We start from the raw sequence: 144,179 nt of genomic DNA, 5'->3' as shown, positions 1-144,179 counted from the left end.
CACCTATTTGTATTATCATGTGATTTTTATCCTTCCTTTTTATGTGAATAATCACATTTATAGATTTGAAAATATTATACCTGCCTTGCTTCCCCCAAATAAATACCACTTGATTATGATGTATGATTTTTTTCCATATATTTCTGGATCCAGTTTGCTAATATTTTGTTGAGAATTTTAGCATCTAACTTCATCAGGGATAATTGTGCATAGTTTTCCTTCTTTGTAATGTCTATATCTGATTTTGAAATGAAAATTATGCTTGCCTCATAAAAGGAGCTTGGAAGTCGTTCTTCCTCTTGAATTTTTTGAAATAGCATGAGAAGGATAGGTTTTAGTTCTTCTTTGAATGTTTGGTAAAATTCACCTGTGAAGCCATCTGGTCCAGGACTATTGTTTGCTGAGAGTATTTTGATAACTGTTTCAATTTCATTTGTTGTAATTCACCTATTTAGGTTTTCTGATTCTTCCAGATTGAATTTTTAAAGACTATATGTTTCTAAAAATTTATCTATTTATGACATCAGAGAAATGGCGCCGTAAGGAGTGATACCGATAGATCTTTACAAAAATGCAACAAAATCTTCAACCAGAGAGAGAAAAATCTATCCTTGGAGCCTCCAGAAGTTCCACACTAAACACAAAGGTATGATTGAGTGAAAAATTGACTAAATATATAATCAACCCCGAAGGAAATAAGGAGGAAGAAACATTCCGCCTTCCTCACTAACCTAAATAAGGGCTGCTTTCACTGGGAACTGAGAGTATAGGAACTAAGGCAGGCATAGGGTGTGAATAGAACCAGACTGCGGCACAAATGTCTGAACCAGGCTGTGGCATGGACATCCAAGCCAAAGAAAAACTGTGCTTGTGGCAACCCAGTCAACACAAGCTAACACTTACGCCAAACCCAGACAAAGAAAAGCACTTGGGACAGCCATCCGCCGTAATCTTCTGGTCGGTGGGCGCAGATAGTGAGCGAAAAATTCCTCCTAGAGCCCTGGGAGTGGTCACCTGTGTTACCGGACAGAGGGGCAGAGTCAGAGGCCTTTGTGTGGGCCAAAAGCGGAATCTGGGGGTCACCCCTGCACCCTGAAAAGTGGCACATGGGGAGAGAGCAGGAGCAAAATTCCCTATGCTTGAACTCTTCCATGTGGGCAGGGCGCCTCACTGAAAGTGAGAGGCGGCTGGCCGGATATCCTGGTCTGCAAGCGCAGATAGTGGGCAAGAGATTCCCCCACAAGTGGGCGCCCGTGTTCCTGGACAGAGCGGCAGAGTCAGAGGTCTTTGATTAGACCCGCCTGATTATACTAGCTGCTCTGACTGAGCCTTACCCAGAGCCCTGTGCTGAGTGGGAATAGAGTGGGGCTTGGCCAGCTCTTTGAGCCTCTTACTCTCCAGGCAGAGGCAGCAGCAACCCCAATGCTGAATCATCAGGCTACTAATTCAGGAAAAAAAGACTAGGAGAGAGGCTCTGGGAATACGGACTCTCTCATTGGTGGGGCCTGCAAGTGCTAATGAGCCTCGACTACCAACGAAATTGAAGCCCAATATATGACATTGCCATAGAGACTTATCAACTGCAAACCTCTACCTAAGCATGTCACAGGGGCAGAACCCGGGGTACAGAGTCACCGACCAGAAAGAGGGAGAGAAAAGAAAAAGCAAGAAGATAACCTTTCAAAATCAAGAATAATCCACAGTCTTTATAACCTATCTCATTTTATTATATTTGTTTGTTTGTTTCTCTTATCTTCTTGTCTTGATTATTTTCTTCCTCCTCTAATTTGGTCGTTTAATTCTCTGCCAGTCTTACTCTCTCCTCTCCTTGAACTACACTACCCATAAGTGTTACATCTCACATTATCTTTTTTTTCTTCTTCCTTTCTCTCTATGAGGGTTGTACTTCAAAACCCTTAACTCTCTCTCTCTCCTTTTATTTTTTTCTTTTTGTGTTCTTCTCTTTTTATTTTTATTTTTTCTCCCTCTATATTAGTTTCTTCTTTTCTCCTTTACTTTTCCTCCCATTCAATCCTCAATCACTAACAAATTACTTTATCTGGGACTCAAATTTTTCTTTGTGGCACTTTGGGGGTTTCTTACTTCGCTTTTTAAACTCACTAATAGTGCTCCAAACCCTGGCTCCCCATTTTATCTAGCTCTTGCTCCACTAAATACAATAGTAATTTTTAAATTTTTTCCCCTTTTTCATGTTTCCCTCTTATTCCTCTCATCATATCTCTTAGTCAACCAACACCTAAAAGCAAATCATTTTATTCTTGTCCCAAATTTTTTTCTTTTTTGCATTTTGAGGGTCCATACCCCTTCTTTTGCCCCTTTATCACTTCTCCCCAACTCAGCCCTCCATTCTAGGTAGTTTTTGTTCTATTTAGCACAATATAATTCACAGTTCACCACAAGATTTTCTCAAGAAGGAGGGGAGAGGAGAGGAGAGGAAAAAAAAGTGGGGGAATAATTTTTTAAATTTATTCCTTTTTATTTTTTAACTTTTTATTCTTTATTAATTCTCATTAATACTATCAACAAAATCAAACTCAGTTGCCATTAAGAAAAAAAAATTGAATATTATGGATACAAAAGACAGAGAGGTAGCACAGATAGAGGAGGAAAAATCTATGGAGAAAAAATTTAATATATTGGAAACCTTGGAGCTAAATGACACAGAATTTAAAATAGAAATCCTAAAAATACTCAGAGATATACAAGAAAACACAGAAAGGCAATTTAGGGAGCTCAGAAAACAACTCAATAAACACAAAAAATATATAACCAAGGAAATTGAAACTATAAAAACAAATCAAACAGAGATGAAAAACTCAATTCAAGAGCTGGAAAACGAGGTAACAACCTTAGCTAATAGAACAGGCCAGATAGAAGGTAGGATTAATGAAATAGAAGACAAGCAATTTGAGGCACAACAGAGAGAAGAAGAAACTCAAAAATTAAAAAAAATGAGAAAGCCCTACAGGAATTGTCTGACTCCATCAAAAAGAATAACATAAGAATAATAGGTATATCACAGGGAGAAGAGAGAGAAAAATGGAATGGAGAACATATTCAAACAAATAATAGATGAGAACTTCCCAAGCCTGTGGAAAGAACTAAAGCCTTAAATTCAAGAAGCAAACAGAACACAGAGTTTTCTTAACCCCAACAAACCTACTCCAAGGCACATCATAATGAAATTGGCACAAACCAATGGCAAAGAAAAAATTCTCAAGGCAGCCAGGGAAAAGAAGAATACAACATATAAAGGAAGGCCCATTAGATTATCATCAGATTTCTCAGCAGAAACTCTACAAGCTAGAAGAGAGTGGACCCCAATATTTAAAGTCCTGAAAGAGGGGAACTTACAGCCAAGAATACTATACCCATGAAAGCTATCCTTCAAATACGAGGAGAAATAAAAACATTCACAAATACAAAATAGATGAGGGAATTTATCATCAGAAAACCCCCACTCCACAAATTACTGAAGGGGTTTTCCAACCAGATACAAAGAACAAAACAAAACAAAACCACAAAAGCTTCACCAAGAACACAATAAAACCAAATTTAAACTGTGACAACAACAAAAAAAAAGGGGGGGAGAGGACAGAGATTAACAGGAGCAAAGGACAATGGAGTGCAAAAGTACTCACAAGATAGTGCACTACAACGAACAAGGTAGGAACTCTTTTCATTACTTAATGGTAACCACCAGTGGAAAAACAACCACAGAAGCCCATGATTTAAAAAAGAGAGCAACAGAGGAAAGATGTATGTGATACAACCAAACAAAAACAAAAGATAGAAAAACGAAAGAGAAGAATCAAACAAGACACAAAACTAACAGAAAGCAATATATAAAATGGCAATAGAAAACTCACAAGTGTCAATAATTACACTAAATGTAAATGGATTAAACTCACCAATAAAAAGACACAGAGTAGCAGAATGGATTAAAAAAGAAAATCCAACTGTATGTTGCCTACAAGAAACTCATCTAAGCAACAAGAATAAAAAAAAATTCAAAGTGAAAGGCTGGAAAACAATACTCTAAGTAAATAACAGCAAAAAAAAGCAGGCGTAGCAATACTCATATCTGATAATGCTTACTACAAGACAGCAAAAGTACTCAGAGACAAAAATGGTCATTTCATAATGATTAAAGGGACGCTGAATCAAGAAGACATAACAATTCTTAATATATATGCACCAAGCCAAGGAGCACCAAAATATATGACAGCTACTTGTTGACCTTAAAACAAAAACTGACAAAAATGCAATTATACTTGGAAACCTCAATACACCACTGAGAGCTCTAGTTCAGTCATCCAAACAAAGAATCAATAAAGATATATTGGCCTTAAACAAAACACTAGAGCTCCTGGATATGATAGACATCTACAGGACATTTCATCCCAAAGTGACTGAGTATACATTTTTCTCCAGTGTACATGAATCATTCTCAAGAATTGACCATATGTTGGGCCATAAAAACAACATCAGCAAATTCAGAAAAAGTGAAATTGTACCAAGCATATTTTCTGATCATAAAACCTTAAAACTAGAATTCAACTGCAAAAAAGAGGAAAAAACCCCCACAAAAATGTGAAAACTAAACAACATACTTTTAAAAAATGAATGGGTCAAAGAAGAAATAAGCGCAGAGATTAAAAGATATACACAGACAAATGAAAATGAAAATACGACATATCAGAATCTATGGGATACAGCAAAAGCAGTGATAAGAGGGAAGTTCATATCACTTCAGGCCTATATGAACAAACAAGAGAGAGCCCAAGTGAACCACTTAACTTCACATATTATGGAACTGGAAAAAGAAGAACAAAGACAACCCAAAATCATCCAAAAAAGGGAGATAATAAAAATCAGAGCAGAAATAAATAAAATAGAGAACAGAAAAATTGTAGAAATAATTAATAGAACAAGTAGCTGGTTCTTTGAAAAGATCAACAAAATTGACAAACCCTTGGCAAAAATAAATGAATAGGACTACATAAGATTAAGAAGTTTTTGCTCAGCAATAGAAACTGACAACAAAAACAGACAGCCAACTAAATGGGAAATGATATTTTGAAACACCAGTCAGATAAGGGCCTAATATCCAAAATATTCAAATAACTTATAAAACTCAACAACAAACAAACAAACAATCCAATAAAAAAATGGGAAGAGGACATGAACAGACACTTCTCCCAGGAAGAAATCCAAATGGCCAACAGATATATAAAAAGATGTTCATATTCATTAGTTATTAGAGAAATGCAAATCAAAACTGCAATGAGATACCACCTCACACCTGTTAGATTAGCTATTATTAACAAGACAGGTAATAGCAAATGTTGGAGAGGCTGTGGAGAAAAAGGAACCCTCATTCACCGTTGGTGGGAATGTAAAGTAGTACAACCATTATGGAAGAAAGTATGGTGGTTCCTCAAAAAACTGAAAATAGAACTACCTTATGACCCAGCAATCCCTCTACAGGGTATATATCCCCAAAACTCAGATATACACAGACAAATGAAAATGAAAATACGACATATCAGAATCTATGGGATGCAGCAAAAGCAGTGACAAGAGGGAAGTTCATATCACTTCAGGCCTATATGAACAAACAAGAGAGAGCCCAAGTGAACCACTTAACTTCACACCTTAAGATGTGATATGTAAAGACACATGCTACCCCATGTTCATTGCAGCATTGTTCACAGTGGCCAAGACATGGAAACAATGAAAAAGCCCTTCAATAGAAGACTGGATAAAGAAGATGTGCACATATACACTATGGAATACTACTCAGCCATAAGAAATGATGACACCAGATCATTTACAACAAAATGGTGGGATCTTGATAACATTATACTAAGTGAAATAAGTAAATCAGAAAAACTAAAACTGTATTAATCCATACGTAGGTTAGACATAAAAATGAGACTAAGAGAGATTGCTAAGAGTGTGGTGGTTACGGGGGGGGGGGAGAGGAAAAGGGCGAGGGGGAGGGGCACAAAGAAAACCAGATAGAAGGTGACGGAGGACAATCTGACTTTGGGTGATGGGTATGCAACATAATTGATTGACAAGATAACCTGGACATGTTTTCTTTGAACATATGTCCCTGATTTATTGATTTCACCCTAGTAAAATTAATTTAAAAAATTTATCTATTTCACCTGGTTGTCCAATTTTTTTTGAATACAGCTCTTCATAGTATTTTTTTGCACAATTTTTTGTATTTCTGTGGTATTGGTCATTACTTCTCCAATTTCATTTCTAATTTTATTTATTTGAGTCCTCTCTTTTTTTTCTTGATGAATCTGGTTAAAGGTTCTTCAATCTTGTTTACCTTTTTAAATAATCAGCTGTTGGTTTCATTGATCTTCTGTATTGTTTTTTTAGCTGTTATATCACTTATTTCCACTCTGATCTTTATTATTCCTTCCTTTTATTTCTTCTGGCTTTATTTGTTGTTCATTTTCTAGTTCTTTTAGATGCAGGATTAAATGGTTTATTTGAGCTTTTTCTTGCTTCTTAAGGTATGCCTGTAATGCTATAAACTTTCCTCGCAGGACTGCTTTTGCTATGTTCCTTAATTTTGAGTTGTTTTATGTTCATTTTCATTTGTTTCAAGGAAATTTTTTACTTTCTTCCTTGATTTCATTGTTAATCCATTCATTATTTAATAACATGCTATTTAGCCTACAAGTGTTTGAATCTTTTCAGTTTTTCTATTGTAGTTGATTTCTAATTTCATGCCATTGTGATCAGAGAAGATGCTTTTTATGATTTTAGTGTTCTTAAATTTATCGAGACTCATGTTGCTTTCTAACACGTAGTCTATCCTAGAGAATATACCATGAGCACTTGAAAAGAATGTATTTTCTGTTGTTTTGGAGTGATAGGTTCTGATTATATCTATTAAGTCCAGTGTATTTAGTGTGTCAATTAAAGTGGCTGTTTCTTTGTTAATTTTCTTTCTTTTGATCTGTCCAGTGATGTTACTGGGGTGTTAAAATCCCCTACTATTATAGTATTGCCATTGATCTCACCCGTTATGTCCATCAAAATCTGCTTTATATAGTTAGCTGTTCCTATATTAGGTTCATAGATATTTACAATGGTTATATCCTTCTGTTAGATTTCTCCCCTTATCACTATGTAGTGACCTTCTTTATCCCTTATTATGACCTTTGTATTAAAGTCTATTTTGTCAGATATAAGTATTGCTACCCCAGTTTTTTTTCATTTCTATTTGCATGAAATATTTTTTTCCATCCTTTTACGTTCAGTGTATGTGTATTTTTTTTTTGAGGTGTGTCTCTTGTAGACAGCATATGTATGGGTCCTGTTTTCTTATCCACCCAGCTACCCTATGTTTTTTAATTGAATCATTTAATCCTTTTACATTTAATGTTATTATTGATAGGTAGTTGTTTATTGCCATTTTATTCTTTAAATCTATATTTCTCTTTTATTATATTCTTTTCCCCCTTTGTCTGTTTACAGAAGGCCCCTTAACTTTTCTTGCAGCATTGGTTTGGTTGTAATGAATTCCTTGAGTTTTCTTTTTGTCTGGAAGCTTTTTGTTTCTTCTTCAATTTTAAATCATAGCCTTGCTGGATATAGAAGTCTTGGTTGTGGACTCTTGTTCTGCATTACTTTGAATATTTCTTGCCATTTCCTTCTGGCATTAATTGTTTCTGTTGTGAAGTTGGATGTCATCCTTATGGGGGCTTCTTTGGAAGTGATAGCCTTTTTTTGTCTAGCAGCTTTTAATATTTTCTTTTTATCTCTTTGCCTTGGTATTTGAATTATAATGTGTCTTGGTGTAGATTTCTTTGTGTTTCTCTTTAATGGAATTCTCTGTGCTTCTTGAACTTGTGTGATTTTTCCTGTATCAGTTTAAGAAAGTTTTCAGCTACGATTTCATTGAACAAGGTCACTATCCCTTGCTCTTTCTCTTTTTCTTCAGAAACTCCTATGATGCAGATGTTGTTTCTCTTTAGGTTGTCACAGAGCTCTCTTAGAGTTTTCTCAGATTTGTTCAGTTTTTTTTTTTTTTGCTGTTCTGCTTTTGTGTTTTTGTTTATCTTGTCTTCTAAATAGCTGATTCAATTCTCAGCTTTATCCAGACTTCTTTTAATTGCTTCTAGTGTAGTCTTCATTTCTGATATTGTGTCTGGCATTTCTGACTGGTTTTTCTTTATTATTTCAATGTCCTTTTTGATGCTTGTTCTCTCTTTATTTATGTGCTGATTGTGTCCATTTATTGTTGTTTTAAGATCTTTCAGCATTCTAATAATCATTATTTTAAATTCTGCATCTGGTAGTTTGCTTATTTCCATCTCACTCAGTTCATTTTCTGGGATTTTCTCTTGTTGATTCATTTGGATTGCACTTCTCTGTCTTTCCATTTTGTCTGTGTATATCCTCCTCATTTGGGTGTGTTGTTTGTGAAGCTAGCTAATTCTAGGGTTGGTGTTGTCTGCCTCCAATTTTCAGTTGTGTTATTTCTAGATCTTCTTGGGTTCACATCAGCTATTGTTTGTAATCCGCTATTGGCTACTTATCTGCTATCACTGTTCTTTTTGCTGTTTTTGTCAGAATTTTCTATGTCTTAGCTGGGTCCGTTGTGAGGAGCTCTTCATTAAGCTTCCACTCTAACAAGGATTGTTAGGTCCTGAACTGGTGCATTCTGTATCTGGCCACTGAATGTGCCTGTCCTGGACCTCCCTGGTGGTGGCCTGGTGAAGATCAGTGGGGGTCACTGCTTATGACTGGTTCTTATCCACCTTTTGGGAGCTACAAGCTATTCAGATCTTGTGCCTGCCTCTGCTGGATCCAGGTGCCTTTGTAAATATCAGCCACATTCCTAGGCTTGCTTTTATCTACTATTGGCCTGGGAGAAGTTCCTTTAAAAGTTCAAGTTCCCCTAAAATCTACTTTCTGTTACCTCTTATTGATGGATACTTGTTGGGCTCAGTACTGTAATTCAGTGAGTAGGTATGGTATTAGATTTGGCCTACACCTTGGCCTCAGGTGTCATTCTCTCTAGACATTTTATTTACTTATTTCATTTTCTTTTATTTTGGTTTTTTTCTTCTTTTTCAGCACTCAGTAGGTTGTAGTTATGGGGTCCAGTGGGAGTGGCCCCTGTGTTCCTGTTGGGTGGTCAGTCTACCCGGCTACCACTGCTGTTGCTCCCTGGGGCATTTCGACTCAGGTGCTGCTGGTGCCAGGCCACCTCCGCAGTCACCGCTGTCCTGGTCCAAAATGCGTGCTCCCACATGCCCGTTTGGACTGCTTCCATGGCAGCCCCAGGCATTGCTGCCTCTGAGGACCAGTCTATGCCATCAGCACTTTTGCTCAATGACCTGGGCGTCTGCCCAGGCTTGCACCCCCATGGGTGTGGCTGTGCATGCCTATTCAGACTACTTCTGAGGCTGCCTCAGCCTCCGCTGCTGCGGAGGGCTCGTCTGCATCACTGGAGGTCTGCGCCTTTGCTCAGACATCAGCAGCCAGTAAGGGGGGCCATGCGCATTGGCTTGGATCACTGCCAATGTCATCTCGGCTTCTGCTGCTGCTGAATATGTGCCCGCACCACGGACAGGTTTGCGCGCTGGCCGGGACCCCCACAGCGACTGCTGTACCTTCTGCCCTCACTGGTGGGCTCACGCATGCCCACACGTACCACCTCCACTGACGCTCTGGTCTCTGCCCCCACCAAGGGCGGGCCCACTTAGCAATCAGGACTGTGTGTGTGCCCGGACTTCCACAGCAGCAGTGGTGGTTCCTGGCTTCACTGGTGGCTTGCATGTGCTCACTTGAACTTCTGCAGCCATGCCCTGCCATCTCCGGCCTGCCTGCCCTGGGCGAGTACTCAGTAGTATGTAGCTTAGACCTCTGCACTCCCTATTTGTGTCCCTAACATGGCACCTGTCTCTAAGCGCCTTTGTTCTAGCTAGGGTAGGGGAGCCTCCAGTGGACAGGGCACTTTTTTTCCTTTGCTGGTGATTTAGTTCCCAGGAAAAATGTTCACTTTAGATTTGGGGAGTGACTCAGCCCAAGGGTTAAGGTGTTCTTCTCTCTAAGTGTCTACCCCTGTGCCTCTGAGACCACTCTCTCCCCTGGCAATTCCAGTCCTCCCAGTGCTCTATGCTCCTAGAGCTTTGGGAAAGTAGCTGTGAGTGAGACTTTCTGTGCAGTTCCTTTAATTACGGAGCCTGGGTCTGAGAGTCCTGCCTCCTTCTCTCAAACTGTGTTTAGGCTTTTTTTCTCAGCCAAATATAGTCCATAAGCCCCTTCTAGGCTCCAGGGCTCTAGGCTGGGATTCTGGACCTACAACTCGCTGGACAGCCTTGCTCGTTACAAAAGTCCCTCCCAGCCGCCTCTCACTCCTGGGAGTAGGGCAGCCTTTTCCATGTCTCCACCTTTCCTACCAGTCTCAGTGTGGGTTTCTTGGTGGTCCTTGGTTGTAGAATCCTCTTAGTTTAGTTCAAAGTTTGTCTTTCATGATGAGTGTTCTCTGATTTAAGTTGGAATCCATCTTGGTTCTGGGAAGTGGGAATTGGAGCATCTGTCTACTCTGTGATCATCTTGGAACTGCCTGGCCTCAAGTGTTTTTGTTGCAAAGTCGGATGTCATTGTTATGAGGGTTCCTCTGTAGGTAATTAACTGCTTTTCTCTTGCAGCTTTTATTATTCTTTCTTTATCTCTTAACTATGGCACTTTAATTATGATGTGTCTTGGTGTAGGCCTCCTTAGGTTCCTCTTTAATAGGACTCTCTGTGCTTCTTGAACTTGTGTGGCTTTTTCTTTCATCAATTTAAGGAAGTTTTCAGCTATGATTTTTTCAAACAGGTTTTCTATCCCTTTTTTGTTCTCTTCTCCTTCAGGAACACCTATGATGTGGATGTTGTTTATATTCATATTGTAACAGAGCTCTCTTAGAGTTTCATCACACTTTTTGATCCTCTTTTCTTTTTGCTGCTCTGCTTTTGTGCTTTTGTTTATCTTGTTCTCTAATCATTGATTTAATCCTCTGCCTCATCCAGCCTGTTGTTAATTCCTTCTAGTGCAGTCTTCATTTCTGATATTGTATTTGTCATTTCTGACTGGTTCTTTTTATAATTTCATTGTCATTTTTGATGCTTGCTATCTCTTTATTTAGGTTCACATTGTGTTCATCCTTTGTTGCTCCAAGATCCTTGAGCATCCTAACAATCATTGTTTTAAACTCTGCATCTGGTAGTTTGGTTACTTCCATCTCATTCAGTTTTTTTTTTCTGGGGATATTTCTTGATTCATTTGAGTTGCATTTCTCTGTCTGCCCATTTTTTCTGTGTATTAGGTAGTGCTGTCTGACTTTGAAATTTTTGTGGGGTCTTTATGAAGAAGAATGGACTCAGTGGTACTGACTTCCAGGCTACTTTTTATCCTTGTTCTAGAAATGCTTCTTGAGGGTACTATTTTCCCTCTTGTTGTATGTGGGTATTAGATGCAGTTGGTCCATTCATGGGTATGGTTATTCCTTCAGGCTGGCTGGCTCTAAGGGTCAATCTTGATCATGTGTATTACACCCTGTGCAATGTCTATCCTGTGGGGCATATTTATTCTCCACAGTGTCTAGTGCCTGCTAGACTTTACCTCTGGGTGTGCTGCTTGTGTAAGTAACTGAGTTCAGGGTTGGTGCTGTCTGCCATCCACTACCAGTAGTGTTGGCTCTAGTTCTTCTTGAGTTGGTGTCAGTTTTTGTTTGTAATCCACTGTGGGATACCAGTCTGCAACTATTGCACTTTTTGCTGTTTGTGTCTGCATTTTCTGTGCTTGTGTAGACTGAGAGGGGCCAGCCTTTGTATAAAGATCAGCTTCATCCTGCTTAGAGATAACAGCAGCTCTGTAAAAGCCCCAAACTCTGTAAGATTTGTTTCCACTTTTCAGCTTCTCCTCTTCCTCTTGCAACTGCCTGGTCTTCGCGGAGTCTTCTGTAGAAAGACTATAGTGTGGGCTCAGACTGGCCTCACCCAACCAACCCCTCTATAGGTTGCACACTTGGTTAGTTAGGGCAGCTGAGGTTGTGAATACAATGTTTGTGGGACCCCCTACTTCAGGAGTCTCTAGGTCAGCACAGTATGGGGAATGTGGCTGCTACTCTAGAGCTAGATCCCTCAGCTACTGCTGGATGCTCAAATTTTATTTCTCCCAACAAGGTGACCAGCAGGTTTAAATCGAGTGTGACCAACAGTCCCCTCTGCAGAAGTTCTTTCAGCTGATGAGACCCAGTCTCAGGAGGAAGACTGAGAGAGTCCTCTCCTGTGGCTGACTGTGCCCTCTCAAAGGGGGCTAAGCCTCTTTAACCAGATCCAACAATATACTCACAGGGACCCACAAGTTAAATGTCTATGCTCCGAGTCTCTCTCTCTTTCCCCTATGGAATCTAGTTCTGCAGGGCAGGATATCCAGTGCCTGGCCTGGTTGACTGTGAAGCTCCACCTTATCCAATGCACATGAGCCGCTGTTCTGGTGCTGATCAGAGAGAGAGAGAGAACTCACCTCAGCTGGGTCAGGTGTGAGGAGCTTTCCTTAGGATACCACTCTAGCAAGGGTTGTTAGGTCCTGAATTGATGCTTTCTGCTGCTAGCCCCTGGATATGCTGGCCCTACACATCCCTAGCAGGGACCCAGCACATACCAGTGGGAGACACTGCCTTTGACTGGCCCTCGGCAACTTTCTTGGAGCTTCAAGCAATCCAGAGTTTGTGGCTGTCTCTGCTAGGCCCAGGTGCATATGGAAATACCAAGCTACACTCCTAGGCTGATTTTTACCCACACTGGGCCTAGGGGAAGGTCCACTTAAACAGCCAAGTTTCCCTGAGTCCTGTCTCCTGCAGCCTCTGTCTGCTGGCTGCCTGTTGGGCTCAGCAGCTGAAAAAACCTCTGCTAGGGTATAGAACCTGTGGCAATTCAGGGATTAGAAAGGGTGATGGGTGTGGCTTTGCCCCTCAGCCCCAAATGTCAGTCTGTCCAGAATTTCTCACAGACTTTAGTAGAGTGTGGCCTCTGAGACCCAGAGGTGTGGTCCTCCTCTCTCCAGACAGCTTCAACTGAATCTCCCGTGACATAAAAGCAGCAGTCATAGACTCGGGAGAGAGAGAGAGAGAGAGAGAGAGAGAGAAAGTGTGTGTGTGTGTGTGTGTGTGTGTATGTGTGTGTATGTAGGGAAGTTCTAGTTTCAACTCCAGAACACTGAGTCACTGACACACCCCGTTTCCTGGCCTCTCAGAACAACCAGTCACCATGACTGGGATAGTAGAGACTCCCAAGGGCAGAGCAGTTGCTTTTTCCCAGGCTGATGCTGCACAAAGGGGATGCTCCACTCAAGAAAGATGGCGACAGCAGTACTGGAGAATGACTCAGCACAGGAGTTCTGTGGCCATCCCTCACAGTGTCTCTTCCCGGACCTCCAACTTTACACTCTCCTCATTCAACTCTAGTCCTCTCAGCTCTCTCCCGCCAGAGCCCTAGGTAAGTGGCTGAGAACGAGGTTTTCTGTACAGGCCTTTAAGACAGAGTCTGCATCTGAAAGCTTTGTCTCTTTCTTGCAGACAGAAACCTGGCTCTTTTTACAGCTAAATGCTATCTGGGCTCCTCTTTTAGGCTCTAGTGTTCTAGGCTGGGGCTCTGGGCCTGAGACTGAGCACCCACACGTCTCAGTGTAACCATGTCTTCAGTGAGAGTCCCTCCACACCCTCAGCTGCTGCTCGCTCAGAGCAGCCCTTTCCACATCTCCACCCTTTTGACCAGTCTCGGTGTGGCTTCTTCAGTGATCCTTGGCTATAGATTCCTCTTAGTTTAGTCCAAAGTTGGTTTTTCAAAAGGATTGTTCTTAAATTAATTGTAATCCAATTTTGTCCTGCAGGTGGCAGTTGGAACTTCCACTTATTTCATCAACATCTTGGAATCTGTATCTCTGTATAATAATGTATATATAATTTCACTTATCCCTTCACCTTCTCTGATCCCATCCCTTCATCCCCCTTCTCTCTGACAGCTGTCCCTCTGGTCCTTGTGACCCCCGCCTCTGCCTCTATTCTTTCTCAGGTCACTTTGTTCATTAGTATATATTATTTTATTTTATTTTATTTATTTATTTTATTAATATTTATGGGGTGACATTGATAAATCATGGTACATATGTTCAGAGACAACATCTCCAGATTATTTTGACATTTGATTATGTTGCATACCCCTCACCCAAAGTCAAATTGTCTTCTGTCACCTTCTATCTGGTTTTCTTTGTGCCCCTGCCCTCCTCCCACCCCTCCCTCTCTTTTCTCCTCTCCTCATCCCCCTCCCCATTACCATCACATTCTTGTCTGTGTCTCTGAGTCTCATTTTATGTCCCATCTATGTATGGATTCATATTGTTCTTAGTTTTTTCTGATTTACTTATTTTACTCAGTATAATGTTATCAAGTTCCATCCATGTTATTGTAAATGATCCAATGTCATCATTTCTTATAGCTGAGTAGTATTCCATAGTATATATGTACCAAAGCTTTTTAATTCACTTGTCCACTGACTTACACTTGGTCTGTTTCCAGATCTTTGCTATTGTGAACAATGCTGCCATAAACATGGGGGTGCATTTCTCCTTTTGGAACAGTACTATGGTGTTCTGATAAGGGGTTAATAACCAAAATTTATAAAGAACTTGTAAAACTCAACACCAGGAAGACAAACAATCCAATCAAAAAATGGGCAAAAGAAATGAATAGACACTTCTCCAAAGAGGACATACAGATGGCCAATAGGCATATGAAAAAATTCTCAACATCACTAATCATTAGAGAAATGCAAATTAAAACCACAATGAGATATCACTTGACTCCAGTCAGAATGGTGTTCATCAACAAAACAACACAGAATAAGTGCTGGCGAGGATGAGGAGAAAAGGGTGGGAATGCAGACTGGTGCAGCTACTGTGAAAAACAGTATGGAGATTTCTCAAAAAATTAAAAATCAAACTGCCTTTGGACCCAGCTATCCCAATTTTATGAATATACCCTAAGAATACCATAGTTTTTATTATTTTTTTAGAATTTTATATTATTTTGTGAATGTTTCATAAATGTTGCTGTCCTATGTCTAAGTTTTCTAGACATAGAATATACTTCTTTCCACATGAGCAATTGCAACTTTAAAAACTTTTTATTGTATTTATTGCAGTGACATTGGTTAATAAAATGATATAGGTTTCAAGTGCACATTTCTATAATATACCATCTGTTTATTGTATTGTGTGTTCATGACCTGAATCAAGTCTCCTATCATCATGTATCCCCCATACCCTCTTCTACAAGCACACCCCCTCCTTTCCCTCTGGTCATCACCATACTGTTTTCTGTGAATATAAGACCTTTTCCTTCATCTTTTCACTTTTTTTACCCATTCCCCTAATCCCTCTCCCTTCTGACAATTGTCATTCTGTTCTCCATATCTATGAGACTGTTTCTATTTACTTAGTTTATGTTTTTTATTAGATTAGACATATAAGTGAAATGCAATAACAACTTAATGACCCTTCCAAGCCCTTTTGACAACAGATCATTTCATAGGGAATCAGAAAAAAAAAAAAAAACCATCACGAAGCAGACAACACAATGGGCAAAAGGAGGACAATAGACTTTTCTGGAAATGTTACTTATGGTTCTGAAGTAGCTGAAGCATCTCCAAGAAGGAGCAGGAAATGTGGAATCAAGACTGAATTGGGCAGTTGGCTTGCCCTCACGGTGTGGAGAGGAAAAGGAAATAATGGGGTCTGAGCCCTGGATTCCTTGAACTCTGCTCTGGTTCCAGAGTCACTGGTTTTTATTTTATTTGATGGGTAGTGAAAGCAAACTGCTAACCATTTATTTTTGTAACATTTTAACTACTTCCAGTATAAAATAATCAATTCCAGATCATTTCTAAAACAATCAGTATTCTTTCATCTACTTTCTTAAATTTTCTAGGAACTTGAAAAATAGTGCTTTGAGGCTACACTGGTTCTGGTTATTAATCAGTATTAAATATTTACATGGAAAACCAAAATAAATTGCAAAGTTTGGTGAAATCAACCAATATTCTTGATATCTCTTTCCTTTTTAAAAATAATGATTCATATAAATGGATTTTTCAAATCTTTTCATGGTAGTCCAGGAAACATCATGTTTTCCAAAGCTTTATCTTATATATTTTTTAAAGAAAACAAGAAATAAAATTTATCACAGGGTTTTAAACAAAATTAGAAGATAACCTCTCTATTGTTTAAAAAATTAACTTTTGCTTTTTATAGCTATCGATAGACTTGTTTTTTTACAAAGAAAATTATAGTTCATTTGGATATAAACATCCATGTAACATGAATTTATTGTCTTAGTTTATTTAACATCTATAATATAAAACCAATTAATTCATTTTATCTAAGAAAAAAGACCTTTATTTGATAAATACTTTTATTTATTTTTAGCTTGAGCAATATAAAAATATTTTGTCAATAATTATTCATCATCTAATTGGCTTTTTAAGGGAGATTGGCTTATTAAAATCTATTTTAATGAAATTCTGAAAATAAGAAAGATCCACACTGTTATGTTAATATAACTAGGCCCCCACAAAATTGAAATATTTATGTTTTAAGAGCTAGTTTAAAAATATAATATGATGAGAGACAGGCACTTCCATGGGTCAGGCACATTTTGTTCTTGACATACATCTTTGTATATCATTTGAAAGATCAAGAAATAACGATGCTGAAACTGACAACACTTGATGAACTGTAAAATTACAGATGTGTAAGATATTAAAATTCTGATGATGATAATAAACTATGGGTGACATAGAGTTACGAGATGCATAATACCATTTCGATCAGTGACAGATCAAATATATGAAAGTAGTCTCGGGATTATCATGGATTTTAAGTGAAAAGTTTGTTTGTGATGTTCAAAGAAAAGGCTGAACTCAACTATGATGCTGAATTTACCACTAATTCTGGGTTCTTGAAATAGGTAAATTGGCTGAGAGTTGGTGAGGGAGGAGAGAAGTGGACTGGGAAAGAGGGGAACCCAGAAGCCCTCCTCCAACCTGCCCCACACCTGTCCATGCTCTCCCTGCCTCTGCACACACTTTACCTTTTATACTGCATTTTTACTGTACCTTTTCTATGTTTAGATATACAAAAACTGTATTTCCCCATGTATAAGATGCACCCTTTTTTGAACAATTTTGGGTATAAAAACTGGGTGTGTCTTATACAGTGGTTGTAGATTTTTTAACTTGCACTTCCTGCTTTTTTTCACACTTGTTTTTGCACTCATTGTTGAAGGTAGGGATTTGTCATCAGACACAGATGAGGCCAAGCTGATGGATGGGAGTTTTGACAGTGATGAGGAGTTGTATGAATTTTATGATGAATAAAACTTGAGTTCAATAACTTTATGTAATACTTTTTTTTCCCTCAAATTACGGGCCCCAAAATTAAGGTGAGTCTTATACATGGGAGTGCCTTATACATGCAAAAATATGGTACTTACTATCATGTTACAACTGCTTACAGTATTCAGTACAGGATTATGCTGTATGGGTTCATAGCCTAGGTGCAATAGGCTATATATACCATATAGCTTAGGTGTGTAGTAGGCTAGTCCATCTAGGTTTCTGTAAGTACTCTGTGATATTCATATAAAGACAAAATCACCCAACAACATGTTTCTCAGGACATATCACTGCTGTTAATTGACACATAACAATAAAGCCAGTCAAACAGAATAAACGTTAATAATACCCTGTGCTAGCCTTTGGTAGTTGTCAAATGCTTGCTGAGTCAATATAAAACTCTTTCACTTTATTGTTCTTTCTTTCACTAGACTCTTTATATTGGCTTCACTCTGACTAATCTCAGCTACCTGCCTTCCACTCCTATACTGCCATAAATAAATACCCTTATTTTCCACCAGCTTAATATGGAATAAATTAACTTATAAAAAGTAATGACTTTTAAGAAGTCTCTATATTACTTTACCCAGGAATAATTCTAACTTTTGGATATGCATAAAACATGTATTTTGGCCAAATAGCTAAGTATAAAAATACATAGTTTAATAAAGCAAAACTTAATATCATAGTTTGAATTTTTTGGAATGGAAGAATAAATCTGAAGTGTTTTACAAAACTTTATCATTGTAATTTTTAATTAAAATTTTTGTAGACACGTTAAAATACTTATTACATAGCACAAACAATATTTTCTCAGCATTCACAATTGACTTCTATACTTTGTGGTCTTAAAACTTTTGTATTAAAAATTATATTAAGCACATAACTCCTCACATATATTTAATCTAAATCTAAAATTTTTTATTTGTATAAGATGACAAAAAATGTATTATAAAGACTGACATTTACAAAACAAAACTGGGCCCTGGCCAGTTGGCTCAGTGGTAGAGCATCGGCCTGGTGTGTAAAAGTCCTGGGATGGATTCTTGGTCAGGGCACACAGGAGAAGTGACTGTCTTCTTCTCCACCCTTTTCGCTTCTTTCTTTCTCTCTCTTTCTTCCCCTCCCACAGCCACAGGTTGAGCAAGTAGTCCACAGGCACTGATAGTGGCTCCATGACCTCACTTCCGGTGCTGAAATACAGTAGTTCTATTGCTGAGCAATGAGGCAGCAGCCCAGATGGGCAGAGCATACCTGCTAGTGGGCTTGCTGGGAGGATCCCAGTTGGGGCACATGCGGGAGTCTGTCTCTGCCTCCCTGCCTCTAAGTGAAAGAAAAACAAACAAAACTGTAATATTACTTTTAAAATATGTTCAATAAAATATAAATATTGTAATCATTTGTGGTCCATTATCATCTGTTTAAATTATGCATAAACTCCTTTTATATCAGTTAAAACTTTTACATGATTTTTGTTTTTTCTTTATCTTATATTTTATTTTTAATTCCCCAGACAATTTTATACTGGTGTTTTATGTTTCAGTATATTTTAATAGCCACCCTGCCATACATTTCTGTAACCAAAGATTATAAAATGATAAAAAATAATATAATATCTTTATAAATATAAACTCAATATTGATTTTTAATTAAATATTAAAAATAAATTTATAAAACATAAAAAATGTAAAGATAATAAAAATCATTAAAATTTATCTAAATTTTTTTAAATTTATAAAGTCCTGTGCAGTAACATATTTTTCTGGATTAAGTTATTATTATAGGTATTATCAGTATATTATTTATCAAAACTGTATACATTTACTACAATCCTAATAAATATTAAACATGAGAAACAAATTTTCTTTGAAAATAATTTTTCACTAATATAAATTTTATATTCTAGCCATGTGGACCCCTTAATGAGATATTGTATGCTTGGATGACTATTACTTATTGTTAGATTGAAATAAATTTTGACTATTAACTTCCTATTTTTTCCATTTTACTCTATTTCTATTTAGAATATTTCTATCCTATTTCCTATTGTATAGGCACGCACGCCAAGAATCTTGTTCACACAAAGTGAGATAGAAATGAGAGATGCTCTGTTATAACATCTCTAATTATTTAGTCATCTAAGTTATAAGCCAAAGGTCACATCATAATCATTATTCAAAAATAATTTTAATTATCTATCAGCTTATAAATCAAATAAATCCTTTTTAATTTGTTAAAAGTAAAGCATTAGAGCATCCCTATGTTTGTTGCAGTATTATCTACAATAGCCAAGATATGGAAGTAACCCAAGTGTCCATCAATAGAGAAGTGGATAAAAAATTGTGGTATATATATATATATATATACACACACACACACACACACACACACACACACATATGTAAATGATGTAATCTTACCATTTACAGCAGCATGGATAAACTTAGAGGGTGTTATGGTAAGTGAAATAAGTCAGACAGAGAAAGACAAAATCATATGGTTTTACTTATATGTGAAATCTAAAGAAAAAAATTAACAAATAGAAACAGACTCTTAGATGCAGAGGACAAATTAATAGTTGTCAGACGGGAGAGAAATTAGAAGACTAGATAAAAAAGGTGAAGGGATTAGGAAGTACAAATTAGTAGTTACAAAATAGTTATGAGGACATAAAGTACAGCATAGGGAATATATTCAATAATATTTTAATAACTATGTGTAGTGCTAGGTGGGTAGTTGAGATACTGGGGGGACTACTTTTAAGTACATGATTATCTAACCATTATTCTGTACAAATGAAACTAATACAAAATCATGTTGAATGCAAACTGTAATTAAAAAATTTAAAATACCATTTAATATAATTAATAAATTTAGGAAAATTTAAATATTATTAATTTAATTATACTTTTATCAATATAAAATGTCACAAAATGCTTTTATTTTATAATTTAAACTATGACTTACATATGTAGCTGAATAAAATTCTAGAAAATAACCACCAATAACCTAATTTGGAAAGCCTGCTCTAATTGTCAAAATAATCAGTCAATTAGACTTCATTTGATAGAAAACAATGTCACTTTACTTTTAATTTTAATAAACTCACAAATACATATCCCTGTGATGATTATCCCACTTCTGAGTTTTAAGATAAAATAGTCTTGTTGGGTATTTATTTCCTAGATGAAGTAAAACATCTACTTCAATATTTCTTTTCATGCTCTCTGCTTTATTTTTTAAAAAAATATATAATTTGTTAAGTTTAATTCAACTATTATACCCAATTCTACCTTGTGAAAAAAATGTTCCTATTGAAATCAAGTTGTGATGTAGGCACAGGTTTGCTCTTTTTGTATAGTTTTAGAAAGACATTAGTACCAAATGCACATAAAATAGTTTTAAGGTTCAATAAAAATTGAGGCTGGCAATTTTTTCTTTCTTTTATGTGTGACAGAGGCAGAGAGAGAGAGACAAAGAGAGGGCAAGACAGATAGGAAGGGAGAGAGATAAGAAGCATCAATTTTGTTGCAGCTCCTTAGTCTCCTTAGTTGTTCATTGATTGCTTTCTTATATGTGCCTTGACTGGGGGACTACAGCAGAGCGAGTGACCCCTTGTTCAAGCCAGGGATCTTGGGCTCAAGCCAGCTACTATGGGGTCACATCTATGATCCCACGCTCAAGCCAGCGACCCCACGCTCAAACCGGTGAGCCTGCACTCAAGCCAGATGAGCCCGAGCTCAAGCCAGTGACCTCGGGGTTTCGAACCTGGGTACTCTGCATCCTGTTCTAACACTCTATCCATTACGCTACCACCTAGTCAGGCCAAGCTGATAATTTTTCAATGCAGTTTAAAGGTTGAGAATAGGATCCTAAGATTAACAAATTTTCCAATGTATAGAGTATACTTTAAACCCACTCTTAAAGCCTCAGTGAGGGAAAGAAAGGGGAGAAAGTCAGGTGGGGAGTTTAGTCATTGCTGTCTAGAGTTCATGGTTTGCTCATTCCCTCAGGCCTCTCTTCCCATTTCTGTTTTCCTTCATCTTCAGCCCAGAAATCCCCGTCAGTGAACCAAACTAAAGAATTCTTCCATTTGGCTGACAATAAAGATAGGGTAATGCCCCATGGGCCAGCACTACAATGTTAGGGTTCTTCTTGACAATCCTGTTAGAAATTCAAAAATTATTTTCTTGCATATTGAAAAACAAAACAAAATATAATTGTAAATAGTAATTCACTTCTACCATTAGAACATTTCAGTGTGTTTGGGCTTAAGAGCTAACCCTCATTTATGACATTTTTTTAGTGGGGAAAAATGCTCTGAATTCCATACAACTTTTTTATAAGCTTCCATTTGAAGGATGGAGACAGGATTACTGGATTGAGTCCCAAGGAATGAGTGTTTCTTGGCACCAGAGTCAGCAGGGCAATGCAAAGGGAAAACCTGGGTTGACAAAGCGACATGCGGATCCCCTCAATGTGCCACGGGAGAAACTTTTGCCAGACAGATTAAAGCAACACAACTCTTGTCAGCCCATTATCTCTGCTGGGAAATATCATGAAACTGGTCCCAGCAGAGACTTTATGGCCAAACTACGTAATCTCTTGGCCTAAACTCTCAAAGTGTTTTCTGGAAACTGTGAATATGGTCCAGAGGTTCTGCAAAACTACATAAAAGGTGGCCTAAGCAAACTTTTCTTACTTTCGCAGGTACCTGAACAACTGACTTTTTCTTTTCTTTTCTAGAAAGGTGTCAGAAACACCAGAGTTAATAGTCACTTATGTAAAGCTAGTACTTTAGAGTGGCTCTTTAGATATTATTAAATATAGTAATTCAAACCTCAGAACCCACAGTTCTCAAGCATCTCTTCTCTATACCCACAGAAATAAATTAAGACATAAAGGATTCAAATTACTCCACTACCTGGATATATCTGGGTAGAATTTTAAAGTTTTTTTTTTTTAATATTAATATTTTTTTTATTAAATTTAATGCAGTGACATTGATAAATCAGGGTACATATGTTGAGAGAAAATATCTCTAGATTATTTTGACATTTGATTGTGCTGTATACCCCTCCCGCAAAGTTAAATTGTCTTCTGTCACCTTCTATCTGGTTTTCTTTGTGCCCCTCCCCTCCCCTAACCCCTCTCTCCTTCTTCACCCCCTCTGCCCTCCCCCAACCCCCCCGCCCCTGTTGCCATCACATTCTTGTTCATGTCTCTGAGTCTCATTTTTATGTCCCTTCTATGTATGGATTCATCTCAGTTTTTTTTCTGATTTACTTATTTCACTCCGTATAATGTTATCAAGGTCCATCCATGTTATTGTAAATGATCCGATGTCATCATTTCTTATGGCTGAGTAGTATTCCATAGTATATATGTACCAAACTTTTTTAATCCACTCGTCCTCTGACGGACACTTGGGCTGTTTCCAGATCTTCGCTATTGTGAACAATGCTGCCACAAACATGCGGGTGCATTTCTCCTTTTCGAGCCGTTCTATGGTGTCCTTGGGGTATATTCCTAAAAGTGGGATAGCTGGGTCAAAAGGCGGTTCGATTTTCAGTTTTTTGAGGAATCTCCATACTGTTTTCCACAGTGGCTGCACCAGTCTGCATTCCCACCAGCAGTGCAGGAGGGTCCCCTTTTCTTCACATCCTCGCCAGCACTTATTCTGTGTTGTTTTGTTGATAAGCGCCATTCTGACTGGTGTAAGGTGATATCTCATTGTGGTTTTAATTTGCATTTCTCTAATGATTAGTGATGTTGAGCATTTTTTCATATGCCTATTGGCCATCTGTATGTCCTCTTTGGAGAAGTGTCTATTCATCTCTTTTGCCCATTTTTGGATTGGGTTGTTTGTCTTCCTGGTGTTGAGTTTTACAAGTTCTTTATAAATTTTGGTTATTAACCCCTTATCAGACGTATTGTCAAATATGTTCTCCCATTGTGTAGTTTGTCTTTTTATTCTGTTCTTGTTGTCTTTAGCTGTGCAAAAGCTTTTTAGTTTGATATAGTCCCATTTGTTTATCCTGTCTTTTATTTCACTTCCCCGTGGAGATAAATCAGCAAATATATTGCTCCGAGAGATGTCGGAGAGCTTACTGCCTATGTTTTCTTCTAAGATGCTTATGGTTTCACGGCCTACATTCAAGTCTTTTATCCATTTTGAGTTTATTTTTGTGAGTGGTGTAAGCTGGTGATCTAGTTTCATTTTTTTGCAGGTAGCTGTCCAATTTTCCCAACACCATTTGTTAAAGAGGCTGTCTTTACTCCATTGTATTTCCTTACCTCCTTTGTCAAATATCAGTTGTCCATAGAACTGTGGGTTTATTTCTGGGTTCTCTGTTCTATTCCATTGATCTATATGCCTGTTCTTATGCCAGTACCAGGCTGTTTTGAGTACAATGGCCTTGTAGTATAACTTGATATCAGGAAGTGTGATACCTCCCACTTTATTCTTCTTTTTTAAGATTGCTGAGGCTATTCGTGTCCTTTTTTGGTTCCATATAAATTTTTGGAATATGTGTTCTATATCTTTGAAGTATGTCATTGGTATTTTAATTGGTATTGCATTGAATTTATAAATTGCTTTGGGTAATATAGACATTTTAATGATGTTTATTCTTCCTAACCATGAGCACGGTATATGCTTCCACTTGTTAGTATCTTCCTTGATTTCTTTTATCAATGTTTTGTAATTTTCCAAGTACAAGTCTTTAGTCTCCTTGGTTAAGTTTACTCCTAGGTACTTTATTTTTTTGGTTGTAATTGTGAAGGGGATTGTTTCCTTAATTTCTCTTTCTGACTGTTCATTGTTGGTGTATAAAAATGCTTCTGATTTCTGAGTATTGATTTTATATCCTGCCACTTTGCTGAATTTATTTATCAGGTCCAGTAGTTTTTTGACTAGAATTTTAAAGTTTTACACAAGTCAGTGAGCCTTATTTATAGGAAGACTGTAGCTTGTGAAGGGAACTGTTCACATTCATAGTGAAGAGCAAAGGCCTAGACTTTAGGCCAGGGGTTCCCAAACTACGGCCCGTGGGCCACATGCGGCCCCCTGAACCCATTTATCCGGCCCCTGCTGCACCTCTGGAAGGGGCACCTCTTTCATTGGTGGTCAGTGAGAGGAGCACAGGATGTGGATGCTCCTGGAGTATTGTACGTGGCAGCGTCACAAAGCAGGGCATCGCTCACATACAGTACTACTTCCGGTGACGCGGGATGCACGCGTCAGGGCTCCAGAAGTGTGTCATATCACTTGTTATGGCTAGCAGTGACAAATATGGAACCGGACATTGACCATCTCATTAGCCAGAAGCAGGCCCATAGTTCCCATTGAAATACTATTCAGTTTGTTGATTTAAATTTACTTGTTCTTTTTTTTTAAATATTGTATTTGTTCCCATTTTGTTTTTTTACTTTAAAATAAGATATGTGTAGTGTGCATAGGGATTTGTTCATAGTTTTTTTTTATAGTCCAGCCCTCCAACGGTCTGAGGGACAGTGAACTGGCCCCCTGTGTAAAAAGTTTGGGTACCCCTGCTTTAGGTTAATGAGAAAAAAAGGAAATAATCCACATGAAAAACCAGCTTGTGAAGACACCAAACCCAGTTCCTTGTGAATGAGAAGCAGAGATCCTCTATGTAAGATCTGGCTGGCCAAGGGTTTGGATGGCAGATAATCAGACACCTCAGAGGATCAGGGTTCAGAATCTTCCCATAAAGTTTAAGACTGAGAACTTTTGGTTTTGTTGGCAGCTTCCAAGGAAAAGCAATCAAGATGGTTCAAGAAAAGACAGCGGAACAATACACTGGAGCTGAAGTGAAAGGGAGGCACTTGGAGGTTAATAGCGGTGGTCCCAGGAAAGGGAACTACACCCATGAAAAGCTAATGGCATTAGGATCTGAGAGAGTGGGTTATCCAGAGGCCCCTTTTACCCCACTTAGTGTTTGTGCTTATGCCTCACTCCACTGTCCCACAGCAATGGAAAGGTTGTTTTAGGTTTTCTTTCGAAGGCTTTAAACTGTGCTACTACTGTGTTGTTGATTCCTAGATACCCATTTAGCTGGTAGATGGCTGATCCAACAAGGACACTGGAAAATTTCACTTCGTATAGCTGTGGCCTTGCACCTACCCCCCAGCCCTGCCCTAGATACTCCCATCTTAGAGTTCCTCCACATCTGGATCTATCAAATGAGTGTACTCCAACAGATCACATTTTACCACCATGGAGATGTGTCTCTAGCAGTCTGGAAGGCAAGTCTTCTGTGGGTTTTGCCATGGCAATAGCTCCTGAGCAGCTCGGATACATGGCAGACTCCTCCCTACCCTCACTGGTTTGGACTAAAAGAAACAATAGTATTTGAAGTACTGTTTCTTGAGTATTTTGTCAGGCAACACGGAGCAGCAAGTTTTCTTAGTAGAAGGAGATGCTACATTGGTCTCCTGGCGGTTCAAGACTATGTTGTAAGAGAGAGAAGTCTATGCCTAGGCTGAGTCCCGGCTGTCACCATGGCACATGGGCTCCACTCCTGGGCACTGTCTGTTTCTCTCAGTCACCTTTCTCACCCAGCATTTTTTCTGGGTGAGATGCTTTTTGCTGTTTAAAGGTTCAATTTTGGGTCTTCTCCTTTACTCCAGAACACATGGTCCTTGGGTTGTTTGGGTATGCCAAAGGTAAAGTGGCAGCAACTGGGGATCCAAAAAAGGTCACTGGTCTTTCCACCAGGTAACCATTCTGAAAATGTCTGGTCTGCACATGTGTTATGTCATCAAAGATACCACTTCTTTTCCATTCTAGAAAATTAGCCCTTTTAGGTATATTCTGAGGTCTTCAGTTGATCCAAAAATATTAGATGTCATTCTATTAGTTTTGCTCAAAGGAAACACTTTTTTCTGTACTTCTAAAAAGATTGTGCCGTTCTCCTCCTAGAGGCTTCTGGCCCCAGAGCCGGCCTGGCCATTCTGGCTCTCTTGACCTGGAGACATGTGTGGCTGGTCACCTCCTCACCCCTCTGCTTTATTGTTATGGAACTTTCAGAGGCAATGCAAACATCAAGAGTTGAAGAAGGGAGAGTAATGGCGGAGTAGGAAGCGATACTGATAAATCTCCCCCAAACCTCAACAAGATCTTCAACCAGAAACAGAAAAACCTATCCTTGGAGCCTCCAGATGTTTCGCAATACACCCAAAGGTATGATCGAGCGAAAAATTGGCTAAATATATAACCAAACCCCGAAGGAAATAGGGAGTAAGAAATGCTCCGCCTTCCTCACTAACCTAAACAGGGCGGCTTTCTCTGGTAACTGTGAATATAGAAACTGAGGCGGGCAAAGGGGGTGAATAGATCCAGGCCACGGCACAAACGGCTGAACCAGGCTGTGGCACAGAGATCCAAGCCAAGGAAAAACTGTTCCTGTGACAACCTGGGCAATACAAGCTAACACTCGCGCCGAACCCAAACAAAGAAAGACAAGCGGAGCGGCCATTTTACCTGATCCCCTGGTAGCCGCATAGTGGGCGAGAGATTCCTTCCAAAGCCCCCGGAGGGTGCGCCCATGTTACTCCACAGAGAGGCAGAGTCAGAGGCCTTTGTGTGGGCCGAAAGCCTCTGGGCTGCCCCAGCACCTGGGGAGAGCCGCACACGGGGAGGAAGCGAGAGCTAATTCCAACACTGGAACTTTTCAGTGCAGGCGGGAGGTTTCACTCAGAGGGCGAGACTCCGACCTCACATCCTGGTCTGCGCACATGGAGAGTGGGAAGGAGACTCCTCCCAGCACCTCCGGAGTGGGAACCCTCTGTCGGGGCAGAGTCGGGGGCCTTTGTGTGGGCCGAGGGCGGAGTCCTGGGCTGCCCCAGCGCCTTGAAAGAGCGGCACACGGGGACGAGCAAGAGCCAATTCCAACATTGGAACTTTTCAGTGCGGGTGGGTGGGTTTCACTCAGAGGGCGAGACTTCCGGTCTAACATCCTGGTCTGCGCGCGCAGACCTGCCCGTGTTAGACAGAGTGACAGAGCCAGAGGTCTTTGAGTAGGCGAAAGCCCTGGCTGATTATGCTAGCAGCTCTGACTGACTGAGCCTTACCCAGAGCCCTGTGCTGAGTGGAAATAGAGTGGGGAGTTGACCGCTCTTTGAGCCTCTTACTATCCAGGCAGAGGCAGCAGCAACCCCATAGTTGGATTCTCAGGCTGCTGGTTGAGGAAGGAAAGACTAAGAGAGAGGCTCCTGGAACACGGACTCTCTCACTGTCGGAGCCTATAAACGCTAATGAGCATTGACTGCCAACGAGACTGAAGCACAATACATGACATCACCATAGAGACTTATCAACTGCAAACCTCTACCTGAGCGTGCCAAAGGGGCAGAACCCGGGGTACAGAGTCGCCGACCAGGAAGAGGGAGAGAAAAGAAAAAGCAAGAAGATAACCTCTCAAAATCAGAATATTCTGCAGACTTTATAACCTATCCCATTTTATTATATTTGTTCGTTTGTTTCTCTTATCTTCATCCTTGATTTTTTTTTCTTCTTTTTTCTTTTTTTTTTCCTCCTCCAATTTGGTCGTTTAACTCCCTACCGGTCTTACTCTCTCCTCTCCTTGAACTACACTACCCATAAGTGTTACATCTCCCATTATCTTTTCTTTTCTTTTCTCTTCCTTTCTCTCTATGAGGTTGCACTCCAAAACCCTTAACTCTCTCTCTCTCTCTCCTCTTTTTTCTTTTTTCTTCTTTTAGTGGTTCCCTCTTTTTTTTCTCTCTCTCTCTTCTTTTCTCCCTCTATATTAGTTTCTTCCATTTTCCTTTACATCTCCTCTCATTCAAACCTCAATAACAAACAAATTATTTTATCTGGGACTCAAACTTATGTTTGTGGCATTTTGGGGGTTTTTTACTTCACCTTTTTAACTCACTAGCAGTGCTCCCATCCCTGGCTCTCCATTTTATCAAGCTCTTGTTCCACTAAATACAATAGTAATTTTTTAATTTGTCCCCCCATTTTCCTGTTTCCCTCTTACTCCTCTCATCATAACTCTTAGTCAACCAACACCTAAACGCAAATCATTTTATTCTTGATCCAAATTTTTTCATTATTTGCTTTTTGTGGGTCCATACCACCACCCCTTTTTTTATTTATTTATTTTTTCTTGCCCCTTTATTACTTTCCCCCAATTCAGGCCGTCCATTACAGGCATTGTTTGTTCTATTAAATACAATATAATTCACAGTTCACCACAAGATTTTCTCAAGAAAGAGGGGAGAAGAGAGAAGAGAAAAAAAAGGAGGGGGGGGAATAATTTCCTTTTTTAAATTTTTATTTTATTTTATTTTTCTTTATTTCATTATTATTTAAAAAAAAAAACACAACTTTTTTCAATTTTTTATTTTTTTAACTTTTTATTTTTTATTAAATCTCATTAATACTATCAACAAAACCACCCTCAGATGCCATTAAGGAAGAGAAAATCGAATATCATGGATACAAAAGAAAGAGAGGTAACACAGATAGAAGAGGAAAAATCTATGGAGAAAAAATTTAATATATTGGAAACCTTGGAGTTAAATGACATAGAATTCAAGATAGAAATCCTAAAAATACTCAGAGATATACAAGAAAACACAGAAAGGCAATTTAGGGAGCTCAGAAAACAACTCAGTGAACACAAAGAATATATGTCCAAGGAAATTGAAACTATAAAAACAAATCAAACAGAGATGAAAAACTCAATTCATGAGCTGAAAAACGAGGTAACAAGCTTGGCTAATAGAACAGGCCAGATAGAAGAGAGGATTAGTGAAATAGAAGACAAGCAACTTGAGGCACAACAGAGAGAGGAAGAAAGAGACTCAAAAATTTAAAAAAATGAGATAGCCCTACAAGAATTATCTGACTCCATTAGAAAGAATAACATAAGAATAATAGGTATATCAGAGGGAGAAGAGAGAGAAAATGGAATGGAGAACATACTCAAACAAATAATAGATGAGAACTTCCCAAGGCTGTGGAAAGAACTAAAGCCCCAAATTCATGAAGCAAACAGAACTCCGAGTTTTCTTAACCCCAACAAACCTACTCCAAGGCACATCATAATAAAATTGGCACAAACCAATGGCAAAGAAAAAATTCTCAAGGCAGCCAGGGAAAAGAAGAATACAACATATAAAGGAAGGCCCATTAGACTATCATCAGATTTCTCAGAAGAAACCCTACAAGCTAGAAGAGAGTGGACCCCAATATTTAAAGTCCTGAAAGAGAGGAACTTTCAGCCATGAATACTATACCCATCAAAGCTATCCTTCAAATATGAAGGAGAAATAAAAACATTCACAGATACAGAAAAGATGAGGGAATTTATCATTAGAAAACCCCCACTCCAGGAATTACTAAAGGGGGTTCTCCAATCAGATACAAAGAACAAAAAAAAAAAACAGAGCCACAAGAAAAAGCTCCAAGAAGAACACAATAAAACCAAATTTAAACTGTGACAACAACAAAAAGAAAGGGGGGAGAGGATGGAGATTAACAGTAGCAAAGGACGATGGAGTGCAAAAGTACTCACAAAATAGTGCGCTACAATGAACAGGGTAGGAACCCTTTTCTTACTTAAAGGTAACCACCATTGAAAAAACCACCACAGAAGCACATGAGATAAAAAAGATAGCAACAGTGGAAAGATGTATGGAATACAACCAAATAAAAACAAAAGATAAAAAAACAAAAGAGAAGGATCAAACAAGACACAAAACTAACAGAAAGCAATCTATAAAATGGCAATAGGGAACTCACAAGTGTCAATAATTACACTAAATGTAAACGGATTAAACTCACCAATAAAAAGGCACAGAGTAGCAGAATGGATTAAAAAGGAAAATCCAACTGTATGCTGCCTACAGAAAATGCATCTAAGTAACAAGGATAAAAACAAACTCAAAGTGAAAGGCTGGAAAACAATACTCCAAGCAAATAACATCCAAAAAAAAGCAGGCGTAGCAATACTCATATCTGATAATGCTGACTACAAGACAACAAAAGTACTCAGAGACAAAAATGGCCATTTCAAAATGGCTAAGGGGACACTGAATCAAGAAGACATAACAATTCTTAATGTATATGCACCAAACCAAGGAGCACCAAAATATATAAGACAGCTACTTATTGACCTTAAAACAAAAACTGACAAAAATACAATCATACTTGGAGACCTCAATACACCGCTGACGGCTCTAGATCGGTCATCCAAACAGAGAATCAACAAAGATATAGTGGCCTTAAACAAAACACTAGAGCTCCTGGTTATGATAGACATCTACAGGACATTTCATCCCAAAGTGACTGAGTATACATTTTTCTCCAGTGTACATGGATCATTCTCAAGAATTGACCATATGTTGGGCCACAAAAACAACATCAGCAAATTCAGAAAAATCGAAGTTGTACCAAGCATATTTTCTGATCATAAAGCCTTGAAACTAGAATTCAACTGCAAAAAGGAGGAAAAAAATCCCACAAAAATGTGGAAACTAAACAACATACTTTTAAAAAATGAATGGGTCAAAGAAGAAATAAGTGCAGAGATCAAAAGATATATACAGACAAATGAAAATGAAAATACGACATATCAGAATCTATGGGATGCAGCAAAAGCAGTGATAAGAGGGAAGTTCATATCACTTCAGGCATGTATGAACAAACAAGAGACAGCCCAAGTGAACCACTTAACTTCACACCTTAAGGAACTAGAAAAAGAAGAACAAAAACAACCCAAAACTAGCCGAAGAAAGGAGATAACAAAAATCAGAGCAGAAATAAATGAAATAGAGAACAGTAAAAGTATAGAAAAAATTAATAGAACAAAGAGCTGGTTCTTTGAAAAGATCAATAAAATTGACAAACCCTTGGCAAGACTTACCAAGGAAAAAAGAGAAAGAATTCATATAAACAAAATCCAAAATGAAAGAGGAGAAATCACCACGGACACCGTAGATATACAAAGAATTATTGTAGAATATTATGAAAAACTTTATGCCACTAAATTCAACAATCTAGAAGAAATGGATAAATTCCTAGAACAATACAACCTTCCTAGACTGAGTCAAGAAGAAGCAGAAAGCCTAAACAGACCTATTAGTAGAGAAGAAATAGAAAAAAACATTAAAAACCTCCCCAAAAATAAAAGTCCAGGACCTGACGGCTATACCAGCGAATTTTATCAAACATTCAAAGAAGACTTGGTTCCTATTCTACTCAGTCTTCCAAAAAATTGAAGAAGAAGCAATACTTCCAAACACATTTTATGAGGCCAATATAACCCTCATACCAAAACCAGGCAAGGATGGCACAAAAAAAGAAAACTACAGACCAATATCTCTAATGAATACAGATGCTAAAATACTAAACAAAATACTAGCAACATATTAAATACAACAACATATTAGAATACAACAACATATTAAAAAAATGATACATCACGATCAAGTGGGATTCATCCCAGAATCTCAAGGATGGTTCAACATACGTAAAACGGTTAACATAATACACCATATCAACAAAACAAAGAACAAAAACCACATGATCTTATCAATAGACGCAGAAAAGGCTTTCGATAAAATACAACACAATTTTATGTTTAAGACTCTCAACAAAATGGGTATAGAAGGAAAATATCTCAACATGATAAAGGCCATATATGATAAACCATCAGCTAACATCATATTAAATGGCACAAAACTGAAGGCTTTTCCCCTTAAATCAGGAACAAGACAGGGTTGTCCACTCTCTCCACTGTTATTTAATGTAGTACTAGAGGTTCTAGCCAGAGCAATCAGACAAGACAAAGAAATAAAAGGCATCCATATCGGAAAAGAAGAAGTAAAGGTATCACTTTTTGCAGATGATATGATCCTATACATCGAAAACCCCAAAGAATCCACAAAAAGACTACTAGAAACAATAAGCCAATACAGTAAGGTCGCAGGATACAAAATTAACATACAGAAGTCAATAGCCTTTCTATATGCCAACAATGAAACAATTGAGAATGAACTCAAAAGAATAATCCCCTTCACAATTGCAACAACAACAACAAAAATACTTAGGAATAAACATAACAAAGAATGTAAAGGACTTATATAATGAAAACTATAAACCATTGTTAAGAGAAATTGAGAAAGATATAATGAGATGGAAGAATATTCCTTTTTCTTGGTTAGGAAGAATAAATATAATCAAGATGGCTATATTACCCAAAGCAATATACAAATTTAATGCAATTCCCATCAAAATTCGAATGACATTTTTTAAAGAAATAGAGCAAAAAATCATCAAATTTATATGGAACTATAAAAAACCCCGAATAGCCAAAGCAATCCTAAAAAAAAAGAATGAAGCTGGGGGCATTACAATACCTGACTTCAAACTCTATTATAGGGCCACGACAATCAAAACAGCATGGTATTGGCAGAAAAATAGACACTCAGACCAATGGAACAGAATAGAAAGTCCAGAAATAAAACCACATATATATAGTCAAATAATTTTTGATAAAGGGGCCAACAACACACAATGGAGAAAAGAAAGCCTCTTCAATAAATGGTGCTGGGAAAACTGGAAAGCCACATGCAAAAGAACGAAACTGGACTACAGTTTGTCCCCCTGTACTAAAATTAACTCAAAATGGATCAAAGATCTAAACATAAGACCTGAAACAATAAAGTACATAGAAGAAGACATAGGTACTCACCTCATGGACCTGGGTTTTAAAGAGCATTTTATGAATTTGACTCCAATGGCAAGAGAAGTGAAGGCAAAAATTAATGAATAGGACTACATCAGACTAAGAAGTTTTTGCTCAGCAAGAGAAACTGATAACAAAATAACCAGAAATCCACCTAAATGGGAAATGATATTTTCAAACAACAGCTCAGATAAGGGCCTAATATCCAAAATATACAAAGAACTCATAAAACTCAACAACAAACAAACAAACAATCCAATAAAAAAGTGGGAAGAGGACATAAACAGACACTTCTCCCAGGAAGAAATCCAAATGGCCAACAGATATATGAAAAGATGCTCATCTTCTTTAGTTATTAGAGAAATGCAAATCAAAACTGCAATGAGATACCACCTCACACCTGTTAGATTAGCTATTATTAACAAGACAGGTAATAGCAAATGTTGGAGAGGCTGTGGAGAAAAAGGAACCCTCATACACTGTTGGTGGGAATGTAAAGTAGTACAACCATTATGGAAGAAAGTATGGTGGTTCCTCAAAAAACTGAAAATAGAACTACCTTATGACCCAGCAATCCCTCTACTGGGTATATACCCCCAAAACTCAGAAATATTGATACGTAAAGACACATACAGCCCCATGTTCATTGCAGCATTGTTCACAGTGGCCAGGACATGGAAACAACCAAAAAGCCCGTCAATAGACGACTGTATAAAGAAGATGTGGCACATATACACTATGGAATACTACTCAGCCATAAGAAATGATGACATCGGATCATTTACAACAACATGGATGGACCTTGATAACATTATACGAAGTGAAATAAGTAAATCAGAAAAAAACAGGAACTGCATTATTCCATACGTAGGTGGAACATAAAAGTGAAACTAAGAGACATTGATAAGAGTGTGGTGGTTACGAGGGGAGGGGGGAAAGGGAGATGGAAAGGGGGAGGGGGAGGGGCACAAAGAAAACTAGATAGAAGGTGACAGAGGACAATCTGACTTTGGGTGATGGGTATGCAACATAATTGAAAGACAAGATAACCTGGACTTGTTGATCTTTGAATATATGTAACCTGATTTATTGATGTCGCCCCATTAAAAAAATAAAATTATAATTAAAAAAAAAAAAGAGTTGAAGAAGGAAAGAAGTGGGTGTTTAAATGGAAACTGTCGTTTTTGCTACCCACTACTACAGTATCTATAAGTGTAGAAAACTCCAAAATGAACCAAAAGTACCCATTTTAATGTCATACTTTTTTTAAATACCAGAGAATTTGTGCAAATACCAATATTTAGTTGTCTTTTTTTGTAAAAACAAGAAGTTTATCACTCCAAAATACATCTAAAATATTACACATGTAACAATAAGCAAATATTTATATACTAAAATAAATCCACATCATTCCTTAATTATTTATCAACATTATAATAGTGATTCTATGTAATTATTACCTACAAAGATTATAAGATTATTGATCATGCACAATTTTAGAGAAGTTGAAATAGATGTGGCTAAAAGATGAACTTGAAAGGCAGATTTTAGCCTAATGTCAAAGTCAAAGATTAATGTCACAGCATTACAACTTTTAATAGTAGATAGCCACTTAATTCATGTGAATAAAAATATAATAATAAATTTTAGGCCATCAATTTAATGAGCTCTCAATTAAATTTGTTGAATGAAAAATAAAATAATTTGGCACCTTTTTCAGGCTAAAGTAATGTTTATATAAGAAAAATTGCCTGTAAAAAGAAGCAATCTGAAAAACAATGGGATATTTTAATTGCTCGTAGTAGCACAGCATAATGGTTAAGAGAATACTCAATTGTCAAACTATTTGAGATAGAATTTCAAGTTTCTCATTTACTGTACCATTTGGGCAAATTATATAACCTATTGATCTGTAGCTTACTCATCTATAAAGTTGGCTTAATAATAATTCTCTTATGGTTGGATTATATTGATTAATATGTACAAGACTAAAAAAGTACCTGGCCTTCATGGAGTGTTATACAAGTGTCAGTTATTATTAGTAGGACTACCTTTCCAATTATTTTTGATTCTTATCTTAGAAACTCTTTATTTCGTAGCATTTGTTATTATAATTGGTGTATAAGATCCATGGTTTTGAGCACCAAGTATAACTGATTCAGTAAAGAAATTCCCACACAAAGGGTAAAATGAACATAACAAATAATTCACTGAAGCAAAAATTAATATTAGTAATATTTTAGGTCAGTGGGAATGTTTAATAACAATTAAGATAACTGTTGTATATTGTCTTGAAAGAACATTATATATCTATCAAAAGAGATAAACATGAAGATTTTATCACATTAAAAGCTTTATTTACTGCTATATGAAAAAAAACAAAGAACATAATCTCAATTCTGACTCAAATATAGTGTTTACAAGGATGAGAGAATAATAAATGTGAAAAGAGTTGACTCTGTAATTGCAGTTAATGTTTATATAATGTTAATTGTATGACATATTTTTAAAAATTTTCAAAATAAAGCTATTTTAAAAAACTACGAAGACATCATTACCTTTGAACATATTTCTAAAGCAATGTTATTTCCAAAAAATATATATTTACAGAGGATTGAGCAAATGTGAGAGGGAGAGAATGAAAGTGTTTCCGCTACCTCAGTGTATATTGGAAGAAACAGTCAGAATCATTAGATATGTAGATTGAAATACAAGTTCATAATAACACATATGAGACATTTATAACAGTATGTTTAATAAAAAAGAAGCAGGAATCCTGCTTGTGATAATTTATCCTTCATGGTAACTTGCTGATTTTTTGTGTATTTTTTTCTCCTTTCAAATGATTGGCTCAGTAGAGAGCAGGCTGGAAAATTCTGGGGTTTAAAGGATACATTTTCATTTGTTCCTGGCAAGAATTCTGAGACTTAGAACAATGATAAAAAAATAATAAGGAATGTGTTATTTTTTGTTTTGTTAGATTCATGTTTAATATTACCATGCTGATTCAGAGATCAGGCAGCTGGCTTGTCAACTGAGTTGTTCAGACTGCAGTAATATTTTCTTCAGACACATCATTAAAAACTACACTAGTGTCCAAATAATGTTCTATCCAGCCTAATGTTGTTTCTCTGAGTCATCATGGAAGTTTTGTCCAAGAGAATGACATTTTCCATGTCTGCACACCCCCTCCCCATCATGAATCCTGGTACCTACACCTGCAGTCTGCTGACTTCTCTACCTTGTCTATTTTAGCCATACTGAACTCCTTGCTTTTCTCCAGCATTTGAGAACCTTCCTGCCTTAAAGACTGTTTTTTGTTCCCTTTTCTTGTGTTTCTCTTCTCTCAGATGTCCACATAGATAGCTAACTTCCTCACTTTAAACCTTTGCTTCTCTGTCAACTTCTTAATGAGAAGCAAGTCTCATGTCTCATAAGCACATGTTTCTTCATCCATTTATTCAAGAAATAATTATTGAATGCTTGCTATTACTAGATATAGTTATCATTGAGACAGAACAGAGTCCAACAAGATAAAAACCTCTGCTTTATATTCTAGCAAGAGGGGCCAGGCAATAAACAATAAATATAATAAGTGCATTATATCTCAGAAAATGACAAGTGCTATGAAAATAAAAAGCTGAGCAAGGGAAATCAATAATGTCACAAGATGGGGGAAGGTAAAACTGAAATTTTAAATACTGTGGTCAGCTTAGCATTTATTATTTATTGCCTTGCTCCTCTTGCTGAAATATAAGGCAAATATTTTGTATTGCTGGTCAACGTTCCTTGTACATTAGAATTATATCCAGTAATAGTAAGTAATCTAAAATTTCTTAAGGAGAAAATGAGCATAATTTTTAAGAAACTACTCAGAAAAATAAGTTGGTTGATTGGAGGGGAAGATAACCTATTTTGAAAAATTAAAAGGGACTCTTTTGGTTCTCAGATGATGTCAAAGAGCTCCAAGGTAAAGGAGAGAGAGAGAAAGAGATGTTGGAAGAAAAAGAAGTTAGGCATAGCCTTATGTGCTTTGTCCAACTATTAAGCTGGACTCAAGAGCGGGACAAATTAAATCATGGCAAGTGCCCCTCATTTATGTGTAGTAAATCCAGGAAAATAAGTAGTTGCTGATTAACTTTTTGTTTTTTATTTTAATTTTGAAATTAAATCTAATGGAGTGACACTGATCAATAAGAGTACGCAGGTTTCAGGTGAGCATCTCTATACCATTTGAACTGTGGATTGCATTATGTGCCTATTACCTGAAGTCAAGTCATTTTCCGTTCCCATATATTTGTCCTTCTTTACTCTCTTCCTCTCCCACTCCCTCCATCAGGTAACCATTTCCCTTTTATCTATGTCCATGAGTCTCAGTTGTATATCCCAGTTATGTGGGATATATATTGGTTCCTTTTTACTTGCCTTTCCTTAACTCCCTACCTGTTACTTAACTTCTGATTTAAGACTTTGAGAACAACAAGTCTGCTGAAGCTCTTCCTGCTAGGAGACAAGGCAAGGACAAGTGAAATAGTGAGATGGTAATTCCAAAACACAACTGAAGACCATGTTCTCCCTGCCTTAGGAGGCCTAAGGCTAAGAACATGTGGAATAGGCACTGTGACAAACATTAGACTATAAATATTGGGAGTTTGTGAGGATTATTTCAGAGTTTTAGTTTGGGCACAGTGACACTTCGCTAACCTAAAACCTCTCCCAAGACCCTTGAGACATTTATTTCTATTATGGCCAAGGTGACTCTTCGGTCAGTAGTGGTGCTAAACCATGTGTTGTTCTCAGGAGTGATGGTCTTGGAGCGGCTGAGCCTGCCTGCTAACACATTCCCTAGCAGTATGCTCTAGCAACTGGAGACTTTTACTTTTTGCTGGCAGATAGATATTCGCTTATTTTTATTATTTTATTAAAAATAATTTTAACATTTTATAATTAAAAGATGTGTATTGTATAACTACATATTTTAAAGCATTTCACTGTGTCTAATTTAACACATATAGTGTCACATTTTTTTTTCCTTTAACTCCTATCAGGATTATCATCAAATAATTTAGTTACTTCTTACTGTTTTGATTTACATCATTCCCTCTTCTCTGGTGTCTATGGCTCATCATCACCAGTTACTTTTTAGTCAATAAACTTGACAATGAATACAGAATAATGCCAGCCAGATTTTTATTTATCTTAGATCTGATGTACTCATAAATTATTTGAGTTAGTGTGTCAGGGAGAATTTGAAGAAAGACAAAATCTTCAGGCATCCTTGAAGCTGGAAGAAAGGTCAGCTTCTCCTTTTCCAGTTGCTGCTCCTTTTCCTTTCTCATTTTTCTCTCTCTTTTTTTTCTTTACACACACACCCTCTCTTAGTATTGGGATGGAAAGTCTTCTTACAAATTTTAATCTTAGTCCATTGAATTGTTCTGTAAAATACCATTAGAGTGTATAGAACAAAACTTGCAGGCCAATTAGAAAAATATTTCTTTGTATACTTTGTTTTTGAAATGTGTATTTTATCTAAACTTCCAGCTGTCCAAAAATACACAAGGCTGTACAATTAATTTGAACACTTCCCCCCACCCCCAGGAAAAACTTGTTCCAAATAGCCTTCATTTTCTGAAATGAGTACTGCTTTTTTTTTGTTTGTTTTTTATTTTATTTTATTTATTCATTTTAGAGAGGAGAGAGAAAGGGAGAGAGAGAGAGAGAGAGACAGAAAGAAGGTGGGGAGGAGCTGGAAGCATCAACTCCCATATGTGCCTTGACCAGGCAAGCCCAGGGTTTCAAACCAGCGACCTCAGCATTTCCAGGTCGATGCTTTATCCACTGCGCCACCACAGGTCAGGCATGAGTACTGCTTTTATAAGATCAACTGAAAATATTTGTGAATTTTCTTTCAGCAACTCATGATTGGTGCATTACTAGTACATTTCCTTTTCTTTTAAATACTGGAACATTATAAATATATGTTAACATTTTCTATACTAACTCTATGCTTGTCAATAGAGCAGTCAGAAGTCAGAGTAAAATCTAAGTTTGAGGAATGATTATTTAAAAGAAACTTTAATTCTGATTGGCGAAGAACCTAATGAAAATAAGTTAATATAAATTATATTAAAAGATATCTAAATATTAAATTAATTCTGTATTTTATAAATGAAACTTGGTTTATGATGTGTTCCTAGATTATATTTGATAACATTTCATTTAGAATTTTTTATCTATAGTCAATTAATATTAACGTTAGTTTTATTTGTGGAATCCATCTCTTGGTTTCGGCATTATAAAATAAGTGGAGGTGCTGGAATAGTTCAAATGTTGCTGAAAGTCTCTAGCTTTCTAAGAGTTAGATGGACCTCAGTTCATAATCCATACTAGGTGACTTTATTAGTAAATTAACTTGCTAATCTTTTCAGTCGTGTTTGCTCCAGCTTTCTATTCCCCTTGGGTCAATTTGTGATTTATTTTATACTAAAAAATATTTGTTTCTCTCTAGTTTCAAATTATTTTCCTAGTATTTATTGTAATAATCTCTTGGCATTAGGGAAACCATTCACTATATTGACCAATTTCAGACTTTGAGAAAAAAAATGACTACTCTCAATTACTTGAGGACGAGGCACCAACCAGTTAGTTAGTTCCAGCCAAACTGAGATTTAGGGTTTGCAATTAAAATTTTTTGTTGCTTGTATATGCATAGCTTATGTATTCTTTATTATTCCATATTATTTTTGCTCTCTACCAGTTTTGTAAGAGGGTTAATCTTTAATATTTATTTTGAAAGAATTTGCTTTTATATTTTCCTGTGTTAGTTTGATTTTCAGTATTTTTTTACTTTGATCTTTACTCATGCACTCAAGTTTTTTTTAGTTAGATATTTGTTATATTATTTTTAATTCTATAAAGTGAGGCATGGCCATCTTTATTTATAGTCTTTCTTGGTGATCATATTTAGAGTCATATATTTTCTTCAAAGTATTATTCTTTTTTGCTCTGGTGGTTATAGTATGAAGGGTCGTTGAGTTCATTTCTCTTCAAATTGTAATCACAGTTGTATTAATCCTATAATATATCTACAAATAATTTTTAAGATAAAATTTAAATAAGATGTCTGTGTACCTTGTGAATATATTGCAAGAATATCATTAATATATAGGGTGTATTATATTTCCCCATGTATAAGACGATCTCATGTATAAGATGTCCCTTAATTTGGGGGCCTGAAATTTGAAAAAAGTGTATTACATAAAGTTATTGAATTCAAGTTTTATTCATTATAAAATTCATACAACTCTTCATCACTGTCAAAACTCCCATCCATTAGCTTGTCCTCATCTGTGTCTAATGATGAATCACTGTCTTCTACAATGAGTGCAAAAACAAGCACAAAAAAGAGAGTAATTCAAGAAAAAAACTATAATCACTGTATAAGATGCACCCAGGTTTAGACCCCAAATTAAAAAAAAAAAAGACATCTTAATCATGATGAAATATAGTAAGTTTTTTATTTCCAAAGTATGTGTGTGTGTGTATAAAACACATTTTATATCCAAATAACTTTATCAACCCATGCAAAATTATTGAAGAGTACTAGGTAAAGGTAATCTATACTCTTAAATAAGTAGGTAGTGTATCCTTGTGAAAAGCAAAAATAAAAAAAGTATAAATTATGTTTCTAGTCATAATGAAAATATAGTCTCAGTTCCAAAGTCAATTTGGAATAGAAATTTTCTGCCCTATGTCTTTCCCACCTTTCCTGCTTCACTTCTTTAAAGCATGGTTCCTTGGGTGTTATACTTTTTAGTATTAGGGAAATATAAAATTTCTGGAAAAAAGCCTTAATCATTTTGTAACCTTTGACTCTTATTACTTTACATAACATTCAGTGTTAGGCAACATTTATTCTTAGACAAAGGCTAAAGGGCTTAGGGAAAGTCTGCCAAAAGCTTACTGTAAACATGGAACAAATGAGAACTTGTTCTTCCCTCTGCAGAGCTTGTTGTTATTGAAAATTTGAGAATTTCATTCACAACCTCGGTGGGCAGAGATGTCATTTAGTATATGGTAAGCCATGCTCATTCATCTTCTCCCTTCAGACTTCACTTTGTGTGAAGACCCACAGGATTATCTACCTGTGTTGGGACATTGTCGAGGTAACAATTTCACAGTGTTCTCTTCTAAATTACCAATTCTGAAAATAGTAAGGTGTCTGTAAACTTGTTTTGTGTTTGGCATCAAAATTGTCACAGCAAGTGATAAAAATTTTCAGAATCTTTCGCCAGCAGGGGTAGACTTAGTCTTCCAGTCAGAGTGTGGCTGTGAATGAACGCACTGCTCGAAAAGGTTTGTAATAAATTAAACCCTTTGTATAAAAAAATTATACTTTTATTGTAGCCCAAAGGAAACGGGATTTACTCAGCCTATCTTTTAAATATTAATACATTAAGAATTTGGTTTGTACATAGAATGGTTCTTCCTTTCTTTGCAAGGCAGTTACAGAGAAGTGCCAAGGTGCTGGAGCCTCTCAGCCAGTGTTTGAGTCCTTGGAAAGGAGAGAGAGGGAGAGAGAGAAAGGGAGAGGGAGAAAGAGAGGAGGAGAAAACCTATTGGTTTTGCTTTCAAAATGCACCTGGAATCTGATTACTTCTTACCCTCTCCTCTGTCACAACCCTAGTCCAAGCTACCATTATTTTTACCTGGATTACTGCAATGGCCACTATCAGGACTCCTTGCTTCTATTCTTGCATTCCTACAGCCTATTCTCAACACAGAATCCGAGAGAGAGAAAGAGAGAGAGAAGGAGGGGAGGAGTGGAAAGCATCAACTCCTAGTAGTTGCTCTTCGTAAGTGCCTTGACTGGGCAAGCCTGGGGTTTCGAACTGAAGACTTCAGCATTCCAGGTTGATGCCTTATTCACTGTGCCACCACAGGTCATGCCAGGTGATCATTTTGAACATAAACCAGATCAGGTCACTCATCCGTGCAAAACCCTGCATTAGTTACCAGTTTTTCTCAGAGTAAAAGCTAAAGTTCTGATAGTGATCTTCTTACTTCCTACAATATGCTCCTCTTTGCTTTCTATTTTTTGGCCACATTGACTTAGTTGGTGTTCCCTGAACATACAAGATATACTTCCACCTTATGCTACTCTATTTTACTTTTTCTAGGTGTTCCCACAGTCTGGAATATTCTTCCCACAGATGTCTATCTGGCTAACTCCCTCACCTCCTTTAAGCCTTTGCTGATATCTCACTGTTTCAATAAAATTGACCCTAAATTTCTGCATGGTATTTCAGTCTTTTCTCTCTTCCTATCAGTTACAAATAGTAACTAATAGAATGAGAGAGATGAGAGAGGGAAGGAGTTAAGGTTGATACTTACATGAGAGTTTGGTGATGATATTATCACACACTGAATAGGAATTTCAGTAGAATATGATTTGGGGATAGATGATGAATCTTACTGAGATGTTTACTGGATGACCAGTTAAAGACTACAGTAAATAGTGTAGTGTATGGAGTTAAATGTAGATTTGGGCATATGTTTTGAAATATAAAAACACAGATGGGCCCTGGCCAATTAGCTCAGTGGTAGAGCATCGGCCTGGCGTGCAGAAGTCCAGGGTTCGATTCCCGGCCAGGGCATACAGGAGAAGCGCCCATCTGCTTCTGCACCCCTCCCGCTCTCCTTCCTCTCTGTCTCTCTCTTCCCCTCCCGCAGCTGAGGCTCCATTGGAGCAAAGATGGCCCGGGCGCTGGGGATGGCTCCTTGGCCTCTGCCCCAGGTGCTAGAGTGGCTCTGGTCGCGGCAGAGTGATGCCCCGGAGGGGCAGAGCATCGCCCCCTGGTGGGCAGAGTGTCACCCCCTGGTGGGCGGGCCAGGTGGATCCCGGCCGGGTGCATGCGGGAGTCTGTCTGACTGTCTCTACCCGTTTCTAGCTTCAGAAAAATACAAAAAAAAAAAAGAAAAAAAAAAAAAGAAAGAAAAACACAGATGGTAATTTAAATTATAAAAATTTTAGTATGTATAATGAGAAAAAAAGAGGGCTTGCTACAATCCTCAAGAAAATATTATTTAATGATTGGGAAAAGAAATTGGAGCCAAAAAAGATGAACAGGTTTCCAAAAAGTAGGAAGAAAAATGTGTATAATATGGTAAAGGAATAAAAATCTTTAAGTGATGATGGAAAGAAGCTGAGACTAAAAAAAAGAGAAGACAAAATTGATGAAATGAAGAGGAGGGCAAAGAGGATGGGATTTCTAGAAGATAGTAAAAGTGATGTTAAGCATTTCATGTCTTACTTAAACATATGTATAATTTATTTCAAAATGCAAAAAAAAAAAAGTATGGTTACTGTGTAAGACCATGATAGATGGAATGAATTCCCATTGTCCTAAGTACTTTTGTAAGGGAAAGAAGAGCAAGTATCAGATGATGCTTTGATAAAACAAGCCTCATCCAAACCAGAGCTATACAGGCTCCATGAAACATTCTATGGAAGTCTAGTTTACCAAAGATTCCTTCTTAGACACACATCACTTCATCACATCACATCACATCACATCACATCAATCACATCACATCACATTACATCACATCAATCACATCAATCACATATTAGCATTTATTATTTAACACTCTTTAAACTGAGATGTCCCTTATGCCCAATTTGCTGTTAAAATTTGGACCAGGGAAATGCTGGGTTTTGTGTCCAAATAAACTAGAGAGAGGACTCAATAAAAAGGGAAGTAAGAGAGCTGTATTGTTCATCTACAATCTTCAATTCTTTCGAAGATATTTTGATTTCAGTTCCTTGTTACCTCCCATGTTCACTATGGCAACAAACAGTTTTGCAAATGTACACATTAAGTCCCAGACTTTCTCTCTGCCTACAACAAGTAGTTGACTCTGCATACCCTCCTTGCTTGCTTATAATTTGAGGAACAATTTTATTATGTGTGCAGACTAACTATTGAATACACATCAAGTGAAATAAAAACTAAAAATTGATTACTTATTTTGGCAAAAAAAAGTTTCCCACCAAGAAAAATCATTTACCAAAAAGTAAATTTCCTTCATTTTTCTTCAGACTTTAACACAAAATGTACTAAAAGAGTCACATTATCCTTAAGTGAAATCTTTGAATAGCTATAGAGCCTAAATGTTTTTTAAAAGTATGAATACTAAAGTCTTATCTACATATGTGATGTTACATTTTGATAAAACAAGAGAAATTAGATAATATAAAGAAATTCTTAACACAGTAAAATAAACTTTTATAGCATCAGACATGCACTGACCTAAACAGTTCATCTATGATACACATTTATTAAGGGTAACTTATAATTTAGGCATTATTAGAAGTATATATTGGCAAGGAGGCTACAAAAATAAGTCTAACCATTTTCTCTTAATACAATACATTTTAAATTTGTTGAATTTTGATAGAGTCTAGGACATGCTGCTTCAAATATTTTTGTTCCAAAAACTGAAAAATTTATCTATGGCTTGTGTTTATTTATTTTTATTATTTTATTTATGGCTTTATTGGGATGATTGGTTAATAAAATTATATAGATTTCAGGGGTACAATTCTGTAATATATCATCCATCTGTACATTTTATTGTGTTCACCACCCCAAGTCAAGTTTCTTTCCATCACCATTTATTTCCCCTTTCTATGTTTTTTCCTTGTCTGTAGCTGTATCTCAACAATCGGAAGCCTGTGTTAAAGTTAATGGTGAAATTGTTTTCATTGCCATACCTATTTTCTCCAGTTTCTTTCTGCCTCTCTCTTCTCAATATCAATTCATTGCTATAATAGTAGTGTTAATTTAAGCAAAGGATAGACTTTAATTATTGCTTTTCAGGAATAACTGATGAGCTCTGAATAATAAAATAATTTAAAAAAGATAAAATGTTCTTGGATTACCTTCTCAATCATGAACATAAATTCAATAAATCCATCAGTTAATTTGTTATTCTCTAAGCAATCTCTCTCCTAGTCTTTGACGATCTTTTACTGAAAAGACTGTGTGTTTTGGTTTGGGTTTTGTATTCTTATTTTTATTTTCTTGAGCTCACGTGAAGGCCTCTTCAATTTAGTCTCTTCTCTCCTCCTCATCAACCCTGACTTTCTCTATCTCTTTTGTTGCGTGTTGGAGGATAACATATTTTCTGTATGCCATGATACCTAAAAACTTGAATTCTGAATTGACAAAAGTAAAGCAAATTATTTGCTATCAAATGAAGTCTTATGTTTTTTAGGATGAAAATTATGAATGAAATACTGGAAGAAAAGAAAGTCATAGACTCAAATGTAAAATTGCAGCATTTATTAGATAATAAGGAAATAAAATCTGAAAGGTTATAGCAGGTTGCAGACTCGGCATGGTTTTCTTTTTCTTTCAAATTTGATTCAGAAGAATACGTCTGCTTAAAGAAAATAGCTTTCCACCTGGGATTTAAAAACATACTTTAAACAATAAATAAATGTTTTTGTGTGTATATTACATATTTGTGCACATAAATATATAAATATACAAATTTACTTATATACACACTAATGCACACATATATACATTTGACATATACATGAATGTGTATAAATATATGTACATACATATACAACAAACTATCACCTTATGAAACAGAAATGAGAGCTCTGTAAAAGGCACATAAGTAGCTGTACAATCCTTCATTTTAGGGAAATTAATAAAATCTTAATGACTATCAGAATACTAATCTAGTGCACATAGCTATACAAACTTTCTTAGATACCAGAGACTTCTCGTTTCATTCATTGTTTTAACTTTAGGTTTTCATTTTCTTACCAGATGTGTTATTAATGATTTTTATATATACAATTTTCTTACCTTGTTTTGTGCTTAGTTTTGTCTCACAGGGAAACTGAAACACTGTTGACATTGTAAGAAACAATGGCATACTCATCTGGAAAATAAAGGGAAATTTTACCCTTATTAGATCTCCAGCTTTCTAGAATCAGATTATGTCAGATAACTGTAGATACATTAGGTCTAATCTTTTCAGTAATTTTTCAAGAGAGTCAATTATTTCTCTGTTTTCTAAATACAAAACCATCCTATTAAAGTTTAAGGCACTTGATGAAGTATATTGTACTAGTCAATGACAGAACCAGGATTCAAATACTTCTTGACAAACTTTTTATGACATTCAACAAGCTACTAATAGCATTAACAATCCAGGGAAAATTTTTTGGTCTCTACAACACCTTAGTAATTTGATTGGAACCTAATCTATTAACATTTTCTTAACATTTCAGAATATTGCTCACTCCCTTTCTAAAAGAAGTTCATAGAGGTAACATGAAATGATAAGTCTTGCCATTAACGACAAAACAACAACAATAACAAAGACATGACATTTGCTCCATAGTTTGCATTTCAAGTTAAAGAGGAGCTCTTGCACATTGTTTCAAAATGATTCTAAGTGTTGAAAAATTCTGGTAACTGTAAACTGGCTCAGTCAGAAAATTTATCATGAAGTAAAAAAAAAATTCAATATCTAAAGTAAAACCAGTTATTGTACAGTCTTGGTAGACTGAAGGTGATTTTGAGAAATTTGGTAGATCAGGGAATCTTAGACCAGAGATGTCTCATTCAGTAGCTTTAGGGTGTGGTTGTTGCTTGCTTACCTTTTTCGTAATAATCGTAGACTAAAACTGGGGCTGGCTGAATGTTGGACACAAAATTACTTTGTTCAACAGAGAAAGTAAAACTGTTGGCTGAATCAGAAATCTATAAAGAAACCAATTATAAATACATGAGAGCAGATCTGAGGGGAAAATCACTGAGAAAATTATCTCCAGAAGTTCATCATCTACCCAATTCAATAGATTGAGGGTGTCAATATTTTACATAATCTTACATAATGACTTACTCTTAAATAACTAATTAGGTAACATCAAATTGTATAAAATTTTAAGTTCCATTGCTTATATTGAGGTGCAAGAAATTTAGTTGAAAGCAGTGATGTAGGTATTTATGTGAATAGTAATGATGTTCATACAAAAAAGGATGATCCCAAAACTCATATCACCTTCGTTGGAGTTCAAATCAAACTGTAAAAGAATTATACATCTATTCTCTGCCTAGACTAGGTTAAATGCCATGAAGAATAAAAAGCAGGGAAATTATGTTTTTAAACTTGAGAATTACCTAGTCAGGAGTAAAGCATATATGAAATAACATTAGAATGAACAGGGAGAAGATGATCACTGGTACAGAAGATCACTGATAATCTTAAATGTCCCATATTTTTTGAGAAATCCTGTCATGCATATCTATAAGAAAAAGAATCATTCACTTACCCTCAGAAGAAATAAAATAAACCATAGAAGAGGAAAATGAAAACCATGGAAGAAAACATTATTGCTCAACTTACGTTATCCAAGTAGAAAAGAACATGATCATTCTTGATTTCAGTCTTCATCACTAAGCCATTGTTTTCAAGCTTTAGAGAAATTGGCAAGAAAGAATGAAGAATAAATATTAAATATTAACGAATACTATTCTACTAGTGAATATTTTTATTTAACCACTTGTCAGAATCTCTCCTATGGAATGTTGCCTTGTGTCATGATGTTTTCATAAGCACGAGTAGGAACTGATTAAGAAATAGATTATAAAATATGGGAAATAATGTTTGCTAATTTTTATAACTTACAAACATCATTTCTTCATTGTTATAGCAAAAATAAAAATGTTAACTCTTGCATGTTTGTTTAAATAAAGAATTCCATAGCTTGGCTTTGCTAACCAGTTATTTCATATATATGATATGGTTTTCTGTGCTGAAAGATTGAGCTTCTATTATATACCTCTTCAATGGATGACATGACTGTAGTAAATCCTGATAGCATTTTTACATCAACAAGGACCATATTGGAGTTATTGCGCATTCCACTGTATCTGAAATTTAAAAATAAAACACTAGTTTAGACATAAATTTAGAAAAGTGATTTATTTTATGGTAAGTGTGGTGGGTACATACATACTAATTAGCTATAAATTTGGAGGAAAGGCACATCTGAAAACACCCCAAAAAAGTGATTCTCGTATTCCTTACTACAAGCACTACTAGAATGCTTGTGGATGCCACATCTTAAAATAAATGCAACTAGAATGTTAATAGATGAGATGGTACAAAGCAACATATATTTGGAGTTAATAATGAATTGTCTGAACCTAGAATCTCCCCAAACTCTGCCTTTAAGATTACCTGAAGTCTCTTAATCAGAACTTACAAACAACGTTTATAAATTGATACTACATACACCTATGGTAACCTTAGATTTACACAAAACCTAAAGTAAATATTTGTTTAAAAATTGAGATGTTGGTATAATCATAAACTAAACATGTCCCTAAGAGATCTTTCAGGTTGTATCCCTAACACTGAATAAGAGTGTTGGTACATGAACTTATGAGTTCTACAATGTATTTACTTTTTTTTTAATTTGGTTGTTAATGAGATTTTCATTTGGAAATCGTAAGAAAATCCTCCAAACTAATTATTTTCAGTGTTTCTTTATGTATTAACTGAAGTTAAAACTCTTTGCATTTATATTTTATATTGTAATGTAAGAGAATTATTTTGCTTTTCTACTCTGAAAATAAAAATCTAAAATTTTACTCTGTATAGCTATAAGATAAGCATTTGTAGGTTTTTCCTCTAGTTCTACCTGTGCTTATTTTTAGGTAGGAAAATAGTATCTCCATTGTCCAAAATCAACAGCACTTCCATACAAAAAAAAATGGAAGTATTGTTGGAGCATCAGTGTGGCAAAAGCTTGCAAATTATATTTGTATACAGTATAAATTATACTTGCATAATTCTAACTCTGACTTAGTTTCAGATATAGATATTAAATTGTGGTGTCTATACAGAAATCTATAAATTGACTGTGCTTTAGAAATTACACACCAACAAGTGAACTCATCATAGTTACCATCACTCATATTTTGTTATTTTGCTACTATTTAAAATAAGACATATTTTATTATCCCTTTTCTAACTTGAGAGTTGATATTAAAATGGGACACTTACTTGATGGTTACTGTTAGGTCAAAATAACTCTGGAATATATCTGAAGAGTTTTTCTTTACCATTTCCAAGGTAAGGAAAAATCCCGATGCCTTCTTAGGTAGTAGCACATTATACCTAAGGGTAGCCTTGAAAAGATAGCAAATCATTAAATAAAATCCCATCCACTTATTCTGTAGTAAAAAGTGAAGGACTTATTATTTTTTATTTTCATTATTAATGCATTTAAAAAATTTTTGATGTTTATTGTATTGTACTGATTTTAGAAAGATAGGGAGAGAGAGATAGGAACATTGATTCGTTCCTGTATGTGCCCTCATTGGGAATTGATCCAGCAACCTCTGCACTTTAGAACAATGCTCTAACCAACTGAGCTATCCATCCAGGACCATTATTAATGCACTTTATCTCTATTTTCATCAGGAAATAAGGCTAAATGTGTTTAGTTTTCAGAATACCCAAGAATCTTTAACAACATAATTTAATAAAATATAGACTACTTTCTAACAGTGACATTCCTCAAAAAAACCTCTCAGTCACCCAGTTATCCTTAAGAGTCAATACCACTTCATAAAATAACTTGCATTTTCAGCTATTGAGTAGAACATATTAATGGGCAAAAGGTAAGAAATAACCATAGAATTATGAAAAGGGTAAAATAACATATACATAACTGAACAGACAAGTTACTGGTAAACATTCATTTTCTTCTCAGGTAGATTTCTTATTACCTGGATAAATGCACAACCTTGTCCTTCCACATCTACTCTGTATTGTCCTTGTGCTTTTGTTAGTTCTGAACGTTGGACCAGTAAGCGGTTGTCGTTGTTAACTTGGAAAATCTCATTAGATTCTTCATTGTTAAAGGTGATAATGTTTTGACCATTGGAAAACGTTAACTTCATGTAACGCGTTATGGCCAGAAGACAGACTGCAGTGTCCTACACAGAACAGTACAAGCAACATACAAGCTCTGTTGTGCTACAAATTTAGTCACCATTTAACTGTGAACTTTGAATCAGTGCATAGAAACTTCCTAAAACAGGTAAATAGAACAAGAATAAACAATATCCTAAAGAATGAGAAAATATATTTGCTTGTGTTAGTTCTTGCCATTTAAATTAATGTTTTTCTATAAATCTTAGATTATGTTTGTCTAAAGGATTATACAAAGTATAATCTCTGCTGTTGAAAACAGTGTTAAATATTTTCAGAAAAATTAAGATGTTATACAGTTAAGTTGCCTTGGGCAATGCTTATGCCAAACTTTTAAGATGGGAAGTCAGAATCTGGAAAGGCTGTAGGGAGATTCACTAATATGGTTTTACTCAGAAACTAAGACTGGGAAAAAAGGAAAGTAAAGACGGAAGTGAAGATTTTCCCCAGGGGAATGAAACTGCAGTTCTTTGCAATTAATTATTTTTCCTGTTAAGAAAAGACATATATCATTGTTTTCATACCTATTTCTTTTGAGAGTCATTTATTTCACCTGCTTTTCCTAAGGTGCAGACAACAGACATAGAGAAAAGTACTTCTTGGTTGATATGTAGTTTGACCATAATATCATTAGATATTTAACTTATCACCAAGGCCCTGGTGTTTATGACAACAATCCATTCTAGACTTATATTTTATCTGTGTAAAATATAAATCAGGCACAAATACCTTGAAAAAGGACTTCATTTAATTAATTGGTACATAGAGAATTCCCGGTAGAACCCATATATACAAGAACTGACCAATAAATAGGTATTAACATAATAGAATAGAATTTATAACAGCAAATATCCTTTCTCTCGGCAAGTGTTTCTTACGATTATCTTTGCTGTCTAGACTATTGTAGAGCAGTATATTTTGCATATTATTATTAATATCATACCCGCACCAATTACCTGGGTAGATGAGAAGCCTCCGTGGGAATTCATTTGTTGGGCAAGCCACTGCACAATCTTACTGGCATAGGTGAGGTCAGGAGATTTTTGGGAAATGATGGTCAACAGCACATAGCAAGTCTTCTCAGTCTCAGCAGAAGGTGCTCGAGGAGTAAAGAATAGGGATGCTTCTGTCTTGGGTTTCTTAGCTCTTTCCCAATATATCACATTATCTGAGAAAAAGAAAAAATTTTCACAAAAAAAGAAAGACCAATGCAAATTCTATCTTTGAACTCTATTATGGGGTGAACTGTGTCCCTCAAAATTTACATTCAAGGTCAGAGTAATGGCGGAGTAGGAGGCGATACCGATAAATCTCCCCCAAAACTCAACAAGATCTTCAACCAGAAACAGAAAAACCTATACTTGGAGCTTCCAGATTCTTCGCAATACACCCAAAGGTATGATTGAGTGAAAAATTGGCTAAATATATAACCAAACCCCGAAGGAAATAGGGAGTAAGAAATGCTCCGCCTTCCTCACTAACCTAAACAGGGCGGCTCTCTCTGGTAACTGTGAATATAGAAACTGAGGCGGGCAAAGGGGGTGAATAGATCCAGGCCGCCGCAGCAAAAACGGCCGAACCAGGCTGTGGCTCAGAGATCCAAGCCGAGGAAAATCTGATCCTGTGGCAACCCGGGCAATACAAGCTAACACTCGCGCCAAACCCAAACAAAGAAAGACAAGCGGAGCGGCCATTTTACCCGGTCTCCTGGTCGGTGCGCAGTTAGTGGAAGAGAGATTTCTTCCTAAGCCGCGGAAGTGGGTGCCCGTGTTGCCCCACGGAGAGGCAGGGTCAGAGGCCTTTCTGTGGGCTGAGGGCAGAGTCTCTGGGCAGCCCCAGCGCCCTGGGAAAGCCACGCACGAGAGGGAGTGAGAACTAATCCCAACGGTGGAGATTTTCCGTGCTGGAGGCTGTTTCACTCAGAGGGAGGCGGCCGGCCTCATATCCTGGTTTGCGCGCGCAGATAAGGAGTGAGCGATTCCTCCGAGTGCCTCGGCAGTGCGCGCCCGTGTTATCGCACAGAGGGGCAGAGTCAGGGGCCTTTGTGTGGGCCAAAGCGGAATCTCGGGCCGCCCCAGCGCCTTGCAAAAGCCGCGCACAGGGACGGAGCGAGACTCAATTCCAACGCTGCAACTTTTCCCTGCGGTTGGGGGTTTCACTCAGAGCGTGAGACTGCTGGCCGTATATCCTGGTTGCAGACAGTGAGTGAGAGTTTCCTCCAAGCGCCCCGGAAGTGGGCGCCCGCTTGTGTTACCGGATAGAGTGGCAGAGCCAGAGGTCTTCGAGTGGGCGGAAAGCCCGCCTGATTATGCTAGCAGCTCTGACTGACTGAGCCTTACCCAGAGCCCTGTGCTGAGTGGAAATAGAGTGGGGAGTTGCCAGCAATTTGAGCCTCTTACTATCCAGGCAGAGGCAGCAGCAACCCCATACCTGGACTATCAGGCTACTAATTGAGGAAGGAAAGACTAGGAGAAAGGCTCCAGGAACACGGACTCTCTCACTGTCGGAGCCTATAAATGCTAATGAGACTCGACTCCCAACGAGAATAAAGCACAATACATGACATTGCCATAGAGACTTATCAACTGCAAACCTCTACCTGAGCGTGCCAAAGGGGCAGAACCCAGGGTACAGAGTCACCGACCAGGAAGAGGGAGAGAAAAGAAAAAGCAAGAAGATAACCTCTCAAAATCAAGAATAATCTGCAGACTTTATAACCTATCCCATTTTATTATATTTGTTCGTTTGTTTCTCTTATCTTCATTCTTGAGACTTTTTTTTCCTCCTCCAATTTGGCCGATTAACTCTCTACCGGTCTTACTCTCTCCTCTCCTTGAACTACACTACCCATAAGTGTTACATCTCCCATTATCATTTCTCTTCTCTTCCTTTCTCTCTATGAGGGTTGCACTCCAAAACCCTTAACTCTCTCTCTCTCTCTCTCCTTTCTTTTTTCTTCTTTTAGTGGTTCCCTCTTTTTTTCTCTCTCTCTCTTTCTTTTCTCCCTCTATATTAGTTTCTTCCTTTCTCCTTTACATCTCCTCTCATTCAAACCTCAATAACAAACAAATTATCTTATCTGGGACTCAAACCTATGTTTGTGGCATTTTGGGGGGTTTTTACTTCACCTTTTTAACTCACTAGCAGTGCTCCCATCCCTGGCTCTCCATATTATCTAGTTCTTGTTCCACTAAATACAATAGTAAGTTTTTAATTTGTCCCCCCATTTTTCCATTTTCCTCTTATTCCTCTCATCATAACTCTTAGAAAACCAACACCTAAAAGCAAATCATTTTATTCTTGACCCAAATTTTTTCCTTATTTGCTTTTTGTGGGTCCATACACTCTATTTTTTTTCTTTTTTCTTTTTTTTTTTCCTTTTTTTTTTTTTTTTTTCTTTCTCTCTTTTTTGCCCCTTTATTACTTTTCCCCAATTCAGGCCCTCCATCACAGGCATTGTTTGTTATAACTCACAGTCCACCACAAGATTTTCTCAAGAAAGAGGGGAGAGGAGAGGAGAGGAAAAAAAGAGGGGGGGAATAATTTCCTTTTTTAAAAAATTTTTATTTTATTTTATTTTTCTTTATTTCATTATTAATTTTTTTTTAAAAAAAACAACTCTTTTCGATTTGTTATTTTTTTATTTTTTTTAACTTTTTATTCTTTAAGGCATATCATAATGAAATTGACACAAACCAACAGCAAAGAAAAAATTCTCAAGGCAGCCAGGGAAAAGAAGAATACAACATATAAAGGAAGGCCCATTAGATTATCATCAGATTTCTCAGCAGAAACTCTACAAGCTAGAAGAGAGTGGACCCCAATATTTAAAGTCCTGAAAGAGAGGAACTTTCAGCCACGAATACTATACCCATCAAAGCTATCCTTCAAATACGAAGGAGAAATAAAAACATTCACAGATACAGAAAAGATGAGGGAATTTATCATCAGAAAACCCCCACTCCAGGAATTACTAAAGGGGGTTCTCCAATCAGATACAAAGAACAAAAAAAAACAGAGCCACAAGTAAAAGCTCCAAGAAGAACACAATAAAACCAAATTTAAACTGTGACAACAACAAAAAGAAAGAGGGGGAGAAGACGGAGATTAACAGTAGCAAAGGACGATGGAGTGCAAAAGTACTCACAAAATAGTTCGCTACAATGAACAGGGTAGGGACCCTTTTCATTACTCAAAGGTAACCACCATTGAAAAAACCACCACAGAAGCACATGAGATAAAAAAGATAGCAACAGAGGAAAGATGTATGGAATACAACCAAATAAAAACAAAAGATAGAAAAACGAAAGAGAAGGATCAAACAAGACACAAAACTAACAGAAAGCAAGATATAAAATGGCAATAGGGAACTCACAAGTATCAATAATTACACTAAATGTAAATGGATTAAACTCACCAATAAAAAGGCACAGAGTAGCAGAATGGATTAAAAAAGAAAATCCAACTATATGCTGCCTACAGGAAACTCATCTAAGTAACAAGGATAAAAACAAATTCAAAGTGAAAGGCTGGAAAACAATACTCCAAGCAAATAACATCCAAAAAAAAGCAGGTGTAGCAATACTCATATCGGATAATGCTGACTACAAGACAGGAAAAGTACTTAGAGACAAAAATGGCCATTTCATAATGGCTAAGGGGACACTGAATCAAGAAGACATAACAATTCTTAATATATATGAACCAAACCAAGGAGCACCAAAATATATAAGACAGCTACTTATTGATCTTAAAACAAAAACTGACAAAAATACAATCATACTTGGAGACCTCAATACACCGCTGACGGCTCTAGATCGGTCATCCAAACAGAGAATCAACAAAGACATAGTGGCCTTAAACAAAACACTAGAGCACCTGGATATGATAGACATCTACAGGACATTTCATCCCAAAGTGACTGAGTATACATTTTTCTCCAGTGTACATGGATCATTCTCAAGAATTGACCATATGTTGGGCCACAAAAACAATATCAGCAAATTCAGAAAAATTGAAGTTGTACCAAGCATATTTTCTGATCATAAAGCCTTGAAACTAGAATTCAACTGCAAAAAAGAGGAAACAAATCCCACAAAAATGTGGAAACTAAACAACATACTTTTAAAAAATGAATGGGTCAAAGAAGAAATAAGTGCAGAGATCAAAAGATATATACAGACTAATGAAAATGACAATACGACATATCAGAATCTATGGGATGCAGCAAAAGCAGTGATAAGAGGGAAGTTCATATCGCTTCAGGCATATATGAACAAACAAGAGAGAGCCCAAGTGAACCACTTAACTTCCCACCTTAAGGAACTAGAAAAAGAAGAACAAAGACAACCCAAAACCAGCCGAAGAAAGGAGATAATAAAAATCAGAGCAGAAATAAATGAATTAGAGAACAGAAAAACTACAGAAAAAATTAATAGAACAAGGAGCTGGTTCTTTGAAAAGATCAACAAAATTGACAAACCCTTGGCAAGACTTACCAAGGAAAAAAGAGAAAGAACTCATATAAACAAAATCCAAAATGAAAGAGGAGAAATCACCACGGACACCGTAGATATACAAAGAATTATTGTAGAATACTATGAAAAACTTTATGCCACTAAATTCAACAACCTAGAAGAAATGGATAAATTTCTAGAACAATACAACCTTCCTAGACTGAGTCAAGAAGAAGCAGAAAGCCTAAACAGACCTATCAGTAGAGAAGAAATAGAAAAAACCATTAAAAACCTCCCCAAAAATAAAAGTCCAGGCCCTGACGGCTATACCAGCGAATTTTATCAAACATTCAAAGAAGACTTGGTTCCTATTCTACTCAAAGTCTTCCAAAAAATTGAAGAAGAAGCAATACTTCCAAACACATTTTATGAGGCCAACATAACCCTCATACCAAAACCAGGCAAGGATGGCACAAAAAAAGAAAACTACAGACCAATATCTCTAATGAATACAGATGCTAAAATACTAAACAAAATACTAGCAAATCGAATACAACAACATATTAAAAAAATAATACATCATGATCAAGTGGGATTCATCCCAGAATCTCAAGGATGGTTCAACATACGTAAAACGGTTAATGTAATACACCATATCAACAAAACAAAGAACAAAAACCACATGATCTTATCAATAGACGCAGAAAAGGCTTTCGATAAAATACAACACAATTTTATGTTTAAGACTCTGAACAAAATGGGTATAGAAGGAAAATATCTCAACATGATAAAGGCCATATATGATAAACCATCAGCTAACATCATATTAAATGGCACTAAACTGAAGGCTTTCCCCCTTAAATCAGGAACAAGACAGGGTTGTCCACTCTCTCCACTCTTATTTAATGTGGTACTAGAGGTTCTAGCCAGAGCAATCAGACAAGACAAAGAAATAAAAGGCATCCATATCGGAAAAGAAGAAGTAAAGGTATCACTTTTTGCAGATGATATGATCCTATACATCGAAAACCCCAAAGAATCCACAAAAAGACTACTAGAAACAATAAGCCAATACAGTAAGGTCGCAGGATACAAAATTAACATACAGAAGTCAATAGCCTTTCTATATGCCAACAATGAAACAACTGAGAAGGAACTCAAAAGAATAATCCCCTTCACGATTGCAACAAAAAAAATAAAATACTTAGGAATAAACATAACAAAGAATGTAAAGGACTTATATAATGAAAACTATAAACCATTGTTAAGGGAAATCGAAAAAGATATAATAAGATGGAAGAATATACCTTGTTCTTGGCTAGGAAGAATAAATATAATCAAGATGGCTATATTACCCAAAGCAATATACAAATTTAATGCAATTCCCATCAAAATTCCAATGACATTTTTTAAAGAAATAGAGCAAAAAATCATCAGATTTATATGGAACTATAAAAAACCCCGAATAGCCAAAGCAATCCTAAAGAAAAAGAATGAAGCTGGGGGCATAACAATACCTGACTTCAAACTCTATTATAGGGCCACGACAATCAAAACAGCATGGTATTGGCAGAAAAATAGACACTCAGACCAATGGAACAGAATAGAAAGTCCAGAAATAAAACCACATATATATAGTCAAATAATTTTTGATAAAGGGGCCAACAACACACAATGGAGAAAAGAAAGCCTCTTCAATAAATGGTGCTGGGAAAACTGGAAAGCCACATGCAAAAGAATGAAACTGGACTACAGTCTCTCCCCCTGTACAAAAATTAACTCAAAATGGATCAAAGATCTAAACATAAGACCTGAAACAATTAAGTACATAGAAGAAGACATAGGTACTCAACTCATGGACCTGGGTTTTAAAGAGCATTTTATGAATTTGACTCCAATGGCAAGAGAAGTGAAGGCAAAAATTAATGAATGGGATTACATCAGAGTAAGAAGTTTTTGCTCAGCAAGGGAAACTGATAACAAAATAAACAGAAAGCCAACTAAATGGGAAATGATATTTTCAAACAACAGCTCAGATAAGGGCCTAATATCCAAAATATACAAAGAACTCATAAAACTCAACAACAAACAAACAAACAATCCAATAAAAAAATGGGAAGAGGATATGAATAGACACTTCTCCCAGGAAGAAATACAAATGGCCAACAGATATATGAAAAGATGCTCATCTTCTTTAGCTATTAGAGAAATGCAAATCAAAACGGCAATGAGATACCACCTCACACCTGTTCGATTAGCTGTTATTAGCAAGTCAGGTAATAGCAAATGTTGGAGAGGCTGTGGAGAAAAAGGAACCCTCATACACTGTTGGTGGGAATGTAAAGTAGTACAACCATTATGGAAGAAAGTATGGTGGTTCCTCAAAAAACTGAAAATATAACTACCTTATGACCCAGCAATCCCTCTACTGGGTATATATCCCCAAAACTCAGAAACATTGATACGTAAAGACACATGCAGCCCCATGTTTATTGCAGCATTGTTCACAGTGGCCAGGACATGGAAACAACCAAAAAGCCCATCAATAGATGACTGGATAAAGAAGATGTGGCACATATACACTATGGAATACTACTCAGCCATAAGAAATGATGACATCGGAACATTTACAGCAAAATGGTGGGATCTTGATAACATGATACGAAGCGAAATAAGTAAATCAGAAAAAAACAGGAACTGTATTATTCCATACGTAGGTGGGACATAATAGTGAAACTAAGAGACATTGATAAGAGTGTGGTGGTTACGGGGGGGAGGGGGGAATGGGAGAGGGATAGGGGGTGGGAGGGGCACAAAGAAAACAAGATAGAAGGTGACAGAGGACAATCTGACTTTGGGTGGTGGGTATGCAACATAATTGAACGACAAGATAACCTGGACTTGTTATCTTTGAATATATGTATCCTGATTTATTGATGTCACCCCATTAAAAAAATAAAATTATAAAAAATATAAAAAAAAAAAAAAGAAAAAATAATAAAAAAAAAAAAATTTACATTCAAGTCCTATTCTCCAGAACATCAGAATGTGATTGTATTTGGAGATAGAGCCTTCAAAGAAGTGATTAAGTTAAAATGAGGCCATTAGAGTGTGCCCTAATCTAATGTGATTTTTGCCTTTATCAGAAGAAAAATGGGGACACATGAAAGGGATATCAGGGATGTATACACACAGAAAAAAACAAACACAATGTAAATACACAGGAAATGATGACCATCTATAAACCAAGAATAAAGCCCCAGAAGAAACCTCATCTGTTGACACCCTGATACTGGAATTCTATCATCTAAATCTATGAAAAAATAAATTTTAAGTTGTTTAAGCCATCTAGCCTGTAGTATTTTGCATGGCAGCCTTACGAAACTAATACAGCTTTAAAAAGCATCTTCTTAAGGTGAAAACTGGTATGTGATTCAGTTTTACAAACAGTTTTTATTATTGATATCTATGGCATGGCCACAATGCTTGATTTCCTTTATTTCACTCATTTAAGAAGAAACTAGTAGAAAAGAGAAAGCAAAAAATGGAATATATATGTATTCATTATCGGACATGCTTAGGATGTAAGAAGTTCTAGAGTAGCCTAACAATGTAAAAAGGAGCTCATCAGTCATCTCAAAATCACAGTCATCTTTCTTTTGAATGTTTTATTACAATTTAGAAAACAAAAAAAACAACAACAATTTTTTAAGATTTATCATGTATTTGTCATGAACTAGGTAACTTTATATCATATTTAATATGGAGGGATAACACAAGGAAAAAAAGACATTATTTCCTCGAGGGAGGCCTTGGTGCCTCTAGGCTCTCCCTCTAAGAGGGTGTCTATCGCCCGTACTTCCTTGATGTTTGGCAGCCCCAGGACAGGAGCTGCTCCAGGAAGAGGACTGTGCTTGGGACCAAGGTACATCATCAAGGAGTTACAGGCTTGGGCTGGGCAGGCATGTCTCTTAGCCTGCATTTCAGCTGTCTGGAGTGTTAAATGAGGCACTGGTACATAGTTAGAGCATATATATATAAAATGTTCTTTAAGGATAAAGAACTATCAGAAATATTCTTAAGAGAAATTTGATAAGAGAAATAGAAATACACTAGTGAAGGGAGAGTTCTTGTATGATTGGCAAGTAAGTTACAACACTATTTTTAAGGTCACCTCTAGTAGCAAAAGTAAATAATAAAACTTACTTATTTTTGTAGCAGATTGATCCAGGATCTGGAGTAAGGATTGTACTTGCTTCTCTTTTCCAGCTAATGCAAAAGCATAAGCTAGCATTGCATGATTATAGCCACTGGTGACACCATTTTCCAATGCTTCCTCCAGGCAAAAAAGCCCATGTCTTAGAGCAGGAAACTAGTCATACAGAAAAACAATATATTATAAAACAGTACCTAACATTTTATAAACCTGCTGAATATTTAAACTAATCATTGTTTATACCGTATAGAATATATCCTTGAAGTATACTTATATACAAACCTATTCATATATATATACATACATACATATGTATTGTACTTTATAAATGTCAAAAAATAAATTTTAAATGAATTGCTAGTATTTGAGAAATAAAACTTTAAAAATCTGAAAGTGCTAGTTTCTATAATTGATTAGTCACAGTTTAGTTAATAATATACATTTTTAATTTGTGGCAAAGAATACAAATTTACTTTTAGACCTAGGATATTTTATTCTAATACCTAAAATAGAAGTTTATATTTCTGAAGGTGATTTTTGAGGTGTACAATGGCCCTGAAATTTCCTGGTATCTTCTTTCAGGAATAGATTATGCAATCAGATAATTCGACCTTTGGATTGGGAGGCAGCCAGGATAAACAACACTGAGGGTGAAATGTTTACACAGTGAACTGGTTGGAGAAACAGAATATTAGGGTATGGTTATACTTAGGATTCTTAATCTTCAGGAAATATACAAATACTTAAAATAGTATGGAAACTCCTGTACGTGTACATATGTTTATTCTCCCTGGGGAAAATCCCAACAGTGATCATCAAAGGTTTCCATGAATGAAAAAAAGCTTCAATACCATCAACTTAAAGAGAACTAATAAATGAAATGTTCTTTTAATGTCTCATCCAGTATAAGAATTTAAAATCCTTGTTGTTTCACAGTCTATTTAATATGCATTCAGCTGATGGAAAAGAAAAGATGGTGGGAATCCTTACAGTAAAATTGAGCCCAGCTTCAAGGAATGCTCCAATAATATATGCAGTGAGTAAAATGTCCTCTTCTTCTTCCCCCTAAACATCAAGGAACAATGGGTCAGGAGAATAGAGCACAAAAGAACAGCTTTATCTGAAATAAAACAAGGTATAAAAGAAACACTGAAATAATTATACTGCTCACAGAAATTAGGGGATATTTTATTGCTTCATATTCATTTTTGAAATATCCCCTAATTTTTGTGAGCAGTATACATTATTCATAAAAATACCTGACAATGTTTTTTGTTGTTGTTGTTGTTGTTTTTTTTTTTACAGAGACAGAGAGAGAGTCAGAGAGAGGGAAAGATAAGGACAGACATACAGGAAAGGAGATGAGAAGCATCAATCATTAGTTTTTCGTTGCGACACCTTAGTTGTTCATTGATTGCCTTCTCATATGTGCCTTGACCATGGGCCTTCAGTAGACCGAGTAACCCCTTGCTCTAGCCAGCGACCTTGGGTCCAAGTTGGTGAGCTTTGCTCAAACCAGATGAGCCTGAGCTCAAACTGGCAACCTCGGGGTCTTGAACCTATGTCCTCTGCATCCCAGTCTGATACTTTATCTATTGCACCACTGCCTGGTCAGGCTGTGTATTTTTTTAAATTAAATTGTCATTAACTGATACTATCTGAGCAAAATCTATCAAGATCTAATGTAAGACTGAAATAAAACATACAATTAATCTCAAGTATACTGAACCCTTGGAGTAGTGAGTTATTTTCATGCTCGCTCATTCCTAGGAGTGATTTTTTTTTCCAAAAATAAAATTAGTTCCAGTTATAGTTTTATTAATTTAAAATCATATTCGTTTGATAATCAATTTATGTAAACAAGAAGGACATACATTTGCCATTTTTTAATTTTGTCTTATACATTTTTAAAATAAAATTTTTTGTACAATCACACTCTGGATGGTCAGGAGGCATGAGGGCGTACACGAACGTTCATACTACTCAAAGGGTTAATAACATATATAACTGTATTTATGTGGACTGTTATTCAGCATGAATTCCAAACAATTCATATGAAGAGTCAATTTTATTTTATTTGGTACTAATTTGAAAGAGCAAACAAAGAATTTCTCATGAGATAAAGCTTCCTAAACATCCCTGGAAAAATATCCCAGGAGGTAACAATGATCAAGTCTTGGATTCTTGTGGTATGAAATTAGAAAAACATTTGTAAGCTATGTGGTTTGCAAACTGACTGTACATAAAAGTACCCAAGGGAACTTGAGCATGACGTAAACCCATATTCACACAAGATATTCTGATTCTGAGTCAGAAATAAGGTACTATATAAGAAAATGAATTTTAATGGGTGCTATAGTAATACTGACGGAGATAACATTCAGAAGGCATGTGGGATTCACTGATCTAGCCTAAACCCCTTGTTTCATTTATTTAAGTAAAAGCTGACTTCTCTCTTCTTCAGAAAAAAATATTTCTGAAAAGCTCAGTTGCCAAAGTATAAATAACTGCAAATGTTGGGGCTTTAAAATGTAGGGACCCAAACTACACACTTAATTTACAGGAAGTTTTAATTTTTTCCTTGCTTCTTTCTTCTGTCCAATTCAAAATGCAAATACACACAAACACACGCAGTGATGGAAAACAGATTTGGCAAGATCAGACAAACTAAAATAGTGACCAGTAATAAATTCAATAAGAAGAAATATAGAGATGTTTTAGAAAAAGAACATGAAAAATTCTGAGCTTCTACAAAAGAACAAGTGCTATTCTCTATCAGTGGCCTTCTGCTCTGAGGAATAAGTTTTAACTGGTTGAAAGACATTTTGTCCACACTACATAATAATAAAGCAATTTGAAAACAATTCACATTACAATTAAATACAATGCACACTTGCCATTCATCCATTATCTCAAGTGAATTAGCTTCACATTCCAAGCTCCAAGAACAGCAGTGGTGATGACAAAGAACACAAAGGAAAAGCTCAGGAGATTTCAGAAGGTATCAGGCCATGGTAAAATATTATTATCAGAAATTTACAGAGAAAAATACAAAGATTAGGGGAATAAAGGACACTGAGGATGGAGATGGAGGTGGGCATCTACAAACAAAGGAAAACAAGAGGGAAAATGCCTAGAGATTTATTTAAATTGGATAGGAAAATGAAAGGAGTTATTACTGTCAAAGACATAATCTCATTTGCATTTTAATCTAGGGCAAGTTAGGTCTTCTTGCTTTGACTTGAAAAGGTATTGGAAGAGTGCTTCATTGAAACAATGTAAAAATCACTAGATATTCTCCCCCTGAACATTCTCTCATTTAAGTACTAACCAGGCCCGACCCTGCTTAGCTTCCGAGATCAGACGAGATGGGGAGCGTTCAGGGTGGTATGGTCGTAGACTCCCTGAACATTCTTGTGACCCCTGAATATGAGTGAACTACCTACTCAAGACCCCCTTCCTTAACATATCTTCTGGCTTTAAATTTATGAATGTTTCCTCTCTAAGTTCCATTTCTTTCCCATTCTCCTATTTCTAGTTTAGTCTTGAAATAAATGGGTTTTCAAAGCAATATACAAATTTAATGCAATTCCCATCAAACTTCCAATGACATTTTTTAAAGAAATAGAGCAAAAAATCATCAGATTTATATGGAACTATAAAAAACCCCGAATAGCCAAAGCAATCCTAAAGAAAAAGAATGAAGCTGGGGGCATTACAATACCTGACTTCAAACTCTATTATAGGGCCACGACAATCAAAACAGCATGGTATTGGCAGAAAAATAGACACTCAGATCAATGGAACAGAATAGAAAGTCCAGAAATAAAACCACATATATATAGTCAAATAATTTTTGATAAAGGGGCCAACAACACACAATGGAGAAAAGAAAGCCTCTTCAATAAATGGTGCTGGGAAAACTGGAAAGCCACATGCAAAAGAATGAAACTGGACTACAGTTTGTCCCCCTGTACTAAAATTAACTCAAAATGGATCAAAGATCTAAACATAAGACCTGAAACAATAAAGTACATAGAAGAAGACATAGGTACTCAACTCATGGACCTGGGTTTTAAAGAGCATTTTATGAATTTGACTCCAATGGCAAGAGAAGTGAAGGCAAAAATTAATGAATGGGACTACATCAGACTAAGAAGTTTTTGCTCAGCAAGAGAAACTGATAACAAAATAAACAGAAAGCCACCTAAATGGGCTATGATATTTTCAAACAACAGCTCAGATAAGGGCCTAATATCCAAAATATACAAAGAACTCATAAAACTCAACAACAAACAAACAAACAATCCAATAAAAAAATGGGAAGAGGATATGAACAGACACTTCTCCCAGGAAGAAATACAAATGGCTAACAGTATATGAAAAGATGCTCATCTTCTTTAGCTATTAGAGAAATGCAAATCAAAACTGCAATGAGATACCACCTCACACCTGTTAGATTAGCTATTATTAGCAAGACAGGTAATAGCAAATGTTGGAGAGGCTGTGGAGAAAAAGGAACCCTCATCCACTGTTGGTGGGAATGTAAAGTAGTATAACCATTATGGAAGAAAGTATGGTGGTTCCTCAAAAAACTGAAAATAGAACTACCTTATGACCCAGGAATCCCTCTACTGGGTATATACCCCCAAAACTCAGAAACATTGATACGTAAAGACACATGCAGCCCCATGTTTATTGCAGCATTGTTCACAGTGGCCAGGACATGGAAACAACCAAAAAGCCCGTCAATAGATGACTGGATAAAGAAGGTGTGGCACATATACACTATGGAATACTACTCAGCCATAAGAAATGATGACATCGGATCATTTACAGCAAAATGGTGGGATCTTGATAACATGATACGAAGCGAAATAAGTAAATCAGAAAAAACCAGGAACTGCATTATTCCATATGTAGGTGGGACATAAAAGTGAGACTAAGAGACATTGATAAGAATGTGGTGGTTATGGGGGGGGAGGGGGAAAGGGAGGAGGGGGAGGGGCACAAAGAAAACTAGATAGAAGGTAACAGAGGGCAATCTGACTTTGGGTGATGGATATGCAACATAATTGAACAAGATAACCTGGACTTGTTTTCTTTGAATATATGTATCCTGATTTATTGATGTCGCCCCATTAAAAAAATAAAATTATTAATAAAAGAAAAGAAATAAATTGGTTTTATGAAAGGGCTCAAGATAGTAAGGCAGCTAACATATTTGTGAGAGGTTGTAGCTAGTGTAAGGTTTGGGTTCAGGGTGCCTTTAAACCTAGAGCCCCCACTGTGAGATTGTAGTTAATTGGCTTGCTATTCTCTTGCTTAATGGCTTTCTGGCCTTCACTTTGAAATGGAGCAGAAAGTTTACCTTTGCAAGAAAGTCAGGGAAAGCTTACATTGTGAAGGGACCTGGCAATAAGGGGAGTTTAAATCACAATAGTTGTTTGTAAAAGCCTAGCCACAGGCTCAGAGGCTCTGTCTTCTGATAGCTGTCTTGGGATAGATCAGACCCCCTATTCTAAGGGCGGTGCAAACCAGTGGGAGGAGGGGGGACTGGCTTGTTTGAAGCCTTGGCTGGCCTCCTTTAGACAGTTGAGCCGAGAGATAAACAGTTTGGAGAAACTGTGGCCCCACTCCAATCTACATACAAAAAAATATTACCTTGTACCTATAGAGACAATGACATCAGCTGCTTTTTCCAAGACCCCTGACTGAGCTATAAAAACCCTACTCCAACCCTCCCAATGGGCAACACAGCTTTTGGTCCATCTTGGTATGCCTATACCCAGGCGTTTTAAATAAATGTTCTTTCAGAGCACACTAGCCTTGTGTTTTCAGTTCGTCCACAGTTTCTACCTTTCACCTAGTGTAATGTTGTTGACTAATATACCACAAACTTATGCTTGCAGCAGATTCAGAAGGAGTAGTATTCACAAGAAAAGATATTCAAGTTCTATAGTATTTGGCCCAGAGGTAGGGGAGGTCAGCAACACAAAAGAGCAAGGAAAGCCTACTTCTGTTAATCTCTTACCTCCCAGGCATTGTTGAAAAGCTTGCCATCACTTTTAAAGCAGCCATTGTTTCCCTGTTTGCTTGAAAGCCAGATCAAAGTCAGTTGTTGAACTTGTTCATCAATGAAAACATATTTCTTCATGCCCTCTAATGTCTTAAAAGTAAAGGCACTGAGCCTGTAATGCATACCACCAGTTAGACAAAAGTTAGATAGGAAAGAAATGGTAATGTTAGCTGCTCACCAAATTCATTACTATTGCTCCCTATTGGTAATGGGCTAATTTAATTTGGTTAATGTTGACTGCAATGAATATTGATAGTGGCTCTTTCCTTTAGGTCAGTAAAATGTTTTAAATAGCAATATGTGAAAAAATGAGTAGTTTATACACAAAATTCTTGATATATACTAGTTGTTCATTAGATTATCCATATGTGGTAAGAGAGTGGGTGTAATTAGATGCTTTGGGGGCATCTAGTTCTACTCCCTTGAATCTACATAGGACTCTGAGAAATTCAGACTAAGTTGTGGCATTTCCATGGAGTTAACAAACTGCTGTCATTAAATTTTCCATGAGACTAGTTATATTATATCAGAACTCAAATAATCAATATTTTAGTATTATCTGATATACTTCTGAAAATTCACTTTGAAACTCACTTTGCTTTTAAATTTCCACTGAACTCAACTCTTCTCATTTTCTCATCAGCCCTCTTCACATTCTACATTATTTAAAATAAAAAATTTCATGCCTCACCATAGGCTTCCTTTCTGATTCTTCTGCCAAAACACACTATATGAGCCATCAGAGTTTTTGAAAGACAACTGTTTTTGGTAGCCTAAAATACAACATTGTAAAAAAAATTATTTTTTAATCTAAGAAACTTAGAAGAAAAGAATGATATACTACAAACCCTGTGTTTTGTTGTTAGACATAAATTATTAGATGATCATTTCAATTTAATTTCTGAAACTCAGGTTCTCCATCTATACTGAGAAAAAATAACTTCTATCTTATGGGATTTTAATGATGCTATGTGACAATATGGTTATAACAATAAAAGAATAAAATCACACACAAAAATGATATTATATGTGATTGAACCTAGCTCAATAACTGGCATTTCCAAAATTTCATTAAGGTTATTTTGTTCTCTTGAAAAGAAAACACAAATAAATCATACGCCTGGACTTTTTCTAATACCACATTGTACAAGCTTTTCCCTACATATAAATCCAATCACTTTATTACAATGAAACACAATTGAAAAATAAATACAGAGGTTATAAATGAACCATATCTAGCTACTATTAATAGAAACAACAAAGTAGTTTGGTAGCACTAAAAAAAACACTGAATTTGAAATGTTACAGTTTTAAATTGTGAAACTAATAACCACAAAAGTATTGAAGTCTAAAAAAGCCCCTGAAAGGCCCTGGCCGGTTGGCTCAGTGTTAGAGCGTTGGACTGGCGTGCAGGAGTCCCAGGTTCAATTTCCGGCCAGGGCACACAGGAGAAGCACCCATCTGCTTCTCCACCCCTCCCCCCCTCCTTCCTCTCTGTCTCTCTCTTCCCCTCCCGCAGCCGAGGCTCCATTGGAGCAAAGTTGGCCCGGGCACTGAGGATGGCTCTGTGGCCTCTGCTTCAGGTGCTAGAATGGCTCTGGTTGCAACAGAGCAATGGCCCGGATGGGCAGAGCATCGCCCCCTGGTGGGCATGCCAGGTGGATCCTGGTCAGGCGCATGTGGGAGTCTGTCTGACTGCCTCCCTGTTTCTAACTTCAGAAAAAAAAAAAAAAGCCCTTGAAAATACCTAAAGCAGAAACCAAAAACACAGCTCAAACTCAGAGTACTCCTATTCCACTTTCCCCCATGACAGGACCTTATCATAAAATTTTTTTGATATCTTGGTATCAGTAACAACTGATTTCATCTATTATGGACAGAAATTACTTAAATCTTCTCACCGTTAGATAAGAAAAATAAAGCCTTAGATTTAACTTCCTCTGTCAATTGTTTAGTAGATTTCAGATAATCAATGACATAGGTATCAGATGCTAGCAGGGCGATATTCTGCTCTCCACATCCATAGGGCATCTGGAGGAGATTCTCCAGATTCTGCATTGCAAGTCCTAAAACATCCCCTAAAAAGGAAAGCAGGAAGTCACTTATTTAAAACGGGATCTGAGCATTAAAAACTATAGATTAGAGAGGCATAGTAGAAGTAGAAAATATTTTAAATTGAGTCTAAAATGTGGAAACAAGGAAAATTTTCATGAAGTAATTCTAAAGAGGAGACAGACATGAAAGGTGAAATTAAAGGAGTTTCTGACATAAAAACTGTTTCTGAAAAATCTCATTACCAGAGAGGAGAAGGTTATGAAAGTGAGTTTGCTTGCTTGTTTGTCTTTGAGAAACTGACCTTATGAACTGTAAACTGTAATCTATCCCTTTCCCTAAAAGTATTATTGCTAATGATAGATAAAGAGGTTTGAATTTTGTAAATTAGATTTCTCCTATTGCTGAGAAAATTTTCAGCATTTATAATAAACTTTATTCTGATTCTCCAAGGAGGAGTTTAATATTTCAGATTAATAAACTACAATAAACTCTTTGTTTTCTAAACACCGGTTATCATCCACCAGAACAAATGTGTCCCAGGAACATGGATCTGAAAACAGTGCTGCTGCAGTTCCTTCAGATTCCCATGTGGAAACAAGTTTAGAGAACAATCCTCAACAATGATTCTCTTTAATGATAGCATAAGACATTTTCTTCATCTTGTTATTTAAAAGACATTGTAAAGATCATCTCAATCAAGATTTTCAGGTCACTGTGAAATTTACCCAACTTACCCACAACAGTGAAAAAAGCCCTGGCTGATCCTTCTACCACATTGTTTGGCAAATCCAAAACAATTGGCTTGGAAGCTTTGGTGTCTGGAAAAAATATATCAAGAAAATAAATAATGTGATGACTTGTGGGACAACTGTATTATGAAAGATATTACATTATTTATTTTTATTTTACCAATTTTTTGTTAGAAGAGATAAATTTGAAGTTTTGATCTGGCTTAAAATAATAATACATTCAGAAATGGTATATACATCTGTGTGTTAGATAATAGCCCCTATTGTCCATTAGTTCAGTGCCTTGACTACTTTGGTATAAAAAGTGTCAAAAACTACTGATCATGACATATATAATAATATACACAATAGGTAAATCTTGGAGATGCCTATTAGACACTAAGATCATATCATTATCATCCAGATAAAACAATAGCTGTGATGGTCACTAAGCAGACAATCGAGGGGCAGTAATTTATCAGTGGATTATTTCATTCCACGAGTACAAAAGCAAAGGCTGCGTTATATGTTATAATCAGCTGATAAAAGAAGGCAAAAACATACAAGAGAGTAAAAATAGGCTATGGTAGATCAATGAGTTGGGTGAACTAAAAAAAAAAAGGAATAAAATATCATAAATACTATAGTTTTTGTTGGCTCAAATTCTACCATAAAGATAGGACAAAAAATAAAAAAATCTTCCATTAGTTATTTAGAATGAAATCTTGAATGTACCCAGTATGATAAGTGTTGATAAATATTCTTTAGAACTAATCTGACCACTTAAAAGATCCTCTTACCTTTTGTACAGATAAGGAAACTTTGAGTCACTTCTTTTTCAATACCTTCGGGCTGTCAAAGAGTAAACAAAAATAAGCACAAAATAATGAGTCTGGATCATCCTTGTGTAAAGGAAAGGTAATCAAGCATCAGCTTACATAGGTATAGCTGGACATGCTTATCTTGAAAGAAGATCCAGTCATGGTCCCCTTCTGTTTATGTCTGAAAGTCACTGTGCATTACCAACATCCATTTTAAACCCTGTGCTCCCATAGTTTGGAAAGAGATAACTTTGATGTCATTTCAGGACACTTTGAACTCCTCTGATTCTGTCTAGCATCCCTAATAGACAAAGAGTCTCACAGAGCAGAAACAGGCCAACAGGTGAGGATGGTGGAAACAACATAAAATTGTAGGACAAATAGATTTGTCTTGGATTTGAGTAAGTTAAAAAAAAAAAAAAAAGGAAGTGATGAATAATAAGTATACAAGAAACATCATGGGTCAAGAACAAACAAAAAGTCATCAAGTCTGTATTAAGTGATAAATTTTACGGTCCTGGGTCAGGTGTTAGTTAAGAGAAGGGTGAATTGTTTGAAATTATTTAAAATGTCATAAGTAACTATGGTCAATTAAGTCTCTTCAAAGAGAATGTCTTTTAATATTTAACTTATTAGATACTGTTCATTTCTTATCTGGAAAAACTTGATAGTTTTGCATGTACATACCTCTACCAACAAACTCTTGACCACAGTATCTTTCCAGTTTAGGTTTTGTTGCTCAGTTGTTCCATTTGGGCAAGCACTGCTTTGTTTGGACTCAGCAACTACAGTGATATTCATTTTACCTAGAAAACATTTCCAAACATAGGTTAAATTCATAACTGGCCATTTCTATAATGGGGAATTTGAAGAGTCTGTTTCAATTTTGAATTGGATGAACTGAATTCAATCATATTTTTGCTTAGACAAAAATACCTTCCTCTTTATTCTGACAGGAAATAATTTGATATATTCTGTTTTACTTGTTTTAAGATTTCTTATATTAAATAAGTGATTTATTTTCTTAATTAGAACTTAAGAAATTTTGAGGGAAAATAATTCTACAAAGCCAAGTGAGAAGATTATTTGATATTGTTTATAAAGGTATATAGAACCATATAGGGCCATAATATCAGATAATCAGGGTTCCTAACTTATCCCAAGATTATATAAACAAAAATAATAAAATATGAGATAGTGGAAAGAGCATTGGACTTAAATCAAATGCTAGCAAGAAATCTTTTTTTTTTTTTTAACTCCCTGGGATATCATAGGTCAGGTACTCAAAACTAAGGATTAAAAACATAATTCTTTTGGTTTAATATTACCTATATACTTATATATCTATATACACAACCAAAATACTATTCTTGCTTTTTGTTTCTTTAAAAGAAAGCCTTGGTACTTCACTTTTAGAACTGTGTCCCCCACTTAATGGCATAAAACCACATGCCAGTACAGTATTCTATCTTAATTGCCAGGATAAGAAGATTTTTAAGACCTTGTGTAGCAAGAAAAATTCAGAAACTTAAAATCTAATAGGAAAAGTAGTCTTAGGCAGATAAACATCACAGGTAAAGTAATCTAAAAAATACTCTTTGTTGGTGATTGAAGGAGACTTGACCTGGGGTGGTGAACACATAGTACAATATATAGATGATGTATCACAGAATCGTACACTTGAAACCTATATAAATTTTTAACCAATGTCACCCCAATAAGTTAAAAACTCAAACAAACACAATAAATATGGGACATGAAATAAAATTTTAATGACAATTTTTAAAATTAGTGATAATGACCATCATGCATCTTCCACATCTGCTATTCTTTGTTTCCTGGACTCTTTAACTTTTCCCTTATATTTTTAAGAAGATGGCTACAGATTTATTTTTCTTTTCTTCTTTTTTTTACAGAGACATCCAGAGAGAGTCAGAGATAGGGACATACAGACAGGAACGGAGAGAGATGAGAAGCATCAATCATTAGTTTCTCGTTGTGACACCTTAGTTGTTCATTGATTGCTTTCTCATATGTGCCTTGATTGTGGAGCTACAGAACACCAAGTAACTCCTTGCTCGAGCCAGCAACCTTGGGTCCAAGCTGGTGGCTTTGCTCAAACCAGATGAGCCTGAGCTGGTGACCTCGAGGTCTTGAACCTGGGTCCTCTGTATCCCAGTCTGATGCTCTATCCACTGTGCCACCACCTGGTAAGGCCAGATTTATTTTTCTATATTGCAGGTAATATGCACTGAGATAATGCTTCTTGGTGTTTTATTCTCACCTAAGTGTTCAGTGATATTGGGGTCTCTTGATATATTTAGTAAATTTGCAAATCCTGGCAATCATTGTAACTGAGGAACAATTTTTGTATAGGTGACATGTGTTCATGATAATAGGTAAGAGAACAAACTAGAAGTAAAGGAAATTGGTCAACATTAATGAAAATGGCTTTCATTTGGTATAGTTTATATAGACTTGAAAAGTCACACATATTAACTAACATATATATTATATTTTGACCACAATGTACTTTTATACAAATATTAACTACCAGCAATTAGATTATACAAATAAATTTTTAATTGAAGATTAAAAAAATAGAATTAAAAAATGTGATGGAGAATGTTGTTTGTATAGAGAATTTAAGGAAAATAAATAGAGGCAATAAAAATGGGCTAATTTTCCATGAGAAATTTGCATGGATACATAACTGCTTACCCAATGTCTTAGGTATAAGGGTCCAGACATATGTTTTCCTCTCTCCAGCTTGAATAACTTCACTGCCATTGTTTTCAGAGGTGCGGATATTTGCTTCAAAATTCTGAGATGCTTCCAGGTGAACAGAAATCTAAAACAAAGTCATGAGAATGAGGGTGGCACTCTAAATACTTAGCTGTTTTTATTGCTCCTCCCATCTTGAGAAAATTCTGTTTTACCTATTTTAAGTTAGCAGAGATAAATGATACCAAAGGACTCTTCTCACACAAAAATAAATACAGTAGAACACATATTATAAAATGATATTCTCAAAGCAGTATTTAAATCATGGCTGTGAAGGAAAGCAATTGTTTTTGTTTGAGTGCTGTGGAAACAAGTCATCACTTTATAATACCATTTTGCATTTGAAAATGAAAAGAATATGGCAATATTCAAAGAAAATATGAAGGATTTTTTTTTGCCCTTGTTAGAATTTGTCTCTAGAGTGAAGGGAACAACTTACCTCTACACATGTATTCAGGTAACTGAAGACGTTGACAATCACATCAGATTGTTCGTTTCGAACCATTGAAAAGGGTAAGGTCATTTCAACAAAGAAAGGTTGGGAGACTTCCAGAGCAATTGTTGACGAAATGCCAAACCCAGCATCACCATTCACACAGAAGCCATTTGTCTCCCATCGAGTTATAGTATCAGGGATGAGGAATGAGAGATTTGCTGAGCCTGAGGAACTACAAAAACAGAGTCTTGATAAAATGAGTATTTTGTCTAAACCAGAAACTTAAATTCAGTCCAGAGCAAGCAAGACAAGTAGTAACTGAAGGTTAAAATTGAGTTATAGAGTTTAGATAGACATTAGATGAAGGTATTGAGAGCTTTATTTTTATGAAATTTAACCTTAATAAGGTCACCTTCTTTTAAATATTACATTTTTGGTGACAGAGAGAGACAGAAAGGAAGACAGATAGGGCAGGAAGGGAGAGAGATAAGAAGCATCAATTCTTCGTTCTGGCACCTTAGTTGTTCATTGATTGCTTTCTCATATGTGCCTTGACTGGGGGCTACAGCAGACCAAGTAACGCCTTGCTCAATCAAGCCAGTGACCTTGGGCTCAAACTGGTAAGCCTTGCTCAAACCAGATCAGCCCACGCTCAAGCTGGGGACCTCGGGGTTTCGAACTTGGGTACCTCCATGTCCCAATTCGATGCCCTATCCACTGCGCCACCTCCTGGTCAGGTAATATTACATTATTTTTTAAAAATTGAAGAATGTTTCATCTATCTGCATAAAATTAATAAACAAGAAACAATGCTGGAGAATAAAATAAAATATGTGGTCAGCTTATACAAATGAATGGTATTACATCTTTTACAAATATGATAGTGCTTTATATACCCAGAAATAAATTTTAATAAATCATAACAAAAAATAAATAAAACAAAGACACTGCACAGAGAAAACTATTGAATGCTCACTTGACACTGACGAGGTCCCATATCCACGTCTCTGGAAAGTTCACTCTTACTGTTTCCATTATAGCCCATTCCATAGAGTCAAAATTCTCCTTCGTGACTTCACCAGGTAAAAGAAAAGAGAAATGTTTTATTTTGAAAGAATAAAAATACATGTTTCAATGACACACGCTTATAAGCTACATCTTTAGTCATTATGCTTAGTGTGAAGCAAATTAAGAATTTGCTCTTAAAACTCATTACCAATAAATGTACATCTCAACCTAGGCATAAATATTTTGATGTTCAAATCTCTCTCTTGATTAACAACAGTCAACTATATTGTTCCTCCACAGTCAATTTTAGGAAAAAATAATGTGTATTCACTGCATCGAGTTTCTCATCTGACATGCCTGCCAATTTCATTATGCTAACACGACTTTCCCTAAAGTTTTTAATGATGTTAGTATTGTTAATTCTAGAGAACACTTTTTCACTTTTTTGGCCTCTAAATTATATTTGACATTCTTAACCACTGTGTCCTTTTCAAGAGTCACTATTGTTAACTTCCATAATACCAGTTCCCTCTAGTTGTCCTCTTATCTCTTTTGTCATTCTCTTTTGAAGATGTAATCTCTTTACCCTTGACTTGTTGCTAAGAGGTCTGTTTCAGGTCCTCTTTTTCTTACTGTATCGCTGCATTGATGTCCTCACTCATGGCTTCATTACAATACTTAAGTCAAGGTCTCTTAATCTGTGTCTCCTACCTGGACTTCTCTTCTGAGCTCCATGTTCTACATGCAAACCTCTGTACATGTTTCTTTTTGGATGCTGGACACGAATTTCAAATTAAACTGTTCAAAAAGTAAAATTTTTATATCTTCCCCTTCTCTGCAATATTTCCCATCTCCATGACAGGTAGCAAAATCTACTTACTTACTCAACTTGGAAATTTAAGAATTGACCTTAACCCATACCCTTACATTCTGCATTACTTATCATAACCACCCAATGGAAACTGCTTTTTCATTAGTAGTCTAAGAACCATTGTTTCTTAACTCAATTATTAGCTTTATAATATTTCATAAAGTTTTAGACAAAGTCCCAATCCTTTTTTCCACAGAGCAGTCAGAGTTATCTTTTCAAAACTCAGATTCACTGTGGAACAATCTTATTTTTCATTTTCTGTTGCATAAGGTTTCAGAACTCTTTTTATATATGTCTGTATCGCTGATTACAAATCTGAAATCCATTTTTTGGAGCATGCTCTAGTTTTTATGCAATTTTAATTTCTTTTTGTTATAGTTAATGTCATGCATTGGTTTTTAAATTGGAGTTAAAGGGCAAACGACTCTTGGATTAAACATAACCACAAGGTAATTAATGTTTTACAAACATCACTTTTATATAATTGTAGTTATTTTTAAATGTAAAAAATTATTATCTGATAAAAACATCCTCTTATTTTGTTTTAAGATTGAATCATGGCTTCTTTGAGTAGGCGTAAATGTAAGAATAGTCCTGACACCTTCTGTTACATATGTGGCTGTTACACACTTCAACGTCAAAGGCGCAATATTTCATCATTTGTGACATGTGCATATATTGCCTATTTTCAGCAGTTCCAATTGGTTATTCAACTCATCTGCGAGAAGATTATAATGACATAAAAATTGTCCTCGATTTTCTGAAGTATGAGGAGCATAACTGGATCATTTGTGTGGATCTTAAAATGGTAAATTTCCTGCTAGGACAACAGAAAGGTTTCACGAAATATCCTTGCTTTCTGCATTTGTGGGACAGCCGAGCTCGGGAGAAACACTGGACACAGAAAGAGTGGCCGAAACGTGAAGCTCTGGAAGTAGGGATGCAAAATATTGTGAATGAACCTGTACTTAATAGAGACAGGATCATTTTTCCCCCACTTCACATCAAACTTGGTTTAATGAAGCAGTTTGTTCAGGCTTTGAATAGAGAAAATGAATGCTTTCAACATATTATTTCTGCTTTTCCTGCCTTGTCTTTTGAGAAGATAAAAGCAAGTGTATTCAATGGACCTCAAATTTGAATCCTCATACGTGATGAAGAATTTGCCAGGAAGATGAATAAGGAGAAGAAAGCAGCATGGCAGTCTTTTGTGGTAGTTACAAAGAACTTCCTTGGCAACAAAAAAAAGCAGAAAACTATGAACTTCTGGTTCAAAGGATGCTGTTGGTTTTCTGCAACATTGGATGTAACATGAGCGTTAAGATTCACTTCCTGAACAGTCACCTTGATAAGTTTCCCGAAAATCTTGGAGCTGTTAGTGATGAGCAGACTACTGCTGGAGCATCAAATGAGATTGGCTTTAACAAGTACACATACGCAAGAGCTACAAATGCAAATTTTTGCCTGAATTAAATTTAAATAAGTTTTGCGCAAATTTTATGATTGAAATAAATGTTTTAATATGTTCTATTTTGAAATTGTGGACAAATTCTGATGCAATCATATCTTTTAGTATAGTAGTGTATTTACTGCCTTATATAAATTATTATATTTTCACAAAGATGATGCCCAAGAAGACATTCTACTTCATTATGTTAAACTAAATGTTGAAAATTTTATAATAAGATGAAAACCTAAAATCTTGAATTGCAAAAAAACTGTAGCTTACAGAGAAAAACTAATGTCAGATTTGAGATCAGCACACTCGAATTAGGTAAGAACAAGTGTTTATGTGGATGCAACAAAAATTTTGTTCTCCAGTGTTATCTGCTTAATACTTGTCATTAGTGTATTACTACATTAGAATGAATTTCAAATTCTTTAAATGCCCTGCAAGGTCTTTATGACTTGCCTGTTTATCCCTTTTGCTTTAGCCATCTTTACACTTGCCCTTGAATCATACCTTCTGCCATACTGAAGCACTTTTCGTTTCCCACCTTTTCATAGTACTTTTCTCTGCTTGGAATGCCATTCTAACACTTTTTGTGCTATACTGCCATTTACATTTCAGGTCTTAGTATAAATGTAAATTTTTCCAGAAGGACATAATAGGCCTTTGAGAGATTTGGTTGTTCTATTGATCTTATTTCCACTTAATGCACTTTTCTCAGGTTTTTGGAATTTTCTGTTTTTTGTAAGGCTTCCTTATTATGTTCAGGAAAACATTTATAATGTGTAACTAAATTTCTGACCTCAATAAACATTTGTTGAGTGAATAAATAAATGGATAACTAAAGAAAAAAGAGATTAAAATGAATGACTTTGGGTTTTAGTACCCTTTATTTTAGTCAGAGATACTGAAAAGCTCACTAAATATGGTTTAACCTAGCAGTAGAAAAGAAGATGGCTTCAACTACTTGACCAGAATTTCAAAGTGGTTTCAACTTCTGGACTTTATAGTACCACTTGAATTCATTGGCTCTAACTTTGAATAAGGTTGTTGGGCCTTTTATTTTTCTCATGTGGTGTTTCTAATCTGGACCACTTCAATTGCTGGACTAACGTCAATGGAGGCCAGAGATGTTATTCAAGTGCTTTCAGATATGGAATACAGCTTTGATTTGGGTTCCTTTTTAAAATTTTTTATTCAGTGAGAGGAAGGGAGGCAGAGAGACTGACTCCCACATGCACTCCCACTGGGATCCACTCAGCAAGCCCACTAGGAGGCGATGCTGTACTCATTTGTGGTGTTGCTCTGTTGCTCAGCAACCAAGCTCTTTAGTGCCTGAGACAGAAGCCATGGAGCAATCCTCAGCAACCATGGCTGCAGGAGGGGAAAAGAGAGAGAGAGAGAGAGAGAGAGAGAGAGAGAGAAGCGAGGGGGATGGCTGGGGCAGCAGATGGGTGCCCTGACTAGGAATCAAACCCAGAACCACCAGGCTGATGCTTTACCACTGAGCCAACCAGCCAGGGCCTGATTTAAGCTCTGTTCTGATGGCCTTGTTTCATTTTGCTTCCCTGATGAAATTTTTGTATTAGAAATTTACCTGATTATCTTATTTATCTAAGACTAGGACTGAGTTTTGTGCTTACAATTCTTCCAGAAGGAAGAGGACTAGTACTTGAACACACTGCTCTGATGCCAATGGCTTGGCTTTCTGGGAATCGAAATATCCTCTGCCTGAACTCTGTGAGTTATGATTTTATACATAAGGATATAAGGGCACCCTAAGGAATCCACGTTCTTCTGTATCTATGCACTTAAAATGACTATCCTTCCATATCACCACACATTACTTGCTCCTATATGCTTCTAATATTGTATCCTACCAGTAAAAATAAAATTTACCTCATATCTGAAGCCAAATCTTCCTTTTAGCCCAAACTATTGTCATCCCACTTTTTCGGCTTTATTTTGTAAGATATCTAGTTGTAGCAAAAAACATGGCAAAATTCACATGTAAAATCCCAATTTTTTATAGTTTTATTAGAAGTACACCATTGTCCATCTCCCAGGCACAAAATTCTAGAATACTCACATGCAATTCTAGATGGGGCACTGTACAGTTCATATTCTTCTCTTTCTGGATACAGTAGCCTAGGAAGTGGTCTCCACTCCATTGAACATATTTCTGGTTTTCGATAATGGAGATTGGTGAAGACTTTTAGACCCATGTCCTTCAAGGAAACAAACAACAAAAGAAAAGTTGCGTATTCTTTTCATGCAACACCTAAAGAAGGTCTATCAGCTACATTATAATGATACATATACATGCTTCCTCTGTTAACAAGGGTCTGAAATTTTAGAAGTCAAATGACCTCTATTTGATGTATAGAAAAATCTCTAATTTGGAGGAAAAATTATAATCAGTCTAGCACTCATGATGTGCTAGGATTTTTCTAAGTATTTTCTATCATTTTTCATTTAACTCTTAGGGAAAATTACTTATGAAATAGGCATCATCGCCTGACCTGTGGTGGCGCAGTGGATAAAGCGTCGCATCGACCTGGAAATGCTGAGGTCGCCGGTTTGAAACCCTGGGCTTGCCTGGTCAAGGCACATATGGGAGTTGATGCTTCCAGCTCCTCCCCCCTTCTCTCTCTCTATCTCTCCTCTCTCTCTCTCTCTCCCTCTCTGTCTGTCTCTCCCTCTCCTCTCTAAAAATGAATAAATAAAAAAAATAAATTAAAAAAAAAAAAAAGAAATAGGCATCATCATTATCTAATTAACATAAAAAACCACACACTCCCATACACACACATATACAATGTACAGTCAATACTTTGGAGAGCTGGGACTTAAACTAAATAAAGTCTATCTAATTCTATGCCCTTTTTCTTCTAAACTTGTGTCCTCAATTATAAAGATCCTTTTATGGAGGTCTCCGCGAAACTAATTGATAACCCTGGTGTGGATGGAACCCAGACTATATACTAGCCTCTTGATTTGACTATTTCTACATAAGATTTATCACAATAAATTGAAGATTGTCTTATTGCTGTAAATCTAAAGTTTTATTACTTCAACTGCTACTTAATTTATTTTCAACAAAAGAATCAACAAAAATTAATATCTCCTTTTAGTAAAACAATTTCTGAGTGCTGTCTAAGTAGATTACTGACACCTAGCTCAAAAAATAAGAAGAGATTACATAATTAGTAAGACTTATATGTGCATTTGAGTACTAAAATTAAAATTAAGATAAAATAAATTTAAAAGTTTGAACTGATCTTACCCTGACAATTTCATAGGTGTCTCCGTCCCCATTGTTGCTTACAGGTATGTAATACAAACCATTGTAAAACATATCCTTCTGAGGAATGCAAGCTTCTGGCTTGCCATCATCAAGGTTGAGACCATGATAGAAATAACCGTAGAGTTCTATATTTGGAAGCAGGTCGTATACCTATGAGAAAAATCACATGGTTCTCAATGATTTTAAGCACTCTTTTTATTTTTACAAAATTGGAAAATCTGCACAATAATAATTTATTATTATTTTTTTAAAGCAAAATTATGATACTGACTCCAATACTTCTGAGTCAACTCATTCTTCCAGAGGAGGAAATCTTCAACTTTGTTTTAGGTGGACAGTGACATATTTACAAAGTCTTTCAGCTTTGGTGCAGGATTAGGATATTATGTTAGAAAGAAAAGTCTGAAGATCTGTGGTGGGCTTCAGCCAAAGCCCAGTGGTCACATAATTCACTGTAATTATGATGTTAGAACTTCTAAGCCTGGAGAAAAATGGTAGCTGCCTGATTCTAAATCTTTTCACTTGTCAGTTTAAAGAAAACATAAAATCAAAGAGAAGAAGAAATAAAATCTGTGCCTTTAACATTTCTAAGATACAAATAATACTGTAACTTTCAAATTACTTATTAGAGAAATAACACCAAATTCTAACTTCTACTGCTGCTGACAAGCTGAGGGTGTGGAGAGCTGCAGAGGGAAGGCTTAAGAGACTACAAGAAAAGAAGGAGACCAGACCCGAGAAAGTAGAGGACATACACAGGCAATCGACTCCCGATAAAAGAAAGCACATTAAGTGCCAAAAAATGAATCATAATCTTTAGACTCGACAGGAAACAGGGAAGGGGCTTGAAATAAATGAGCCTGAAAATGGCAGCTTTGAAAAGCATGGCTGATGGGTAACCATCAAATTATTTTTTATTTTATTTATTCATTTCAGAGAAGAGAGAGAGAGAGAGAGAGAGAGAGAGAGAGAGAGAGAGAGAGAGAAGGTGGGGAGGAGCAGGAAGCATCAACTCCCATATGTGCCTTGACCAGGCAAGCCCAGGGTTTCAAACCAGCGACCTCAGCGTTTCAGGTCAAGGCTTTATCCACTTAGCCACCACAGGTCAGGCAACCATCAAATTGTTCAAGGAGGGCCCTGGCCGGTTGGCTCAGTGGTAGAGTGTCGGCCTGGAGTGTAGAAGTCTCGGGTTCGATTCCCGGCCAGGGCACACAGGAGAAGCGCCCATTTGCTTCTCCACCCCTCCCCCTCTCCTTCCTCTCTGTCTCTCTCTTCCCCTCCCGCAGCGAGGCTCCATTGGAGCAAAGATGGCCCGGGCGCTGGGGATGGCTCCTTGGCCTCTGCCCCAGGCGCTAGAGTGGCTCTGGTTGCGGCAGAGCGACGCCCCGGAGGGGCAGGGCATCACCCCCTGGTGGGCATGCCAGGTGGATCCCGGTTGGGCGCATGCGGGAGTCTGTCTGACTGTCTCTCCCGGTTTCTAGTTTCAGAAAAATACAAAAAAAAAAAATTGTTCAAGGAGGTGTGGGGGCTCTTGGGAACAGGGCACTTAAAGGAGGGAAGAATGTCGGAAGATAACATTTAGGAAACTGCAGAAACAAAAGGCAATAAAATGTACCAATCTTTCTATGTACTCCTATTTTTATCACCAACATTTTTATTAAAAAAATCGAATTTTACTTAAATAACAGAAAAAGGTACTCTTTACCTATGAATACTGTCTACAAATTAAGAGCTGGAAAAAATTAATTTCAATAAAACTTCTGTAAGATAAAAGTAAACTTTATACTATCATGAGCTCAAGAAAAAATAGATGAAAAGAAAACCTTTAAAAGTAGCATAGGAAAAAAGAATAAAACTGAAGAAAGAATGAATTAAAACAGGTCCATAGGCAAAGTAGTTGAGTTGGGAAGCAGAGAAGGATTAAGCATATTTATAAAGTTTTATCAGAAAGAAGGAAAATAAACAGTAAAAAGAAATAAAAATTTTAAATTATAATTCAAGACAAATTCTGGAACTAAAAGATCTGTGTTTACCCATTTTATGGATCCACCATGTACTTAGAAAACATCCTCAGACGGTAAATTCTGACAGACACTTTACAGAAATCATTATACTCAAAATAGAAAAGAAAAAAGCCTTCAAGTCTTTTGGACAAAAAAAGTTAAATAACTTACAGTTACACTTATGTCAGAAGTCTTAAAAGCAATATTCAAAGTAAGAGTAGAGCAGCATTTCCAAAAAACTTAAGAAAAATGAAAACCAAGAATTTAGTAATCAGTTAATCTGCCTTTCTCATAACAAAATTTTAGGAAAACATTTTTTATATTGGAAAAATACATAGTTTATGTCATAATTTGTAATTATTAGGTATTGTTATTAATCAATTTTTATAGCTTAATATTTAAAATTTATTTACTATAGAGTTTTAAAGGCAAAACACAAAACTGCATTTTTCAGTGAGATCTTATTTATAAAATATATGTCTTCAGAAGAAAGATTTTAAAAATCACAAGGTGTGCTCCCCGTACACACCTTCCCCCTTTTCTTCATCCCCAGGCATTTAACTTGGCCTTTCTCTCACCTAAGCTCTGAGGGCCCTTCTTCTGCCTCTGTAACTTGTTTGCTGAGCCTGTGCAGCCTAGCAGGCTCACTTCTACTACCTATGTAACTTTTAAAATAAATTTTCTCTCATAATTTGAAAATAAATTAAAAAAATAAAAATTATAATAAAAATGTACATGTCTACTTTTATGATTATGAGTGGCTTTAAATATTGCCTTCTTCATCCTTTTCTTTTGCATATTTTCTACAATACACTGCTGTTATGATCTGAAGGTTTGTGTCTTCTCAAAATTTATACATTGAAATTCCAATGGGATTCTCGAGATGGCAGCGGAGTAGGCGGATGCACAGACGCCCAGCTCTCAACACCAAACTGGAATACAAATCAATTTAGAAAAAATCAGCATGAAAAATCAACACTGAACTGCAAGAACAGCTCTCAAAAACCAAGGAGCAAAGAGGAAGCCACAATAATCCTGGTAAGGAGTGCCTGAATCTCCTCTGCTTACAGGAAGGGAAGGAGGGGGGTGAGGCTGAGAGCCCAGAGAGGATTTCACAGAGGAAAAAGAGCAGAAACTACTGCTCACAGCCACTTACCTGGCGACCAGGGAGCAAGGTGGGTTGAAAAGACCAGCTTATCTCCCAAGTGGAAAAGACAGGGAGAGGGACAGACTGTGAGGGGCTAAGTATGCAAGAAACGAAATAAAAAAGCTGACTCATTCGTGCTGGAGGCGGCCATAGCTGGGGGAGGGACTGAACCTTTCACAAAACAGAGCTGAAGTGCTTCCGGATCAGAGATCTCCGGACATCTATCCAGCTCCAATCAGCACAACAAGACACAGCTGAAAACAAGAAGTGGGGAGGAGGGGCAGTAACTCAGGTCTCCATGGAGATCTGAGATACACCTCCCCCTACTGAAGCTGAGAAAAAACCCTGCCCCCAGTGAGATTAGTTGGTGGAAGAGACCTTCAGCATCTCAGGTTACACCCACAGCATTCCTGGATACAGTTTCAAGGAAGCCCCCTGCTGAGATCAGTTAACAAGACTATCACCTGTTAAGAAAACAAACAAATCAAGACTTCAAAGCTGCCCAAATCCGAAAGTGGATTACAAATAATAGCTGATACAAACCCACGAAGACCTAAAAATAACACAACGGAAAACTGGAGGCAGACAACACCAAGCCTAGACTCAATCAACTCTACAAATAAAAAAAAAGAAGAAGAAGATGAGAAAACAAAGGAGTGCAATCCAAATGAAACCACAAGAGACACTTTCGAGAGATGAACTGAGTGATATGGAAATAATCAAACTTCCAGATGCGGAGTTCAAAATAATGATTGTAAGGATGCTTAGGGATCTTAGAACAACAATGGAGGGGGAGTTTGAAAACCTAAATAAAGAAATAGCAAGTATAAAAAAGAATCAGTTGGAGACGACAAATACAATATCAGAAATAAAGACCACAATGGAAGGAATTAAAAACAGGATAAATACAGCAGAGGATCGAATCAGCGAGTTAGAAGACAACTGGAATGAAGGCATGAAAGCAGAAAAGAAAAGAGAAAAAAGACTCAAAAAGTCAGAGGAAACTCTTAGAGAGCTCTGTGACAACATGAAGAGAAATAACATCCGCATCATAGGGGTTCCTGAAGAAGAAGAAAAAGAACAAGGGATAGAGACTTTGTTCAATCATATCATAGCTGAAAACTTCCCTAAATTAATGCAAGAGAAACTCTCACAAATCCAAGAAGCACAGAGGACTCCATTAAAGAGAAACCCAAAGAAACCTACACCAAGACACATCATAATTAAAATACCAAAGCTAAGCGATAAAGAGAAAATATTAAAAGCTGCAAGAGAAAAAAAAGTTATCACCTACAAAGGAGCCCCCATAAGGATGACATCTGACTTCTCAACAGAAACACTTGAGGCCAGAAGGGAATGGCAAGAAATATTCAAAGTAATGCAGAACAAGAACCTACAACCAAGACTACTTTATCCAGCAAGGCTATCGTTTAAAATTGAAGGAGAAATAAAAAGCTTCCCAGACAAAGAACAACTCAAGGAATTCATTACAACCAAACCAATGCTGCAGGAAATATTAAGGGGCCTGGTGTAAACAGATAAAGTGGGAAAAGAATACAGAAAAAAAAAAAAAAAAGGAATACACCTTTAAAGAAGAAAATGGCAATAAACAACTACATATCAATAATAACCTTAAATGTAAATGGATTAAATGATCCAATCAAAAGACATAGGGTAGCTGCGTGGATAAGAAAACAGGACCCGTACATATGTTGTCTACAAGAGACACACCTTAGAACAAAAGACACACACAGATTGAAGGTAAAAGGATGGAAAAAAATGTTTCATGCAAATGGAAATGAAAAAAAAGCTGGGGTAGCAATACTTATATCAGACAAATTGGACTTTAAAACAAAGGATATAGTAAGAGATAAAGAAGGCCACTACATAATGATAAAGGGAGTAATCCAACAGGAAGATATAACTATTATAAATATCTATGCACCTAATATAGGAGCACCCAAATATATAAAACAGACTTTGATGGATTTAAAGGGCGAGATCAACAGCAATACTATAATAGTAGGGGATTTCAATACCCCACTAACATCACTAGATAGATCCTCAAGAAAGAAAATTAACAAAGAAACAACAGACTTATTGGAAACACTAGATCAACTCGATTTAATAGATATCTTCAGAACCTTTCACCCTAAAGCAGCAGAATATACATTCTTTTCAAGTGCTCATGGTACATTCTCTAGGATAGACCACATGTTAGGGCACAAAAGTGCTCTCAACAAATTTAAGAAGACTGAAATCATATCAAGCACTTTCTCCGATCACAACGGCATGAAACTAGAAATGAATCACAGCAGAAAAGCTCAAAAATTCTCAAACACATGGAAACTAAATAGCAGGTTGTTAAATAATGAATGGATTAAGAATGAGATCAAAGAAGAAATAAAGAAATTCCTAGAAACGAATGACAATGAGCATACAACAACTCAAAATTTATGGGACACAGCGAAAGCAGTGCTGAGAGGGAAGTTCATAGCACTACAGGCACACTTTCAGAAGTTAGAAAAAGCTCAAATAAACAACTTAACCCTGCATCTAAAAGAATTAGAAAAAGAACAGCAAGTAAAGCCCAAATGTAGTAGAAGGAAGGAAATAATAAAGATCAGAGCAGAAATAAATGACATAGAGGCTAAAGAAACAATACAGAGGATCAATGAAACTAGAAGCTGGTTCTTTGAAAAGGTAAACAAGATTGATGAACCTTTAAGTAGACTCACCAAGAAAAAGAGAGAGAGGACTCAAATAAATAAAATTAGAAATGAGAGAGGAGAAATAACAACTGACACAACAGAAATACAAAATATTGTAAGAAAATACTATGAAGAACTGTATGCCAAAAAACTAGACAACCTAGATGAAATGGACAAATTCCTTGAAACATACAATCTTCCAAAAATCAATCTGGAAGAATCAGAAAACTTAAACAGACCAATTACACCAAAGGAGATCGAAACAGTTATCAAAAAACTCCCAACAAAGAAAAGTCCGGGGCCCGATGGCTTCACAACGGAATTCTACCAAATATTCAAAGAAGAACTAACTCCTATCCTTCTCAAACTATTTCAAAAAATTCAAGAGGAAGGAAGACTTCCAAACTCCTTTTATGAGGCGAGCATAATTCTGATTCCAAAACCAGGCAAAGACAACACAAAGAAAGAAAATTATAGGCCAATATCTCTGATGAATATAGATGCTAAAATCCTCAACAAAATATTAGCAAACCGGATCCAGCAATATATGGAAAAAATCATACACCATGATCAAGTGGGATTTATTCTGGGGAGGCAAGGCTGGTACAATATTCGTAAATCAATCAATGTGATTCATCACATAAACAAAAAGAAGGAGAAAAACCATATGATAATTTCAATAGATGCAGAAAAAGCATTTGATAAAATCCAGCACCCATTCATGATCAAAACTCTCAGCAAAGTGGGAATACAGGGAACATACCTCAACATGATAAAAGCCATCTATGAGAAACCCACAGCCAACATCATACTCAATGGGAAAAAATTAAAAGCAATACCCTTAAGATCAGGAACAAGGCAGGGGTGCCCCCTTTCACCACTCTTATTTAACATAGTCCTGGAAGTCCTAGCCACAGCAATCAGACAAGAAGAAGAAATAAAAGGCATTCAAGTTGGAAAAGAAGAAGTAAAACTATCATTATTTGCAGATGATATGATATTGTATATAGAAAACCCTAAAGTCTCAGTCAAAAAACTACTGGACCTGATAAATAAATTCAGCAAAGTGGCAGGATATAAAATCAATACTCAGAAATCAGAAGCATTTTTATACACCAACAATGAACAGTCAGAAAGAGAAATTAAGGAAACAATCCCCTTCACAATTACAACCAAAAAAATAAAGTACCTAGGAGTAAACTTAACCAAGGAGACTAAAGACTTGTACTCGGAAAATTACAAAACATTGATAAAAGAAATCAAGGAAGATACAAACAAGTGGAAGCATATACCGTGCTCATGGTTAGGAAGAATAAACATCATTAAAATGTCTATATTACCCAAAGCAATTTATAAATTCAATGCAATACCAATTAAAATACCAATGACATACTTCAAAGATATAGAACACATATTCCAAAAATTTATATGGAACCAAAAAAGGACACGAATAGCCTCAGCAATCTTAAAAAAGAAGAATAAAGTGGGAGGTATCACACTTCCTGATATCAAGTTATACTACAAGGCCATTGTGCTCAAAACAGCCTGGTACTGGCATAAGAACAGGCATATAGATCAATGGAATAGAACAGAGAACCCAGAAATAAACCCACAGTTTTATGGACAACTGATATTTGACAAAGGAGGTAAGGAAATACAATGGAGTAAAGACAGCCTCTTTAACAAATGGTGTTGGGAAAATTGGACAGCTACCTGCAAAAAAATGAAACTAGATCACCAGCTTACACCACTCACAAAAATAAACTCAAAATGGATAAAAGACTTGAATGTAGGCCGTGAAACCATAAGCATCTTAGAAGAAAACATAGGCAGTAAGCTCTCGGACATCTCTCGGAGCAATATATTTGCTGATTTATCTCCACGGGGAAGTGAAATAAAAGACAGGATAAACAAATGGGACTATATCAAACTAAAAAGCTTTTGCACAGCTAAAGACAACAAGAACAGAATAAAAAGACAAACTACACAATGGGAGAACATATTTGACAATACGTCTGATAAGGGGTTAATAACCAAAATTTATAAAGAACTTGCAAAACTCAACACCAGGAAGACAAACAACCCAATCCAGAAATGGGCAAAAGAGATGAAAAGACACTTCTCCAAAGAGGACATACAGATGGCCAATAGGCATATGAAAAAATGCTCAACATCACTAATCATTAGAGAAATGCAAATTAAAACCACAATGAGATATCACCTTACACCAGTCAGAATGGCGCTTATCAACAAAACAACACAGAATAAGTGCTGGCGAGGATGTGGAGAAAAGGGAACCCTCCTGCACTGCTGGTGGGAATGCAGACTGGTGCAGCCACTGTGGAAAACAGTATGGAGATTCCTCAAAAAACTGAAAATCGAACTGCCTTTTGACCCAGCTATCCCACTTTTAGGAATATACCCCAAGGACACCATAGAAGGGCTCGAAAAGGAGAAATGCACCCGCATGTTTGTGGCAGCATTGTTCACAATAGCGAAGATCTGGAAACAGCCCAAGTGTCCATCAGAGGACGAGTGGATTAAAAAACTTTGGTACATATATACTATGGAATACTACTCAGCCATAAGAAATGATGACATCGGATCATTTACAATAACATGGATGGACCTTGATAACATTATACGGAGTGAAATAAGTAAATCAGAAAAAAAAAACTGAGATGAATCCATACATAGAAGGGACATAAAAATGAGACTCAGAGACATGAACAAGAATGTGATGGCAACAGGGGCGGGGGGGTTGGGGGAGGGGGGATGGGGTGAAGAAGGAGAGAGGGGTTAGGGGAGGGGAGGGGCATAAAGAAAACCAGATAGAAGGTGACAGAAGACAATCTAACTTTGCGGGAGGGGTATACAGCACAATCAAATGTCAAAATAATCTAGAGATATTTTCTCTCAACAAATGTACCCTGATTTATCAATGTCACTGCATTAAATTTAATAAAATAAAAAAAAAAAAAAAAAAAAAAAAAAAAGAAATAAAAAAAAAAAAAAAAAAAAAAAAAAAAAAAAAAAAAAAAAAAGAAATTCCAATGCCCAGTGTGATTGTATTAGAAGGTGAGATCTTTAGAAAGTCATTAGGTCATGAGGGCTGAGTTCTCAAAGTGAGATTAGTGGCTTTATAAAAGATGCTCAAGAAAGTGCCCTGGTTCCTTCCACCAAGACATAAGAAGTCTGCAACCAAGAAGAGACGCTACAGGCCCTGGCCGGTTGGCTCAGTGGTAGAGCGTCGGCCTAGCGTGCAGAAGTCCCGGGTTTGATTCCCAGCCAGGGCACACAGGAGAGGTGCCCATCTGCTTCTCCACCCCTCCCCCTCTCCTTCCTCTCTGTCTCTCTCTTCCCCTCCCGCAGCGAGGCTCCATTGGAGCAAAGATGGCCTGGGCACTGGGGATGGCTCCTTGGCCTCTGCCCCAGGCGCTGGAGTGGCTCTGGTCGCAACAGAACGACGACACCCCGGAGGAGCAGAGCATCACCCCCTGGTGGGCAGAGCGTCGCCCTTGGTGGGCGTGCCGGGTGGATCCCAGTCGGGCGCATGCGGGAGTCTGTCTGACTGTCTCTCCCCGTTTCCAGCTTCAGAAAAATACAAAAAAAAAAAAAAAAAAAAAAAAAGAAAGAAAGAAAAAGAACAAGAAGAGACGCTACACCTGACCACGCTGGCATCTTGATCTCAGACCTCTAGCCTCCAGAACTGTGAGAAATAAATATATTGTTTATAAACTAACTATTTTAATAATAGCCCAAATGTTACAGCAGCCCAAGTGGAGTAAGACAATAAGTATAATTTTAATAATATTTTTTAAGATATTAAATTAGTTTTAAATATGATCATAAATTTCTAAAATGAACAAATAAAATAGTAACAGACACATAAGTACAGAGAACATTTTGATGGTTGCCAGAGGGGACAGAAGTTGGGGACTGGATGAAAAAAGTGAAGGGATTAAGAAGTACAAATTAGTAGTTACAAAATAGTCATGGAGATATAAAATAGAGCATAAGAAATATAGTCAGTAATATTGTAATAACTATGTGTGGTGTCAGGTGAGTGCTATAAATAATGAGGGGACTACTTTGTAAAACATGATTTACAAACATGTCTTACATCTGAAACTAGAATAAAATAATATTAAATATAAAGTGTAATTGAAAAGTAAAAAATTTTAAATATTTTATATACATATTCATGTTAAAATTAAAGGGAAAACATCCAACAGTTATTAACAAACAAAATGGTGTAAAATTCTGGGATTGGTGGTCTGAAAATGCTTATGAAAAGATAGGATGAATTAATAGATAATAACGTGAGACTGTATCCGAGGATATCTTTCAACACAGAGATTTAACTCTAGGTTTCCACATACATATAATTACATCTACGATGTTTTAAAAATCACATTGTTGTATGATCCCCACCCGCTTATAATTCTTAATTGTTATGAGTGCTTGGTCAGCTAAGAGAAATAATTAAGTATATAACCTATGAAGGAATAAAGAAAGAGAATATTTGATATTTTCAACACGATCCATCTCAAAAGTATTATTTGAAGGCTTAGACTTCTAGGAGTCCAGATAAAAAAAAAAGAGGAAATGGGGAAATCAGAGAACTTACACTTTCTGCTGACAGCTCCTGTTCTGCTTTCAGGAGAAGAACACTTTTATCCACAGCCCGGAGCGCGCAGAGGGAGTTAGGGGCTGCCTGAAGGTAGAGGCTAGTCCTGGAGCCAGGGAGTCCCTCCTCCTTGGAGAACTTTATGCTAACCTGAAGGAGAGGAAGAAAAGGAATGAGAGTAAAATAATTTCATATGAAAATGATTTAAATATACTAAATCTTTTCCAAATAAATATTTCTAGATTTCTGTACCTATATTTCTCTTGCCTATTGTCGTCACTCTCAACTCTTTTTTATTTTAAAGACTTTACTTATTCACTTTATAGAGAAGAGAGGGAAAGAGAAGGAGGGAGAAGCAGGAAGCATCAACTCCCATATGTGCCTTGACCAGGCAAGCCCACGGCTTTGAACTGGTGGCCTCAGGGTTCCAGGAAAACACTTTATGCACTGCACCACCACAGGCCAGGCACCCTCAACTCTTTCTACAGGGACATCCTCTCACCATTTCAGAATTGACATTGCTGTCAAAAGTTATTCATTCTTTTTGGTATGGACGGAAAAAAAAATTCTTTAGTAAATCAAGATGTGGCAATGATCTGAACCTGAGAAGCTCAGGGAAAGCCTACACAATTTGCCTTGTGAACTCAGGGAACTAAGGTGAACACAGGATGGTCTAAAATCAAACCTTTCTAACTAAAAGCAGTTTATGATGGGTAGTCATGTCATAGGGAGTTATTCTCTATCTGAACTGAGGTCAATGCTTGCTTTAAAGTCTGTCTGCCTTTTGCATCTACAATAATGTACCTACCTGATCACATGACTTTGAAATGTAGGGGTAATCTTTTTTCCGCCCCCTCAGAGTAGGCATCCCACCAGAGCAGGAACCAACAAACCTCTTCATTGTTATTATTATTATGCTAATTAACTCACCTATCTTGTGCCTCCCTATGTAAAAGGAGTTTCAGTATATACACTTTTACTTTGTACCCAGTCCCAGAGAGCCCCCCTCCACTTTGCTTTCTCCCGCCTCCTTAATCTATCACCAATTTCATGTAATCCCCTTACTGCTTCCCCTTTGATTCTGATGTATAAAATAAGTGGTGAAACTGCCATTTTCCAGACCATTTTCTAAATTTGTTGAGACTTTGCTTCCTGGCAATTCTCAATAGTTTGGCTCAAATAAACTCATAAAAATTCTTACAGGTTTGGAAGTTTAAAAAAAATTTTTTTTTTTACATTGGCACTGGTTATTCTTTCATCCCTTAATAATTTTTTTTTTTCATTTTTCTGAAGCTGGAAACAGGGAGAGACAGTCAGACAGACTCCCGCATGCGCCCGACCGGGATCCACCTGGCACGCCCACCAGGGGCGATGCTCTGCCCACCAGGGGGCGATGTTCTGCCCATCCTGGGCGTCGCCATGTTGCGACCAGAGCCACTCTAGCGCCTGAGGCAGAGGCCACAGAGCCATCCCCAGCGCCCGGGCCATCTTTGCTCCAATGGAGCCTTGGCTGCGGGAGGGGAAGAGAGAGACAGAGAGGAAAGCACGGCGGAGGGGTGGAGAAGCAAATGGGCGCTTCTCCTGTGTGCCCTGGCTGGGAATCAAACCCGGGTCCTCCGCATGCTAGGCCAACGCTCTACCGCTGAGCCAACCGGCCAGGGCCCTTAATAATTTAATTATACCAAAATTTCTTGTGAGGCTACCAAGTAGAATTTATAGTAGTGAGGTGACAAGGAGAAAACTGTTCACCCCTCTCACTCAGGACTGGCAAAAAAATAAAAATATCACCTTGTTTTTAAAGCACTTGTCAACCTGGAACCTGACAGAATCAGCCACGATTTCTCCACTGGGGTGAAGAGTGTAGATGAGCATGATGGCCACAGGAGCCAGATCAGCGCTGATGTTGACAGAGAATGAGAAGTTTCCATTCCAGGCTGTGTAAATAGAAGATGTCATCAATAGATACAATGCCAAAGTTCTGGCTCAGTGGGTACACTTCGATTAAAGAGGATGGCTTATGGATACAAAGAGTAAATTGGGTTTTACCTTAAAGGCAAGTGAATTAAATAATGGAACCTATATATACAAATATGAACACTGCATAATTTAGGCAATAATGATATTTGGGTTTTGGGCATCACTTTTTTGTAATGTACTCGATAACCTGGCAATAATAGAAACAGATTGAAATCTCTATCAAAATATTTAATAAGTTACCTTGGGCCATGTTAACTATTGTCCTCCATTCACAAATCATTATGGTAAGCATTCTTTTAACTTCTTGACTTTATTACTATAACATTTCTTTAAATAAATGTAAGGTACATATTAAAAAATAAATGTATTGTATACACCTTTGTTTCTGATTTCCTTTTGTCCACTGAGGAAGATAGTTCCTTTTGCCATCATCTGTACAGAAAAACAAAAACACAACATGTGAAATCACATTATTTAATATATCATATAATTATGATATAATGAATAATCTGATATAATTTTGTGTAAGATAAGATATTTTCCATGAACAAATATTAAAAATGGTCTTTGCACAACTTGGAAGAAACAGAGAAAGTGACTACAATTGATTGGAAATCTACTATGTGCTAGAAACTTGCTGAATAATATACAGTGCACTATGTAAAGGGATTGATCAAACTCTGAAATTGTCTGAATTCAAATAAGCCAAGTCATTTTACTCCCTTGCCTCTGTTCTCTTATTTGTAAAATGGAGCTATCCTGAAGGTCGATTAATGAGTTAACAATGTAAAGCCCTCATAACACTGCCTGATACATAAAACATAATATTTACACTAGGAATTAAGTCTTATTATTCCCAATTACAAATATACAACTGAGGAAGCTAAGGCTTACAGAGTTTAAACAATCTGTCTAATATCGACTAGTTTGCATGAAATAAAGGAGAGGGTGGAGGATGTTAATTAGAAGTCTTAATTTCCAAGTCAGTAGCTTTTTACTTTTCAATATGCCTTTTAGAGACAAAATGAATAAGTATAGAGACAGAACCAAAAAGGCTAATTTCTTTTCTTGTTATCAAAATCAGCCTTCTACTTTAGTCTCTGGTATCTGTCTAATATTTTACTTTCACAAAAGGTCATAAATACTAAATATGAGTTCTAATTAAATGCTTAATACAGCAGACTCTGAATAGTAAGTTTTTCAGCCTTTGGGAAACTACAATAAAATGGCCTTGGATCATTTTGGTGTTCGTTTATTTGTTTCTGTGTTTGTTTTTAATGGTTCTAATAACATTCACCAGCAAAGTGAGGTTGGCTTACTCAGACTGGCACTCATGATTGACGTACATGTTCTAAACTATACTGTGCTAAGCAGACAGATAAGACCCAAGAATCCACCAGCTGAGACTTACCAAATAAAAGAAGTTAATATTTGAATCTTCTCTGTATGCTTCACTGTTTAGGGAGTAATGCACACTAACAATCTTTTGTTGATTACATCTAAGTTGCTTTGGTTCAGGAACAATCTTCAGGAAGCTGTTGGTTCGGGAGTAAAAGCGGGTAACTGAGAAATAGGCATCCATATACTCGGGTGTCAACCAGCTGGGAACATAGCAGGTCTCAGGGCGAATATATGTGGCCTGATAAGGTAAAAGAAAGCAATGGATCTTAGAGCTATAAAAATCTCTCAAAGACAGTAATTATTACAGAAGGAAAGCTTCTTATCCTTTTAAAGTAGGGAGAAATCTTAGCTTATGGCTGGCTTTAAACTTTGAGTTATTGGGAGTTAACATAATAAAAGCACTTTCCTCTTCTTGTATACAAAACATAACTATAATTGTATGTCTATTTCATTAGGCCTACAATGAATTGTTTATTCTTACTTTGTAATTGAAGTCAGATAATAGTCTTAGGTCTTGCAACTTTCAGCTACATTTAAAAACTAATGAATTGTTTAATTGTAAAATTCTATTTAAGAGGCAAAAAAAGAGAGAAATCATAGTTTTAAGACTCCTAACCTATGCATAAAATGACCAAAGAAAAAAAGTCACATCATTTTCATGTGCTATTTCTAGTTTCTCAGAAGAAAATAGGTTGTTATAGAATTTATAACAATTTTAGTAGGTTACAATTATCTCATCTTGAATAAGCATTCTCATGTATTATTAATGAACAAGCAAACACATAATACCTTAAGTTTTTAAAACTTTGTCAAAATACATTCTCAATACAAGATATCTTTTAAGAGATTGCTAACGTTCAAAATTCCTAGCAGTCAAACCCTTTGTGGGATCTTATCTACTCGTCTTACTTTCAGGTTCAACTCTAGATCAAATATGTCTGACGTGTCAATGGATAACTGAGCTTCGCCATTCTCATCTGTGGTGTAGTTTCCTATAAACTTGTCATTGAGTTCCAATTGCAATAACTTGTTCACCATCGGGATGTTATTAGGACCAGAAAATTTAAGCTGTATAAAAAAAAAAGCAGCAGCATTAATTTTTAAAATTTAAAATATCACATTTCCACTGAAAAGAAAATTTTTATTCATAAATATAATTCTTTAATTGTAATTTTCTTAAATTCTAACAAACAGATGTTCTATTAAATAAATGTATAATATGGAAACAGTTGTAGTTTTATCTATTGCTTTCTTTAGCCTAAGACTTTTTCCAGTGTATCAGATGTAGTAATGCTGCAAATGTTATGAAAGAAAAATACATCCAGAAAATTTCAAATGGCAATCTATGATCCAAGAAAATGAAATGAGAACATATAGTTTTTAGTCAAACCTACCGTGCCAAAATAAGGAATTCCTCTTCTATAGAAAGGGTCCATGTTCTCAAAGTTTACACTTCCAAGCAATCGAGTGATAGAAATAGAAGCCTTTTCACTGATCTGCACACCTGTAACAAAATAAAAAGTGTCAAGGAAGATGAACTGTTTGATCAAAAATTTCTGGAGAACTACTAATCTGTACCTCTCAATTCCTTCACCTTTTTCACCCAGTCCTCCAACACCCTTCCCCTTTGGAAACCATCAGTCTGTTCTCTGTATTTATGAGCCTGTTTCTATTTAGTCATGAGGAGGTTAAAGTACAACATAAGAAATATATTCAATAATATTGTAATAACTATGTATGGTGCCAGTTGGGCACTAGAAATATCAGAAGAAACACTTTGTAAGGTATATGATTATCTAATTACTGAAACTTATCCAGAATAATATTAAACGTAAACTGTAATTTAGAAATTGAAAATAAAGTATTTCAGAACAAATAACTATCTTAGGGCAGTGTTTTTCAACTGCTGGCCCCACGGACTGGTTTTGCTAGAAATTTTGTGCTAGTCCGTGAAAATTTTGGACCCAATAATCTTAGTTGAAATTGCTTATGTTCAGGGTATTTCTGCCTCAGTGGTCCCCAAAATAATTTTCCTATTTTTACCTGTCCTCAAGTGTAAAAAAGGTTGAAAACCACTGGCTTAGGGTACATGTACAAATATCTAAACACAGAATTATATTCTTGTTCTACATTGAAAGGTAGGTATAGAAGCTATGGAGCATGTTCCAAAGTACTTGACATCTATCTGGTTATAGTACACATTAAATTGAATAATGTAATTAATATGAAAATATTAATTCAGAAGCAGGAGAAAACACTCTTAATTTTCTTGCTTCAACTATTTTATTCAGTTCTGGCTTGTAACTATTTATGATAGAGAATGTCATAGATATCTCAAGAATAAAGTTTTCACTTCCTAAAATCTTTCTTTAGCCTGCAAGATAACTATGTTTTTAGACTCTTACCAGATTTGAAAAATATCTGATAACAAAGTAAGCAGAAATGTATGGTGATATAAACAAAGTATGTAATAAGCAGAAACAAACATAGCTAAGTTACCATATAATTGTGACAACATCCATATGAATGTCATCACAATATTAGTCAAAGATATTTATATAAAACACTTTATAAATAATATTATTCCAATTATTTTAAAGTAACAATAATTAGTAATTAAATTTGGTTTTCTGCACCTCATATTAAATTTCATTTACCTCTTTTTCTTTTTTATTATTTTAAGAAGTATTTAGTCAGCACTCACTATGTGCAATCTCATAAACTTCTCACTAAAAACTTTTACACTTAAAAATGTTCCTAATTGTATTAAATCAGAGGTTGACAAACTTTTGTAAAGGTTCTGATAGCTATAATTCTAAGCTTTTGGATGGTATAGCCTTTCACAGCTACTCAAATTTGTTCTTGTGGCTTTTAAGCAAGGTAAACAAATGTGATTTGTTCCAAGTTGAGTGTACTATTTACATAATTATTTTATTTTAAGTACTGTTAGGAAAATCTTATTCAAATTAACCCTCAAGTAGACCTATTAACAAATGTACTCCACTTTACTATAATGAGCAACTATTGATCTGTAGTTGATGAGTATTGCTAACTCAATAAACTTTTTCTCAGTAAGCTGCATATGTCTTCAGTTACCCATAAAGCATGACCATTACCTGTCCCGATTTCTGTAGCAGTAACAGTGACAGAAAATGACATGAAAAATCCAGAACGGGAAAGTTGGAAGACTTTTGTATTTACAATTTGAGAAACACAACCATTTCTCAACTGAAAATAAAGAGAAGGTATAATGAAAAAGTTAGAGCTTCAAAAGTCATTAAAGAATATGGAGTTTTAGCAGATACATACCCCCCCTCCATCCTTACCCAATGGCTCCATCACACAAACTTGTTGAAATGACCACAGAGTTACAAAAAAATGGAGGGAGGGGAGTTGTTTTTAAATCGGCAATTAACACTAAGAAGATACTGTATATATTACAGATTTCAGGGTATTTTTCCTGGAAATAGTATGGATGGGAAAAAATTAAAAGATAAAAATGAAACTGAATAATACTTTAAAGATAAGAAATTATTGTTATTTTGAGAGACACCCAGAACAGAGGGCACAGAAGCACCCCCCAAATATACAACACCAATATACGATTTAATATAAACTGGTCATTTAAAATAAGGAATAATCTAAAGATAACCTTTTATTGGTAAAACATTAGTAATTAAAGCAATGTAGATTTAGTTATATTCAAAATAAAAAAGTATTTATTAATTCTAAATTTAAAAAGTTAGAAGGCTACATCAATTCATTTGATTCTCAAAACTACCATAAGAGATATACAGTATGATCATCTCCATCATATGAGTGAATAAACTGAAGCACAGGTAGGTTATATGATCTGCCTAAGGGCACACATTAAGGAAGTTTTGGAATAACCAACCATTTCAATTTCATAGTATGTGCTCCACTGAACCATCAACTGTAATATCAACAACAAAAGAGGCAATTTTGCTATTTATCTATTGTAATTACAATGATTTGATACTACTATCAAATTAAAAAGAAATAATAAAAATAGAATAATATTCATTGCTTTGAAATTAAGAAAAAAAACATTTTTCAGTAATCCTGAGTCAAAGAGAAATTGTAAAGTAAATCAATAAGAATCAAAATATTAGTGTCAAGGAAAAAATGCTTTGTATAAAAATCTATGGTGCTTCACTATAGTTGAGGAAAATGTAGACCACTGTGTTTTTAACTAAGAAAAGAAACTAACATTGTTTAAAATCAACAAAATAAACTATATTTAGGGAAAAGAATTAATAAGAAGGAAACTAAAATAAATTATTATTTTTTTGTGTATTTTTCTGAAGCTGGAAACGGGGAGAGACAGTCAGGCAGACTCCCGCATGTGCCCCACCGAGATCCACCCAGCATGCCCACCAGGGGCGGCGCTCTGACCACCAGGGGGCGATGCTCTGCCCATGGGGGGGGGTCGCTCTGCCGCAATCAGAGCCACACTAGCGCCTGGGGCAGAGGCCAAGGAGTCATCCCCAGCGCCCGGGCCATCTTTGCTCCAATGGAGCCTTGGCTGCGGGAGGGGAAGAGAGAGACAGAGAGGAAGGAGGGGGAGGAGGGTGGAGAAGCAAATGGGCGCTTCTCCTATGTGCCTTGGCCGGGAATCGAACCGGTCCCCCGCACGCCAGGCCGACGCTCTACCGCTGAGCCAACCGGCCAGGGCCCTAAAATAAATTATTTAAGAACTCAAAAGTAATGTTAGAAAATAATAAAAAAATAAAAAAAGGAAAGAAAATAATAAAAACAGTTGGAGTAATACCAATAAAATAAGTGAACTTTTTATGAGCAAGATTTAGAATAAAGAGAGAGAGCAAAACTGTATGAGATTAAGTGCCAACACAACTTAATGTCTATTTGGAAGAAATTTCTTATTTTAGAACATAATTAAAACCTACTTTAGGTTGATTATTGAACTTTTTTAAATCTTAAGAATATAAGCTACATATATAGCATAGTGGTAGATGAGACTGTTTCTAAGGCTGGGAACTCAGAAGTCTAGTAGACAATATTTATAATAAAAGAAAATTTCAATTTCATAGACACAGGAAAAATAAGAATGATTGAGTTCCTAAAAAACAAATCCAAACTGATAACAAAAATATAAAAATATGCTCAAACTCACTAGTAAACAATTTAAACAAAATAATATCTATCAAAATGACAAAGATTTGAAATCTCCTATACATATATATTTGTTGACAGTGCTTTGGGAAATATAGTATATTCATATATTGCTGACAAGAATTTAAATTCTTAAAAAATTTTTGGACAGTATGCTAATATTTTTAATTAAAATTATATATGATTTTATCTATCATCTATCTATCTATTATCTATCTATCTATCTATCTATCTATCTATATATCTATTTACCTACCTATCAATCTGTCTACCTATGTATCTATCTATCATCTATTTTGACTTGAAGTAATATATTTTAAATAAATAAAATCTCTCATATAAAAAGATAGTTTTAGAAGATTATTTATTGCTGTATTTTTTACACTGGAGGAAAAATGAAACAGCTAAGTGAAATCCATCACTTGGTAAAATGACTAAATTATATTGAAATTATATATACTATAACCATATCACAGAATAACATGCAGCTGACATGGAAAAATTCCACTCAGCCTTTCTTAGTCTGAAATTCCTTTTATAAATAAAATGAAAGAAAGAATAATGATGAAAATGAACAAGAAATATTTTCTGGAATAAAGATCATGATCTGTACCTGTACAATAAATTGTTCACATATTTCATTGTTGTCTTTCTCACAATTCCTAGAGGAAAAATATTCTCTGCACACCTGGATTTGGGCTTTCCCTTGCACAGGTTGGCCAAAGGAGTACCTAGTGGGAGAAGGTGTATTGGTAATTATAGATGAACAAAACCATGGTAATATTTTATGGTCTTCTTCAGAAATTATATAGAAAGTCTCTAAAGTATGACTACTCCAATAATTAAATTCCATTAGGAATCCTCATCTACTGGTAATATTGTCCCACAGAATTTAGGTTAAATTAAGCATTTGATCAGTCAACAGGATTCAGCTGTTTTTAAAAATCAAATTCAAGTAATATAAATCTAAAATTTTAGTGAATAGGATTTAATTATTAAATTGACTATTTTAAATTATATATTTTTTTCTTTTAAAAAAATGTATTTATTCAGTGAGAGGAGGGGAAGCAGAGAAACAGACTCCCACATGCTCCCGAACTGGGATCCACCCAGCAAACCCACTAGGGGATGATGCTCTGCCCATCTGGGGTGTCTCTTAGTTGCCCAGCAACCAAGCTCTTCTTAGCACCTGAGGCAGAGGCCATGAAGCCATTTTCAGGACCCGGGGCCAACCCTCTCCAATCTAGCCATGGTTGCAGGAGGGAAAAAGAGAGTGAGAAGCTAAAGGAGGGAAAGGGTGAAGAAGCAGATGGGCACTTCTCCTATGTGCCCTGATCAAGAATTGAACCCAGGGCATCCACACACTGGGCTGATGCTCTACCACTGACCAAACCTGCCAGGGCCTAAAATTATATTTTAATCTAATAAAAATACAAAGATTGTTTGTAGCACTCTTTTTCCTCAGCAGAAACATACATAAGTAAACTAAATATACTTTGACCAAAAGTATAAAGTCTTTATGAGGTGGGTTTAAATAAATATCTCATTTTTTCTTAACACACCAAAAAAACACAGTTCTTTAAAAGTTTAATCATAGACAAAAACATTGATTTGAGGGGATTTTTGTTAGGTGAAGATTCAATCCACTAAGATTCAGAAAATAGATAACAAATGTGAAAATTAGTATATAGCAAAGCACAATATAATTAAAATTTTCAATTATAATACTTTCTTCTAATTGTTGGATACTAACATACATCCACTGTTTACATAGATCATCTTTTTCCCCCCCAGGTGACCGTGGTAAGTATATTATCTCATTTTACAGATTAATAAACTGAGATCAAGTAAGTCATGTGATAGAATTAAAATTCAGCCTCAGATCTTCCTCACTCCATAGTCTGTTCTTTCTATTCCATACATTTATTTCTCTCTCTATTTAAACATTCTTAATGCTACTGACATTTTGAATCAACTCAAATTTTTAAAATCCTGTCAGCTCTAAATATCAATTACATGTGAAAAAGAGGCAAGACTAAGTTATACCTGAACTATTTTATTTCTTCTGTCTTTTTTTTTCAATATTCTTTGTGGCATCTGTGAGCACTACCCCCTGTTCATTAGACAGTCCTTCACCCAACGTATCTTTAATATACTGCTGAAAATATTCAAAGGTAAGTAATTTGCATGTAATCAATTAAGCAATGTTTAAAAAACAGAAAATATTAATTTTTAATTGTTTACATAGAGTAGAATAGTGTTTTAGGTTAGAAGAGTAGCTCTGAAGTAAAATAACATAGATCTAAATTCAAAGTCCTGCCATCAAAAAGCTCCATTAATGTTGATAACTTCTTTTAATTCTGTCTTATTATCTTTTTATATAAAATAAAAATGATAATAGCTCCTATATCATAGCATTGTAGTAAGAATATAATAAATGTAATGCTTAGCACAATAATTGAAACTCAATAAATATTAGCTACTTTAAAATATTATTTTAGAAATTTGAGAAAAGGCATCACATTTTTTTAAAAAGGCAATGATATTATAAATAATTTTCCAAAAAGAAATTAAAAAATTTTCAAATCCTATAGGATTTTTTTAATATTAAGAAAATTCAAATTAACTTAATGTAATAGATAAAATGACTTCTTTTTACTAAAACGTTGTCAAAAGTTTCTTTTCTTTTTTTTTTTTTCAAATGAAAACACCCAATATGATGAGGGTTCAATGAGGCAGGTACTTTTGTATCAGCTGCTGGAATTGTACATTGACACAACATATTTAGCAAACTATATGGCATTCAAAAGGCTAAAAAAAATGTTACACAATTTGTTTTGGTAGTTCCAATTCTGGAAATCTTTCTTAAATAATTTTTAATTCAAAAGTTACTACTTATACACTTATACACAAAGACATATACTATAATATTATTTATTACAAAAAAACCAAAATGGAACAGTCTACATGTTATATAATAAAAGACCGATTAAGTAAATTTGGTATAGTCACACAGAGACATTTATGCAGCAAGGAACTGGAGTTTATTGACATAATATGGGGACATCTTTTCTTAATTATAGTGGATGGAAAAGTATGATTGTAATTGTGGAAACTACCTAAAATATTAGAGGGAAATAAATCCCAATGTTAATGGTGTCAGTAGAATTAATTACAGGTAATGTTTTAATGTTTTCTTTTATATTTTTAAAATATCTTAAAATTACAATTCATTACTTTGGTAATTTTAACATAAGCATATAAGTAATTAAGGTTTCATGGTTAATTATATTTCTTATTCTTTTGGACCCCAGCATTGACCTGTGGAGTCAAATCTCCTGAGTAAATACTTACTTAGCACATGCATCCACTTGGAATTCATCGTCTGAAATAGTTACTGTTTGTGGTACATTGACCTTTACTTCAAACTTAGGCAACACTAGAACAAAGAGAAGTATAGTTCAGCTCCCAGAATCACTGGAGAACAAAACTTACTGAAATTATGTAACTAAGTATACCTCTATGCACAATATTTTTCTTTGTATACATCTGTACAGAAAGTGCCCCCAATTCTGTGTGGCACCAGTAGATGGTATCTCATTAATATTTCCCCTTTTCTTTCTCTTCTCTAGTCCCATGACTTTACATTTTACTTATAATCTCTTAGATCCTTGGAAATCTTCATTTATATAGAACAACTATGAGCAGCATTTGATTACCATATCTATTAACAGTAAATTTGTGTGTCAATGTCTTTCCTGATGTCTTTTTCACAACAATAGTGTAATCTCCAAACATTGGTTCAGAAATCAATCGGAATGAGAGTTGGGTAATGTTTTGAAAAGAAGTCACATCTTTCCATTGAAAAATTCCATTGTTTTGAGGATCCTAGAGTATAAAGAAGAAATAAAAACAGAGGTCATATGAGAGTATTATACTTTTCTTCTTTATTTGGGTATTTTCTGTCATTATAGGAAGTAAAGCTCTACCATTTCATTGTACTAATATCTGCAACTGTAAAAACAAAATAATTTTCCTAGCTATGCAAATTCAATCTTATAGTAGATATCTCTTAAGCCCAAAAAAGATAAGAAAAACTAATATGTAATTGATGATTTGGGTTTGATCTTTCTGAACTAAAGTTACACGGTTAAAGAATTTAAAATTCCATGTACATGCTTCAGAGTAGTGCTCTGTAAAGTACAGTGGCACATGCCAATAGATGCTCAGGCAGATAATTATATTTACAAATACTTATAGATATTGTCACTGTGTGGCTTGTAAGTAAGTCACTGAACTCTACAACAAGAAAGGATTGATAATTTCATCCCTTCTCTTTTACTTGTTTTTGGCCTCTTGCAGCTTATGTGAGTGTGGCTCAATACATTTATTGATATTGGTATCATCCTATTGTGATTGAAAAAATCCTAATAAAAAAGATATTTACAAAGAAACAAAAATATTATTCACTACTCATTTTTTTCTTTCCTCTACAATAAGGTCTAGAAAGCTAAATTAATTTTCCAGAATTTCTTTCAATAAGGATAGCCCATGTGATTTAGTGCTGGACAATTAAATGTAAGTGGCCCCACTGGGTAAAAATTCTTTCTAAAAAAACACACTCAGCTGGCATTGAAAATAAAACAAAACGTTGAGGATGGCAAAGAAGTAGAAGATGCCTTGTCCTTGGTAACTTGATGCTGTTACTGTTCTAACTGAAATGCCTACACTTAGACTTAATGGTTCATGCAAACAATACATTTTTATTCATTTAAACTAATGTTAGTTAAACTTTCTGTTGCTGTCATTGGAACACAATACAAACTGAATTAGGCTGTGACAGTAATATTCTTCTTAGATTATTAATCATGCAGACATAAAAATAGCTGACCTGATATTTAATCTATGAGAAGAATGAGTTATTTGTCACCCATAACATACACCAAAATCAAAAACATTCAAATTATAAAGAAGTCTATTTGAAGTATGTACACACAATCATGAACAATAAATCTAGATCTCAGTATGATAACTTTCATAATTAAGTAATAATAATATAATAATGGCATATATATGTATGTGTGTATATTTCTCACAAAATTAGAGAATATTTCAAAATGATATGAAGCAGTAAAATATCCCCTAATTTTTGTGATCAGTGTATTTTATGTAGAAATTCAAATGTACATGTTGGAGTTGATTATTATTTACTGGCAGGTGTAAGACTCACATACATATGAATGCCATACCACATGATACTAAAGATTTAAATTCATAGAAACTCTATTAACTATTTTCTGAGAGCAAAATAATTTTTCCCATAGTAATATCACCTTTAGCTAATTTCTAAATTTGTAGATGTCTATGTTTTCTATTTTCTTAAAAGAAGATATGAATAAATTCAGACTGAGAATGACTAGCAGATAAAATTAAGCAATTTTAAACATAAACCTTCTTTAAAAAGATCCCAATTTTTTCCATGAAAATCTAAGTTACTGAATTTGCCACCCAGCCTATACTAAAAGTGATAGCCCTGTATATAGGTCTTCATCTGTGTCTTACATTGTGTACGTATATAAAGATTTCTCTTCTCCATTTCAGTTATCTCAGTTTGTAACTGTGTGTAATGAAAACTAGACCCAAATAACTATTTAGTGAATATTTAACATAATGAGAATGAATAAACAGATCTCTTACCTGAAGTGTGATTAATGGATACTGAAAGAGGGAAAAAATGCTTATTAATATTGTAATAGTGCATTGTTTTTTAGCCACAAATTGTATGTATAAAACTTACTTGACTTAATTTAAGCATTGAGTTAGTCTTCACTATCCCAGAGGGAAAACTTTCTACTGCTAAAGGTTTTATGCATCCCATGTCTTTCTTACATGATGAAAAGTCTTAAAGAAGTATAATTTAACTCAAAATAAAGGAAAATTTCTTTTTTAAATTTGAGGGTTAGCTCTGAAACTAAACCTATATAGTTCTTGTGTTAGATCTATTTTTATAATTATAAAAGCTTCCTGATGATACTTTATATAGCAATAGATCTGTTTAATTTGCTTACATTTCATTGTAACATTAGAAATTATTGAACTCACCAAATCCTCAACAGGTTTGAACTCAGTATTCAGTGACACAATGCGAATTTGAACTAAAAGAGAAAAGGAAGAGGGAAAATATATGTATTTCCTGTTATTTCTCTTCCAGGTATAATTGGTAATATGGAGATGTGAAAATTAATTGCCTTCCTATCATAGAATACTGCTATCACTTCTCCCCTAGCTCTGATTTGATCCTTTGAAATTTAAGTCTCATTTGGAAAGATCTCTTATTGCACATTTGTAATTCTTCTTTTGATGATGTTGGTTGTTACAATAGCTGGCACTAGCTACTGTTACCACTGGAATTGATGGCAGAATTAGTCATAAGAGGACAAATGTAAAATATATCCAGCAGGAGTTAAACATAATTTTTCTGGAAAAATGTATTGATATTAGCAAACATTACTGTATATTAATTTCAGCAGAATTCTAGAACACTGTTTCAGCTACTTCTGTATCATATATACCTGTCATCATGACACTTTAATAAATTCAGAGAGAATATACTGCAGCAAAATATATTCTGTTTTAATCCTTTTATTTCTTTTTAATAAGTCACACAAATATATATTATTAGAACAAAATATATAAATGCTCTCATTTAACCCTCTGTTTTACAAATGAGAAAACAAAAGTTCTCGAAGATCAGAATTTGCTTGGCAAAAGCCAATAATTTATTAGCAAGATCTAGATAAAAACTACATTTTTCCGAACAGTTGTTTGGTGTTCTTTTTACTACCTTCTACTTACAATAATAAAAAAATAGAAGGATTTTGTTTTGGTTTTCAGGGGTATAATTACTTCTATTGGTATAAAAAATAGTAATAGTGATAATAAATGCCATTTATGGAGTCTTTACTATGTGTTAGTTACTATTTTATATGATTACCTTATTTTATTCTCACAATATTTGTCTAAGTGAGATACTTTGATTACCTTCATTCTGTAGTTAAAAACTTGAGTCTAAATAGAGATTTAACTAGCTTACTTAACTGGTAAATTATGGAGCAACAATTCAAACCAAATTAAAATTTTGCTCCACATCCCATTCTTGTAACCATTGTATTATGTAAGCTTGTCATTAGACTTTGACAAAGTGAAAGTAGCAAGCAAAATTTTAAGAGGCAAAGTGTTTAATTACTGGAGTTGGAAGAAATTATTTTATAAATGACCTAGTCATTCAGTAAAAATTCTAGAAATTCATGATCCTATAACAGCAAAAATAAATTTAAGACTAAAATTTGTGTGTTTGGATTGCTCTAAGTTTGAAGAACGTGTTCTTAAGGTCAACAATACAAAGGAATCATGAATATTGACTTACCATTCTCTCCAGGTTTATAGATGGGTTTATCTGTCTGCACAAAGGTTACTGTCTCTTCTGAAATGAGTGCTATAGACCTCTTCTCAAAGATTTCAAGAGTAGCTCCCTTAGCCAACAATGTCAAAAAAGCTAACTCTTTAGAGGACTTTTGAGAAACCTGTTTATGTTAAATAACAGAGAATGGGAGAATTATTTTTATACATTAAGACAGTGAACAATGTCTTAATTTGACTTCTTAGGCTGAGAGAAAGTTGTAAACCCATTATTTCTTAATGTGAGACTTAGTGATTACTTGTTACAATTCCTTTATTTAGCATAACAGTTTTTAATAAACTTCTTTTGTCTTTTTGCCTTCTATTTTTTTGCTGCTCTAAGTCCCAATTCTGCTTCCCTTTGCCTAGACTCTGTTTTCTCGTATTGTTAAACAGTTATATCAAAAGGATGTAATTATGTCTGATAATCATAGAAAAATGGCAATATTTCACAAGTTATTTTGCCTTCTAATTTTCATTTCATTTCTTGCCTTTCAGAAATTCTCTGTTTTTATTCCCCAGCTTCCATAATTCATCTAAAATCCCAATTTATCTTTCTACAACTAAATTTTAAATAAAGATTTCATATTCCTATCTAAAGTTTGAAATGGCAAATTCAGTGCCTCACCTTGAAATCTGCACAAGCATAGAAGCTCTCCTCCTTCACAAACTGCTCAAAAATGGTGGTATTGAATTCATCATACTCTAAAACAATACTCAAGGATACAGACTCATTAAGGTTTAAAAGGTGGAGACAAGCCTTTCCAGTAGAGTGACTCTTCATCACAGAGGAGACCCATAGAATATATTGCCTATGTGAAGAAAGTAACCAACACTCTAAACAGGTGTAGAAGTGCAGAACACGCACCACAAGCAATGTTAGCGTATTGAAATAGTTCTGAAACATACACATTTTTCTTGACAATAAACTCTGAGTCTGAGAGACAGTTATCTTACGAAAAATATGTCAATTCCCTTCACACATTTGTTTAAGATTTATAAGGCAAACCAGCACTCAGTCTCAGAAGTGGTAAGATAACACATTTTAACACAAAACATATTTAATAAGGTCAATTTGCTAGTACTTTAATATGAATAGAGAGTATAATATTCCCTTACGGTTCGGAAGCCACAGCGACAGTAAAATGAAGCCAAAGGGTGCCCAGAAAAATGATGGGCACCATTTTATTTCAATGCCTGAACAATAAAGAGTTCAAGATAAATATTCTGTCTCTTTGTCTATTTCTCTAATTAGAAGTCAGCTGCCTCAACTCTCCACTGTCTTTCCTTCCTTCTACTCTGCTTCTCTTTGTATAGTGTTGCTTTTATAGCCACACTGGGAAGGATCAATTACTTTTTTAGAGCGAGTATCATGAGAACCATCAATCATACTTAGGTCACCTTTGCCATTATTTTTCAGGGGTTGTTAACTTAATATAGAACTTCCTTCTTGAATTCACTGATGCTGCTCTGTTTTGGAATTAACAGCATGAGCTAGACAGGATGAAAGGGAAAAAAAACAAAGAAAGCCATTGTGTGACAGTTATGAGTTCATTAGTTTAATACCTCCCTCACAGTAGTGACAGCAGTGTCAAAAGCATGAATTTGTAGGAATTAGCACTTGAAAGAAAACTGCCTCTCCAAAGAGCTGTTACCACTCCAATTCCCAAAAGGCAAATTTTCTAGGCTTCTGAGAGAAGTAGCATATCTGATGTTGCCAAAACCCAGATGCAAATATATATCTCAAAACGGGCTCATTTTACAGATCATTGAAACTGTTATTCTTTTATACTTTCATAATACAGCATTGAAAATGTTCATATGCATGGCAGATTTGCTAGGATTTTCTTAGTGAGTATTTTTTTAAAATTAATTTTAATGGGGTGACATTAATCAATCAAGGTACACAGGTTCAGAGAAAACATCTCCAGGTTATTTTGACATTTGATTATGTTGCATACCCATCACCCAAAGTCATAGAGACTTCCATCATCTTCTATCTGGTTTTCTTTGTGCCCCTCCTCTCCCCCCAACCCTCTCTTCTCCTCCCCACCCCCGGTAACCACCACACTCTTGTCCATGTCCCTGAGTCTCATTTTTTATGTTTGTTTTGTATGGAATCATATAGTTCTTAGTTTTTTCTGATTTACTTATTTCACTCAGTATAATGTTATCAAGGTCCATCCATGTTGTTGTAAATGATCCGATGTCATCATTTCTTATGGCTGAGTAGTATTCCATAGTGTATATGTACCACTTCTTCTTTATCCAATCATCTATGGAAGGGTTTTTTGGTTGTTTCCATGTCTTGGCCACTGTGAACAATGCTGCAATGAACATGGGGCTGCAAGTGTCTTTACGTATCAGTGTTTTTGAGTTATGGGGGTATATTCCCAGTAGAGGGATTGCTGGGTCATAAGGTAGTTCTATTTTTAATTTTTTTGAGGAACCACTATACTTTCTTCCATAGTAGTTGTACTACTTTACATTCTCACCAACAGTAGATGAGGGTTCCTTTTTCTCCAAAGCCTCTCCAATATTTGTTATTACCCGTCTTGTTGATAATAGCTAATCTAAGAGGTGTGAGGTGGTATCTCATTGTAGTTTTTGATTTGCATTTCTCTAATAGCTAATGAAGATGAGCATCTTTTCATATATCTGTTGGCCATTTGTATTTCTTCCTGGGAGAAGTGTCTGTTCATGTCCTCTTCCCATTTTTTTTATTGGATTGTTTGCTTGTTTGTTGTTGAGTTTTATGAGTTCTTTGTATATTTTGGATATTAGGCCCTTATCTGAGCTGTTGTTTGAAAATATCATCTCCCATTTAGTTGGCTCTCTGTTTGTTTTGTTGTCAGTTTCTCTTATTGTGCAAAAAGCTTCTTAGTCTGATGTAGTCCCATTCATTTATCTTTGCCTTCACTTCCCTTGCCTTTGGAGTCAAATTCATAAAGTGCTCTTTGTAACCAAGGCCCATGAGTTTAGTACCTATGTTTTCTTCTATGGAATTTATTGTTTTAGGTTTTATATTTAGGTCTTTGATCCATTTTAAATTAATTTTAGTACAAGAGGACAAACCGTAGTCGAGTTTCATTCTTTTGCATGTGGTTTTCCAGTTTTCCCAGCACCATTTGTTGAAAAGGCTTTCTTTTCTCCATTGTATGTTGTTGGACCCTTTATCAAAAATTATTTGACCATATACATGTGGTTTTATTTTTGTGCTTTCTATTCTTTCTGTTCCCTTGGTCTGAGTGTCTATTTTTCTGCCAATAAAATGCTGTTTTGATTATCATGGCTCTATAATATAATTTGAAGTCAGGTGTTGTAATGCCCCCAGCTTTGTTCTTTTTTTCTTAAGATTGCTCTGGCTATTCAGGGTTTTTTATAGTTCCATATAAAACTAATGATTTTTTTGTTTCATTTCTTATTTCTTTAAAAAATGACATTGGAATTTTGATGGGAATTGCATTAAATTTGTAAATTGCTTTGAGTAATATAGTCATTTCGACTATATTTATTCTTCTTATCCAAGAACAAGGAATATTTTTCCATTTCATTATATTTTTTTATTTCCCTTAACAATGCTTTGTAGTTTTTATTATACAGGTTCTTTGTATTCTTTGTTATGTTTATTCCTAGGTATTTTATTATTTTTTTTGTTGCAACCATGAAGGGTATTATTTTTTTTTAAGCTCATTTTCTGATGTTTCATTGTTGGCATATAGGAAGGCAATGAACTTCTGTATATTAATTTTGTTGTATCCCGCAACCTTACTGTATTGGTTTATTGTTGCTAGTATTTTTGTTGAGTCTTTGGGGTTTTCAATGTACATGGTCATATCATCTGAAAAAAAGTGAAACCTTTACTTCTTCTTTCCCAGTATGAATGCCTTTTATTTCTTTCTCTTGTCTGATTGCTCTGGCTAGAACTTCCAGCACTATGTTGAATAAGAGTGGAGAGAGTGGACAACATTGTCTTGTTCCCTATTTTAGGGGAAAAGTCCTCAGTTTTATGCCATTTAATATGATGTTAGCTGATGGTTAATCATAGATAGCCTTTATTATGTTGAGATATTTTCCTTCTATACCCATTTTGTTAAGTGTTTTTATTTTTTTATTAATTTTAATGCAGTGACATTGATAAATCAGGGAACATATGTTTAGAGAAAACATCTTATGCTCAAGAGTGACGTCACGGAAATGGCGCCGTGAGCAGCGCGTCCGACAGATCTCCCCTAAATCACAACAAATTTATCAAATAGAAACAGAAAAATTTATCCTCGGAGCATTCCGGAGTTCCACACAAACTGAAAGCGAAAGGACTGTTATCACTTGAATCTGAGAGACGAGGGTGTGGAGGAAGCTACCGCAGGGACCTTCATTCAAGCCGCGAGGGAGTGCGCCTGTGGTGAGTCAGCCCACACTCGGGAGCCGCGAGCAGCCACCGGCGTGCCCGGTCCGGTTGCAGAGCAAGCACCGCCCACACTCGGGAGCAGCGAGCAGCCGCCGGCGCGCACCCGTTCGGGTTGCAGAGCGAGCACCGCTAATGTTCCCAGCGGCCCGTGCACTGCGAGTGAGAGTCGCCAGCCACCGGTGCCCGGAGCACCCTATTCGCGCGCGTGCCCTGGGCATTCCACACGCCCAGAGCGCCCTACTGGCCCGCACACCCAGGGTGCCCCATTATCCTGCGCCTGGTGCGATCCAGCCGCCAGCGGCAGGGCGAGCGGGAGAGGCACCAGGGTGGTCTTCTACTTGGGAGATTCTCTCCGTGGGCGGGGCACCTCACCCAGCCATTCAAGCTAACAATCAAGCGTTGGGGGAGGGGCGTGCGCAGGCAGCCTAAAATACCTTCGGGAGCACAGCTGCGACCCAATCACTGAAATTAGCTTAACCCATGAAATCTGCGCACCCTCGGTTCTAATTGATAAGATCTCTCTCAGTTCAGCGACCCAAGACAAGAGGCGTGATATTTTTTAGTGCCTCTCGCTAAAGGGGCGGGGGCAACTTCTGATTGACAGAGCCTCCATATTCAGGGATAAACGCTAACAAGAAGGACTTGGCAGATAATAAGATCTATACTACACTAGTTGCAAGCAGAGACTAGTGCCTCTTCTTCCCAGCCAAAACAGGCTACAAAGTGTGGAAAGCCTGGGTTGAGAGGTCCAACTGAATGCTAGGCGCTGAACAGTCACCTTGACAACAATTGACTCCCACCCCCGCCTGATTACACTGGAGGCCCTGACTGCCAGAGCCTTTCCCAAAGCCTTGCACTGAGTGGGGATAGAGTGGGGATTTCCCAGCTCTTTGAGCCTCTTACTCCCCAGGCAGAAGCAGTTGCAGCCTTATAGCTGGATCACCAGGCTGCTAATTCAGGAAGGGGGGACTAGGAGAGAGAATCCAGGAAAGCAAACTCTCTCATTGTTGGACCCTGCAAACGCCAACAAGCCTTGACTACCAGCAAGACTAAAGCCAATTATATGACATTGCCATAGAATCCCATCAACTGCAAATCCCTACCTAAGTGTGACACAGGGGCAGAGCCTGGGGTACAGAGTCACCGACCAGGAAGAGGGAGAGAAAAGAAAAAGGAAGAAGTTAACCTCTCAAAATCAAGAAAAATCCACAGACTTTACAACTTGTTTCACTAATTTTGTTGTTGTTGTTGTTTGTTTCTTCTATCTTATTGCCTTTATTTCCTCCACCTCGGTCCTTTTATTCTCTGCCCATCTTATGCTTCCCTTTTCTTGAACTACACTACCCATGAGTGTTACATTTTATTTCTCTTCTTCATCCTCAACCTTCTTTAAGGTTATACTCCAAAACACTTAACTCTCACTCTCTCCTCTTTTGTTTTTTTTTTTTGTTTTGCTTTATTTTGTTTTTTTCTCTTCCTTTTTTATTTCTTCCTTCGTTTTTCTCTTTTTCTTATTTTTTCCTTTCTATTCATTTTTTCTTTTCTCATTTTATTTTCCTCCCATTTAATCCTCAATCACGAACAAATTAGTTAATTTGGGACTCAAGGCTTTTTTTGGCTTTATTTTTCTTTTTTGCTTTTGTTTTTGTTTTTTTCTTGTTTGTTTATTTTTGTGGCATTTTGGGTCCTCCCAACCCAAAGTCTCCATTGTATTTAGTCTTCGCTCCACTTAATACAACAGATTTTTACTTATTATTTTTATTTTTTTCTTCTTTATAATTCTTTTTTTGGTCTTTTTTTCTGGTTCCCTCTTATCCCTCTCATTATATCTCTTAGTTGACCATCACTTACAAGCAAATCATCTTATGCTTCTCTAAAATTTTCTTCCTTTTTTTTTTTTTTGAATTTAGTAGGTCCCTATTCCCTTTTTTTGCCCCTTGAACTCTTCACCCCAAATCAGGCCCTCCATTATAGGCATGATATTTCCTTGAGGAGGGGAGAGGAGGGAAAGAGAAGAAAGAAAAAAGGGGGAAATAATAAATTATTACTTTTTTTTTGTGGGGTGTTTTACCTTTTTTTTTTTTTTTTTACTTTTTACTCTTTATTAATTCTAATTAGTGCTATCAACAAGACCACCCTCAGATGCCAATAAGAAAGAGGAAATCGAATATTATGGATACAAAAGAAAGAGAGGTAACACAAATAGATGTGGAAAAATCTATGGAGAAAAGACTTAACATATTGGAAGCCTTGAAGCTAAATGACAGAGAATTTAAAATAGAAATCTTAAAAATACTCAGAGATATACAAGAAAACACAGAAAGGCAATATAGGGAGATCAGAAAACAACTCAATGAACACAAAGAATATATTACCAAGGAACTTGAAACTATTAAAACAAATCAAACAGAAATGAAAAACTCAATTCATGAGCTGAAAAACGAGATAACAAGCTTAGCTAACAGAACAGCCCAGATTGAGGATAGGATTAGTGAAATAGAAGACAAACAACTTGAGGCACAACAGAGAGAAGAAGAAAGAGACTCAAAAATAATAAAAAACGAGAAAGCCCTACAGGAATTGTCTGACTCCATCAGAAAGAATAACATAAGAATAATAGGTATATCAGAGGGAGAAGAGAAAGAAAATGGAATGGAGAATATACTCAAACAAATAATAGACGAGAACTTCCCAAGCCTGTGGAAAGAACTAAAGCCTCAAATTCAGGAAGCAAACAGAACACCGAGTTTTCTTAACCCCAACAAACCCACTCCAAGGCACATCATAATAAAGATGAAACAAACCAATGACAAAGAAAAAATTCTCAAGGCAGCCAGGGAAAAGAAGAGTACAACATATAAAGGAAGGCCTATTAGATTATCATCAGATTTCTCAGCAGAAACTCTACAAGCTAGAAGAGAGTGGACCCCAATATTTAAAGCCCTGAAAGAGAGGAACTTTCAGCCAAGAATACTATACCCATCAAAGCTATCCTTCAAGTACGAAGGAGATATAAAAACATTCACAAATACAGAAAAGATGAGAGAATTTATCAACAGAAAGCCCCCACTCCAGGAAATACTAAAGGGGGTTTTCCAACCAGATTCAAAGAACAAAAGAAAACAACACCACAAGTAACAGCTCCACCAAGAACACAATAAAACCAAACTTAAACTGTGACAACAAAGGAAAAAAAGGGGGGAAAGGATGGAGATTAACAGTAGCAAAGGACGATGAAGTGCAGAAATACTTATAAGATAGGGTAGTACAATGAATATGGTAGGTACCCTTTTCATTACTTAATGGTAACCACCCTTGAAAAAACCACCACAAAAACACTTGACTTAAAAAAGGTAGCAACAGAGGAAAGAAGTATGGAACACAAACAAACAAAAACAAATGATAGAAAAACAAAAGAGAAGAATCAAACTAGATACAAAACTAACAGAAAGCAATTTATAAAATGGCAGTAGGGAACCCACAAGTGTCAATAATTACACTAAATGTAAATGGATTAAACTTACCAATAAAAAGACACAGAGTAGCAGAATGGATTAAAAAAGAAAATCCAACTACATGCTGCCTACAAGAAACACATCTAAGCAACAAGGATAAAAACAAATTCAAAGTGAAAGGCTGGAAAACAATACTCCAAGCAAACAACACCCAAAAAAAAGCAGGTGTAGCAATACTCATATCTAATAATGCTGACTACAAGACAGAAAAAGTACTCAGAGACAAAAATGGTCATTTCATAATGATTAAGGGGAAGTTGAATCAAGAAGACATAACAATCCTTAATATATATACACCAAACCAAGGAGCACCAAAATATATAAGACAGCTACTTATTGACCTTAAAACAAAAACTAACAAAAATACAATCATACTTGGAGACCTCAATACACCACTGACGGCTCTAGATCGGTCATCCAAACAGAGAATCAATAAAGATATAGTGGCCTTAAACGAAATTCTAGAACACCTGGATATGATAGACATCTACAGGACACTTCATCCCAAAGCGACAGAGTATACATTTTTCTCTAGTGTACATGGAACATTCTCAAGAATTGACCATATGTTGGGCCACAAAGACAATATCAGCAAATTTAGAAAAATTGAAATTGTACCAAGCATATTTTCTGATCATAAAGCCTTGAAACTAGAATTCAACTGCAAAAAGGAGGGGGAAAAACCCACAAAAATGTGGAAACTAAACAACATACTTCTAAAAAATGAATGGGTCAAAGAAGAAATAAGCGCAGAGATCAAAAGATATATACAGACAAATGAAAATGAAAATACGACATATCAGAATCTCTGGGATGCAGCAAAAGCAGTAATAAGAGGAAAGTTCATATCACTTCAGGCCTATATGAACAAACAAGAGAGAGCCGAAGTAAACCACTTAACTTCACACCTTAAGGAACTAGAAAAAGAAGAACAAAGACAACCCAAAACCAGCAGAAGAAAGGAGGTAATAAAAATCAGAGCAGAAATAAATGAAATAGAGAACAGAAAAACTATAGAAAAAATAAATAAAACAAGGAGCTGGTTCTTTGAAAAGATCAACAAAATTGACAAACCCTTGGCAAGACTCACCAAGGAAAAAAGGCACAGGACTCAAATAAATAAAATCCAAAATGAAAGAGGAGAGATCACCACAGACATCATAGATATACAAAGAATTATTGTAGAATACTATGAAAAATTATATGCCACCAAATACAACAATCTAGAAGAAATGGATAAATTCCTAGAACAATACAACCTTCCTAGACTGAGTCATGAAGAAGCAGAAAGCCTAAACAGACCAATCAGCAGGGAGGAAATAGAAAAAACTATTAAAAACCTCCCCAAAAATAAAAGTCCAGGCCCAGACGGTTATACTAGTGAATTCTATCAAACATTCAAAGAAGACTTGGTTCCTATTCTACTCAAAGTCTTCCAAAAAATTGAAGAAGAAGCAATACTTCCAAACACATTTTATGAGGCCAACATAACCCTCATACCAAAACCTGGCAAGGATGGCACAAAGAAAGAAAACTACAGACCAATATCTCTAATGAATACAGATGCTAAAATACTAAACAAAATACTGGCAAATCGAATACAACAACATATTAAAAAAATAATACATCATGATCAAGTGGGATTCATCCCAGAATCTCAAGGATGGTTCAACATACGCAAAACGGTTAACGTAATACACCATATCAACAAAACAAAGAACAAAAACCACATGATCTTATCAATAGATGCAGAAAAGGCTTTTGATAAAATACAACACAATTTTATGTTTAAGACTCTCAACAAAATGGGTATAGAAGGAAAATATCTCAACATGATAAAGGCCATATATGATAAACCATCAGCCAACATCCTATTAAACGGCATAAAACTGAGGACTTTCTACCTTAAATCAGGAACAAGACAGGGTTGTCCACTCTCTCCACTCTTATTTAACGTGGTGCTAGAAGTTCTGGCCAGAGCAATCAGACAAGACAAAGAAATAAAAGGCATCCATATCGGAAAAGAAGAAGTAAAGGTATCACTTTTTGCTGATGATATGATCCTATACATCGAAAACCCGAAGGACTCCACAAAAAGATTATTAGAAACAATAAACCAATACAGTAAGGTCGCAGGATACAAAATTAACATACAAAAGTCCATAGCCTTTCTATATGCCAACAATGAAATATTAGAAAACGAACTCAAAAAAATAATCCCCTTCACGATTGCAACAAAAAAAATAAAATACCTAGGAATAAACATAACAAAGAATGTAAAGGACCTAAATAATGAAAATTACAAAGCATTGTTAAGGGAAATCGAAAAAGATACAATGAGATGGAAAAATATTCCTTGTTCTTGGATAGGAAGAATAAATATAATCAAAATGGCCATATTACCCAAAGCAATATACAAATTTAATGCAATTCTCATCAAAATTCCTATGAGATTTTTTAAAGAAATGGAACAAAAAATCATCAGATTTATATGAAACTATAAAAAACCCTGAATAGCCAAAACAATCCTAAGGAAAAAGAATGAAGCTGGGGGCATTACAATACCTGACTTTAAACTATATTATAGGGCCACGATAATCAAAACAGCATGGTATTGGCAGAAAAATAGACACTCAGACCAATGGAACAGAATAGAAAGCCCAGAAATAAAACCACATATATATGGTCAAATAATCTTTGATAAAGGGGCCAACAACACACAATGGAGAAAAGAAAGCCTCTTCAACAAATGGTGTTGGGAAAACTGGAAAGCCACATGCAAAAGAATGAAACTCGACTACAGCCTGTCCCCGTGTACTAAAATTAATTCAAAATGGATCAAAGACCTAAATATAAAACCTAAAACAATAAATTCCATAGAAGAAGACATAGGTACTAAAATCATGGACCTGGGTTTTAAAGAACATTTTATGAACTTGACTCCAATGGCAAGAGAAGTGAAGGCAAAGATAAATGAATGGGACTACATCAGAATTAAAAGTTTTTGCTCAGCAAGAGAAACTGATATAAAAATAAACAGACAGCCAACTAAATGGGAAATGATATTTACAAACAACAGCTCAGATAAGGGCCTAATATCCAAAATTTACAAAGAACTCATAAAACTCAACAACAAACAAACAAACAATCCCATAAAAAAATGGGAAGAGGACATGAACAGACACTTCTCCCAGGAAGAGATGCAAATGGCCAACAGATATATGAAAAGATGCTCAGCTTCATTAGTTATTAGAGAAATGCAAATCAAAACTACAATGAGATACCACCTCACTCCTGTTAGATTAGCTATTATCAACAAGACGGGTAATAGCAAATGTTGGAGAGGCTGTGGAGAAAACGGAACCCTCATTCACTGTTGGTGGGACTGTAAAGTAGTACAACCATTATGGAGGAAAGTATGGTGGTTCCTCAAAAAACTGCAAATAGAACTACCTTATGACCCAGCAATCCCTCTACTGGGTATATATCCCAAAACCTCAGAAACATTGATACGTGAAGACACATGTAGCCCCATGTTCATTGCAACAGTGTTCACAGTGACCAAGACATGGAAACAACCAAAAAGCCCTTTAATAGAAGACTGGATAAAGAAGATGTGGCACATATACACTATGGAATACTATTCAGCCATAAGAAATGATGACATCAGATCATTTACAGCAAAATGGTGGGATCTTGATAACATTATAAGGAGTGAAATAAGTAAATCAGAAAAAAACAAGAACTACATGATTCCATACATTGGTGGAACATAAAAATGAGACTAAGAGACATGGACAAGAGTGTGGTGGTTACCAGGGGTGGGGGGAGGGAGGACATGGGAGGGAGGGAGGGAGAGAGTTAGGAGGAGGGGGAGGGGCACAGAGAAGTAGATAGAGGGTGGCGGAGGACAATCTGACTTTGGGCGAGGGGTACGCAACATAATTTAATGACAAAATAACCTAGACATATTTTTTTTGAATATATGTACCCTGATTTATTAATGTCATCCCATTACCATTAATAAAAATTTATTTAAAAAAAAAATCTTCAGACTATTTTGACATTTGATTATGTTGTGTTAAGTGTTTTAAACATAAAATGATGTTATATTTTATCTAATGCCTTTCTGCATTTATTAAGATCATATGGTTTTTGTTCTTTGTTTTGTTGATATGGTGTATTATGTTAACCGTTTTACATATGTTGAACCATCCTTGTTATTCTGGGATGAATCCTACTTGATCATGCTGAATTATTTTTTTAATGTATTGTTGTATTCAATTTGCTAGTATTTTGTTTAGTATTTTAGCATCTGTGTTCATTGGAGATATTGGTCTGTAGTTTTCTTTTTCTGTGTTGTCCTTGCCAAGTTTTGGTATAAGGGTTATGTTGGCCTCATAAAATGTGTTTGGCAGAATTGCTTCTTCTTCAATTTTTTGGAAGACTTTGAGTAGAATAGGAACCAAGTCTTCTTTGAATGTTTGATAGAATTCACTAGTATAGCCATCTGGCCCTGGACTTCTATTTTTGGGGAGGTTTTTAGTAGTTGTTTCTATTTCCTCCATGCTTATGTGTCCGTTTAGGCTTTCTGCTTCTTCATGACTCAGTCTAGGGAGATTGTATTGTCCTAGGAATTTATCCATTTCCTCTATATTGTTAAATTTGGTGGCATATAGTTATTCATAGTATTCTAGAATAATTCTTTGTATATCTATGATGTCTGTGGTGATTATTCCTCTTTCATTTTCGATTTTGTTTATATCAGTCTTTTCTCTTTTTTCCTTGGTGAGTCTTGCCAAGGGTTTGTCAATTTTGTTGATCTTTTCAAAGAATCAGCTTTTTGTTTATTAAGTTGTTCTATAGTTTTTCTGTTCTGTATTTCATTTATTTCTGCTCTGATTTTTATTATTTCCTTTCTTCTGCTGGTTTTGGGTTGTCTTTGTTCTTCTTTTTCTAGTTCTTTAAAGTGTGAAGTTAAGTGGTTTACTTGGGCTCTCTCTTGTTTGTTCATATAGGCTTTGTAGTGATATGAACTTTCCTCTTATTACTGCTTTTGTTGCATCCCAGACATTCTGATATGTTGTATTGTTATTTTCATTTGCCTGTATTTATCTTTTTATCTCTGTGCTTATTTCTTCTTTGACCCACTCATTTTTTAAAAGTATGTTGTTTAGTTTCCACATTTTTGTGGGTTAGTTTGCCTCTTTTTTTTAGTTGAATTCTAGTTTCAAGGCTTTATGATCAGATATGATCAGAAATATGTTTGGTATAATGTCAATCTTTCTGAATTTGTTGATGTTATTTTTGTGGCCCAACATATGGTCAATTCTTGAGAATGTTCCATGTACACTAGAGAATAATGTATACTCTGTCACTTTGGAATGAATTGTCCTGGAGATGTCTATCATATCCAATTGTTCTAATGTTTCATTTAAGGCCAATATTTCTTTATTAATTTTCTGTTTGGATGAATGATCTAGAGCTGTCAGCAGTGTATTGAGGTCTCCAAGTATGATTGTATTTTTGTCGGTTTTTGTTTTTAGGTCAGTTAGTAGCTGTCTTATATATTTTGGTGCTCCTTGGTTTGGTGCATATATATTAAGAATTGTTATGTCTTCTTGATTCAGTGTCCCCTTTATCATTATGAAATGATTATTTTTGTCTCTGATTAACTTTGCTGTCTTGTAGTCAGCATTGTTAGATATGAGTATTGCTACACATGCCTTTTTTGGATGTTATTTGCTTGTTTTCCAGTCTTTCACTTTGAATTTGTTTTTATCCTTGTAGCTTAGACATGTTTCTTGTAGGCAGCATACAGTTGGATTTTCTTTTTAAATCCATTCTGCTACTCTGTGTCTTTTTATTGGTGAGTTCAATACATTTTCGTTTCGTATAATTATTGACATTTGAGTGTTTTCTATTGCCATTTTATATATTGCTTTCTGATAGTTTTGTATCTTGTTTGGTTCTTCTCTTTTATTTTTCTATCATTTGTTTTTGTTTGGTTGTAATCCACACTTTTTTCTCTGTTACTTCTTTTCTCAAGCTATGTCCTTCTGTGTTGGTTTTTTCAAGGGTAGTTACCATGAAGTAATGAAAACCATACATATCATTTTCATTGTAAGACATTATCTTATGAGTGCTTCTGCACTCCATTCTCCTTTGCTACTGTTAATCTTTGTCCTCTCCCATTTTTTGTTTCTTTGTCACACATTAATCTTGTTTTTTGTGATCTTGATGGAGCTTTTACTTATAGTTTTGTTTTGTTCTTTGTGTCTGGTCAGAAAACCCCTTTTAGTATTTCCTGAAGTTGGGGTTTTCTGGTGATAAATTCCCTCATCTTTTCTGTATCTGTGAATGTTTTTATTTCTCCTTTGTATTTAAAGGATAGCTGTGATGGGAATAGTATTCTTGGCTGGAAATTCCTCTCTTTCAGAACTTTAAATATTGGGGTCCACTCTCTTCTTGCTTGTAGAGTTTCTGCTGAGAAATCTGTTGATACTCTAATGGGCCTTCCTTTACATGTTGTATTCTTCTTTTCACTGGATGCCTTGAGAATTTTTTCTTTGTCATTGGTTTGTGCCAATTTCATTATGATGTGTCTTAGTGTAGCTTTGTTAGGGTTAAGATAACTCAGTGTTCTGTTTGCTCCTTGAATTCGAGGCTTTAGTTCTTTCCACAGGCTTGGGAAGTTCTCATCTATTATTTATTTGAATATGTTCTTCATTTCATTTTCTCTCTCTTCTCCTTGTGATATACCCACTATTCTTATGTTGGTCTTTCTGATGGAGTCAGACTATTCCTATAGGGCTATCTCATTTTTTTAAATTTGTGAGTCTCTTTCCTCTTCTCTCTCTAGGACCTCTAGTTGCCCATCTTCTATGTCACTAATTCTCACCTCTATCTGGCCTGTTCTATTGGCTAAACTTGTTACCTCATTTTTCAGCTCATGAACTGAGTTTTTCATCTCTGTTTGATTCGTTTTCATAGTTTTAATTTCCTTGATGAAGTATTCTTTCTGTTTATTGAATTGTTTCTTGAGCTTCCTAAATTGCTTTTCTGTGTTTTCTTGTATATCCCTGAGTATATTTAGGGCTTCAATTTTAAATTCTCTGTCATTTAACTCCAAGGTTTCTAAGTCACTGAAATTTTTTTCTTTAGATTTTTCCTTATCTATCTGAGCTACATTGCTGTCTTTTGTATTCATGATATTCAATTTATTTTTCTTTATTGACATTTGAGAGTGGTATTGTTAATAACACTAATAAGAGTTGATAAAATTTTTTTTGAGAAAATTCAGTGAAAAACTGAATATTCTATTATGCTAAGTGGAACAAAAATATGTAGAACTGATGGCCTGGGTTGGGATGGAGTGACAAAGGCAAAAAACAAGACAAGAACTTACAAAATGCCACAGGAAGAAATTTGGATCAAGAATAAAATAATTTGTTGAATGATAGAATTAGTATAACAGAAAAGAGAAAAAAGAAAAAATACAGTGAAAGATGAAAATTCTATTGTATTAAGTGGCACAAAAACTATAGAATGAAGAGCTGTAGTTGGGGGAAATGCTGAAGAGATAAAAATGAAGTAAAAAGCACACAAAATGCCACAAAGAAAAAATTTGAATCTAGAATAAAATAACTTGTTTGTGGGTGAGATTCAAATGAGAGAAAAAGTGAAAGAGAAAAGAAGAAACAAAAATAGAGAGACAAAAAATTTGAGTTAAGTTTTTTGAAATGTAACACTCATAGAAAAAGAAAAAAAAGGAAAATGTAACACCTATGGGTAATAACGTTCAAAAAAAAAAAAAAAAGAAAAGAATAAAATGGAAAGAGATAAAATGACCAAGGTGGAAGGAAAAAAAAAGATAAAAAAATAAAAAAAATTGAAAAAGTTTTAAAGACTGTGGGTTTTTCCTGGTTTTGAGAAGTTAACGTATTCTTTTTTCTTTCTTCTCTCTCTTTTTGTCTGGTGGTGTGGTACCCCAGGTTCAGCCCCTGTGGAACTCTTAGGCAGAGAGTTGCTTTTGTGTTGCTATGCTGATGACATAAACTAGGTCTCAGTCCCGTTGGTAGGCAGGGCTTGTTAGTATTTGCAGACTCCAACCATGGGAGAGTCCATTTTCCCAGAACCTCTCCCCAAATCTCTCCTTCCTGAACCACCAGCCTGGGACCCAGCTGTGAAGTTGCCCCAACCACTGTCTGGAGAGCAAGAGGCTCTAAGAGCTGCCAAATCTCCCCTCTATCCCTACTCAATGCAGGGTTCTGGGTAAGGCTTTGCCAGCCAGAGCTGCCAGTGTAATCAGGCAGGGCTAGGAGCTGATTGCCTTTCAGGTGTCTTTTTGTGAGCCTCCGGGCATGTCTAGTATGTCTCAGCACTCCACAGGTCTGCTCTTCAGGGCTGTTTGCAAGCTGCCTGTGCTCCCTTCCCCCCCACCACTTCTGCAGTTCTCCTCCCCAACAGTGTGCTTTGTTAGCCTGTATGGCTGGTGGAGGTGTCACGCCCAGACAGGTCTGATGTAGGGAAGCCAGCTTTTGTGCACTTACCGCGTGTTGTTGTATGGAAAGCCGGGATTATTCAGAAACTCTGGTCACAGCCCACACAGAGGATCACTACTGACAGTCTCTGACCCAGCACTTCCATCCGGGAAGGCAGGCACCCACGCCCAAAGTGCCAGGTGGATCCATTTGCACACTGTCCATGTTTGCTGACTGGGATATCGGGAGTAAAGAAGGCAACTGTTCACCCACCTCTGCTGGGGTTAGCTCTGTGTGGGCTGAGCTTGGGCGCATTCTCTCCTCTGCTTGAACATCTCTGCCCTAGCCCAGCTTCTTCTGTGCCTGCAGCCATCACTTTCTCTGAGTTCCTAGTGAAAGCATCCCTTGCTCAGGTCAGTGAGGAAAGTGGAATACTCTGTTCTCTATCTTATTTCCTTCAGAGTGGATTCAGCCACCTTTTTGCCCAGTTGTACTTTTGTTTGATGTATGTGTATTTCAGATGCTCCTGAGATTGTTTTTCTGTCTCTAGTTGTTGATTGTTGAAGTTTCAGGAAGAGGTATCGGGAGCACTCCTCGCGGCGCCATTTCTCTGATGTCACTAGTTAGTATTTTTTATAGTGTTCAATGTCCTTGTATATTCTAAATATAAAAAAAAAGAAAATGTGTTAAATATATGTGTGTGTACATAAATATACTAGTCACTTTGGGTAAAAAAAAAGATTTACCATAATTTTGAAGGCAAAACATCTTTACAAGGAAAATGAGTCATGCCAAAGAAACTGGCAACTTCTTGACACAGTCTCCAGTGTGATAATTGTCCTATTTCTTTCTATTTCAAATATAGATGGAATCATGTCTCTGGTTTAAAGAATATTACATTGGGTAACAAGTGACAGGAACTGTTGTCAGTCTTTTAGAAATAGGCTTGCAACACTGCAATAGCAAATACAAAGGAAAGAACAACATAACCAATTATAATCGATGAGGGTTGTAACTGAAGGTATTGCATAATACAGACAACTATAAAACCTATGGAATGTGACAAGGACTCCTTGTTGACCACATTTTATATTCCAAGGCAGATCTGTGTTCTTGACAACTCTGAGTATGTTGTACTCTCTATTGAATTAAAACACTGTTCCCTTTCACATTTTGTTTAGGACTTTTGTTTCTCTCTACCTTTCCTCTAAAGAGCTATACTTAATTGTTGATCTGCCCTATCCTTTTTAAGATTTACTGTCTTTCCACTGTATCATCAAACTGTTAGTCTCTGTTTTTTTTTTTAATATTAATATTTTTTATTAAATTTAATGCAGTGACATTGATAAATCAGGGTACATATGTTGAGAGAAAATATCTCTAGATTATTTTGACATTTGATTGTGCTGTATACCCCTCCCGCAAAGTTAAATTGTCTTCTGTCACCTTCTATCTGGTTTTCTTTGTGCCCCTCCCCTCCCCTAACCCCTCTCTCCTTCTTCACCCCCTCCCCCCTCCCCCAACCCCCCCACCCCTGTTGCCATCACATTCTTGTTCATGTCTCTGAGTCTCATTTTTATGTCCCTTCTATGTATGGATTCATCTCAGTTTTTTTTCTGATTTACTTATTTCACTCCGTATAATGTTATCAAGGTCCATCCATGTTATTGTAAATGATCCGATGTCATCATTTCTTATGGCTGAGTAGTATTCCATAGTATATATGTACCAAAGTTTTTTAATCCACTCGTCCTCTGACGGACACTTGGGCTGTTTCCAGATCTTCGCTATTGTGAACAATGCTGCCACAAACATGCGGGTGCATTTCTCCTTTTCGAGCCGTTCTATGGTGTCCTTGGGGTATATTCCTAAAAGTGGGATAGCTGGGTCAAAAGGCGGTTCGATTTTCAGTTTTTTGAGGAATCTCCATACTGTTTTCCACAGTGGCTGCACCAGTCTGCATTCCCACCAGCAGTGCAGGAGGGTCCCCTTTTCTCCACATCCTCGCCAGCACTTATTCTGTGTTGTTTTGTTGATAAGCGCCATTCTGACTGGTGTAAGGTGATATCTCATTGTGGTTTTAATTTGCATTTCTCTAATGATTAGTGATGTTGAGCATTTTTTCATATGCCTATTGGCCATCTGTATGTCCTCTTTGGAGAAGTGTCTATTCATCTCTTTTGCCCATTTTTGGATTGGGTTGTTTGTCTTCCTGGTGTTGAGTTTTACAAGTTCTTTATAAATTTTGGTTATTAACCCCTTATCAGACGTATTGTCAAATATGTTCTCCCATTGTGTAGTTTGTCTTTTTATTCTGTTCTTGTTGTCTTTAGCTGTGCAAAAGCTTTTTAGTTTGATATAGTCCCATTTGTTTATCCTGTCTTTTATTTCACTTCCCCGTGGAGATAAATCAGCAAATATATTGCTCCGAGAGATGTCGGAGAGCTTACTGCCTATGTTTTCTTCTAAGATGCTTATGGTTTCACGGCCTACATTCAAGTCTTTTATCCATTTTGAGTTTATTTTTGTGAGTGGTGTAAGCTGGTGATCTAGTTTCATTTTTTTGCAGGTAGCTGTCCAATTTTCCCAACACCATTTGTTAAAGAGGCTGTCTTTACTCCATTGTATTTCCTTACCTCCTTTGTCAAATATCAGTTGTCCATAGAACTGTGGGTTTATTTCTGGGTTCTCTGTTCTATTCCATTGATCTATATGCCTGTTCTTATGCCAGTACCAGGCTGTTTTGAGTACAATGGGCTTGTAGTATAACTTGATATCAGGAAGTGTGATACCTCCCACTTTATTCTTCTTTTTTAAGATTGCTGAGGCTATTCGTGTCCTTTTTTGGTTCCATATAAATTTTTGGAATATGTGTTCTATATCTTTGAAGTATGTCATTGGTATTTTAATTGGTATTGCATTGAATTTATAAATTGCTTTGGGTAATATAGACATTTTAATGATGTTTATTCTTCCTAACCATGAGCACGGTATATGCTTCCACTTGTTAGTATCTTCCTTGATTTCTTTTATCAATGTTTTGTAATTTTCCGAGTACAAGTCTTTAGTCTCCTTGGTTAAGTTTACTCCTAGGTACTTTATTTTTTTGGTTGTAATTGTGAAGGGGATTGTTTCCTTAATTTCTCTTTCTGACTGTTCATTGTTGGTGTATAAAAATGCTTCTGATTTCTGTGTATTGATTTTATATCCTGCCACTTTGCTGAATTTATCAGGTCCAGTAGTTTTTTGACTGAGACTTTAGGGTTTTCTATATACAATATCATATCATCTGCAAATAATGATAGTTTTACTTCTTCTTTTCCAACTTGAATGCCTTTTATTTCTTCTTCTTGTCTGATTGCTGTGGCTAGGACTTCCAGGACTATGTTAAATAAGAGTGGTGAAAGGGGGCACCCCTACCTTGTTCCTGATCTTAAGGGGATTGCTTTTAATTTTTGCCCATTGAGTATGATGTTGGCTGTGGGTTTGTCATAGATGGCTTTTATCATGTTGAGGTATGTTCCCTGTATTCCCACTTTGCTGAGAGTTTTGATCATGAATGGGTGCTGGATTTTATCTAATGCTTTTTCTGCATCTATTGAAATTATCATATGGTTTTTCTCCTTCTTTTTGTTTATGTGATGAATCACATTGATTGATTTACGAATATTGTACCAGCCTTGCCTCCCCAGAATAAATCCCACTTGATCATGGTGTATGATTTTTTCCATATATTGTTGGATCCGGTTTGCTAATATTTTGTTGAGGATTTTAGCATCTATATTCATCAGAGATATTGGCCTATAATTTTCTTTCTTTGTGTGGTCTTTGCCTGGTTTTGGAATCAGAATTATGCTCACCTCATAAAAGGAGCTTGGAAGTCTTCCTTCCTCTTAAATTTTTTGAAATAGTTTGAGAAGGATAGGAGTTAGTTCTTCTTTGAATATTTGGTAGAATTCCATTGTGAAGCCATCGGGCCCCGGACTTTTCTTTGTTGGGAGTTTTTTGATAACTGTTTCGATCTCCTTTGGTGTAATTGGTCTGTTTAAGTTTTCTGATTCTTCCAGATTGATTTTTGGAAGATTGTACGTTTCAAGGAATTTGTCCATTTCATCTAGGTTGTCTAGTTTTTTGACATACAGTTCTTCATAGTATTTTCTTACAATATTTTGTATTTCTGTTGTGTCAGTTGTTATTTCTCCACTCTCGTTTCTAATTTTATTTATTTGAGTCCTCTCTCTCTTTTTCTTGGTGAGTTTACTTAAAGGTGCATCAATCTTGTTTACCTTTTCAAAGAACCAGCTCCTAGTTTCATTGATCCTCTGTATTGTTTCTTTAGCCTCTATGTCATTTATTTCTGCTCTGATCTTTATTATTTCCTTCCTTCTACTACATTTGGGCTTTACTTGCTGTTCTTTTTCTAATTCTTTTAGATGCAGGGTTAAGTTGTTTATTTGAGCTTTTTCTAGCTTCTGAAAGTGTGCCTGTAGTGCTATGAACTTCCCTCTCAGCACTGCTTTCGCTGTGTCCCATAAATTTTGAGTTGTTGTATGCTCATTGTCATTCGTTTCTAGGAATTTCTTAATTTCTTCTTTGATCTCATTCTTAATCCATTCATTATTTAACACCCTGCTATTTAGTTTCCATGTGTTTGAGAATTTTTGAGCTTTTCTGCTGTGATTCATTTCTAGTTTCATGCCGTTGTGATCGGAGAAAGTGCTTGATATGATTTCAGTCTTCTTAAATTTGTTGAGAGCACTTTTGTGCCCTAACATGTGGTCTATCCTAGAGAATGTACCATGAGCACTTGAAAAGAATGTATATTCTGCTGCTTTAGGGTGAAAGGTTCTGAAGATATCTATTAAATCGAGTTGATCTAGTGTTTCCAATAAGTCTGCTGTTTCTTTGTTAATTTTCTTTCTTGAGGATCTATCTAGTGATGTTAGTGGGGTATTGAAATCTCCTACTATTATAGTATTGCTGTTGATCTCGCCCTTTAAATCCATCAAAATCTGTTTTATATATTTGGGTGCTCCTATATTAGGTGCATAGATATTTATAATAGTTATATCTTCCTGTTGGATTACTCCCTTTATCATTATGTAGTGGCCTTCTTTATCTCTTACTATATCCTTTGTTTTAAAGTCCAATTTGTCTGATATAAGTATTGCTACCCCAGCTTTTTTTTCATTTCCGTTTGCATGAAACATTTTTTTCCATCCTTTTACCTTCAATCTGTGTGTGTCTTTTGTTCTAAGGTGTGTCTCTTGTAGACAACATATGTATGGGTCCTGTTTTCTTATCCACGCAGCTACCCTATGTCTTTTGATTGGATCATTTAATCCATTTACATTTAAGGTTATTATTGATATGTAGTTGTTTATTGCCATTTTCTTCTTTAAAGGTGTATTCCTTTTTCTTTTTTTTTTTCTGTATTCTTTTCCCACTTTATCTGTTTACACCAGGCCCCTTAATATTTCCTGCAGCATTGGTTTGGTTGTAATGAATTCCTTGAGTTGTTTTTTGTCTGGGAAGCTTTTTATTTCTCCTTCAATTTTAAACGATAGCCTTGCTGGATAAAGTATTCTTGGTTGTAGGTTCTTGTTCTGCATTACTTTGAATATTTCTTGCCATTCCCTTCTGGCCTCAAGTGTTTCTGTTGAAAAGTCAGATGTCATCCTTATGGGGGCTCCTTTGTAGGTGATAACTTTTTTTTCTCTTGCAGCTTTTAATATTTTCTCTTTATCGCTTAGCTTTGGTATTTTAATTATGATGTGTCTTGGTGTAGGTTTCTTTGGGTTTCTCTTTAATGGAGTCCTCTGTGCTTCTTGGATTTGTGAGAGTTTCTCTTGCATTAATTTAGGGAAGTTTTCAGCTATGATATGATTGAACAAAGTCTCTATCCCTTGTTCTTTTTCTTCTTCTTCAGGAACCCCTATGATGCGGATGTTATTTCTCTTCATGTTGTCACAGAGCTCTCTAAGAGTTTCCTCTGACTTTTTGAGTCTTTTTTCTCTTTTCTTCTCTGCTTTCATGCCTTCATTCCAGTTGTCTTCTAACTCGCTGATTCGATCCTCTGCTCTATCTATCCTGTTTTTAATTCCTTCCATTGTGGTCTTTATTTCTGATATTGTATTTGTCGTCTCCAACTGATTCTTTTTTATACTTGCTATTTCTTTATTTAGGTTTTCAAACTCCCCCTCCATTGTTGTTCTAAGATCCCTAAGCATCCTTACAATCATTATTTTGAACTCCGCATCTGGAAGTTTGATTATTTCCATATCACTCAGTTCATCTCTCGAAAGCGTCTCTTGTGGTTTCATTTGGATTGCACTCCTTTGTTTTCTCATCTTCTTCTTCTTTTATTTTTTTAATTGTAGAGTTGATTGAGTCTAGGCTTGGTGTTGTCTGCCTCCAGTTTTCAGTTGTGTTATTTTTAGGTCTTTGTGGGTTGGTATCAGCTATTATTTGTAATCCACTTTCGGATTTGGGCAGCTTTGAAGTCTTGATTTGTTTGTTTTCTTAACAGGTGATAGTCTTGTTAACTGATCTCAGCAGGGGGCTTCCTTGAAACTGTATCCAGGAATGCTGTGGGTGTAACCTGAGACGCTGAAGGTCTCTTCCTCAAACTAATCTCACTGGGGGCAGGGTTTTTTCTCTCAGCTTCAGTAGGGGGAGGTGTATCTCAGATCTCCATGGAGACCTGAGTTACTGCCCCTCCTCCCCACTTCTTGTTTTCAGCTGTGTCTTGTTGTGCTGATTGGAGCTGGATAGATGTCCGGAGATCTCTGATCTGGAAGCACTTCAGCTCTGTTTTGTGAAAGGTTCAGTCCCTCCCCCAGCTATGGCCGCCTCCAGCACGAATGAGTCAGCTTTTTTATTTTGTTTCTTGCATACCTTAGCCCCTCACAGTCTGTCCCTCTCCCTGTCTTTTCCACTTGGGAGATAAGCTGGTCTTTTCAACCCACCTTGCTCCCTGGTCGCCAGGTAAGTGGCTGTGAGCAGTAGTTTCTGCTCTTTTTCCTCTGTGAAATCCTCTCTGGGCTCTCAGCCTCACCCCCCTCCTTCCCTTCCTGTAAGCAGAGGAGATTCAGGCACTCCTTACCAGGATTATTGTGGCTTCCTCTTTGCTCCTTGGTTTTTGAGAGCTGTTCTTGCAGTTCAGTGTTGGTTTTTCATGCTGATTTTTTCTAAATTGATTTGTGTTCCAGTTTGGTGTTGAGAGCTGGGTGTCTGTACATCCGCCTACTCCGCTGCCATCTTCTCTCTCTCCTAGCCTGGAACAATTCCGGGGTTGGACAATAAAGTTCCGTTGTGCAGTCCGATGGCTTTCCCGGCCCATGCACCAAATGTTAATCCAAATTCGGAGGGACCCGAATTATGGAAGACAGGAGCAAGGTCCGTCATTTACACATTAAAGCTTTATTGTCTAGCTTGGCCAAACAGCGAGAACTCCGACAGAAATCTGACGGAGAGCGCCTAGTCTCTGTTTTTGACCAATACCTTTCCCTCAGCCCCTTAGGCTTATTATTAGAACCACTCTCCACACTCCACTCTTCACAGTCGTAAGATAAATTAAGCCACTAGCTTTCAAAACAACTGAAGCCCACAACTTTCATCAGCATTCAAGACAAGCAGCATCATAAGGCAGATTGTTTATAAATCAAAGAAACCAATTCTTTATTTCCAATGCTAATAAGTCTAAAGTAATAAAGCATCTCTAAAATAGTTTTCTTTTTCCAAATGTGAATTTTTTTTTGTTGTAAATGACTCAACTTATGTGGTTAATATGGTCATGAGGTTAATGGGCTCTTTTTCCAGAAAATTCAGATATGAATCCAAAAAAATTTATTGAGTAGTTGTTTTTTATTAACAACAGTGCTAGTTTCTATAGATAACGAGATAAGCAAAACACAGTTCCCCAAAAGAGTTTGCCTTCTATAGTAGTAAAGATGGGAGGAGAGAAAAGGGTAAAGGGAAGGAGGAAGAAGAAAAGTAAAGAAGAAAGAGAGAAAGGAGAAAGGATGGGAGGGAGGAAGAGAGGGAGTATAAAGAGAATGCAAGGGTAAACTATTGAAGAGGTAAGATGTTTGCTGAGTACTTAACAATTAGCAACAATGTGCTAGATTCTGATATTGAAAGTATCTCATTTAATCTTCAGAAAATACAATTTTAAATTTATTTTTTATTTTTATTTTACAGATAAGAAAAATACAGCATTAGAGCATAGGGTCATCAAGATAGTGATTGAGAAGAATTTCTTTAAACAATTACAAATTCACTGAAATTGTAAGGTATTTTCCTATGTAAAAAATAATGGGACATGGAGTCAGGTACCATATTTCTCCTATATAAGATGCTCCCATGTATAAGATGCACCTTAATTTTGAGGCCTGAAATTTGGAAAAAAAACTGTTACAAAAATTTTTGAACTCAAGTTTTATTCATTATATAATTCATACAACTTCTCATCACTGTCAAAACTTTCATCCATTAGCTTGTCCTCATTTGTGTCTAATGACGAATCACTGTCTTCATATATTGCCTCATCCTCAGTTCCATCTATGGCATTTGAAATGCTACAACCACTGTGTAAGACATACCCAGTTTTTAGAATCCAAATTTTTGAAAAAGATATGCATTTTATACATAGGGAAATATGGTACTATCTTCTAAATTCTCAGTAAGTTTCTACTGAGCAAAGAAATATATAATTGAACATAGGTATTATATCATGATCACTTGACAGACTCAATACTATTTGGTTATTGGTGTTCCATGCTATGGAAATACTTTTTTCATATATTCATTCAATACACATTTATTGTTTACCTATTATCTGCTTGAATTATGGGAGATGGTTGGGTTGAAGAAGTGAATATAAGTTGTCGGAGTTATTCTATCAAGAAAGGCAGAGACTAAACAATTGAACAATTAATTATTTCACTACTTTTATAGAAAGTGTTAAAGAAGAAAATGAACTATAGGACATCGTGAGAATGTACCTTGGAGCAGACCTAGTATTGAATCAGGTTGATGGTAAATAGATGAGTAAGACAACTTTTCTTAGAATATTTCATTGATTACTCAGCAAGATATATAAACATAAATTGCAATGTAATGTGATACAAAGACTATCCCATTAAGACTATAAACAATGCTTAAAGGAATCACATTAAAAAGATTTGTGAGATTCATTTCTTGCATGGATCTGTACAATTTTTTCAAACAGCATTTATTGAATAGACTATCTTTACTCCATTGTATGTTCTTGCTGCTTTTGTTAAATATTCACTGACTACATAGGTGTGGGTTGATTTCAGGACTCTCTATTCTGTTCCATTAATCTATGTCTATGTTTATGCTAGTCCCATGTTATTTTGATTGCTATGGCCTTGTGCTATTCGGGGTCTTTTGTAGTTCCATATAAATTTTTGGAATATCTGTTCTAGATCTGTGAAATACACCATTGGTATGTTCATAGAAATCACATTGAATCTATAGATTACTTTGGATATCATGGACATTTTAATAATGTTAATTCTTTCTATTCATGAACATGATATATGCTTCCACTTGTTTGTATCTCCTTCAATTTCTTTCTTCAGTGTGATAATTTTTGAAACATAAACCTTTCTTGGTTAAATAGCATAAACATTCTAGGTTAAATTTATTTCTAGATACTGTATTTGTTTTAAGTTAAAGAAAAAATAAACAAATGGGACTATATCAGTCTAAAATTTTTTTACATAACAAAGGAAACCATTAACAAAATGAAAAGACAATCCACTGAATAGTAGAGCATATTTGCCAATACATATGATAGGGGATTAATATCCAAAATTCATAAAGATCACACAAACAATTCAATTAAAAAATGAGCAAAGGACCTGAATAGATTCTTTTCGAAAGAAGATATACAAATAGCCAATAGACATATGAGAAAATGATCAACATCACTAATCATCAGAGAATACAAATTAAAACTACAATGAGATATTGAGATATCACCTCACAATTGTCAGAATGGCTATTATCAATAAATCAACAAACAAGTGATGGCGAGGGTGTAGAGAAAAGGAAACTCTTGTGTGCTGTTGGTGGAAATATGGATTGGTGCAACAACTATACCAAAATTAAAAATGAAACTGCCTTTTGACCCACTGTTCCCACTTCTGGGAATATACCCTAAGAAGCCTGAAACAATAATTTGAAAAATATATGCACCCATATGTTCATTGCAGTGTTATTTACAATAGACAAGAACTGGAAACAGCCCAAGTGCTTTATCAGTAGATGAATGGACAACATAAGGTGATATCACTTTTTTTGTGACAGCATGATGAACCTGGAAAACTTTATGCTAAATGAAATAAACTAGACAGAGAAAGACAGGTACCATATAATATTATTCATGTAGAATCTAGTAAACAAAAGAAACTAACAAGCAAAATAAAGACAGACCCTTACATAGAGAACAAACTGACAGTTGCGAAAGGGAGTTGGATAAGAGGATTGAGGGATTAAGCAAAAAAGGACCAAAAAAAACCCCCAAAACTTCATGAACATGAACATCACTGTGGTAATTGCCAGGAGTTGGGAGGTAGAGGATGGTATAAGGGGGATAAATGGTGATGAATAAAGACTTGACTTGGGATCATATACAATATGGTGTACAGAGATGTGTTGTAGAATTGGGCACCTGAAACATATAATTATGTTAACCAGTGTTACCCCAATAAATACAATTAAATCTTTAAAAGGATAAAAAATAAAATAAGAGTTATAAAAAGTTATATGAGAAAGTTGAAAACGAATTTAATAAGGGGGTTTGACTTGGCAGTATTAACATGATAGTGATTTTCTTCAGGTAGAATAGAAGCTGAAGAGATTTTTCTGAAGTAACAGCTTTTTGAAGAAAATAAGATTATAATAAAATATTGTATGTGTTTTTAAAATAATAGTAGGTTCAGTTTTGTGAAGAAAGGAATGAGGTATAAAATGACATTAAATAAGTCTACTGATAAAAAGTTGTGGTTTTCTTGTATTAAGAGTTTGAATGCTATTTTAAAGAGTAATGAATATAATTAACTCTGTACTTCAGAAGAGAAGTATGAATCTGCTCAAAGATTACCCTAGGTTAAAGAGGTAAGGGCCTTGAAAATGACAATATCAAGCAACATATTTTCACTCCAATTGTTAGAACTTGAGATGATTTTGATATGCAGATGAAGAAGAGAAGAAGGGTGAACTTGACATTGATAAAGTGATGATTTACATTTGGCATGTTAAGTATGAGTTTACGGCATTGCAATATAGGTGGGATACCCAGTAGACAGTTGAACTAATAAATCTGGTGGTCTGAAAAAAGTTGAAGATGTGGGTAAAGATTTGGGAATCATTACACCATATATGTGATATTTGATATCCTAGGCATTGCTATAATCATATGGAAAAAACAAGTATAAAAGGAAAGGAGATAGCCAACGGTAAGAGCAAGATTGGTGAAGCTCTGGCTGCTACTCTGCACCTCCAGCTGGGTATTATTCATCAGGTATGAGACAATATTGGTTTATTTTCCTACCACCACTTAGCTGAATCTGAGACAATGCCTTGAAATGTTATTTTGACATTCTATGCTTTACAAATTCTTGAAACATCAAGGAAACATTGTCTTGATTTTTCCTGCTGCATAAATAATGATAGCCTACTTCAAGTGTCAGAAATTTAAAATCTACTTCACAGTTCCTGAGAACATCTTGAACTTCTAGTTTACTTTTATGAAATGTTTAAGCAAACACTACAAATTAGAGTATTTCCCAAGACCACTAATATGAAGACTGTTAATTATATTTTAAACTAAACAATTCAGTTCCTGATGTTGTAATCCATTAAAAAGGAAAATCACCTTTTCCTTATAAAGGCACAACCTGCTTGACAAGTGAAATCGCCCTTCTTGTTCTCAGATGTTTATCTCCTGCAACACTGATTGATTGTGAGAATTGCCAAGAAATTTCTAATCACACAATATCCACCTGTGGATGAGAGACAAACAAACAAAAAGTAACGGGGGAGAAACAGATGGACAATGAAAGGCCAAGCCAATACTTATGATGTGGCTGGCTTTACAGAGTCATTATTTTTATTTTTTCAAATGGGCAAAGTTCAACAGTGTTAGAGTTTTATCTTAGATCACTTAGAATCAATGTGTATATTTCCTTTGGCCTAAGCATTCACTACCAATTCTAAATACTCTACTTCACCCAAACAGACAGGCATACAAATTGAGACAAATGTCAAATGGAGTCTTACTAAATGTTACCCCCAATATAAAACTTCAGACATCTTTAGTTTGACAACTTTTTTCTTTACTAGAGAAACTATCAAAAGCTTTGGAGGAAGGACAAATAAGGTAGGGGAAGGATGTGTAATAATGATAAAAATATAATGTAGTTTTCATAATTATGTAATTAATTACTGAACCCACCACCCCCCTGGGAATTTCTGTTACCATCCTTGGAGAAATGTGGCCTCAAAAAAAACACACAAAACATTTGGATGTCAACTAATATTATCCACTCAATACAGAAGAGTTGCATTCACTGGCTCAACAATATTTATTGATATGTGCTTTAGAATTAAAAAAATATAGTTTATTTTCTGCAAGAAATGGTGATATAATCAGTGAGATAAGCACAACATCAACTCTGGACCATGTAAATGCAATAATAGAGAAAGATACAAGCCCTGGCCGGTTGGCTCAGCGGTAGAGCGTCGGCCTAGCCTGCGGAGGACCCAGGTTCGATTCCCGGCCAGGGCACACAGGAGAAGCACCCATTTGCTTCTCCACCCCTCCGCCGCGCTTTCCTCTCTGTCTCTCTCTTCCCCTCCCGCAGCCAAGGCTCCATTGGAGCAAAGATGGCCCCGGGCGCTGGGGATGGCTCTGTGGCCTCTGCTTCAGGCGCTAGAGTGGCTCTGGTCTCAACATGGCGACGCCCAGGATGGGCAGAGCATCGCCCCTGGTGGGCGTGCCGGGTGGATCCCGGTCGGGCGCATGTGGGAGTCTGTCTGACTGTCTCTCCCTGTTTCCAGCTTCAGAAAAATGAAAAAAAAAAAAAAAAAGAAAGAAAAAAAATAGAGAAAGATACAATTTAGAAAGTTTTCTACCTGAAGAAGGGCAAGATAAAAAAAGATTGCACCAAAGAGGCATCACTTGAGAATCATCAAGTTTTAAATTTTATTATTATCTAAAACTCAAAAGCCTTAATAAAATGTTGTACTCATGACTAGGACTATTATTACACATTAACTTGAATAGTTTGGATGATGCAGCAATAAATGAAAGTTGGAAGAAGTTATTAAGCTGTGAGGCCAAAAAAATTGTTTAATTTTGAACATTGACATTTTGCCCGAGGCCAGTCCAAATTTCCTCCTAACTCTGACTTTGTGCATTTGATGATAAATATTAGGTATATAATCTAAATTGCTGTTATCACATGCATGGAACAAGATATGACATTATTTAATAATCCGTCTCAATTGCCATTTCATAGAAAACACAATCAGGTCCTGGCTGTTTGGCTCAGTGGTAGAGTGTTGGCCTGTCATATGGATGTCCAGGTTCAATTCCCAGTCAGGGCACACAGGAGAAGTGGCCATCTGCTTTTCTACCTTTCCTCCTCTCTCTTCTCTCTTTCCTCTCTCTCTCTCTCTCTCTCTCTCTCTCTCTCTCTCTCTCTCTCTTCCCCTAATGCAGCCTTGGCTTGACTGATTCTAGCAAGTTGGCATCAGGAGCTGAGGATGACTCCATGGCCTTGCTTCAGGTGCTAAAATAGCTTGGTTGCCAAGCAATGGAGCAACAGCTCCAAATGGGCAGAGCATCACCTGATAAGGGGCTTGCCGGTGAATCCTGGTGGGGCAGATGTGGGAGTCAGTCTCTCTGCCTCCTTGCCTCTCATTTAATAAAAAAAACAACAACACATTCATAGGTGATCATGAACTTTCAGGGATACCCCTAAGTAATGTCACCAAATTGCTAACTGTGTATAACACATGGGAGCTCATCATTTCCCTCTAGTTTTGGACTCCTGCCAATGCCTATTACCTAAGTATTGCTTGAAAAGGCTTCCAGGTAATTAACTAAGTAAAGATATGAAAAGCAGGAAAATCTGTTTAAAAGTTTTTCATTCACTTAACAAATGACAGTTACTATTTGCCAAACCTTTAAAAAGTCACTAGGAATTCAACAAGTAATTAACAAGTTATATGAGATTCCCACTGTAAGAGATTTTACAAACTAACAGTAGAGACATTTTCCAAAACCAGTTATAATATAGTGTGATCAGTGCCTTGATAGGAGCCGTGCAAGGAGGAGGAGGAGCCCGTAAGCGCTACCACAGACCTGAGCAGCAGGAATGCTCCTCCTTGAAAGTATGATACCTCCTTGTTGAAATACGTACTAGGTCTCAAGTGTTATCAGAAGGGGGAAAAAAAAAGATTTAGAAGGAATAATAAAGAAAAGAATCATATATTTAGCTTTTCTACATGCCAGACACTCTACCAGGTAGTTTCATATACTTTTTCTCTTGCAAATTTAGCTTGGGAAAAGAGAGTAATGAGGAATGTATTGGATTAAATGATAACCAACTCAGATCCATGTGGTTTCAAATATGGGTCAAAGTCCCTAGGTGGAGTCATGGAATCCCAGGAAACAAGACACTGTTGCTTTTTCTAAGAAGTGTTGCCCTGAACTGCTGTCTTTCCAATATAGAAATTTCTTTATTCTTTTGATCTCCTAAATTAGGGTTTCTCAATCTTGGCATTATTGACATTTGGGACTAGATAGTTCTTTTTGTGGAGACTATTCTATGCGTTGTAGGATGTTTAGCAGAATCCTAACCACCTCTACTTCTAGTTGTTAGTACCCCTCCCCCAGTTAAGACTACCAAACATATCTCCAGACATTGTCAAATGTCCTGGGGAGCAAATTATCTCCAGTTGAGAACCACTAGAACAATGCTTCTCAAAAGATGACATGAGAATAAGATATTAGTGTTGTTGACAAAGTTTGCATCAATCCTTGGGTAACTAAAAAAACCTGACAATAAATTAGGTTCTTCATTCTAAGTTTAGATTATTTTGAATATTTGGTATCAAATGTTCTTTCTTTTCCAGAGTAGTGGTAAAAAAATATATATGGTTGTATTTTTTCATTTTTAATTCCTTATTTGGCAAAATTTAAAAAAAACCAGCTATTTTTTTAAATCATATTTCTAGTTTTTGTTTTGTTATTTTATTGACCTATGAAATTCAAGATATCTTCTGTGGAGAAAACTTAATGACCACCTCACAAAAAAGGAAATATTCTTACAGCATCTGGGAAGAAAATATGTGAGCTAATCCTGACTAAATAGGAAATTAGAACCCCACGCATTCCATTTTATCCCCTCTGAAGAACCTCCTCTGTCACTTTTAAATTTATTCTGATGGTAATGATGAAAGTGTTAATTAATCTGGGGTATATCTATTTTAATATAAAGTGAGTATATACTAAAAAATACTTTAAAACCAAAAGAAAGATATCTTAAATAGTAGAATTTCAGGCACAGGCAATTGTAGGGATATTAGGGGCAGAGAGTCTAGCTCAAATTGTACTAATTTGCCTGCTAAAATTAGTCCTATAAAGTAATATAGCTTCCATAGAACTTAAAAGAAAAGTATACCTGCATACTGAGGAAGAAAAATAAATAGAGTTATTGCTTTTTATAATACCTTTTTTTTTTTTTTTTTTTTTTTTTTTACAGAGACAGAGAGAGAGTCAGAGAAAGGGATAGATAGGGACAGACAGACAGGAACGAAGAGAGATGAGAAGCATCAATCACCAGTTTTTCATTGTGATACCTTGGTTGTTGATTGATTGCTTTCTCATATGTGCCTTGACCGTGGGCCTTCAGCAGACTGAGTAATCCCTTGCTCAAGCCAGCAACCTTGGGTCCAAGCTGGTAAGCTTTGCTCAAACCAGATGAGTCCACGCTCAAGCTGATGACCTCGGGGTCTCGAACCTGGGTCCTCCGCATCCCAATCTGACACTCTATCCACTGCACCACCGCCTTGTCAGGCTCTATAATATTTAAAATTAATATTTTTTGCAAGTTACATGTGCTCTTTTAATAGTTTACAACAGAGATTTGAAACAACATTCATACGGCATGATATTCTTTTAAGATGTTAATATGCTTTTAAGCATTTTAGAAGATGAGATAATATAATCCATCTGTATGAATCATAGACAGTAACTAGATTTCCAACTCCTGTGGGTAAATCTATCCCCCAAGATCTATGCTACTGCAGACTTTTTTTTTCTGAAGTGAGAAGGGGGGAGGTAGACAGACAGACTCCTGCATGCACCTGACTGGGATCCATCCAGAAAGCCCACTAGGGGGCGATGCTCTGCCCAGCTGGGGCGTTGCTCCATTGCAACTGGAGTCATTCTAGTGCCTGAGGCCATGGAGCTGTCTTCACACCCAGGCCAACTTTGCTCCAATGGAGCCCTGGCTGCGAGAGGGGAAGAGATAGAGAGAAAGGAAAGGACACTTCTTCTGTGTGCCCTGGCCAGGAATTAAACCCAAGATTCCCACACACTGGGCTGATGCTCTACCTCTGAGCCAACCAGCCAGGGCCTATTGCAGAATTTTTGACAAAGTATGGAAGTTTTGTTTTTGGCTAGTCTGTAGTATCATGTTTCTATATTCCTGAGTCTTCTATGTGGTTACTTACCCTTCCCTTCCTATTTCTTCCATGCACAAAGATCTGCTATTACCTGTATTGCCAATGTGAGAAGTTGTTGTATGCTCACACAGGAATATCTGGATCAGAGAGAACAGACATTGTGCTTAGAACTCTCCTGAAACCTTCTCACAACCTTGGAGTGACTTCATGTCTAGTTTGCAGAGGCTCAAATTTACAATAACTATTTGGGCAAATGTATAAAAATGCTATGACCATCAGAAGTTTAGGAATCTTTCTTTGGAACACTAAATGAAGAATTACTTACTTCTCTTTCATATCCCTAAAGTCAGGACCACCACAGCTTACAGAGCTTCTTTGTGTGAAGAGAAAAAAATCTCTTTTTGGAGGTGGATCCAGACAGGAACTAAAGCAGGTCAATTTACATTATTTATTTTTATTTAACAACAAATTCATTGTACACTTTGAATTTTCTATAACTTATATTATAAATGTTCTATTGTCATTAATTTTAATTTTAATATACATTCTGTAAATAAAAGTTTGATAAGTTCTTTCAATAAAAGTTCTAGAATTCACTGTTTTCTAATCTGATGATTGGTGTCCCTAATTCAGTGTTTTTCTAATTGGGTTTTCTAAATCAAAGTGGATAGGTTTTCTCGGCTAAATATTTTATGTTAAGTTTTATTTATGTGTGCTACAATACATGATTTTTTAAAAAGTATCTTTTCATGAGAATTGTAAAAGAAGTTTTGATATTTTATATAGTATAAATTTCAAAGTGAATATTGGTGTATTAGTTATTTAATCTATATTGCATCAATCGTTGTTGGAAACTATTTGCTAAAGACACTTGAAGCTAGAATAATATCTAGTATTATTTAGTTCATACTAACTGACATCAGTCTGGGTGGTACAAAACCTTTCTACACAAACCGTGGTCCCTATAACCAGTCATATTGGCTGCTTGTTAGATATTTAGCATCTCAGACTCCATTCAAGATATATTATATCAGAATCTTTATGAGGATTCTCAGGTGATTTGTGCGCACATAAAAAAAAAAAGACTGCACTGGTAAGCCATTTGCTCTAACCTTCTGCTTTACCACTGCTTAGCAAAACTACTTCAGACTTCTGGACTTTGTTCCTTTATAAAGCAAGTTTAGAAAAAAGTAATCTTTAAATTCACTTTAAGTTCTGAAATTCATTGTCAAATGTGTAGCAATTTTACATATATTTGAAGAAAGCAAATATGATTTAAATATTCTTTGAATTTTAAAAATTTAAGAAATAATTTGCTCTTGTTTGAAAATAACAAAGGTTTGAAATTGAAATTATTTCCATATAGAATGCTTTATCAAAAACTTAATGCAATTCAGCCTGACCAGGTGGTGGTGCAGTGGATAGGGCGTCGGACTGGGATGTGGAGGACCCAGGTTCAAGACCCCGAGGTTGCCAGCTTGAGCGCGGGCTTATCTGGTTTGGGCAAAGCTCACCAGCTTGGAACCAAGGTCCCTGGCTCCAGCAAGGAGTTACTCGGTCTACTGAAGGCCCCTGGTCAAGGCACACATGAGAAAGCAATCAATGAACAACTAAGGTGTCGCAACGAAAAACTGATGATTGATGCTTCTTATCTCTCTCTTTTGCTGTCTGTCCCTATCTGTCCCTCTCTCTGACTCTCTCTCTCTGTCTCTGTAAAAAAACCAAAACAAAACAAAAAACCTTAATGCAATTCAAATATTTTATATTATTTAACCTCCCTTGCCTTAATATGTATGCTCATCATTCTTTTCTTTCTTCATAACTGTATGTTTTGAATTATTCATAACATTTTTTGTCTTTTAATGATATGAGACAGGTGCATATATTATGTCTAGACAATGTCCTAACAAAAAGGGCACTAAGTACACTGCATGAGAACAGCTCTAAGTTCTGGATCTAGTTCAATTGGCTGGAACATTTCAAGTTTTTACTAGCAGTTTATCTTCAATGCTTGTGCTTTAGAATATATATTTTGCTTTAGAAAAAAATGGATATTTTCATTTAGCAAGTAAGTATGTGCTCTGACTTTTCTAAAAACAGAAACTGGTTATTTGCAAGGGTCCGCCAGGGAAGAGCACAATGCCTGTAACATATTAAGCATGCAGTAAGTATGTGTTAATTGAGAAATGTTAATTTAAAACTATTCCTAGGGATGGTAAGTCAGCTCAGCCATGGAGTTATAGCCATGCTCTCCTGTTCCCTACTTTTCTTATTTGTTCTCGTTATGGCAAACCTTGGAATTATTAAGTATATACATACATGAGTTCCAAGATACTCTTTAGATAAAAATGTTAACAACTTATATTAAAAACAGCCACTTTTATTACAGATATAAAATCTGGAAGTGCCCTCTTTGTATGAAGTAAAGAGGAAGCCTGGAAAACTTTGTGTGATGTACATGCTTCAAGACTGTTTCATTTGTTTTTTCCTCTGCATGGAATGCTGTCTTTCCATAAATCTTTTTCTTTTTATTTTTTTTTAATTTAGTCAGAGGAGGGGAGATAGAGACAGACTCCCACATGCTCCCCGACAAAGATCCACCCAGCAAGCCCACTAAGGAACGATGCTCTGCCCGTCTGGGGCCCTTGTTCCATTGCAACTGGAGACATTTTTTAGCACATAAAACGGAGGCCATGGAGCCATCCTCAGCACCTGGGGCCAACTCTCTCTAATCAAGCCATGGCTACAGAAGCAGAGGAGAAGAGAGAGAGAGAGAGAGAGAGAGAGAGAGAGAGAGAGAGAGAGAGAGAGAGAAGTGAGAGGGAGATGGGTGGAGAAGCAGATGGTTGCTTCCCCTGTGTGCTCTGACTGGGAACCAAACCTGGGACACATAAATCTTTATGGTTCACCGCTTCATCAGCTTCAAGTCTTTCTCAAATGTCAACTATTTATTCCACTATGGAGAACCTGCCCCACTATGTCAACCTGGTGTACAAGGAGTTGACGATGTCGACAGCTGACCTGTCCCATGGCATCAAGGTCTTTCCCAAAGAAAAGAACCTCACTGACTAGTAGGTCACCATTGAGGGCCCTGAGGGGACTCCATGTGCCAGAGACCTGCTGGACATAAAACTCCTGCTAAGGAAGGACTTTCTTGCCCTTCTGCCCAAAGGCTACTTCCTGACCAACATCTTCCAGCCCAATGTGGACACCAACAATGAAATCTATGTCTACATGCTCTGGGATAGGACAGATGAACTGCACATTTGGTACATGTTACTAACCACCAAGTGCCTGATTATCCACCCTAACCTTGCATCTGCCCTTGACCAGGTGGCGAGTCCTCTGCTCTTGGGAAACTACTGGAAGTGCCCCTCCCCCAGGCCTGCCTGGACACAGAGATTCACAGCGGCCAGTGAGGCAGCAGCCTTTTCCACCCTCCTGGTGACCACTGGTGTCTGGGAGGAGCTAAGGGACCACGGATGAGAAGCACAGTGGCAAGAGCGCTAAGAAGCTGGGGGCCAAGAAAAAGACAAGAAGCAGACGCTGCAGTGGCTGTAGTGGGCTCCCCTCCTTTTCCACTGCAACCTGACCTGATCCTTAACTCTGTAAGTTATTTAAATTATGGCTGCGGCCTAACCTGTGGTGGCGCAGTGGATAAAGCGTCGATCTGGAAATTCTGAGGTCGCTAGTTCGAAACCCTGGGCTTGCCTGGTCAAGGCACATATGGGAGTTGATGCTTCCTGCTCCTCCCCCTTTCTCTCTCTCTGTCTCTCTCTCTCTCCCTCTCTCCTTTCTAGAATGAATAAATAAAATTAAAAAAAATTATGGCTGTGGTGGAAGACAGCACGGAGGCACTGGGACATGAATTTGTTTTTCTAAATGAAGTTGGAAAAGCAAAAATAAAGGTAAAGTCTTTCTTTACTTCCCTATATAATTGCATTATTCCAGAGTGTGCCCTATTCCTCCTGGTCCCTGCTTTATTTTTCCCAAGGCATTTATCCCTTTAAGACAAAGTATATATACTGATAACATAAACATAGATGATACTTATTTGTAACATTAGTATACATTAAAATAAATTAAATGTGTATTAAATATAAAATATATACTCACTGATTTCTCCACTAAAATAACAGCAAAGGTTTTATATTCCTACCACTTAAAAAATGCCTGGTAGCAAATATGTGCTCAATTAATATTATTAAGAGAATAAATTTAGTAGCTCATCTTGTCCTTTCCCTGCTTCAGTCCTAGAATTCCCATGTTCTGCCTCAGTGTTTTTAAGAGTTTTCCTGCCTGACTCTTCTTGATTGTTTATTTTACCACAATTTTAAAATCTGCTTTTTTCCCCAGGATAAAAGAAAATATTTTTTCGCCTGACCTGTGGTGGCGCAGTGGATAAAGCATCGACCTGGAAATGCTGAGGTTGCCGGTTCGAAACCCTGGGCTTGCCTGATCAAGGCACATATGGGAGTTGATGCTTCTCTCCCTCTCCTCTCTAAAATGAATAAATTAAAAAAATTTGTTAAAAAAAGAAAATATTTTGTCAGTTTTATTGTAGTGCATTAGGTTAAAGAAAATTGATATCTTTATAAAATGTCTAGTTTTCCCATTTAATATCTTGCATTTCTGTCTGTTGTTTCAAGTCTCCTTTGTATTCTTCAGGGATATTTTAATGCTTTTGTCACACAATTTTTAATACTTTAAGTTTATTTTGAGTTATTTTATTTTTTGTTACTACTAAAATAGTATCGTCTATTACATATAAGTGATATATATATAATTTAATTTTTCATAGAAAAGCTATTGATAACTGAATATTTATTTTATATTTTACTAACTTGTTTTATAGGAACATTTCAAATGATTCTTTTGAGTTTTTCAAGTGTACATAATATTGCCTGAAAATAATGAACGTTTGATATTTTTTACTTCTATTTAGGTAGAAAATACTTCAGATTGTAATTGCAGAAGAAAAAAATTTAGATTTAAATGATATGCATGAATTTCTTCCTTCCATTTACTCATTAATTCTTATATTTATTGAGCTTCTGCTATATCTAGACACT

At 36.0% G+C, this 144,179-nt stretch overlaps 1 protein-coding gene across 1 annotated transcript; it reads right to left on the bottom strand.

Annotated features, from left to right (window-relative positions):
- Positions 1–45,594: 45,594 nt before the first annotated feature.
- Positions 45,595–107,241, bottom strand: LOC136327181 (ovostatin homolog 2-like). The gene is made up of 36 exons (XM_066264115.1): positions 107,090–107,241; positions 106,599–106,782; positions 105,939–106,095; positions 104,615–104,667; positions 104,210–104,230; positions 102,232–102,400; positions 101,867–101,951; positions 99,126–99,243; positions 96,475–96,586; positions 94,753–94,862; positions 94,268–94,426; positions 93,369–93,596; positions 92,335–92,389; positions 91,769–91,914; positions 89,981–90,130; positions 79,469–79,639; positions 78,272–78,410; positions 73,830–73,926; positions 72,857–73,085; positions 72,355–72,484; positions 70,321–70,439; positions 69,613–69,664; positions 68,819–68,902; positions 67,931–68,107; positions 66,721–66,802; positions 65,985–66,141; positions 60,941–61,015; positions 59,941–60,106; positions 51,235–51,446; positions 50,074–50,283; positions 49,346–49,470; positions 48,117–48,207; positions 47,681–47,749; positions 46,932–47,034; positions 46,132–46,207; positions 45,595–45,713 (listed from the first exon to the last, which is right to left on the bottom strand). Exons 1-35 carry the CDS (start codon positions 107,152–107,154, stop codon positions 46,155–46,157), a joined length of 4,353 nt encoding a protein of 1,450 aa, XP_066120212.1. The 5' UTR covers positions 107,155–107,241; the 3' UTR covers positions 45,595–45,713; positions 46,132–46,154.
- Between the last annotated feature and the right edge of the window lie 36,938 nt (positions 107,242–144,179).

The sequence above is a fragment of the Saccopteryx bilineata genome, chromosome 1 (assembly GCF_036850765.1).
Source record: "Saccopteryx bilineata isolate mSacBil1 chromosome 1, mSacBil1_pri_phased_curated, whole genome shotgun sequence".
In the NCBI taxonomy this organism is placed as follows: Eukaryota; Metazoa; Chordata; class Mammalia; order Chiroptera; family Emballonuridae; genus Saccopteryx; species Saccopteryx bilineata.
Note: the sequence above shows the minus strand (reverse complement) of the source record. Positions and strands in the feature narration are given on the sequence as shown.

Excerpts from the sequence above, each read along its gene's own strand:
- LOC136327181 (XM_066264115.1), bottom strand. The coding sequence starts at position 107,154 with ATGGTGCCCATCATTTTTCTGGGCACCCTTTGGCTTCATTTTACTGTC. Across the intron at positions 106,096-106,598 it reads ATGCTTGTGCAGATTTCAAG|GTTTCTCAAAAGTCCTCTAA; the intron begins GTGAGGCACTGA and ends TAACATAAACAG. Across the intron at positions 102,401-104,209 it reads ATCCATTAATCACACTTCAG|GATCCTCAAAACAATGGAAT; the intron begins GTAAGAGATCTG and ends TTTATACTCTAG.